Source organism: Scyliorhinus canicula, chromosome 13, assembly GCF_902713615.1.
Source record: "Scyliorhinus canicula chromosome 13, sScyCan1.1, whole genome shotgun sequence".
NCBI lineage: Eukaryota > Metazoa > Chordata > Chondrichthyes > Carcharhiniformes > Scyliorhinidae > Scyliorhinus > Scyliorhinus canicula.
The window spans coordinates 159,101,438-159,245,616 of NC_052158.1; the positions used below are offsets into that span (position 1 = coordinate 159,101,438).

The following is a 144,179-nucleotide window of genomic DNA, read 5'->3' on the forward strand; positions in this document are numbered from 1 at the left end:
GAGGGCCGACGGTCCTGTTTTCCTGCTGTATTGTTCTTTGTTAGTTAGCTGGGCGACACGATAGCACAGTGCTTATCACAGTTGGTTCACAGTACTATGGACTCAGGTAACATTCCCGGCATTTGTGACTGTCTGTGCGGAGTCTGGGTATCCTGCGGGTGCTCCGGTTTCCTCTCACAGTTGAAAGATGTGCAGGGTAGATGGATTGACCATTATTAATTGCCCCTTAGTGCCCATAAAGGGTAGGTGGGGTTATTGGGATAGGATGGTGGAATGAGCTTAAGTAGACTGCTCTTGCATAGGGCTGGTACAGACCTGATGGGCGGAATAGCCTCCATCTCCACTGTAAATTATATGATTCTGTGATAACTTAATCAAGACGCCTAATAATGTTGAGCACCTCTATCAAACCTCCCCTAGCCTTTCCTGTCCTGAAGGAGAGTGACTATGATATTTTAGAAGGATTGTTAGATCTGAAACGTTAACTCAGTTACTCTCCACAGATGCCGCCCGACCTGCTGAATCTATCGAGCATTGCCTGCTTTTATTTCCGAGTTTTCCTTGTCTCACCGAATTGCCCATCATGAAAGGGTTCAATAACTGAATGGATCAAAGGAAGACGGCAGAAGGGAAGAAAAGAGGAAGGAAGCATGACATGACAAGAACTACCCAAAAATAAGAATCTGCCATCCAAACATTAAGTTTTCTTTAGGATAGATTCCACCCCAGAGCAGAGTATTGCCAAATGCAATGATCAAAAATTACTGTTACTCACTCCACACAGCGCATTGGTTGAGGTTTCGATCGGAATAAATAATAATCCGGCGCTGTTCTTAAATGTATCGGGAATAAACCGCCCAGGATGACGTCTCCATCCTGAATCATTCCAGGGTTGAACATTTCCCGAAGTTCACATGTCTCATCAACGAAGGAGTCGACCATCTGGATTGGGATCAGTAACAAAACGCTCCAAATGGAATGAAGTGACATCAGGAAAACATAAAGATTTTCTCAGGAGTCACTGGGAAGAACGTTTCGAATCACCGTGACCGTGCTCTGCTGCAAGCAGCCCGCTGTACGGGGAGTATTTAACCTTCAGAAGACAGTCCCAAGAGATTTCAAACTCAAACCTCGCTGACGCGTATTCGCTGTCAGATCAGAGAGGCTCGCAGGTGATGTTTTCCAACACTCGGGGCTGTTGTGCCCCTGACATTTTCCTTAGTTTAAGTTTGCACACCGAAGAACTCTAACCATGTTTGGAAGGGTGTCTATTCTGTACGATAAAAGCAAATTACTGCGGATGCTGGAATCTGCAACAGAAGCAGAAAATACTGGACAATCTCAGCAGATCTGAGATGGTCCGCGGAGAGAGAGGGGAGAGAACACTCCAGTCTGGATATCTTTGTCAAATTCTATGAGAATTAAACGTTCAGTCCAGGGAAGGGTGGGACTTGTTTTGTCAGTGCATCACGTTGAGAAATTGTTTGGTGCCTTTTTGGGGGGAATTATCTCCATTTTCGATGGTTCAAATTATTTCACAGACACTGAACGCGATATTTAGTCTCAGTTTGGAGGTTGATTTAAAGGTCACTATTGCATCATTTGAGGCGACTGGGAAATTGAGTGACTCACACAGAGTGAAAGTAGATCGGAACGGGCCCTTCCAATTCAAAAAACTCATCCGTATTATTTTACTTCTGTGCAAAATGATCTGCCTCACATTCTGTCTGATGGCAGTTCTTTATTGTCACTGGGCCGCAGTAAGGATGAACTTACTCTGCTGGCTAAATATTTCTTGCAGACTGTAACACTCAGGTGAAAAGTCAACGATATGAAATATTAACTTTTGTTTCTCTAAAGATACTGCCAAAGCTGACGAATATTTCCAGCATTTTCTACTTTTCTTTCAACTTAATCATATATTTTTGCATTTTAGGGCTAATTTAGGCGAACGTAAATTATGTGAACTCGTGACAGAGTCCTTCACTTCTTCGGGCGATGACGAATCACAGTGGAACACCGAAACTGTACATATCTGTGCATCATATACGTACTGTCGCCATAAGCACTCTCTGGGAAGGGAAACATAAGATTGTTAAATGCCAAATGAAACTATTACAAGTCCCTCCCAACCAGTGAACACGATGAACAATTTCAGTGTACAGTACGAATGGAGGTTCCGGTTTCTGCTCTATTCCGAGGCCCGTCCGCAAGTTCGACGACTCTCTACGTGGAGATAGTTCGGTATTTCAAGCTGTTTCACAGGCACTGAGTGAACGTGACCATGTCATCCTCTGATGCTTCTTCGAACTACATTAGAGCTACTTTATCTGAATGAGATGGGAACTAAATGTCCCAGGGTTCTCGGTAATTACGAAGGACAGGCATAAAAGAAAAGGTGGTGGCGTGACGCTGCTGGTTTAAGAGGGAATTAACACAATAGTGAAAAAGGATATTATCTCTGACATTGTGGAATCTGTATGGGGAGAGTTGAGAAATACCAAGGGACAAAAAACATTATGGGTGTCATATACAGACCCCCAAATTGCACTGGTGAGGTTGGCAATGGCATTAAACAAGAAATTAGAGATGCATGTAATCAGGCAATATCAAAGGCTTTCAAAGCCAGCTAAATTGCTTGCTTTGAAAGCAGTCCAAGCAGGCCAGCAGCACGGTTCAATTCCCGTAACAGCCTCCCCAAACAGGCGCCGGAATGTGGCGACTAGGGGCTTTTCACAGTAACTTCATTTGAAGCCTACTCGTGACAATAAGCGATTTTCATTTTTCATTTCATCATGGGTGATGTTAATCTTCACATTGGTTGGGCAAATCAAATTAGCCACAATGTTGTAGAGGAGGAATTCCTGGAGTGTATACGGGATGGTTTTCTTGACCAATATGTGGAGGAACCTTCTGGAGAGCAGCCCATCTTAGGTTGGGTACAGTGTAATGAGAAGGGAATCATTGCCAATCTGGCTGTCCGAGACCCCTTGGGGATGAGCGGCCATAACATGATAGTATTTTTTCTCAAGATGGAGAGTTAAGTAGTTGCTTTGGAGAATCTAAATAAAGGGAACTATGAGGATATGAGGCGTGAGTTGGCCTTTATAGATTTGGGAGAGTTACTTAAAGGGGTGACAGTGGCTAAACAATGGCAAGCATTGAAGGAACGCATGGAGTAACTACATCAATTGTTCATTCCTGTCTGGCACAAAAGCAAAGTGGGTAAGAGGGCCAATCCATGGCTTATAAAGGAAATTCGAAATAGTATCCGATACAAGGAAGAAGCATACAGATTGGCCAAGAAAAATAACAGGTCTGAGGATTGGGAGCAGCTTAGAAGTCAGCAAAGAAGGACGAAGGGATTGATTAAGAAGGGGAAAGTACAGTACGAAAGGAAGCTTTTAGGGAACATAAAGAGTGACAATAAGAGTTTCTATAGATATGTGAAGAGGAAGAGATTGGTAAAGAGAAATGTAGGCCCACTACAAACAGAAATGGGGGAATGCATAATAAGGGACAAAGAAATGGCTGAGCAATTGAATGCATACTTTAGTTCTGTCTTCACAAATGAGGACACAAATCAGATCCCAGAAATGTTAGAGAATGAAAGGTTTAGTGAGAGGGAAGAACTAAGGGAGATCAACATTAGTAGAGAAATGGTGCTGGGAAAACTGATGGGATTGAATGCGGAAAAATCCCCAGGGCCTGCGAATCTGCATCCCAGAGTGCATAAGGACGTGGCTCTGGAAATAGTGGATGCATTGCTGGTCATCTTCCGGGATTCTATAGACTCTGGAACTGTCCCTGTAGATTTGAGGGTAGCTCACGTCACTCTGATATTCAAAAAGGGAGGTAGAGATAAGGCAGGGAATTATAGACCGTTAAGCCTAACATTGGTAGTGGGGAAAATGCTTGAATCCATTATCAAGGGCTTTATAGCGGAACATTTGGAAAGCAGTGGCCGGATCAGTCACATGGATCTATGAAGGGAAAATCATGCTTGACAAATCTTTTGGAATTCTTTGAAGAGGTAACCAGTACAGTCAACAGGGGGGAGCCAGTCGATGTGGTATATTTGGACTTTCAGAAGGCGTTTCACAAAGTCCCGCATAAGAGATTATTGTGCAAAATCTAAGTGCATGGGATTGGGGGAAATGTATTGAAGTGGATAGAAAACTGGTTGGAAGAGAGGAAACAAAGAACAGGGATTAATGGGTCCTTTTGAAATTGGCAGGCAGTAACCAGTGAGGTACCACAGGGCTCGGTGCTGGGACCCCAGCTATTTACAATATATATTAATGATTTGGATGAGGGAACAAAATGTAACATCTCAAAGTTTGCAGATGATGCCAAATTAGGTGGAAGAGTTAATTGTGACGAGGATGCAGGGATCGTACAGCAAGATCTGGACAGGTTGGGCGAGTGGGAAAACCAATGGAAGATGCAGAATAATTTGGATAAGTGCGAGGTTATTCATTTTGGAAGCAAAAACAGGAAGGCAGATTACTACCTGAATAGTTGTGAATTGGGAGAGGGGAGTGTGCAGCGGGACCTTGGTGTCTCTCTGCACCATTCGTTGAAGGTAAGCATGCAGGTGCAGCAGACGGTAAAGAAGGCTAATGGTATGTTGGCCTTCATTGCGAGAGGTTACGAATATAGAAGCAGGGATGTGTTGCTGCAATTGTACAGGGCATTGGTGAGGCCACACATGGTGTATTCTGTGCAGTTTTGGTCTCCTTCTCTGAGGAACGATGTTCTTGCTCTCGATGGAGTGCAGCGAAGGTTTACCAGACTGATTCCAGGGATGGCGGGACTGTCATATGAGGAGAGATTGACTAGGTTGGGATTGTTGTCGCTGGAGTTCAGAAGAATGAGCGTGGATCTCATAGAGACTTATAAAATTCTAACAGGACTGGACAGGGTAGATGCATGGAAGATGTTACCAATGATGGGTGTGTCCAGAACCAGGGGTCACAGTCTGAGGATTCAGGGTAAACCATTTCGGACAGAGATAAGGAGACATTTCTTCACAGAAAGAGTGGTGAGCCTGTGGAATTCATTACCACATGAAGTAGTTGATGCTAAAACTTTGAATATAATCAAAACAAGCTTTATTCAAAGAACTTAGTTAGCATATATATACATATATGTATATCGTATATATATATAAACAAACAGCAAGAATCTTTATCAATTACAAAAATAAAGTCTCCACATAGCTACAATAATCTATGTATAACACTGAATTAATTCCCCCTTAACTGTTCCAATGCAATAACAAGCCCACAAACCAAAAAAACATGTTTTCAAGGGTGTGGCCCAGCCCACTGTATTCTCACTTGACTAATACTGGTCTTGTTACTGAAAGTCTTATCCAATTTTCAACCAGCGGATTCAACTCCTTCCGGAAAGCAGCTGTATATATCCAAAGCCACCACCAAGGTGACGTTTACTGGAACAGATATTAAACATGAAAATAGAGAGAGTCAGGCCAAAACTGGTCACCTTTCTCCTGTCTATAGCCCACAGCAGTCAGAACTCAAAATGAAATCAAACGAGTTCAGAGCCACAGCCCAGCTCCACCCACACAATGACATAATTGAAGCCATGAGATAAGATAAAAACCTTTCTGAAAGAGACTCTCCCATGACATTAGTCTGTCCTGCCCTGTCAGAATGTTTTACGTGTCATTGCAGTAAGACATCTTTGTTCTTGTACACAAATAATCTCGCAATGAAAGCCAACAGACAGTTTGCCTTCCTACCTGCTTACTGTATCTGCATGCTTCCTTTGAATGACCAGGGCACAAGGATACCCACGTCTCTTTCTACACCAATATTTCCTAATCAATCGCCATTCAAATAATAACAGGGAATTCTATCGTCAGGGGAACAGATTGGCACGACTCTGGTCTCCCACGTGACTCCAGGAGGGTGTGTTGTCTCCCTGGTGGCAGGTCCCGGGATATCTCTGAATGGCAGGCGGGCATCCCGAAGAGGGAGGATGATAAGACAGAGGCCATGGTACATCATGGTACAAATTGAATAGATGGAAAGAGGGATGAGGTTTTGTATCAAGAATTCAGGGAATTAGGGAATCGACTAAAAAGCAGAATCTATTTGGATGTAATCTCTGGATTACGCCCAGTGCCGTGTGCGAGCAAGCAGAGAAATAGAAGAATAGCGCAGATGAATGTATGGATTAAGATTTGGTGCAGGAGGGAATGTTTTAGATTTCAGGACAAGCTGGACCTGTACAAGCGGCACATTCTATATCTAAAGCAAAGGAGGATTCACATGCTTGCGGGTGGGCCTGTGGTGCTGTTGGGAGGTGTGTAAACTAATTCTTCAGGGGGAGGGACATTGACACAGACCATCAGCAGAATAGGGACTCAGTATAATACAGGCAAGCTATCAAGTCAGAGAGCGTACAGCTGGATTAATTTGGGAGCAAGGCCAGGTTCGATCGTCTCTACCTTCATGCCAGGAGTATTGCAAATAAAAGCGATGAGTTAAGCGAAGTTTTGACGTGTGGAACTGTGATATAGTAACATCACAGAGACATAGTAGAAGGCGGGCAGGACTGCCAGCTAAACATTACGGGATGTAGACTCTTCAGGCGACCCAGGGGAGGGGATAAAGAGGAGGAGTTATTGTATTATTACTGAAAGAGCCTCAGCTTCTTATGGACAAAGAAATAACCAAGTTGCAAAAAACTATTTTGGATTGGGGCGAGGGAATTTTAGTAAAATACGACAGGGTCTTGCCAAGATAGACTGGTAAGAGCTACTTGTGGGGAAATCAATGGGAGAGCAGTACGGGGCTTACAAAAAGGAAATGGTGAGGGTACCAATGGGAAGATGATAACAAGAGAAATAGTAGGGCCCATTAGGGACCAAGGGGGGAATCTGTTGGTGGATCCTGAGGACATTGATGAGAGCTTGAATGAATATTTCACATCTGTCTTCACCCATGAGAATGGGGATGTAGGTATGGAATTCAGGGAGAGAGAGACTGTGAGGTTCTTGAGGAAATTGACAGAGGGAGTGACGAGATATTGGACGTGTTGACAGACTTAAAAGTGGGCATATCTCCAGATCCAGATGAATTGAGTACCAGGCTGCTGTGGGAAGCGACAGTGGAGTATGTAGTGGCTCTGACTCAAATCTTTAATTCCACTCTGGCCTCGGGGGAGGCGCCAGAGGACAGGCGATCAGCTATGTGGTCCCACTATTCAGGAAGGTTGTAGAGATAAGTCAAGGAACTACATTGCAGTGAGTCTCACGTCAGTGGTAGGAAACCTATTGGAGAAAGTTGTGAAGGAGAGTATCTATCTCCATTTGGAGAGGCAAGGTTTGATCAGGGGCCAACGGTATGACTTTGTCAGAGGGAGGCCATGGCGAAAAGAAAATTGAATTGTTTGAGGAGGTGACCAGGTGCGTAGATGAAGATAGTGCAGTTAATGTAGTTTATTTGGATTTCAGAAAAGCCTTTGACAAGGTCCCACATGGGAGACTGATCAAATATATCAAATAACAGACATTTCGGCCCTCCAAGACTGCGTCGATGATGATGTCTCATAAACTAAAACCTTCTGCCCATCCAGAGTCCATGTCGCTTTATTTCTATCCCATTTATGTATCCGTCAAGATCACTCCTAAATGTCGCTATCGTATCTCCTTCTACCATTTCCCTCAGAAACAAATTCCAGGCACTCATCACCCTCATTATAAACAAATTTGCCTCATACATCTCGTCTAAACTTTTCCGCTCATCTCTAAACCTACATCCCCTAATAATTGACTTTTCCTCTGAGGGAAAATTTGGCTGACTATCCACTCTGTCCATGCTACTCAATTTTGTAAATATATATCAGGTCGCACCTCAACCTCCGGCGTTCCATGAAAACAATCCGAGTTTATCCAACCTCTCCTCATACCCAATACCCTCCAAACCAGGCAACATCCTGGTAAACCTCGTCTGTACCCGCTACAAAACATTCACATCCTTCAAGTACGGTGGCGTCCAGAATTGTATGCAATATTTTAAGTGTGGCCTAACTAGGGTTCTGTACAGCTGCAGTGCAACTGGCCAATTTTTCTACTCAATGCTCTGACTGAGGAAGGCAAGCATGCCATATGCCTTCTTATCGATCTTAGCCACCTGCGTTGCCACTTTCAGTGATCTATGGTTCTGTCCGCCCAGATCTCTATGCATGTCAATATTCCTAAGGGTTCTGCCATTTACTTTATAATGGCTATCTGTATAGGCCTACCAAAATGCATTACCTCACAATTGCCCAGTTTAAACTCCATCTGCCATTTTTCGGCCCCAAGTCTCCAACCGATTTATATCCTGTTGTACCCTCTGACGCTCTGTTTGTGGAGTCTTGCTGTGTGCCAATTGGATGCCATGCATTACAACAGTGACTATTCTTTATAAAAGGTACCTCATTGGCTTTAAAGTGTTTTGCAGATGATCGGATGTTACGGAAGGGGACATTAAAACGGTGCAAGTCTTTTCTTCCACCAGGTGAGCTAATAACTGAATGGAGAGTTCTGAATTGCAAGTAGTTTTTCTCAGATACACCCACATGATCTGTCAGGTCAGATGAAGGAAACGACATCTCTCACTGGACAGCTAATGGAATAGTTACAAACCGCTCCCACCCCCACCCCCGCACCCCCCAACCCGATCTACATCTGCCTCGCCCACATTTCTCACACCATCCCTCCCTCGAACTAATAACAGTGTGCTGGATTTGTAGGAATGATGCTGTACACTGAAATCCACTGGGATCGGCACAGAACCAACCCAATTTCGATTATAGCGGGCGTCTGAAAATTAAAACAAAATACATTTTAACTCTCGTAGGAATCCAGGGTTGTAAAGATTTGAATCAGATTGCAAACCTGCCCGATTTTAACTCCCAGGCTTCATTTCAATATCCGGTTATCTTCCACTCAAAGCCAACGGGAATTAAATCAGAGGAAGAATGAGAATGGGCAAGGGAAATAGGGTGGCTGTAAAAGCATCACAATCCATCTTCACTTCCAGCCTATCTCAACGTTCTCGAGCTGACACCAGCGAGTCCGAAAAGCGGCCATCTACCAGCACATACTGCTTTCTCTCATTTCAGCCTATTTTTCATCCCAATGGACACTGACCCGCCTGTTCCATAAGCCTCAATTTTGATGAACAGCATTTTATATGATGCATTGTCAACGGTTCTCAAAAAATCCATGCAGATAACATCCACTGTGTTGACTTCATCAACCATATCTGTTATGATAAGACAGGAATCATTAATTAGTTAAGCACCATCTCCATTTTACAGATCCGTGCTAGCTCTGCTTCACTAATTCAAACAACTCCAAATGTCGATTGATGTTGATCAGTGATTTTAGATTCCAAAATCGTATCTGCCACAAATGTTAACCTAATAGGCCTGTCATTGATGAAACTATCCTTACGCCCTCACTTGAATAAGGGTGACAAGGAGGTGCCGGCGTTGGACTGGGGTCGGCACAGTAAGAAGTCTTACAACACCAGGTTAAAGTCCAACAGGTTTGTTTCAAACACTAGCTTTCGGAGCACATTCACCTGAGGGAGGAGCAGTGCTCCGAAAGCTAGTGTTTGAAACAAACATGGCGTTGTAAGATGTCTTACTGTTGAATAAGGGTGTCATTTCCACTCCCTACTCCTCCAACACCGCCCAATACCAGGAGGAAATATTCAGTTGTTCTACTACTTTTGCTCATTATCTGGGATGCAATCCATCAGAACAGGTGACTTAACAAATATATCCCCAAAAAACTGTGTCTTGGAACGCTTTGAAGTTGCTGTACTTGATCATATGATTTCAAACATCATTCCATTAAACTGTAAGTTTTGACAGATTGATTGAAAGGTTGGATAAGATCAAACCGATGTAAGGAAGATTCAGATTTAATTCCATTTGGATCATAAATGAGTTATCCACCAAACGTCAGGTAGCGGTGACCGTTGTCCTGTTCAGCATCTGCTGCAGATTTTACAAAGATTAATATCAGGAAGATGTAGCAGAGGCAGTGAGATTGATTTGTGCACCGACATGTCCTTCAAAGTCTGCTGCAATACAATTAAAATTGTGGGCTGGATTCTCCGTTTCTGAGACTAAGTCCTGACGCCGACGTGGAAACAGTGGTGTTTTACCACAGCAAAAATGGCACAACAGCTGCACCGATTCAGCAACTCTAAATGGGCTAGCACCATCGCCACGTGGAATGCAACCGGTTCCATGCAAAGTGGTGCTGGATTCGCCAGGTCTGTGATTGGGCACATGAGGCCCACACGCCACAGCCGCACTTAAACAATCCTTCCCCACACACATCGTCCCAGCCAACAAGATGGCTGGAAGGACAGCAGTGCCACGGTTCAGGAATGATGAGCTGGACACCCTTCTGGATGCTGTGCTGGAGAGAAGTATGATCCTGTACCCCGGCCTGTGCGGAATGCCACCAAGCGCTGCCGTCAGCTATGCTTTGGCTCTGGTGGCAGAGGCAGTCCGTGCCATGGCAACGTTATCTGGACTGGCATACAGTGCTGGAAGAAACTCCACGACGTCCTCAGGGCGGCCAGGGTGAGTAGGCAGCGCTGTGCTCCTGGCACAGACCCCGCCCCCCCCCCTCCCCCCACACACACACTCGTAACCCGGCCCTTCCTCCCCGGGGTATGGCCGAACCCCCCCCCCCCTGCCCCACATGTCAGCACGGATGCCAGCTGCAATGGCTGGGTGCCCTGGACACTGATGCCATCATCTAACGAACCACTGAGCATCAGGACGTCTAACACTGTCGTTGTTTGTGTGTCTCACCAGGAGAAGGCTACGCACAACTGCTGGGGGTGGGAGAAGACTGGAGGGTGACTACGAGACCTGTGGTCCATCACCATGCCCAAGCAGAGGGCACTGGACATGGTCGGGTGCCCGGACGAAAGGGAGGTCATCGATGTGGAGGTCGGCGGCCGACGAGCAAATGAGACCCAGGTGAGTTGCGGATCCCTCATGACACATCTGTGGATACCCCCCCCCTCCCCCCACACACACACACACACACACACACACAGCTCACAACCCCCCCCCCCCCCCCGCCTCAGCTCCCTCACTCCCATCACTGGGGCTCCAGTTCCCAGCCCACTGTCTAATCATACATGTCATGTTGTATCTTACAGGGCCTGCCGGAGATGGGGCTGGTCCATCCAGAGACCCCCGTCCACAGCCAGTACCAGAACCGGTGCCCCTCTGATGGCTGGGCACTGGTAGGGAGAACAGCCCGAACTCAGCCCTCTACCCGAGATTCAGGACACCAACTTTCCATCACTGCTATCTCCAACACGCTCCACCATCTCAGAGACTATCTCGGTTGGGCACATCAGTGAAGAGGCTCCTGGGACACTATCTGGTGTGCACCACACATTGCATCCGATAAAACAGGTGGAGGTAGGAGCAGCCATGGGCCAGAAGGTCGGAGGGCAGGCCGGTCCCGGGAAACAGCTGCCGCCCAAACGTTTCCCGGGCTCCTGGAAAAACCAGTCCCAGCCACAGTGCAGACCTAGGGACTACAGGAGGGGATGACAGCGGACGTTCAGGACCTGCATGCGCAAGTGGTGGAGTTCATCCACGGGAAGAAGCAGGGGCTGGTGCCGGTCATGCGTGGTATCCAGGCTGACACCGCACGGAGGCAATGAGGGCAACAGTGCCAGATATGGGTCAGAGTGTCCAAGGGCTGGGGCATTCTCTGCAGTCCCGGGCCGAGGCCCAGGACAGGTGTGCGCACTCACGGGTAGCCATGTGCAATGGCCACCTGGACATTTCGGCGGCACTGCTCAGAGTGGCCCAGTCACATCAAGCCATGGCTGAGAGCATCAGCGGCATTGGCCAGGTGCTGGCCGGCGTGGTGCAGACACTGGGTGGGTTGTCCCAGTCCCACAAGGAGGTGTCCCAGTCCAAGAGGGAGATGGCCCAAACCCAGAGGGAGTCAGTCCAGTCACTGGTTAATATGTCACAGACCTTCAAGGCGTTGGCACAGTCACAATGAATGTGGCACAGTCCCAGGCGGAGATGGTCCACACCGCATGCTCCATGGCTACAAACGTGTAGGCCCTGGTAGAGACCCGAGCGGGCCTCCAGGACTAGGTGCGCCAGGTGGTGGGGAGGGGGAGGCTCCAGGGAATGGCTCCGCTCACATATGCATCCCATGGAGTAGCGTGGGGGGCATCGGGAATCCCGAGGGAGTAGGAGGTGCTGGGGTCCGTGCTGGTGACTCCCACAGGGGAGGTGCCAGAACAGCGCAGCACCTCGACCTCCCCTCCCCACCCCTCTGTCCCAGGTGCGTCTGGTCAGCAGAGGGTAGAACACGCTGGCACCACGCCACCCAGGAGGCACGAGCAGCGGCCTGGCTCATCCAGGCTGGGTCACTCCAGGAGATGGGAGCCAACAGGGCAGGGCACATAATGCCGCCTCCACTCCTGCTGTACCATCTGGGAAACCTGCGAGGCATAGTGTTAGGGCCCGTAAGGCCAGAAAGTTAGACACCAGATAAGGTGGCACGGGTGCAGTGCACATTTGAGTTATAGGGCTTAGGGCGCAGACTGTATAAATTACTGCACAAGAAACACCTGTTAACACCATTATAACCTGCCACAGTGCTCTGTCTGATGGGTGTGGCGGTGGGCCGTCGGTGCTGTCAGGGGGAGTGCGGGGTGTGCGACGAGTGCAGGCCCCATGGGTGGACCGCACTCCCCTCCCTCCCCCCCTGCCCCGACCAGCCCACTGCCCCCTACCCCAGGGATGTGACGGGACCGTGTAATGGACTGGCCAGCTCGCATGCAGGGATCACCCGGGTGGAAGGTGCTACTGGTGGCAAGAGTCAGACATTGTCATACGATGTGGAGCACTGGAGCTCATCGCAGAGTGGGTTGTCATCTTCCGCCATCCAGTGGACCAGACCCGCTGTCACTGCCAACCCTGGGCCCCCAGCTCGCCATGCCGCAGGTATGTACCATGGAGAGGGAGTGCATGCAGGCAGTTTTGTTGTTTGGGACGTGAGGGGGTGCGGGTCTGTGATGGTGGTGCCCGTGCCCCTGGCCAGCAACATCCCCCCTAGTTGGTGAACAATGTCGCAATGAGGGCATCCTGTGCACACTGGCCTGATGTCCCGCTCGTCTGCCACCTCCTCAGATCCTCCTCGTCGGACAAGGCCTACCCTTTCTCCTCATCAAGCTCCTCCTCCAGCCCATCGCCCCTCTGCTATGCTAAATTGTGGAGGATGCAGCAGGCCACCATAGAACATAGAACATAGAACAGTACAGCACAGACAGGCCCTTCGGCCCTCGATGTTGTGCCGAGCAATGATCACCCTACTCAAACCCACGCATCCACCCTATACCCGTAACCCAACAACCCCCCCTTAACCTTACTTTTTAGGACACTAAAACACCTCCGGATAGGCATCATCAGCAATGAGTGCAGCGGGTAATCACTGTCGCCCAGCAGCCAGCCTCGCAGCCAGTGCCCTCACACATGTCGGGGATAACTGAGTGTGCCAGTACAAAGAGCCATGCATGCTGCCAGGGTATCAGGCGCAAACGTGCACGATGCACATCTGTTCATCACAGACCAGCAGGACGTTCATGGAGTGGAACCCCTTTCTGCTTGTGTAGAGCGGTCCTCGAACGACATGTGGTTCCACACACGGTGCCTCATGTGGCGCCTCCTCCTCATCCTCGGCCTGTTGAGTGGCCAGCCCTCCAGGCTGTGTGTCCGCCACCTGCCCCTCTGCAGACCACTCCTCTGCTGCAGCTTCCCCCTCCTCTCCAAGCAGCCCCTATTCACGTGGCCGTGAGGTATCTCGCACAGCGACCAGCATTGCGGGTTGGTGTCCAAACGCCATTCTCTGCAGGGGGTGACAGGCCAACATGTTATCATGGTACATACTCCCGTGCCCATCCAGGTTCTGTGGACTACATAGTGACCCCGGTTGGGACTGTGGGCCCCGTCCTCTCATGTTCACCCCAACCCCCCACCCACCCCCACACCTCTGTCCAGTCGGAGTCCGGCCCCGTCGGGGCCCCCGGTCCTGGCCCCGTCCTTTCTGTCAGGGGTACCGTTGTCTTGCAGTGCCCTCACTGTGGGCACCCACGGGTTTTAGCCCTGCGTGGTCCGCTGCTGTGTGGCTGCAGGTTGCGTGGGATGGATGCTCGGGCCCGAGGGGGAAGGGGGTGAGGATAGCGGGAGGGTGGGGTGCGGAGGTGGATGAACCCATATAGCTGGTGTCAATCTGTCGAGCCAGGAGCCGGTGTGGGTGGTCAGTGGGTGTTCAACAAGATGGCGGCCAGTGCGTGGGCACTGCTCCAGTCCCGTAGGGGGCACACCGGCTGCTCGGCCTGCCCTCCCCCTCCACTTCCCCTACCCCCTTTCCCCTCTTCCCCTACTCCCTCCCCCTTATCTCCCCTCCCGGGGCCCTGAAATGTCCCCCCCCCCCCCCACCACCACCACAGCCAGCACGACCGGTGTCGGGACCAGCAACTCGCAGTCATTCCAAGCCATCCTACTTCCTCTCGCGCAGCAGCCAGGACGCTAGGTTCACAATTTTTAGAACCACAAGTGAACCACGCTGTCTGGAAATCGGCCCATCAGAGGCAGTGAATCGCACAGGCCCCAAAGCATTGGCTGTCAATCCTACTAATGATATGCCTACTGCACTATTACCCCACTTGGCAAGTGATACATTAATTTTACCTACGGCCAGGACAAGACCAAAATCAAGTCCGTTTTGGAGAAGTTTGTCAGTCACTGTGAAGTCGAAACAAACGAGAGCTTTGAGCGTGATATCTTCCAGCAACGCCTTCAGGGTAAGGATGAACCTTTCCATTCCTTTCTAACTCATCTCCGTATATTAGCGCAGTCCTGCAATTATGGCGCAACCGCTGATTCCATCATCAGGGATCAGATCGTGTTTCTGGTGTACTCCGATTCCTTGCGGGAGCAATTCCTCAAAATTAAGCACATGGCCCTGCCAGTCGCAATCGAGACATGTATAGTGCATGAGCATGCAAGAAATCGGTACTCCCGTTTCAAATCGGCAGAATCTGAAAAACCTGACTCCCATGAGGCAGAGATTGTACAGGCCATCGAATTGATGCAGTGCCTCAGTATCGATGAAAGCGCCCATTTCGCCCGCTTTTCCCAGGGCCCCACGCATGCACAACACGAACAGGAGAACGAAGCGGCCGAACACCAAACTGCGCAGGTGCAAACGTCGGCTGACCGCACTGCACATGTACGACGATGCACAGAGCATAACGACATAAACGTCATGATGTGCCCGAACTGTGGCACCGCCCACTTAAAGCAGCAATGTCCTGCAAAAGGCAGGCAATGTTTAAATTGCAGGAAGCCTGGGCATCATGCAGCCTTGTGCAGGTCTGCACCACCAGTCAAGGGCCAGCGATCCCAATTCCAACGCAAGCGCGTTCAATGTGTACAACAAGGTTTACTGGATTCTGATAGCACTACGGATCCAGAGGACGGCTGCCCGGAGTCCCCCTATCGTGTGGGCATCAAAACTACATGTGAGTATGCCTCTTCAAATTCAGCAAGACGCCTATCTATCCTCAATGTCGATTCCGTGGACGAATGGAGTGTTGTCATACAAGTAAATCAATGTAGCATCCAGTTTACGCTGGACACTGGTGCTTCTGCCAATCTCATCTCTCAAGCTGATTTTGACTGCATTAAAAAGCAACCCATAGTTCTTGCACCAGCCTGCCAGCTCCTCGATTATAATGGCAATGCCATAACTGCACGAGGATCGTGTCATCAATTCATCTCCAACAAGACCATCAACGGCAAACTGTGATTCAAAATCGTCAAACCTGATGAGGCATCCCTGCTCGGTGCCCATGTATGCAAGATACTCAACCTCGTACAGCAAGTAAATGTCATGTCTTCTTCCAATGTGGATCTTCAGGCTGACATTGATGACATCCTAGCCCAATATCCGGCTGTGTTTGATGGAATGGGCACCCAGCCATACTGTGACAAAATCCTACCCAGGCCTGATGCCTCGCCTGCAATCCATGCACCACGCCGGGTGCCAGCTCTTCTGAAGGAACGTTTAAAGGCACAGCTACAAGAGCTCCAAGACCAGGGCACCATCTCCAAAATGATGGAACTGACTGACTGGGTCAACTCGGTGGTTTGTGCGAAAAAGTCCTCAGGTGAGTTGCGGGTATGCATAGATCCCAAAGATCTTAACCAGAACATAATGCGGGAACACTACCGGATCTCGAAGTGGGAGGAACTGACCAGTGAGGTGGCACACGGCAAATTCTTCATGAAGCTAGATGTATCACGTGGTTTCTGGCAGATACAACTGGACAAACTCAGCAGGAAGCTCTGCACTTTCAACACACCATTTGGCAGGTACTGTAATAACCGTATGCCGTTCGGCATTGTCTCAGCCTCTGAAATCTTCCACAGGATCATGGAGCAGATGATGGAAGGCATTGAGGTTGTACATGTCTACGTAGATGATGTAATCATATGGTCCACGACCCCGAGGAACACATATCTCGCCTCAAACAGGTATTCCGACGTATCCATGCAAATGGCCTCAAGCTGAACAAGGCTAAGTGCTCCTTTGGCATGTCAACCATCAAGTTCTTGGGCGACCAGACATCCCAGCAGAGTGTGGGACCAGATTCGGGCAAGGTCAAGGCCATTAACGTCATGAAGTCCCCGTAAGACAAGAAGGCGGTACCATGCTTCCTTGGAATGGTGCACTTCTTGGGAAAATTCATTCCCAAAATGGCCTCACACACCACGGCTCTAAGGCATCTGGTGAAGAAGTCCACTGCATTCCAGTGGCTACCCTCACATCAAGCTGAGTGGCTCGAGCTCAAAGCAAAGCTCACCACTGCTCCGGTACTAGAGTTTTTTGACCCGGAGAGGGAAACAAAAATCTCCATGGACGCAAGCCAGGACGACATTGGTGCGGTGCTCCTCCAGAGGGATGACTCCTCGTCCTGGGCTCCAGTTGCTTATGCGTCAAGGACCATGACACCTACTGACCAGAAGTATGCCCTGTAGCCACCTGGGGTGGCCACTGCCCAACACAAAATGGAAGATAACAAGGAATGCAGGGAAAATGGACATATTGCAAAAACAAGCAGCTTGCAAAAACGCTTGTGTATTCTGACTGCTGCAGAAACCAGTTCTGACTGCTGCAGAAACAGCACTGTGAAAGAAAACAAGTTAGCATACTAATGAGGCGATACCGGCCGATTCCCAGGTACAATGGAAACAAGTTAATTCAAATCGTTACATTGAATGGAAGGCCAGACTTCTCGGCGCCAAAAGAAGTCCAAAATAATAAGTCCCAAGAACCACCCAGTTGTCGAGGAACTGCCCCGTTATTGGGGAATTCAAATCAATCGATTGGGAAGAGACCCAATCGATTGTGAGTGTATAGAGGGTCCGCCCAGGTGGGCGCGAGACCCTGAGAGAGGTATAAGACAGAGACCCCGACCCCAGCTCTCTCTCTCTGCCAGCCTCCCCTTGACCAGCCAGCCCTCCCAGCAGAACACCTTTGCAGCAGAAGAACCTTGAGGAGGAGAGGTATGGACAGTAGCCGCCATCACGTAAGTGTCATACAACGCAGGCTTCGAGAGTAGACACTCCTGACCCCCTTTAGTCCATAACTACTGGAAGCCTGCGGACCCAGGACAAAGCTAGAGACCGTTGTTCCCTGATTCGGCAGTCCCCTTATCCAGATAAGTATTGGCCTATTAGTGGTAGGATTAGCCTAGTCTTATAGTTTTATATGCATGATTAGTAGATTACTGTATTATAATAAACGTGTCTTGTTTGAACTTACTAACTGGTGTATGGATTTATTGGTTTGAACTTGAACTTGAAATTTGTGGTGGTATCTTAACGATACCTGGCGACTCCACAGCTAAGGAATTAAACAGAGGCAAATTGAGTGTAAAGCACACTCACCCAGAACGAGCAACAGCCCAAATAGGAAAGGTGTGCCTGGGCCTCCTAACCAGCATTGTAAAGTTCCATAACTATGTCTACGGTCTACCAACATTCACAGTGGAGACTGACCACAGACCCTTGGTCAATATCATTCATAAGGACTTGAATGACACGACGCCCATAGTATTCTCCTATGATTCCGAAGGTACGATTTTGAGTTACTATACACACCAGGCAAGGAGCTGATAATTGCGGGTGCCCTGTCCCGCTCCATCACCTCACCCTGTGAACAGGTTGACTTCATCCGCCAGATTGAGGCACAGGTACAGCTGTGTGCCAGCAACCTCCCGGCCTCAGATGAAAGAGTGATCTGCATTCGTGAACAGACTGCCAATTACCCTTTCTGCAGCGCGTGACGCACCACCTTGGAAATGGCTGGCAAAAAGGGAAATGCCCTCAGTTCTTCAATGTGAAGGACGACATGATGGTTGTGAGGGAATCCTCCTCAAGCTAGATTGTATCGTTATTCCTTACAGTTTGCAGGGCTTATTGCTTAAACGAATCCACGAGGGACACCCAGGTATCGAAAAGTGTAGGCGCTGGGCTCGGCAGGCTGTCTATTGGCCTGGAATCTGCCAGGACATATCCAACATGGCCCTCAATTGTGCGACCTGCCAGCGTTTCCAGCCTGCTCAAACAAAAGAAACACTCGAGCACAGCCTGACGATGTGCTCATCATAGATAACTTCTCAAATTACCCGGAAGTTGTGAAGCTGTTAGACCTCACATCAAGGTCAGTCATCAAGGCCTGCAAGGAGACATTGCCAGGCATGGTATTCCACTCACTCTCATGAGTGACAATGGTCCCTGCTTCCACAGCCAAGAATGGTCCAATCTCACCAAGTCATACCAATTCAATCACATTACCTCAAGCCCGCACTACCCGCAGTCCAAGGGGTTGAGAAGGCGGTCCATATAGCACAGGGCTAAATCGCTGGCTTTGAAAGCAGACCAAGCAGGCCAGCAGCAGGGTTCGAATCCGTAACAGCCTCCCCCACCAGGCGCCGGAATGTGGCAACTGGGGGCTTTTCACGGTAACTTCATTTGAAGCCTACTCATGACAATAAGCGATTTTACTTTTTTTACTATTATAGTGAAGCAACAGCTCTGCAAGGCTGCGGACTCTCATTCTGACGTCAACCTTGCGCTTTTTGGGTACACGGCAACCCCTCCGTCCACCGGTATGTCTCCGGCTCAACTCCTCATGAATAAGGACCTGTGGACGACTGTTCCAGCCATATAGTTACCAGACCTGGATCACCTCCCAGAGCTGCAAAAGGTGCAGCAACTCAGGAACCGGCAAAAGCTGACATGCGATGCTCATGCTACCGATTTGCCTGTGCTATCTCCGGAAGATGCTGTTCGGATCAAGCTACCTGATGGAGGCTGGTCAGCTCCAGCTGTTGTTGTTCAACAGGCTGCTCCCAGATCGTTTGTAGTTCGTATGGCTGATGGCTCCATTGTCAGGTGCAACAGAAGGGTACTGCGCAAAGTTGCCTGCCCTCCACCAGATCTTACTTTTCCATATGATGTTATGCCTCCTCCGGACACCAATCTGACAGCAATCCCACCTGTCAAGGAGCCATCGTCTCCACTTCCACCTCTCTGGTGGTCAACAAGGATCAGACACAAGCCCCAAAGATTGGACTTATAGACATTTATCTTGTAAATTTTGTTCTGTATCTGCACGTTGGACACCTCTCATGTATATATTCATCCACGCGCTTTCATCCACTCGCCATTTAATGTAAATAGGTCCACAAGCAAATACAGTCGCATTTGCTCCAAGCAATGAACACTGTTTTTAAAAAGGGGAGATGTCATGATATGCACTCATGCATACAATGAGATACAGACAGGCAGTGACAGACACCCAGTACAGCCAATCAACACACAGGACAGAACACAATCACCAGGCAGAACACTAGAACTTGGTCTCCCACTATAAAACGCACGAGGCATCAACAATCTGCCTCTTTCCACTGGTGAAAACTGTAGTGACAGTCAGGGTATATATATCAGTTAGCACCTTCTACACGTGGCCCAGAGGTAGTCTGGTCTAGTTAGTTATAGTAAGCATGCTTAGATTAGTAGAGTGTCAAACCCACAGCGAAGTGTGTGCACTGCTTAACAAGTTCAGTAAAGCGTATTGAACCAACATCAAAGATTGGAGTCTACAAGTACAACTTTTTCAAGTACAAGTCTTTCAAGTACAACTGCATCCAGTTACAGTCCGTGTTATCCCAGTGTGATTAACACAACAAATGCTAACATTGAATTTGCCTTATTAACTGCCGACTGAACCTGCACATTAACCTTAAGAGAAATCGTGAACAAGGACTCCCAAGTCTCTTTGTGCTTCTGCTTTCCGAAGCATTTCCCCATTTAGAAAATAGTCTATACCTAAATTCCTCCTTCCAATGTCCATAACCTCACTTTTCAACATAATATTTCATTTGCTACTTTATTGCCCACTCTCCTCTCTTGTCCAAGTCCTTCTGCAGCACCCTTGCTTCCTCAATACTACCTGTGCACTATAGATCTTTGTATTATCTGCAAAGTTAGCAACAGTGCCTCAAGTACCTTCTTCCATATCATTATTGTGTATTGTAAAACATTGTGGTCCTAGCAGACCCATGAGGCACACTAGTACTTGCACACTTGCACCCATATTTCATCTTCTCCCCTCTTATTGCTTTTTTAGTTGTCCTCTGCTCGCTTTTAAAGGATTCCCAATCCTCTGGTTTCCCACTAGTCCTCCCCACTTTGTATGCCTTTACTTTAGCCTTTAAACTGTCCTTGACATCCCTCGTCAGCCATGGATGCCTTGTCCTCCCCTCAGCATGTTTCTTCCTCCTTGGGATGAATTTCTGTTGTGCCTCCCTAATAACCCCCAAAAACTCCACCATTGCTGTTCTACTGTATTCCCTGCTAGGCTCCTTTTCCAATCAACTCTGGCCAGCTCCCCTCTCTCTCGTGTCTTTGTAATTACCCTTATTTCATTGTAATACCGTTACATCTGATAGCAGCTTCTCTCTCTCAAACTGAAGGGTAAATTCTATCATACTGTGGTCACTGTTCCCTCAGGGTTCCTTCACCTTAAGTTCCCTCATCAAGTCTCCCTCATTACCCATCACCAAAACCAGAATTGCCTGTCCCCTAGTAGGCTGTGGCACAAGCTGCTCAAAATAAACATCTTTTGGACATTCCATAAATTCCATTTCTTGGGATCCATTACCAACCTAATTGCAAAAACATTGTGGGCGTGATTCTCTGTCCAGCGATGCTGGAATCGCAAATGAGGACCGGGCAGAGACTCATGCGTTAGCCGAAAATCGAGGTCGGTGACGGACTCCCAATGGAATGCCGATGGTGCCATGAATTTGGTCGACACCCCATTACGGCATGGGAATGCAAATCATTCAGAAACTGCCATTAGCGTTTTATTAATAGGCCAGACCCAGGAGTCTCCAGTGTCCCACGATGCTCCACCTCCACCAAGCGGACGTGGTGCCAGCGGAGTTAGCATATTTCGATTCTCTGCCGTCGGGATATTCCGTTGCGCCGGTAGACCGGGGATGTCCTGACGGTGTGGGGCTCCCCACAATGGGAAACCCCATTGACCGGCTGGCGAGACAGTGAACCCTGGAGGTGGGCCGCAGCAGAAATATGGTGCATCGGGTCGGATAATCCCGCCCATGATATTCAAAAACGGGAATCGGGCGCTATTGCTGCTGAGGGTAAGGGAGGAGGTAAGAAAAGTTTCCAAACGAGGAACCATGAGCTGACAGTTGTGTCACTGTCTGGGGATGTCTGACAGTTCGAGGGGAGTAGTGGGGGCTGAACAGGTGATGGACATTGGGCCCATGGTATCCGGCTGTTTATCATCATAGAATTTACAGAGCAGAAAAAGGCCATTCGACCTATCCAGTCTACACCGGCCGTTGGAAAGGGCACGCTAATTAAGCCCACGCCTCCATCCTATCCCGGTAACCCAGTAACCCCAGCTAACCTTTTGGGACAATATAGTATCGCCAATCCACCTAATCTGAATATTTTTGGACTGTGGGAGGAAACCGGAGCACCCGGGGGAAACACACGCAGACACGAGGAGAAAGTGAAAACTCCACACAGACAGACACGCGAGGCCAGAATTGAACCCAGGACCCTGGAGCTGTGAGGCAGCAGTGTCAATCACAGGGCACCATTGGCGCACCCTGCACGGCAACCATCTGGCTACACATTCCACTGACTACCCACCATCACCAATAAATGTGTGGAGCACCACCTGCCGTATGGGCAACCTTGCCCTCCTCCAAACCCCAGCAAATGCAGAAGTGGGTCGTGCGTGGCCCAGAGCTGCCAGTGGTCCACCACGTGTTGGCACCCCTCAGGGCATCCCTCTGAGGAGCTTCCCCGCTGCATGGGGAAGTGGGGAGGAGGTGCAAAGTGCAGCCAGAACAGTGGACACATGCACCATGGCCCTCGCACCCTCAGTGGCACGCACTCCCACACCCCCAGGGTAGATGCCCCACTTGTGGCAATTTCAGCTAACCCATCCCACAGGAATGCTGGCCAGCACAAAACACCACCGCTCCCCTGGTCCCATCCATCCTGCCCCAGACAAGAATTCACAAGCCATGCATCACACATAGAACCCATGGCACACGACCGCCACGGTCCCAATGGGTTACCACCCATCTTGTCCAGCCCCATCAGTGATCCCTGCCCGCTTGCAAGCCAGGACCGACAGAGAGAACCAATATGATGACGCCCACGCAATGACCAGGGGTGTCATCAAGCGGTGCAGGGACATGTTGAAGGTGCGTATCAGGTACATGGACAGCTGTGGTGGGGCAACTATTACAGCCCTGGAGGATATTGTCTTGGAATTCTACATCCTCCACAATATCGCGCAGCAGAGGAGTGAAATGCAGCAGAAGCAGGTGGAGGAATGGCATGCCTGGTCTGTTCTGGTACTACCGTGATGGACATTGAAGTCCCCTACCCGGAGCATATTCTGCGCTCTTGCCACCCTCAGTGTTTCCTCCAAGTTCTGTTCAAAATGGAGGGCATGGGCGGCCCGGCAGCAGAGGGGTTAGCATTGTTGCTTTACAGCGCCAGGGTTCTGGGTTCAATTCCCGACTTGGGTCACCGCCTGTGCGGAGTCTGCACATTCTCCCCATGTCTCTGTGGGTTTCCTCCGGATGCTCAGGTTTTCTTGAATTGGACATTCTCAATTCTTCCTCTGTGTACCCCAACAGGCGCCGGAGTGTGACGACCAGGGGTTTTTCACAGTAACTTCATTGCAGTGTAAATGGAAGCCTACTTGTGACAATAATAATGGCTGTTATTATAGGAGTGCTGATTCGTCAGCTGATGGTGGCCAATACGGGGTAACCAGAAGGAGGTTTCCTTGCCCATGTTCAACTTGAAGCGCCAAGACTTCATGGGGTCCATAGTTAATGTTGAGGAAGCTCCCGACTGTATACCACTGTGCTGCCGCCACCTCTGCTGGGTCTGTCCTGCCAGTGAAACAGGACATTCCCAGGAATGGTGATAGTGGTGTCTAGGACACTGTCCATAGGCTATGATATTGTGAGGATGATTATGTCAGGCTGTTGCTTGACTAATCTGTGAGATAGCTGTCCCAACATTGGTGCTAGCCCCCAAATGTTAGTGAGGGAGACTGTGCATGTTTGGCAGGGCTGGGTTTGCCGTTGTCGATTCTGGTGCCTGGTTCGATGTCGGGTGGTCCATCCGGTTTAATTCCTTTTTTGTGTTTTCATAGACAGAATCGTACTCCTATTTTCTATGTTTCTATGATGCATAATTCACAAAATTTGCAGCTCAGTTCGGAAGCAAATGATAGAATGTGGCGTCAAATCGCCCTCCCGAAAACATAATTGAAATTTCACTTTTAAAAAAAAGGAGTAAACAGGCTTCAGGTGAGTGTCAAGTTACAGCAGCTCATCCGCATTCTAAGTGTCATCTTCGACATAACAAATGTGAATATTTATGAGTAAAATGTGTATTGCATCTAATTTCTGGCATGCAAGTCAAGTAAAATTAAATTTGACATGATGTAGCACTATCCACAGGAAAATATTGAAATTGTTTCTAAAGCAAGAGCAGCGCAGATGCTAAAATGGAAGCATGAATAGTACTGTAATGAAATGTTAAAATGGAATGACTACGAACAATATACAGCAAGCAGCGAACACTTGTTCTAGGCCTAGTTCCCAATCACATTGGAAGAACTATCTGTTTCCATTTCTTTTTGATCATTAAGGTAACTCCACAAATGAAGTGAAAAAATAAATGGTCACTTTTATTTGCCAATTTTAATGCATCATAATCACTGCACTAATATCGCTACGCTTCCTCGGACTCCCTGCTCACCATTTCTTATTTTAAAATCCACGCACTTAAAGTGGAGCATCGGGCATCTAGGAGCACATTCGTCGGAAGGGAAGTGTACCCTTTAATCTGAAAGGCCTATGTCAGAGAAACACCGAAAAATAACAACCAAATTGGCGGCGGCATGGAGAGGGGACGTCGCACGTTGGGTGGCTCCTGCTCAAGGCGTGTTTTTAGGATTTTAAATATCCGGTCCATGTGAAGTTCGTGAAAGATTGGGTCTAGGAAGGTATAAAGAAGGGAAAGAATGTCAAAGAGTCAAAAGATAACAGGCATTGATGAAGGGAGGGAGTGAGGGTTCACCATTGAGAGAGAGGACGAGCCTGGGAGCTGGCAAGATGTCCGAGGCTGCGCTGCTGGATGGGGCCGCACTGCTTACGGCAGAGAAGATGACTGAGGTGATGCCTTTGGAGCTGGAGAAGCGGTTTGAGAAGCATATAGAGTGGTTGAGGAAGGGGATGGCGGTGGCTTTGAAGGCGTTGGTAGAGGAGGCAGTGGTTGTCACAAAGACATCAGCCAAGGTGAGGGAGCAGGGTGCGAAGGGGAGGAGGCCATGTCGCAGCACAGTGATCAGCTCACCTCAATGAAGGATGAGCTGCAGAGGGTGCTCAAGGCCAATAAGGGACTTCGAGCAAAGGATGAGGACTTGGAGAACCACTCAAGGTGGCACTATTTGAGGATTGTGGGCATGCATGAGGGGCCGGCGAAGTACTTTGCCAAGATGTTGGTGGACCTGATAGGGGAGGGATAGGAACCCTATAGATGTGAACTGGAGTACCCTTTAATCAGAAATGCCGATGTCAGAGAAACTTCTTTAACTGATTGGCAAATCAGAAGAAATGGCCAACATTATTAACAGCTGCTGAAAAATAAGAGAGAAAGGCTTCTTTGAACAATTGGAAGTCAATAATGTGGGGTGATGACCTTAAGGCATTTCTTCCTTACATTTGGCCTGTACAGAGACCTGGCAGCAGCCAAGATGCACTGCAGGAACTCACCAAGGCTCCTTACGAAAAACTTCCAAACACACAACCACTGCTATCCAGAAGGACAAGAGGAATAGATACCTGGGAACCCCACCACCTAGAGGTTCCCCTACAAGTCACTCACCTTCCTGACTTGGAAATATGTCGCCGTTATATTCACTGTCGCTCCGACAACATCCTGGAACACTCTCCCGAACAGCACAGTGGCTATACCGTCACCACATGGACTGCAGCGATTCAAGCAGGCAGTTCACCACCACCTTCTTAAGGGCAACTAGGGATGAGCAACAAATGCTGGTGTGGCCAACCAATCATAGGTCCCGTAAAAATAATTTTTTTAAATGTTGATAATGTTGAAGCTTTTATAGTTGAATTTATTAACAGTTATCAAGATACACGTCTAAGCCTATGCAACAGACGAACACTCAAAATCTCGTACTAATGTTTCTAATTTTTAGAAAACGAAGAACATTTCGAACATTTATCCATCTACAAAACGTACCTTTAATCCGAGCAACCTTATCAGAACACATTGCCGGGGAACTTAAAAGTCAAACCTGTTTGTGTTTAGTGTAAAACTGCGCAAGTGATCCACTATGTCCAGCTATACATCACCGTGCAGCCTTAGGGTTTTACATTTACAAGGCTCGGTTAATTTGTTAGGGTTGCGCATTTTTACCCATTAGGTGTTTTTTGGTGTTCTCTTCTGATTTGAATAAGATAATGTAACATTTTGGTGAAAATATACATATCAACAACCCAAAGCTCGATGCTAAAATTGCGAATATTTCCACCGCCACCGTGTATTTACCAGGATTGCTCACGTAAGTTGGAATAAAAGTTAACCAAACGGCAAAAAAGATCAGCATGCTAAAGGTAATAAATTTCGCTTCATTGAACTTGTCGGGTAAGGCCCGGCCCAGGAAAGCTAAAATCAAACACATGCAAGCTAAGAGGCCGATGTAAGCTAACACACACCAGAAAGCAACTGTGGACCCCAAGTCGCACTCAAGGATAATCTTTGCCCTTTGATACTTGGTGTTTTTAGATGGGAATGGGGGAGATGTCACCAACCAGATCACACATATTATAATTTGAATCAATGTGCAGAGGAAGACGATTGATCTTTGTTGTTTGGGTCCAAACCATTTCATCACATTACTGGCCGGGAGCGTTGCTTTAAATGCCATCAGGACGACCAGAGTTTTACTAAGAATACAGGAAATGCACAGAACAAAGCTCACCCCAAACACAGTGTGGCGCACCATACATGACCATGGTGTTGGCTGTCCAATGAATGTAATGGAGCACAGAAAGCAGAGTATTAATGAGATCAACAGAAGGAAACTTAGCTCTGTATTGTTGGCCCTTACAATGGGAGTGTTTAGGAAATATAAGAAAACAGCTGCGACAACTCCTGTGATACAAGCTCCAAACAGTGAAATCGCCGCCAGTGTTATTCCCATGGTGTCGTGGAAGGAGAGGAACTCAATTTCTTTTGGAATGCATTGATTTTTTGGAACGTTGGACCAGTCATTTGTTGGACACTTGATACATTCTATAGAATCTGTGAACACACAACGTTACAAATAGTAATTCAAATGCACTTGTTTGAAATGAACGAGACCTGGTATAATGGCAAATCCAAAACCTGCCGTGGTACTTTATATTCCCAGGTACCTGTTGCCTGCTGGAATGTTAACGACGATTCTCATACCTGTCTGGTTACTGATCTCCCCATCAGCACATGGTAAACAATCAAAGCAGCAAACAGGCTGCCCCTTGCGGGCTGCTCGTCTTGTTCCGGCACCACAATTATCACTGCATGCTGACACAGGGACCTGCGGAGACATCGTCAAAACTCATCCATTTGCCAAGAGTCAATGTCGGAGATGGAAAGTCTTATCAAATATTAATCTCCTGTCAAATTATAAGTCTTGGAATTTATTGACAAATGTATCTTTGTTATCTGAGCGCATTCTGTTGCTGCTTGCTACCGCTCAAACTCGGTTGCAATTCAAAATGTAACGAAAACACAAATTGACTTTGGGTATATCATTTAGGGATGGCATTCACGTAATAGTATCTGGACTGCCAATCTAGAAGCCGAGTCTAATGCTCTCGGGACACGAGTTCAATTCCCACCATTGCAGCTGGTGGAATTTAAATAAAATTAATATATCCCAGTAATGAAGATTATGAAACTATTCCTGATTGCTTTAAACGTTCTGCTTAAAGCGAAGGAAACCATGACACCCATATCCGGTTGGCTTGCATGGAGACGCGAAGTGATTTGCCTCTTAACTACCCTCTCAAGTGGCGTAATGAGCCATTCAAAGAACAAAGAACAAATAAAATTACTCCAATTCGGCGCTCACCTGATGATGGAGCTGCGTTCCGAAAGCTAGTGATTCCAAACAAACCTGTTGGTCTTAAGCCTGGTGTTGTAAGACTTCTTACTATGCTCACCCCAGTCCAACTCCGGCTACTCAACATCAAAGAAAATTACAGCACAGGAACAGACCCTTCGGCCCTCCAAGACTGCACCGACCATGCTGCTCGTCTGAACTAAACCCCTTCTGGGCACCATATCCCTCTATTCCCATTCTATTCATATATTTTTCAGGACACCCCTCAATAGTCACTATTGTATCTGCTTCCACTCCCTTCCCCAGCAGCGAGTTCCAGGCTCCCACCTCCCTTGTGTAAAAACCTTGCATCGTACATCTCCTTTAAACCTTGCACTTTTGAACCTTAAACCTGTTCAGTTCAATCCCAATTATGGATGGACAGAAAATAATAAAAAACTTTAGTGTCACAAGTAGGCTTACATTAGCACTGCAATGAAATTACTGTGAAAATCCCCGAGTCGCCACATCCCGCTGCCTGCTCGGGTACACAAAGGGATAAGTCAGAATGTCCAATACACCTAACACCACGTCTTTCATGACTTGTGGGAGGAAACCCACACAGAGGTGGGGCGAACATGCAGACACCGCAGAGAGAGACCCAAGCCGGGATTCGAAGCTGGGACCCTGGCGCTGTGAAGCAACAGGGCTAACCACTGTGCCACTGTGCTGGCGTTGCCAGTGGTACCCACACCCTATCAAAGAAGAACGAAAAAATGATACTACTAATAGCGAATTCAGATTTAGAACCATTTCATAGACGAAAATAGAATACATTGCTCAGCATATTTAATATACTTCAGGGAGATGAACGGCACATGTTTGGAACCCTTCCAATAAGGCACAGAACCGAGAGAGACAGTATATTAGTCTGTTATAACATTCAAAGCTATGGGCCATGTGTTGGCAAATGGCATTAGGTAGGTAGGTCAGGTGTCTTTCACCTGTCGGTGCAGACTCGATTAGCCGAAAGGCCTCTTCTGCACTGTGCATTTCTGTGATTCTGTAATGACAGGAGCCAACAGTAAATTATTGCATCAATTCAACAGGGTTAAAAAGATGGCGCGTGGAGTGTGGCAATTGCTATTGAACTATGACGGTACATTTTTCAAACCAGATGAGTGGCGTCTTTGTCAAATTCTGAATATTAATCAACATGATTTTAGTTATCAGAACATAGGAACGCGAGGCATTTAGGACAGGTCATTGCAACTCAATTGTCCAGCGCATTTACCAATCCATTACTGAATTGGGGTTTTTTTTCCAGGTGCTCCGGTTTCCTCCCACAGTTCAAAGATGTGCAAGTTAGGTGTATGGGCCATGGTAAATTTCAGCTAGTGTCCAAAAGGTTCGGTGGTGTTATGGGGATAGGGTAAGGAATAGGCCTAGATAAGCTGCTCCTTCGGAGGGTCGATGCAGACTCAGTGGGACGAATGGCGTCCTTCTGCACTGTAGGAATGCTATATTATGATTTGAATATAGTTACAATAATGCTTATTTGATTATTCATCAAAGAAAGAAACCTCTATGAAAACCAATGGTAAAATCAATATAGATTAGACATTAATAGGGGGATGTCCAAATTTGAATATTAGCTGGAATGTTGGTATTATTAGGAGCATAAAAGGGATAAGATACACCGACATCTCCTTCTACCATTCTATGGTCACATGATAAAACAGCAATGGATTTGTGGATTACTCATGTCAGTCAAACTCTGTCATTGAAATTCTTCAACAGACATGGTCTGTGGAAACCTCACTGCTGATTAAATGTCATAAGACCATAGATAAAGGAGCAGAACGAGGCCTTTCGGTCCATCTAGTCTACGTGTCTTTCGAGAACTATCTGTTCAAACTCACCTGTTCTGCCCAAGCATGCGTTCTTATAACACAACAGGTCCCAAATTAATTCAAATTCTCAGTTGCAAAAAGATACTTTCTAAAATAATTCACTCTAAAGAGTATGTTAATCAATGCCAACAGTCTAGATTATATCTGTAATTGGAATGATGTTCATCGATACGTTTCACCCGCTTGGTTTTGAATTTGCGATCAACAAACCCTTTCAAGCGAAGGTCATGTATTCAGAAACTCCGAAATCAATATATCACCGGATCTTTCAGTACAGAGGAGGCCATTTGGCTCATTGCGTCCACCCTGCCTCTCTAAAAGAGTTTTCTAGCCATTACCACTCTTCTCCCCCTTATCTCTTTAACCTTGCACATTCATATCAGATAGAAATCCAATTCCCCTTTGAATAACTGCACCACCCTCTCAGGATGTTTGTTTCAGATTCCAACCACGCGCTGGGTGAAGAACAATTTCCTCACATCACGTCTACTCATTACTTTGCACACGTACTCCCTTGTTCTTTATGCTTTGACATAGAACATAGAACATACATTGCAGAAGGAGGCCATTCGGCCCATCGTGTCTGTACCGACCAATTTAAGCCCTCACTTCCACCCTATCCCCGTAACCCAATAACCCCTCCTAACTTTGTTTGGTCAATAAGGGCAGTTTATCATGGACAATCCACCTAGCCTGCACCTCTTTGGACTGTGGGAGGAAACCAGAGCACCCGGAGGAAACCCACGCAGACAGGGGGAGAACGTGCAAACTCCACACAGGCAGTGACCAGCGGGGAATCAAACCTGGGACCCTGGCGCTGTGAAGCCACAGTGCTATCCACTTGTGCTACCGTGCTGCTCTAAATGAGTTGGAGCAAATTTTCACTGTTTAGCCTGTCCGGTGTATCAGAATGATTAATATCTATTTCAAGTCTTCTCTCGGCCTTATTTTCTCAAAGGTAGATGGACCTAACCTCTCATATCTATCCTCACAGTTACAGTTCTTTATCCCTGGAATCATTCTTCTGAATCTCCTCTGTACTTTCTCCAGTGTCTTCACGTCCTTCCTCAAGTATGGTCCTCAAACGGACATAGTGTTCCAGGTGAGGCCTATCTAGTTTCTTAAATAAGTTCAACATAGTTTTTATAAATGACTTGATCAGGAAGTGGAAGGATGGGTTAGTAAGTTTGCCGATGACACAAAGTTTTGTGGAGTTGGAGGTAGTGTCGAGGCCTCTTGCAGGCTACAACAGGACATTGACAGGATGCAGAGCTAGGCTGAGAAGTGGCAGATGGAGTTCAACCTAGATAAAGTGAAGAGTTTCATTTTGGCAGATTGATTTTGAATGCTGAATACAGGGTTAAAGGCAGGATTCTTGGAAGTGTGCAGGAACAGAGGGGTTTTGGGGGTCCTCGTGCATATCTCCCTCAAAGTTGCCACCTAGGTTGAGAGGGTTGTTAGGAAAACGTATGGTGTGTTGGCTTTCATTGACAGGAAAATTGAGTTTAAGAGCCGCGAGGTTTTGCTGCAGCTTTATAAAACCCTGGTTAGGCCACACTTGGAATATTGAGCCAGTTCCTGCGCCTCATGATAGGAGGTATGTGGATGCTTTGGAGAGGGTGCAGAGGAGATTTACCAGGATGCTGCCTGGACTGGAGGGCATGTCTTATGAAGGAAGGTTGAGGGAGCTCGGGTTATTCTCACTGGAGCGAAGAAGGAAGAGAGATGACTTGATAGAGGTGTACAAGGTGATGAGAGGCACGGATAGCGTGGATAGCCGGAGACTTTTCCCCAGGGCAGAAATGGCTGTCACGCCATTTTAAGGTGATTGGAGGAAGGTATGAGGGAGATGTCAGAGGTAGGTTCTTTACACAGAGAGTAGTGGCTGCGTGGAATGTGCTGCCAACAGAGATGGTGGAGTCAGGTCATTAGGGACATTTAAACGAATCTTGGACAGGCACGTGGACAGCAGTGAATTGAAGGGGTGTAGTTTTGATTGATGTTAGATTTGGATAAACGGTCGGCACAACATCATGGGCCGAAGGGCCTGTACTGTGCTGTACTGTTCTATGTTCTATGTTCTGTGTTCTATGTTCTATGACCTCCTTATTATTGTATTCAGTGTCCCTGTTAATAACGCCTAAGATATGATTAATTAACTGCACTCTCACGCTTCCCTGCCACTTTCAATGGCTGTACATATGTATATCGAGCTCTCTCATTTCCTGCAACTCATTTGGAATCCTTCGCTTTATGTCATACTCCATCTCTTCATATTCTTCCTACTAAAACGAAATACCCAACACTTCTTAGTATTGAATTACATCTGTCACTTGTCTGCCCAATTCACCAACGTGTCTTTGTCCTTTTGAAGTTCAGGACATCCCTTATCACGTTTGGCAACGTTTCCAATCTTCGTATCATCTGCGAAAATTGAAATATTCCGCTGAACACTATAGTGAATAAAATTTTAATTTATCCAAAAGAGCAAGGATCCTCACATTGACCCCAAACATTTAAAACTACTCCAGAAGGTGTGACTGAACAGCAGAATCACTCCAGTCGATTGCCTGGAGAATCTTGTTTAGTCTCGTCAATAATAACCAGCTATATAAACGTGCGATTGTGTGGTGGCTGCAACCAATGAGCCCGAGTCATTTCACGTGTTTGTTGGATTGAATATCGGCTTACTTTATTTTCCATCGCTGTTCTGTGCCAAATGATTCTACTTTCATACAACGCGAGTTCCTCTCCTTCTGGCATCGCTGCATCATAATAACCAACTTTCACAAAATCAACTGACAAATCAGGAAGCTTCTGCCAGTTTATCAAGTCATAGGAAGCGATAGGATCTCCGGCTTCATCAAAACTTACTTCCTCCCCAAACTGGTTTGTGAAACGTACCTCCCTCAGGTACTGTAAAAGCTTTAGGAAAGGGAAAACAAATATTATCTACTGCAGCTCATGAGTATGTTTTACAATGTCTGCAAAAAGATTAACGCAGCATTAAATAAAGTTACCAATAATTGGACATTAGAACAGTTGCTTGTTATTCTTGTCGTTTCTGGCGAAATAAGAAATCATTGAGCTTTACAGAATGAGGAAGAGTTTGCGAAAATGCCTCACCTGCCAGGATAGTGGGTTTGACTTTTGGCCACAGGTTTTATTGGGAAATGGGCCTTTCCCATGTTCACAAGCTTGTAAATTATGAAGTGCATGCGCTGCTGCGTACACCGCTTTGTACACATTGTAGGAAACCCTTAACTGGGATACATCAGTAAATGTGCTCTCGATTGTCCCCAAGTTCTCTAAACCTGTGCATGGTCTATAAGAGGAAGCTGCTATGTGTCCTCCCAGAGTCTGATTTGAGATGTGTACACTGCAGCCAAAGATTTCCCGCCAGAGCTCTTCCACAAACGGGTTGCCTGTTGCTGTGGAAGGATGGAGTTTGACGAGAAACTCTCTCAATCCTGTAATTTCCGCTCTCCTTATTCCAAACCCCATTGTTCCCGTTAAAATGTCCCAGGTTTCCGCTGTCCACAGTTGGAATGATGTGACCCATGCTTCACTCGCTATCAGCTGGATGTCGGTAATGTTCTGCATTTTGAGTTCATTTACTAAGGACAAGGTGTCACTCTCTCCACAGAATATTATCAGCACCTTTGCCGATGACTTTCGGATGGTGTTCGCAACCTGCTGCATCCTTTCCCTGGTCCGACCGGGTGAAAGAAATTCGATGTAGGCGATGCAAATTTCAAACTTTGCAGCCTCTTCAATTAAAGCCCTCATCCCGAATCGGCCGTAATCGTTATCTTCAGCCACAGCTCCGATCCAAGACCATTTGAAATAGTGGATAATCCGGATTAAAGCTCTCATCTGAATGGTATCACTGGGAATTGTCCTGAAAAAAGTTGGGAATTCACGCTTATCACTGAGGCAGGCGCATGAAGCAAAGTAGCTGACCTGTGGGGGAAGAGGATTAACAGAGATGTTTGGACTGTGGAGCCACACATGAAGCTACAAGGCCACCGTGCTTGTGTAGCTACTTTCAAACAGATACTTAATTAGACTCACTGCCATTTTCCCGCCATCAATCCCCTTTTCAATTATTTATCCAATAAACTTTTCACCTTTACTGTTGATCTGATCCCACCACCCTTTAAGTTCGTTCTGGATATAAACAACTCAAGAGCAACATTTTTAGTCATGTGAGCGTCGCTGGCCGGGCCAGCATTTGCTGCCCAACCCCGATTACCCTGCTGCACCATTTGGGAGGGCATTTCAAAATCAACCACATTGCCGTGGATCTGCAATCGCACGTAGGGCAAACCAAGTAAGGGCAGCAAATGTCCTTCCGGAACGAACATTCTTTCCTAATCTTTATTGTCACAAGTCGGCTTACATTGACACTGCAATGAAGTTGTTGTGGAAATCCCATAGTCCCCACATTCGGACGCCTGTTCGGGTACACAGAGGGAGAATTCAGGATGTCCAAATTACAAAAACAAAATTTCCGACAATCGGCAATGGTTTAATGGTCATCATTAGATTTTTCTAATTAATTGAATCCTGTTTTCACCATTTTCCCTGGGGGGGGGGGGGGGGGGGTTCGAACCTCGATTCCCAGAGCATTACGGTGAGTTTCTGGATAATTGGTCTCGTGAAAATACCACTGCGCCACGGTCTCCCTGTGCGCCACCTTGCTATCTCTTAATCTCCCATCTCGTCCTTTTGCCAATTAATCTTTAATCTGTGTGCCCAGTTACGGAACTCCACTGTCTCCAAAGCAGTTAAATATTAATTTAATATAAATGCCGGAATTAATCAGCAGGTCTGGTAGCAACCAGGGAGAGAAGAAGAGTGTCACCGTTTGATGTCAATGTCATTTCATGCGTTGTTTCATTTTCTACAATTTGCACTTTTTGGCTTTGTAAAAGTAATTGCAGGCACCCCCGTGTAAATAATGGTCGCAAAAGCATTGACACAACTTACCATACCAATGGCGAAAGGGGCCACCACTCGCGATACTGCAATAGATTGCGATGATCCGCCATCTCCCACAATCATGGACACTGATGGAATGCCAGCACACGTGGAATTGGAAATGATCCTGTCTTTCCCCTTCAGTAATTTGAAAGCTCCTTTGAGCCCTTCAGAAGGAGCGTCACAGCTGTCAAAAATCTTGTAGCCCAGAGTTGTGTCAGGAAGCAATTCTGGGTTCCCGTTTATTTCTTCTATGGCGAACACCATGGTGAGGGCCCAACGCAGTCCACTTTGGCTAAACCTGCCACACACATTAGGAGTTACTTTTGTTTCAAGGCAATATTATTCCTTTTGTATTATTGCTCATTGCAACATTGACAAATACTTGAATGGACTGCGTTTTGTTGTGCAGATTCCAATATAATACAATAGAGATTTTTTTAAATGAATGCAAATGGAACTGGGTAGATAGCAGCGATCTGCTTCCCCCAAAACCAGGGTCCCGAATGACGGCCCGCAGATTCACGATTGAAAGTAAGATATTTGGACAGAAGAGGAGAAACCTCTGTCCCGTAGTGAGTTATTACGCTGGCGTTTTGACGTCCAGGACGAGGTGGATGAACGAAATATGGAAATCTGGCGGCTAAATGTTACTAAAACTATTTTCTGCAGTGGATGCTAAATATCCACAGGGGCTGGTTATCTTTGAGTTATACTCTTGTTGTAATGGCCAGACTAACTGCTCAGTGTGAGCTCTGTATTTAGCAGCCATGATGTGGAGATGCCGGCTTTTGACTGGGGTGGGAACATTAAGAAGTCTTGCAACGGCAGGTTAAATCCCAGGTGAATGACCTGATGAAGGAGCTGCGCTCCGAAAGCAAGTAACTCCAAACAACCCTCTTGGACTTTAACGTGGTGTTGTAAGACCTCTCACGGAGCACTCTATTTGACCTTGGGATCTCTTCTGCGAGAAGAATGTGTCACCTTATCTTTGATTGGCTCCTGCTGCCTGTTTTTGCATCAGCACCAAGTGAGAGTTTATTCTGACGAAATCTTGACGAAGGCTCAATGACTCTGGAAAGATAACCCGGTTTCTTTCTCTGCAGCTGCTGCGAGACCTGCTGAGAACATCCAGCATTTCTGGATTAGCTTTGTTTTATAACTCTATTACAGTTCGCTCAGGAAATTTACAAAGAATACTCACAATCCCGTGCGAAAATTGAATATAATTTCTGCCCAACAGATTTTCTATTGTTGTAAAGAGGCAGGGCAAAGTCATTGTGATATTTCCCATGTCTTTATCTTTAACTAACAATAACACGTCTTCTGTACGAATGGGAGAGTTGGGAAGTATAGATTTTGCAAAGCAAGAAAAAAATTCATTCTTGCAGAATATTTCTTATTCCTGGGCTTATCTCCAGATTGTTCGCGACACTCCACGGCAATAATTGAATCGGCTTACTTTGCATCTGCATATTTGCAGCAACACAAAATCTTTTTCCTAAATTATATTAGATCTATTGATGAAATTGTGGCTCTTTTTAGATCTTCTGCTAAACGAACTATAATAAATTGCAATAAAAGCAAAAGGTGCTTGAAATCCATTGCTACAATTTGTAATTTTGCCATCCGGCAGACTGATGAATGACTCCACTGTCTGGGCCCTAACCACTCATAAACCAACCTCCCCGGACATGCGCCGGAATGTGGCGACTAGGGTCTTTTCACAGTAACTTCATTGAAGCCTACTCGTGACATTAAGCGATTTTCATTTCATTTCATGAAGGAAATCCAGCCTTTGAACAGCCCTGTAGAAAGAATTGCTTTCCGGCCCCTGCTCAAAATTTCTATTTCACAACATGAATCCGTGTCGTGCTGCCATGCTACAGCTAAACGGCATCAAGCCTGATCTGCTGATTTCCAGACCTTTTTTTCCATTATCGCACACACAATCGTGCCGTTGAGAGTCGTTTCAAAGGAAGAACAACACCAGGTTAAAGTCCAATAGGTTTGTTTCCAGTCACTAACTTTCGTTGCACAGCTCTTTCATCTGTGAATTCATTCACCTGATGAAGGAGCTGCGCTCGGTAAGCTCGTGATTCCAAATAAACTTGCTGGACTTTAACCTATTGTTGTAAGCCTTCTTATTGTTCCAACCCCAGACTCTCCACATCATTTCAAGGAAGAATCAAAATAATGCCATTCCATTTGTAAATAGCCCCTGTTCAAGTGAATATCCAATTCACTCCAGAAAAGTACAATTGATGTTGTTTCTGCCGCGTGTTTACCCAATTAATTCTAGATCATGAAATAATTCTAACCTCCTCTCTGGTTGTTGTGTCAATAATGTTGAAGCTATATATTCAGTTTACTGATCTACCCACATTTGTAAACAGATTTAAGTGTTGTTACAATCGCTTCACAGCTCCAGGGTCCCAGGTTCGATTCCGGCTTGGGTCACTGTCTGTGCGGAGTCTGCAAGTTCTCCCTGTGTGTGCGTGGGTTTCCTCCGGGTGCTCCGGTTTCCTCCCACAGTCCAAACATGTGCAGGTTAGGTGGATTGGCCATGATAAATTGCCCTTAGTGTCCAAAATTGCCCTTAGTGATGGGTGGGGTTACTGGGTTATGGGGATAGGGTGGAGGTGTTGACCTTGGGTAGGGGGTAGGGTGCTCTTTCCAAGAGCTGGTGTAGACTCGATGGGCCGAATGGCCTCCTTCTGCACTGTAAATTCTACGTAAGTAAGCGTTTCACATACATCTGATACATCTTACTGTACCAATGCAAAAGATCAGAACACCATAAGAAATAGGAACAGAAGTAGGCCATTCGGCCCCTCAAGCCTGCTCTCCATTCAATAGGATCATGGCTGATCCGACATTGCTCACGTCCCCTTCCCCATTGCCCTTGATCCCTTACTGATCAAACATCTAACTACCACAGCCTTAAATATACACAAAGACTCTGCCCTCACAGCTCTCTGTGGTGAGGAATGCCAAAGACTCACAACCCCCAAAGAGAAGGAATTCATCCTCATCTCATTCCTAAAATGGCTCCCCTTTATTCTAAGACTTTGCCCTCTGGTCCTAGACACTTCAATCATGAAACATCCTCTCAGTATTTACCCTGTCAAGTCCCTTAAGAATCTTTCCATTATAATGAGATCACCTCTCATTCTTCTCATTTCTGAGTAGAGCCCCAACCTGTTTAACCTTTGTTGATAAGACAATCCCTCCATACCTGGAATCATCCTAGTGAACCTTCTCTGAACCACCTCCAATGAAATAATATATTTCCTTGAATAAGGAAAACAAAGCTGTTCACAGCACTCCACATGTCTCACCAGTACCTTGTACAGCTGCAGCAAGACATCCCAACTCTTGTACTCTAACCCTCTTGAATTAAGGGTCAGTGTTCCATTGGCCTTTCTGATTACCGGCTGCACCTGTGTGTTTCCTGCACGAGTACAAGAGATGCAACGAATTTCTATCTCCCCCACATCAGGGATGTTTATTGATTCTGAAGAAGTCGTATTCGACTCAAATCATCAACTCGGTTTCTTTCGCCAAAGACGCTCCCAGACCTGATCCAGCACTTCCTGTTTCTTAATATCTGTTGGAGGAGTTTAGAGGAGATGTGCGAGGCAGGTATTTTACGCAGAGGGTGGTGAGTGCCTAGACCGCGCGCCAGGGGAGGTTGTGGAAGCAGATACATTAACGGCGTTCAAAAGGCATTTCGTCAAATGCGTGGATAGGATGGGTATAGATGGATACGGCAGCAGGTGGTGCTGAGGGTTATAACCAAGGCAGGCATCATGACCCGTTCAGGCTTGGAGAGCCGAATGTCCTGTTCCTGTGCTGTATTGTTCTGTGTTAGTTAACTGGGCGGCACGGCAGCACAGTGGATAGCACTGTTTACTTACAGCGTTAGGGACTCGGGCTCAGTTCCCGCCTTGGGTCACTGTGCTGAGTCTGCACGTTCGCCCAGTGTCTCCGTGGGTTTCCTCCAGGTGCTCCGGTTTCCTACCACAGTCCAAAGATCTGCAGGTCAGGTGTATTGGCCAAGATAAATTGCCCCTTCGAGTCCATAAAGGTTAGGTGGGGTTTCTGGGTTACAGGGATAGAATGGCGGCATGGACTTAAGTAGGGTGCTCTTTCCGAGGGCCGGTACAGACCTGATGGGCCGAATGGCCTTCCCCCTCCACTGTAAATTATATAATCCCATGATAACTTAATCAAAAAACCTCATAATATTGAGCACCTCTATCAAACCTCCCCTCAGCCTTTCCTGCTCTGAAGGAGAGCAACTATGAATTCTTTAGAAGGATTTTTAGATCTGAAACGTTAACTCAGTAACTCTCCACAGATGCTGCCCGACCTGCTGAGCCTATCGAGCATTGCCAGCTTTTATTTCCGAGTTTTCCTTGTCCCGCCGAATTGCCGAATATGGAAGGATTCAATAACTGAATGGATCAAAGGAAGACGGGAGAAGGGAAGAAAAGAGGAAGAAAGCATGACATGACAAGAACTACCCAAAACTAAGAAACTGCCATCCAAACATTAAATTCTCTTTAGGATAGAGTCCACCCCAGACCAGAGTATTGCCAAATGCAATGATCAAAAATGACTGTTACTCACTCCACACAGCGCATTGGTTGAGGTTTGGTTCGGAATAAATAATAATCCGGCGCTGTTCTTAAATGTATCGGGAATAAACCGCCCAGGATGACGTCTCCATCCTGAATCATTCCAGGATTGAACATTTCCCGAAGTTCACATGTCTCATCAACGAAGGAGTCGACTATCTGGATAGGGATCAGTAACAGAACACTCCAAATGGAATAAAGTGACATCAGGAAAACATAAAGATTTTCTCAGGAGTCACTGGGAAGAACGTTTCGAATCACCGTGACCGCGCTCTGCTGCAAGCAGCCCGCTGTACGGGGAGTATTTAACCTTCAGAAGACAGTCCCAAGAGATTTCAAACTCAAACCTCGCTGACGCGTATTCGCTGTCAGATCAGAGAGGCTCACAGGTGATGTTTTCCAACACTCGAGGCTATTGTGCCCCTGACATTTTCCTTGGATTAAGTTTGCACACGGAAGAACTGTAACCATATTTGGAAGGGTGTCTATTCTGTACGATAAAAGCAAATTACTGTGGATGCGGGAATCTGCAACAAAAGCAGAAAATACTGGACAATCTCAGCAGATCTGACAGGGTCTGCGGAGAGAGAGGGAAGAGAATGTCTCCAGTCTGGCTGTCTCTTTGTCAAATTCTATGTGAAGTAAACATTCAGTCCAGGGAAGGGGGGGACTGGTTTGTCAGTAGGAAGTCTTAAATCACCTGACAACAGGTTTGTTTCAACTCGCTAGCTTTTGGAGCACTGCTCCTTCCTCAGGTGAATGGAGAGGTAGATTCCAGAAACATTTATATCGACAAAGTCAAAGATGCAAGATGGTACTTTGAATTCGAGCATTAGCAGGTAATTAAGTCTTTAAAGAGCGAGAGTTAGGGGTAACGCCAGGTTAAAGAGGTGTGAATTGTCTCAAGCCAGGACAGTTGGTAGGATTTCGCAAGCCCAGGCCGGATGGTGGGGGAGAATGTAGTGCGACATGAATCCAAGGTCCCAATTGAAGCCGTACTCAAGTGTGCGGAACTTGGCTATAAGTTTCTGCTCTGAGATTCTGCGTTGTCGTGCATCCTGAAGGTTGCCTTGGACAACGCTTACCCAAAGATCAGAGGCTGAATGCCGTTGACTGCTGAAGTGTTCCCCTATTGGAAGGGAACTTTCCCGCCTGGCGATTGCAGATAAGCGTTCCCCAGGGCAGCCTTCAGGACCCACGACAAGTTTCTCTGAAGCTCAGTCCTAAATCTACTTCCCTTATTTTGAGACTATACCCCCTAGTTCTGCTTTCACCCGCCAGTGGAAACAACCTGCCCGCATCTATCCTATCTATTCCCTTCATAATTCTATATGTTTCTATAAGATCCCCCCGCATCCTTTTAAATTCCAACGAGTACAGTCCCAGTCTACTCAACCTCTCCTCATAATCAAACCCCTTCATGTCTCGGACTAACCAAGTGAATCTCCTCTGCACACCCTCCAGTGCCAGTACGCCCTTTCTCAGGTAAGGAGACCAAAACTGAATGCAGCAGGGTAGCATGGTGGTTAGCATAAATGCTTCACAGCTCCAGGGTCCCAGGTTCGATTCCCGGCTGGGTCACTGTCTGTGTGGAGTCTGCACGTCCTCCCCCTGTGTGCGTGGGTTCCTCCGGGTGCTCCGGTTTCCTCCCACAGTCCAAAGATGTGCGGGTTAGGTGGATTGGCCATGCTAAATTGCCCGTAGTGTCCTAATAAAAGTAAGGTTAAGGGGGGGTTGTTGGGTTACGGGTATAGGGTGGATATGTGGGTTTGAGTAGGGTGATCATGGCTCGGCACAACATTGAGGGCCGAAGGGCCTGTTCTGTGCTGTACTGTTCTATGTTCTAATACTCCAGGTGTGGCCTCACTAACAATCACAGCATAACCTCCCTAGTCTTAAACTCCACCCCTCTAGCAATGGAGGGCAAAACTCCATTTGCCTTCTCAATCACCTATTGCACCTGTAAACAAACTTTTTGCGACTCATGCACCAGTACAACCAGGTCTCTCTGCACAGCAGCATGTTTTAATAGTTTATCATTTAAATAATAGTCCAGTTTGCTGTTATTCCTACCAAAATGGATAACCTCACATTTGTCAACACTGTATTCCATCTACAAGACGCTAGCCCATCACTTAACCTATCCAAATCCCTCTGCAGACTTCTGGTATCCTCTGCACTTTTTGCTTTACCACTCATCTTAGTGTCGCCTGCAAACTTGGACACATTGCCCTTAGTCCACAAATCATCTATGTAAATTATGAACAATTGTGGGCCCAACACTGATTCCTGGGGACACCACTAGCTACTGGTTTCCAACCAGAGAAACACCCATTAATCCCCACTCTTTGCTTTCTATTAATTAACTAATACTCTATCCGTGCTACTACTTTACCCTTAATGCCATGCAACTTTATCTCATGCAGCAACCTTTTGTGTGGCACCTTGTCAAAAGCTTTTTGGAAATCCAGATATACCATATCCATTGACTCCCCGTTATCTACCGCACTGGTAATGTCCTCAGAAAATGCCACTAAATTAGGTAGGCACGACCTGCCCTTTGTGAACCCATGCTGCGTCTGCCCAATGGGACAATTTTCATCCAGATGCCTCGCTATTTCTTCCTTGATGATAGATTCCAGCATCTTCCCTACTACCGAAGGTTAAGATAACTGGCCTATAATACCCGCTCTCTGCCTACCTCCTTTTTTTAAACAGTGGTGTCGCGTTTGCTAATTTTTAATTCGCCGGGACCACCCTCCGGTACTCAAATTCCTACTCAGGGTAGGAAGTTGGTAAATTATCACTAGTGCATTTCAATTTCCTAGCCATCTCTTTTGGCACTCTGGGATGCATTCCATCAGGACCAGGAGACTTGTCTAACTTTATCAGTCACATTCTCATCTACCAGATTATCAATTGCCAAAATTTCTTTGCCATCCAGCAAGCCAGAGATGGCACACCAAATCCTTGGAGATAGCTCCGCTTTGTGAAGAGCAAATCCCCAGCAACATCAACATTTTAACTCACTAAGTAACACATAAATGCTGCCCACCAAAGTAAACTTCTGAAGAATAAACATTTGGAGATCCCAAATGAAACGATTCTAAGTCTCGTCCATGGTGATAAACGGGAGAATAATGGAGATTTGCCAGTTGAACATAACAGAGAGTGCTACAGAGAAACAAATGAGAGCAGGAGTAGGCGAATTCCACCCCTCATGTCTGCTCCACCATTCAATATGATCATAGCTTATCCTCTATCTCAACACCATACGAACTATCTCTCCGTATAACCTTGAAACGTTTAATGGCTTGAAATCTATTTCTTTCTTGAACATATTCTTAAATACAGTCAATGACTTGGCTGCCAAAGCCTTCTGAGGCAGCGAATTTCACAGGCTCATAACCCTCTGAAAGAAGACATTTCTCCTCATTTCAGTCAAAATGGCTCAGCCCCTACCCTGAGCCTGTGACCCCCTTATCTAGACCCCACCCCCGGCCAGAGGAAACAACATCCGTGCAACTAGTGTTATGGGCCAGGGTTTAGAAATTCCAGGGCATATTATGAATTCCATCTGGCCTATAACTTCTATGTTGAATTTGTCTAGAATGAGTACAAACAAGCTTTATTCAAAGACCTTAGTTAGCACATAAACAAACAGCCAGAATCTTTATCAATTGCAAACATAAAGACTCCACAGAGCTACAGTCGTCGATGTATAACACTGAATGAAATCCCCCTTAACTGTTCCAATGGAATAACAAAATCTCATAAACCAAAAACTATTTTTTTCAAGGGTGTGGACGAGCACACTGTATTCTCACTAGACTAATACTGGTCTTGTTACTGAAAATATCCAATTTTCAACCAGCAGATTCAACTCCCCCCGGAAAGCAACTATATATATCCAAAGCCGCCACCGAGGTGACCTTTACTGGAACAGATATTAAAACTGAAAATAGAGAGTCAGGCCAAAACACTTTTTTCTCCTGTCTATAACCCACAGCAGTCAGAACTCAAATTGAAACCAAAAGAGTTCACAGAGCCACAGCCCCGCTCCACCCACAGAATGACATCATTGAAGCCATTTGATAAGACAAAAACATCTCTTAAAGGGACTCTCCCATGACATTAGTCTCTCCTGCCCTGTCAGAAACTTATACATGTCGATGCAGTAAATCATCTTTGCTCTTCTACTCAAATAATCTCGCAATGAAAGCCAACAGATAGTTTGCCTTCGTAACTGCTTGAGTACCTGCATGCTTGCTTTGAGTGACTTGGGCACAAGGATACCCACGTTCCTTTCTAAATCAACATTTCCTAATCAATCACCTGTACGTCCAGATCTCTCTGCCTGTCAATACCCCTAAGGGTTCTGCTAATTACTGTATAATTCCTACCTGAAAAGACCAACCAATATGTATTACCTCTCATTTGCAGAGGTTAAACTCCATCTGCCATTTCCCCGCCCCAAGTCTCCAACCGACCTCTATCCTGTTGTACCCTCTGACACTGGAGTCTTGCTGTGTGCAAATTGGATGTCATGTTCCCTGCATTACAACCGTGACTATTAATTATAAAATAGTTTTAAAATAGCTAGAAAATGTTTTGGGGATGGTCAGAGGTTACAGAAGGGGCCATAGAAACGGTCCATCCTTTTCTTCCCATTAACTAAATGGAGAGTTCTGAATTGCAAGTAGTTTCTCTCAGATACGCCTATATGATATGTCAGATCAGATGCAGAAAATGACATCTCCCTCTGGGCAGCTAATGGAATCGTGACAAACCACTCTCCCCACATCCGCAACCCGATCTACAACTGCCTCTCTCACATTTCTCACACCATCTCTCCCTCTATCTCTAATTAATCAGTGTGCTGGATTTGCAGGAATTATTCCTTGCACTAAAATCCACTGGGATTGGCACAGAACCAGCCCAGTCTCCATCACTGTGGGCGTCTGAAAATTACAAAATAAATACATGCTTTCTCTTGTAGGAATCCAGGGTTGTAAAGATTCGAATCAGATTGCAACCCTGCCCGATTTTCACTCCCAGGCTTCATTTCAATATCGTGTGGACTTTCATTCCAAGCCAACAGGAATTAAATCAGAGGTAGAATGAGAATGGACAAGGGAAATACGGTGGCTGGAAACACATCACAATCCATTGCACCTCCACCCTATCTGAAACTTCTAGAGCTGGCACCAGCGAGTTCACAAAATGATCATCTACCAGCATTCACTGCTTTCTCTCCTTTAAGCCTATTTTCTACCCCTTTGGACACTAACCACCTCTACCATAAGGCGCAAATTTGATAAATAGCCTTTTATCTGAATCATTGTCAATGGTAATTTTAAAAACTCCATGTAGACAACACCCACTGTATTGACTTCATCGGCTACCTCTGTTATTTCATGAAAATAATCCAAATTAGTCAAGCACAATCTCTATTTTACCATAAGACCATGAGACCATAAGAAATAGGAGCAGAATTAGGCCACTCGGCCCATCGAGTCTGCTCAATCATGGCTGATATTTTTCTCATCCCCATTCTCCTGCCTTCTCCCCATAACCTCTGATCCCCTTGTTGATCAGAAACCTATCTATCTCTGTTTTAAAGACACTCAGTGATTTGGCCTCCATAGCGTTCTGTGGCAATGAGTTCAACAAATTCACCACCCTCTGGCTGAAGAAATTCCTCCTCATCTCTGTTTTAAAGGATCGCCCCTTTAGTCTGAGATTGTGTCCTCTACTTCTAGATTTTCCTACAAGTGGAAACATTCTCTCCACGTCCAATCTATCCAGGCCGCACAGTAACCTATCAGTTGCAATAAGATCTCCTCTCATCCTTCTAAACTCCCACGAGTACAGACCCAGAGTCCTCAACCGTTCCTCATGCGACAAGCTCTTCATTCCAGGGATCATTCTTGCGAACCTCCTCTGAACCCTTTCCAAAGCTAGCACATGCTTTCTTAGATATGGGGCCCAAAACTGCTCACAATACTCCAAACAGGTTCTTATAGACCAGAGCCTTATATAGCCTCAGAAGTATATCCTTGGTCTTGTATTCTAGTCCTCTTGACATGAATGCTAACATTGCATTTGCCTTCCGAACTGCCGACTGAACCTGCATGTTAACCTTAAGAGAATCGTGAACAAGGACTCCCAAGCCCCTTTGTGCTTCTGATTTCCTAAATATCTTCCCATTTAGAAAGTAGTATATGATGTGTTAGGCAGGTTGGTTCGACGTCGTCTGTAACTGGATGCGGGGAAGCTAGAAACAAACGTTTGACTCCGGAGATGACCCAACACTGTTTTATTTAACTATGAACTGATATATATGTTCAGCTGTGGGTTGACAATCTACTAATCCTACTGATGACATCTTACTAGCTCGACCAGACTTATCAGCTACCACATGGCAATAGTGCCCACTAACTTGTGCACTCTGACTGTCTCAGTATCTGGGTCCCGAAAGAGCAGGAGTCTTAATACCCTGTGGGCTTTATAGTGGTGGTCCTGTCTGGCGATTGGTTGTTCTGTGTCCTCCTGTGTCTCAATCACTGCCTGTCTGTATCTCATTATATTAATGAGTGGATATTATGGCAGTACATGCCTCCATTTCTCCTTCCAAAGTGCAGAACCTCACACTTTTCCACATTGTATTCCATCTGCCACTTCTTTGTCCACTCTCCTTGCCTGTCCAAGTCTTTCTGCAGCCCGCCTGCTTCCTCAATACTGCCTGCCCCTCAACAGATTTTGCATCATCTGAAAACTTAGCAACAGTGCCTTCAGTTCCTTGTTCCAGATCATTAACGTATATTGTGAAAAGTTATGGTCCCAGCAGCAACCCCTGAGGTACACCACTCGTCATTGGCTGCCATTCTGAAAAAGACCCCTTTTATCCCTTCTCTCTACCTTCTGGCAGTCAGCCAATCCCCTATCCATGACAGGATCTTACCCTGAACACCATGGGCTCTTAACTTATTTAACAGTCTCCTATGCGACACCTTGTCAAAGGCCTTCTGAAAATCTAAATGCATCACGTCCATCAGTTCTCCTTTGTCTAACTTCCTTGTTACTTCCTCAAAGAACTCTAACAGATTTGTCAGACATGACCTCATCTTGATGAAGCCGTGCTGACGCCGTCCTATTATATCGCGCACTTCCAAGTACTCCGCGATCTCATCTTTAATAATAGAACATAGAACATAGAACAGTACAGCACAGAACAGGCCCTTCGGCCCTCGATGTTGTGCCGAGCAATGATCACCCTACTTAATCCCACGTAACCCGTATACCCGTAACCCAACAATCCCCCCATTAACCTTACACTACGGGCAATTTAGCATGGCCAATCCACCTAACCCGCACATCTTTGGACTGTGGGAGGAAACCGGAGCACCCGGAGGAAACCCACCCACACACGGGGAGGACGTGCAGACTCCACACAGACAGTGACCCAAGCCGGGAATCGAACCTGGGACCCTGGAGCTGTGAAGCATTGATGCTAACCACCATGCTACCGTGATAATGGACTATAAAATCTTACCAATGACCGAAGTCAGGCTGACCGGCCTATAATTTCCCATCTTCTGCCTCACTCCCTTCTTAAACAGTGGTCCTACATTAGCCACCTTCCAGTCCTCTGGGAACCTTCCTGCCTCCAGTGATTCCTGAAAGATCATCACCAATGCCTCCATAATCTATCTCTTGTAGAAACCTGGTGTGTAGTCCTTCCGGTCCAGGCGACGTATCCACCTTCAGACCTTTCAGTTTCCCCAGAACCTTCTCCTGAGTAATGGTAACTGCACTCACCCATGCCCTCTGGTACTCTTGGAGCTCTGGCATCCCACTGGTGTCTTCCACCGTGAAGAATGGTGCAAAGTAACTATTCAGTTCATTGCCATTTCTTTGTTTCCTTTTATTACTTCTCCAGTCACATTTTCCAGTGGTCCAATGTTTACTTTTGCCTCTCTCTTACGTTCTATATATTGAAAAATACTCTTTCTATCTTCTTTTATCTTAATAGCTAGCTTGCACTCATACTTCATCTTCTCCCCCCTTATTGATTTTTGAGTTGTCCTCTGCTCGCTTTTAAAGTGTTCCCAATCCTCTGGCTTCCCATTAATCCTCGGCACTTTGTATACTTTTTCTTTAGCTTTTATGCTGCCCTTGACGCCCCTCGTCAGCCATGGATGCCTTGTCCTCCCCTTAGCATGTTTCCTCCTCTTTGAGATGGATTTCTGTTGTGCCTCCCTAATAACCCCCAAAAACTCCTGCCATTGCTATTCCACTATCTTCCTTGCTAGGCTGCTTTCCCAATCACTCTGGCCAGCTCTTCCCTCATGTCTGTGTAGTTACCCTTATTTAATTGTAATACTGTTAGATCTGATTGCTGCTTCTCCCTCTCAAACTGCAGAGTGAATTCTATCATACTGCAGTCACTGCTCCCTAAGGGTTCCTTCACCTTATAGGGGGATCTTATAGAAACATTTAAAATTATGAAGGGAATAGATAGGATAGATGCGGGCAGGTTGTTTCCACTGGCGGGTGGCAGCAGAACTAGGGGGCATAGCCTCAAAATAAGGGGAAGTAGATTTAGGACTGAGTTTAGGAGGAACTTCTTCACCCAAAGGGTTGTGAATCTATGGAATTCCTTGCCCAGTGAAGCAGTTGAGGCTCCTTCATTACATGTTTTTAAGGTAAAGATAGATAGTTTTTTGAAGAATAAAGGGATTAAGGGTTATGGTGTTCGGGCCGGAAAGTGGAGCTGAGTCCACAAAAGATCAGCCATGATCTAATTGAATGGTGGAGCAGGCTCGAGGGGCCAGATGGCCTACTCCTGCTCCTAGTTCTTATGTTCTTATGTTCTTATGTTCTTATGTTCTTAAGTTCCCTAATCAAGTCTGTCTCATTACCCATCCCTAGTAGGCTCTGCTACAAGCAAATCTAAAAAAAACCATCTTAGACATTCCACAAATTCCTTTCCGTGGGATCCATTACCAACCTGATTTTCCCAGACCACCTGCATATTGAAGTCCCCCATGATTATGGTAATATTGCCTTTTTTACATGATTTTCTATCACCTGATTTATCTTCTGCCCCACCTCCTGACTACTGCTCGGGGGCCTGTACATAGCTCCCATCAGAGTCTTTGTACCTTTGAGATTTCTCAACTCCACCCACAGAGATTCAATGCCTTCTGATCCTACATCGCTCCTTGCTATCCATTTAACTTCATTCATTACTAACAATGCAACTCCGCCCTCTTTTCCCACCTGCCTGTCCTTTCAATAGGGCACATATCCTTGGATATTTAGATCGCACCACTGATCCACTTGCCGCCACGTCTCTGTGATGTCCACAACATCGTACTGACCAATTTCAATGTGCGCAACAAGTTCATTTACCTTGTTCCGTGCACTGAGCACATTTCGGTACAACACCCTCAATCCTGCCTTGACCTTTTTACACTTGTCAGCTTTTTTGCTCTGCCTGAGGGTCATGTTCTTTTCTTATAGTTCTCTATTTCCCCTTCAGTTATTGCACCTTCTAAGATCATATTCTGGTTCCCACACTCCTGCTATACTAATTTAAATCCTCCCGAGTGACTCTAGCAAACCTCCCAGCCAGGATATCAGTGCCCCTCCAGTTTAGATGCGACCGTCCTTCTTGTACCAGTCCCACCTGCCCTGGAAGAGATCCCAATGGTCCAAAAATCTGAAACCCTCCCTCCTACACCACCAGTTTAGCCACGTTTTTAGCTTCACTATCCTCCTATTTCTAGCCTCACTGGCACGTGGCACAGGGAGTAATCCTGAGATTACAGCCCTTGATGTCCTGCTTTTTAGCTTATTGCCTAACTCCCTGAACTCCTTCTTCAGGACCTCATCACTCTTCCTGTCGTTGTCGTTAGTATCTATGTGTACTCAGACCGCTGCCTGTTCACCCTCCCCCTTCAGGATGCCATGTGTTCCTTCAGGGACAGCCTTGATCCGAGCACCAGGGATGCAACATACCATCCTGGAATCTCTTTCACGTCCACAGAAGCGCCTACCTGTTCCCTTTACTGTAGAGTCCCCTATAACTATCGCTCTCCTGCACTTTGCCGTCCCCTGCTGAATAACAGAGCCAGTTGTGGTGCCACTGTTATGGCTGCTGTTGTTTTCCCCTGATAGGCTATCCCCCTCAACAGTATCCAAAGTGGTATACCTGTTAGAGAGGGGGACAGCCACAGAGGATTCCTGCCCTGACTGCCTGCTCTTTCTAGCGGTCACCCATCTGTCTGCCTGCACCTTGGGTGTGACCACGTCTCTATAGCTCCTATCTTTGACACTTTTCACCACCTGCATGCTCCTAAGTGCATCCAACCGCTACTCCAAATGAACCATGCGGTCTGTGAGGAGCTGCCATTGGCAGATGTACTCGATCGGAATGCTGGAAGCATCACAGATCTGCCACACATCACAGTTGGAGCACTGCACCCCACTGAGTGACATTTAAGCACTAGTTAATTAATTTAAAATACATACTTGAATTTTTGTTCGATTGAGTTAAAATTAACTATATGGCCCTGACTCTAGATTTTTACTGTAAAATAAAATGGTAAATATTAATCTCTGCCCTCAGGTTTAGTTAATCCTCTACCTAGGTTATTGATGAAATTTAATTAGTTTCTTTTCAATGTGTTTTTGTCAAATTTAACAGATGTCCTACCAACCAATCAGGTCACAGCTTTACTGTGATTTCACTTCAGTTGTTTCCCTCACAATTTGAAAAGGTATTTGTATCACTTCCCTTTCCGGGATGCACTCTGGAACACTCCCTGCAGGTTAACAGTTACAAAGCCAGAAGAAGGTAAATAAAACGATAGGGAAAAAGCACCTCATCCCATTCTGCACCGAATTACCACACTGCTCCAAATTACCAAATTTCACCTCACTCCAGCTGTCTCACTCACTCAGGATGGCTCGACTTCACCGTGCGTAAAGCTTTCAAATCCGTGCTAGCTCTGCTTAACTAATTCAAACAACTCCAAATGTCGGTTGATTTTGATCCGTGATTTTAGATTCCAAAATCGTATCTGCCACAAATGTTAAACTAATTGGCCTGTCGTTGATGGGACTGACCTTACACCCTCTCTTGAATAAGGGTGTCACATTTCCACTCCCCACTCCGCCAACACTGCCCAGTACCTGGAGGAAATATTCAGGTAAGTTGTTCCACTACTTTTGCTCATTACCTGGATGCAATCCATCAGAACAGGTGACTTGACACATATACCTCAACAAAACTGTGTCTTGGAACGATTTGAAGTTGCTGTACTTGAACATATGATTTCAAACACTATTCCATTAAACTGTAAGTTTTGACAGATTCATTGAACGGTTGGATAAGATCAAACCGATAATGGGAAGATTCAGGTTTAAATCCACTTGGAATTTAAATGATTTATCCACCAAACTTATAGTTGCGGTGACCATTGTCCTGTTCATCATCTGCTGCAAATTTTACAAAGATCAATATCAGGAGATGTAGCAGAGTTGTGAGATTTATTTGGGCACTGCCATGTCCTAACAGGGCTAGACAGCGTAGATACAGGAAGGATGCCTTCATTGCGAGAGGTTTCGAGTACGGAAGCAGGGGTCGCTTGCTGTAATTAGACAGGGCCTTGATGATGCCATGCCTAGAATATTGTGTGCAGTTTTGCTCTCCTTTTCTCAGGAAGGATGTTCTTATTCTCGAATGAGTGCAGCGAAAGTTTACCAGGCTGATTCCAGAGATGGCGGGACTGTCAAATGAGGAGAGATTGACTAGTTTGGGATTGTTCTCGCTGGAGTTCAGAAGAATGAAGGGGGATCTCATAGAGACTTATAAAATTCTAACAGGACTAGACAGGGTAGATGCAGGGAAGATGTTACCATAGATGGATGTGTCCAGAACCGGTGTCACAGTCTGAAGATTCATGATAAACCATTTCGGACAGAGAAAAGGAGACTTTTCTTAGCCCAAAGAGTGGTGAGCCTGTGGAATTCATTACCACAGGACGTAGATGATGCTAAAACATTAAATATATTCAAGAGGCGGCTGGATATAGCACTTGGGGAGAATTGGATCAAAGTTTATGGGGAGAAAGCAGGATTGGATTGGGCTATTGAGTTGGATGATCAGCCATGATCGTAATAAATGGCGGGGCAAGCTCAAAGGGCCAAAAGGCCTCCTCCTGCTCCTATCCTCTATGTGACATTCTGTAGGAGCAGAGGGAGGAATGGAATGCCCCTTCTCTTGTGGTACTATCGAGCCGCTCTTGGTGATGGACATTAAAGTCCCCTACGCAAAGCATACCCTGTGCCCTTGCCACCCTCAGTGCTTCCTCCAAGTGCTGTTCAACATGGAGGTGGTGGCGGCATGGTACAACCGTTGTTAACACTGTTGCTTCACAGCGCCAGGGTCCCGTGTTCGATTCCCTGCTTGGATCACTGTCTGAGAAGAATCTACATGGTCTCCCCATTTCTGCATCAGTTTCCTCCGGGTGCTCCGGTTTCCTCCCACAAGTCCTGAAAGACGTACAGTTCACTGAAATGGACATTCTGAAATCTCCGTCAGTGTTCCCGAACAGGCACCGGGTGGGGACTCGGGGCTTTTCACAGTAACTTCATTGCAGTGTTAATGTAAGCCTACTTGTGACAATAATAAAGATTATTATTATAGGGGTACTAATTCGCCAGCTGATGATGGCCGGTATGTGGTAATCAGAAGGAGGTTTAACTTGAAGCCATGCAACTTCATGGGGTCTAGAGTCAATGTTGAGGACTCCGAGCGCAACTACCTCCCCACTGTATATCACTGTGCTGCCACCTCTGCTAGGTCTGTCCTGGCAGTGAGACAGGACAAACCCAGGAATGGTGATAGTGATGTCTGGGACATTGTCCGTAAGGTATGATTCCATGAGTATGACTATGTCAGGCTTGCTTGACTAGTCTGTAAGACAGCTCTCCAAACTTTGGTACAAGCCCCCAAATGTTAGTAAGGAGGACCTTGCAGGGTTGGGTTTGCTGTTGTCGGTTCCAGAGCCTGGTTCGATGCCGGGTGGTCGGTCCGGTTGAATTCCTTTTTTGTGTTTTCACAGACAGAATCGTACTCCTAGTTTCTTTGTTTCTATGAAGTATGATTTGCAAAATTTGCAGCTCAGTTTGGAAGAAAATTATAGAATGCAGCATCAAAACGCCCTCCCGTAAACATAATTGATATTTCACTTTTTTTAAAAAGGAGTAAACAGGTTTCAGGTGAGTGTCAAGTTACAGCATTTCGTCCACATTCGAAGTGTCAGCTTCGACATAACAAATGTGAATATCTATGAGCAAAATGTGTATTGCAGATTATTTCTGGCGTGCAAATCAAGTTAAATTAAGTTTGACAAGAAGTAGCACAATGCACAGGAAAAAGTCGAAATTGTTCCTAAAGCAATAACAGCGCAGATGCCAAACTGGAAGAATGAAGAGTAATGAAATGTTAAAATGGAATGACTATGGGTAAGATGGAGCAAGCAGCTAGCACTTGTTCTAGGCCTAGTTCCCCAATAGCATGAAAGAACTATTTGAATTATTTTGTTTTTGATCATTAAGGCAACTCCACATGAAGTGAAATGAAGTGAAAAAATAATTGGTCCGTTTTATTTGCCCCATTTTAATGCATCATAGTCATTCATCTAATGTTGCTACGTATCCTCTGATTCCCTGTTCACCATTACTTATTTAAAAATCCACGCACTGAAAATGGACCATTGTGCATCTGGAAGCACATTGGTTAGAGGAAAGTTTACCCGTTAATCTGGAATGTCTATATCAGAGAAACACCTTTAACTAAAACAACCAACTGATTGGCAAATCGCAAGGGAAGGCTAACATTCTTAACAGCTGCTCAAAAATGTAACAAGCGATGTGTACGAGAGAGAAGCCTGTTTGAACAATTGGAAGTCAGCAATGTGGGTGATGACCTTCAGGAATTTCTTCCTTATGTGTAGATGGGCTTTAGAGTGGTTTCACAGGTTGGCGCAACATCGAGGGCTGAAGGGCCTGTACTGCACTGTAATGTTCTGTTATATTTGTGGTGTATAGCGACCTAGCAGCAGCAGTGTGTACCATCTACAAGATGCAATGCAGGAACTCACCAAAGCTCCTTACCCAAAACCTCCAGACACACAATCACTGCCATCTAGAAGGACAAGAACAATAGATACCTGGGAACCCCACCACCTGGATGTTCCCCTCCAACTCACTCACCATTCTGACTTGTATGTCTGTCACCGTTATATTCACTGCAATTTGGGTCAAAACACTGGAACTTTCTCCCTAACAGCACAGTGAATGTACTGACACCACATGTTCTGCAGCGGTTCAAGCAGGCAGCTCACCACCACCTTCTCAAGGGCAATTAGGGGTGAGCAACAAATGCTGGTATGGCCAAGCAATCATAGGTCCCGTAAAAATAAATTCAAACAACTTTGTTAATTGTTAATCCACTTACGCTTTTATAGTTGCATTTATTAACAGTTGTCAAGATACATGTCTAAGCCTTAGCAACAGACGAACACTCAGCAACAGACGAACACTCAATCGTACACTAATATTTCTAATTTTTAGAAAATGAAGAACATTTCGTACATTTATCTATCTGCAAAACGCACCGTTAATCCGAACAATTATCAGAACACATTGCCAGGGAACTTAAAAGTCAAAGCTGTTTGTGTTAAGGGCGCAAATCCTTCATTCTCTCCAGCTCTACGTCATCATGCAGTCCGAGAGTTTAATTTGTTAGGGTTGCGCATTTTTACCCATTAGGTGTTTCTTGGTGTTCTCTTCTGATCTGAACAAGATAATGTAACATTTTGGAGAAAATATACATGTCAGCAACCCAAAGCTCGATGCTAAAATTGCGAATATTTCCACGGCCACTGTGTATTTTCCAGGATTGCTCACGTACGTTGGAATAAAAGTAAACCAAACGGCAAAAAAGATCAGCATGCTAAAGGTAATAAATTTCGCTTCATTGAACTTGTCGGGTAAGGCCCGGCCCAGGAAAGCTAAAATCAAACACATGCAAGCTAAGAGGCCGATGTAAGCTAACACGCACCAGAAAGCAACTGCGGACCCCACATCGCACTCAAGGATAATCTTTGCCCTTTGATACTTGGTGTTTTTAGATGGGAATGGGGGAGATGTCACCAACCAGATCGCACATATTATAATTTGAATCAATGTGCAGAGAAAGACGATTGATCTTTGTTGTTTGGGTCCAAACCATTTCATCACATTACTGGCCGGGAGCGTTGCTTTAAATGCCATCAGGACGACCAGAGTTTTACTGAGAATACAGGAAATGCACAGAACAAAGCTCACCCCAAACACAGTGTGGCGCACCATACATGACCATGGCGTTGGTTGTCCAATGAATGCAATGGAGCACAGAAAGCAGAGTATTAATGAGATTAACAGAAGGAAACTTAGCTCTGAATTGTTGGCCCTTACAATGGGAGTGTTTAGGAAATATAAGAAAACAGCTGCGACAACTCCTGTGATACAAGCTCCAAACAGTGAAATCGCCGCCAGTGTTATTCCCATGGTGTCGTGGAAGGAGAGGAACTCAATTTCTTTTGGAATGCATTGATTTTTTTGAACGTTGGACCAGTCATTTGTTGGACACTTGATACATTCTATAGAATCTGTGAACACACAACATTTCAAATAGTAATTCAAATGCACTTTTTCGAAATGAACGATGTTGTGTTATGCGTCTTCGTCTAGCACCAACTGCTTCCTTGATGTATGCTTTGACATAGGAAAGTCCAGTCTTTGTAATTAGTTCAATATGTTTATTGAACTATTAACACAGTTCTTAAATGAGTTCGACTCTCCTGCAATCCAACTGTATTAACTCAGTCTAACAAAACCAGTCTGCTCTCAGTCACGTGCTGGGTGTGATGCTTTTGATCAGCTACTCTCTAGATGTCTGTGGAAAGAGAAAGAGCATGTGTGCCCTATCCTTTTATATCAGTTGTGAAGTGCCCACTTGTGGTAATGCCACCTCTGTTACACATTGGCTGTGTCCTGTTCTAATGACCCATTGGCTGTATGTCTGTCTGCCATGACGTCTCTGTTGCTCCCTCTAGTGGTTACTTAGTCGTAGTGTATTTACATTAACCCCTTGTGTAAATACAGTGATGCATATCACCACATCCCCTTTTTTCGTGTTTCATATTTTCTGTACTTGGTTAAAAAAAATTGAACAAAATAGGTAGATGATTGATGACATGTACAAGTCATGATGACAGTGATGATGATACAATACCAAATAATATTTCTGAGTCCAAAGTTCATGAATTTATATGGTCAAGTGGCTTTCTTGTTTTGTTATTAAAGTGTCGATGTTGATACTGTCATTTCCTTGTGAACGCCATCAGTGTGCCTGTGCTTAAGGAACCAAGAAGTCATCAGGAAGTGTTCAAATGGTCACATCACTTCATTGTCTGATTTGGACTCTTTTTTTCGATGCTTGTGGTAGCGATTCTTGATGTCATCTTTCCTGTCTGACCTGGACTAGTGCCTGTGTTTGCGGTATTTATGCCGTATGTCAGCTGCCTTGAAATCTGGTCTGCTTGTTTGTAGTGTAGCAAATGTGAATTTGTAAGATGCATTATCATGCCATGGTATGTCTGCACACTTGCCGCTGTCTTGAGCTGTGCTGTCACAGTGTCCTGCATTGGCAGAGTTGTACCATGTTGTACCAGTCGTTGTTCCAGTGTTATTGGTTTTGTTGACTTTGGTATGCTTCTTGTTGTTGTCAGTGGTGTTGTTTTCGTAGGTTTTGTTGTTGACTTTGTTGCGCTCAATTACCATTCCGAGTGGAGAATTCGAGTCCTTCACAAAGTTCCTTGTGTCCCTGTCCTTTGTGGCATCTGCTGTTTCATTGAGCGTTTCGTTTTTGATTCCTCGGTGCTCCCCATCTGCAGTCATGTCCGGTTTACTTGAATCATCTTTGGTTTGTTGATGCTCCCCGTCTGGAGTCATTTCTGGTTCAGCTGAATCATCTTTGGCTTCTTGATGATTCCCGTCTGGAGTCAAAATCTTCAAGATGTCACGTTCTTGTGGAGAGTCTCCAGTGGATGAGGTTTGAATTGACGTAGCCTCCCAGGATGCACTTAGAATCTCATTTTGATTGTCAAGTCCCTTTGTACAGAGGAGCTGAGAGCCATCAGTCCCGCCGTGATGTTGCACACCTTGTATGGGAATTGTGATGCCTGCGTCACTTGTCTCATATACAGTGGGTAGACCTTCAGTGTCTTTTTGTTGGTTAGATGAGCTGGGTAGACTGTCAGAGTCTTATTCTGGTGGCTCAAGTAATCTGGGTAGACTGTCACAGTCTTCCTGTTGTTCATGCGAGCGTGGCAGTTTTGTATCGTCTGCAGCTGGTTGCTCAAATAAGGTGGAGAGACCTTCATGGTCTTGTTCATGCATGGACTGCGCTTCGGAGTCTTGAGCTGCTCCCATTGTGGAGTCTGTCAATGAGCTCACTGAGGAGGCTTGTATCACTCTCTCTGTGGAGTCTGGCATCGTTCCCTGTGTGGAGTCATGCAGTGGTCTCGCTGTGGAGTCGATCTGTGCGCTCTCAACGGAGTTGTGTAGTGGTCTCACTGTGGAGTCTTTCATCGCTTTCTGTGTGGAGTCGGGGACTCTTCGTGGTGTGTTGACCACTGGTGTGGCGTCAGGCCGCTCTCTGTGGGCTTGTACCACCCTCAGTCTCTTGGCATCAGGCCGCAGCAGAATCCTGTACTCATGGGTCGGGATGTCGTCTATGCTGGGCTGAGGATCCTCAAATCCGACAAACTCATCCATGATTGTGTAGGATGCTTCAATGTACAAATTATCTTGTTGCGGTTCGGATTTGTTATGGTGCTCGCTACGCCCAATGATGAAATTATCTTCTGAGTTGTAGTCTTCAAGGACCAAATCATCTCTTTGGGCAGTGCTAACTGCTTGTTTCAGTGTTCTGTGGAGGTTATTTTCATCTACTGGTCGAAGTTCAGGCATTGTGCTGTCTTTCATGATGAAAGAATTGTGTTTTCTGGCTTTAAAACCTTTCGTCACTATTTACGGTCATTTCCCCTTGAAGTGGGTGTGTTCCGGGGCCTCTGACGTCATGCCGCTCGTGTCGTTAAGTGTAGGAATGGATTGCGCATGCGCAAAACGCTTTTCCTTTACTGTTCCTTGATGTGTGCTTTGACACAGGAAGGTCCAGACTTTGAATGAGTTCAATATGTTTATTGAACTATTAACACAGTTCTGAAATGAGTTAAACTCTCCTGCTAATCTAACTGTATTAACTCAGTCTAACTAAACCAGTCTGCTCTAAGCTGCGTGCTGGGTGTGATGCTTCTGATCAACCCTGATGTGCTCTCTAGATGTCAGTCTGTGGAACGAGAAAGAGCATGTGTGCCCTGTCCTTGTGGTAATGCCACCTCTGGGTGTCCTGATTCCTCATTGGCTGTGTCCTGTTCTAATGACCCATTGGCTGTATGTCTGTGTGTCATGACATATCTGGTGCTCCCTCTAGTGGTTACTTACTTGCACTGTATTTACATTAACCCCTTGTGTATATACAGTGATGCATATCACCACAAACGAGACCTGCTATGATGGCAAATCCAAAACATGCCACAGTACTTTATATTCCCAGGTTCCTGTTTCCTGCTGGAATATTAAGGAAGGTTCTCATACCTGTCTGGTTACTGATCTCCCCATCAGCACATGGTAAACAATCAAAGCAGCAAACAGGCTGCCCCTTGCGGGCAGCTCTTCTTGTTCCGGCACCACAATTATCACTGCATGCTGACACAGGGACCTGTGGAGACAGGGACCATACTTAACATCCTCAAAACTCATCCATTTGCAAAGAGTTAAAGTCTTACCAAATATTAATCTCCTGTCAAATTATATCTTTTTGAATTGATTACGAAATGTACTTTGCCATCTGAGAGCATTCCATCTGTACTTGCTACTGCTCAAACTTGGTTGCAATTCAAAATGTAAAGAAAACACAAATTGACTTTGCTACTGCATACATAGAATTTGCAGTGCAGAAGGTGGCTATTGGGCCCATTGGATCGGCATTGGCTCTTGAAAGGGCACCCACCCAAGCCCACACCTCCAACCCATCCTGACAATCCAGTAACCCCACCAAACTATTTAGACACTAAGGGCAATTTAGGATGGGCAATTCACCTAACCTGCACATCTTTAGACTGTGGGAGGAAACCGGAGCACCCGGAGGAAACCCACGCAGACATGGGGAGAACATGCAGACTCCGCACAGACAGTGACCCAAGTCGGGAATCGAGCCTGAGACACTGGACCTGTGAAGCAACTGTGCTAACCACTATGCAACCGTGCTGCCCTATTGAGGGAATCGTGTAGGGAAGGCGTTGACGTAATGGTAGCTGGGCTACCAATCCAGAGGCCGAGGCTAATTCTCAAATATCATGAGTTCAAATCCCGCCATGGCATCTGGTGAAATTTAAATAAAATTAATATATCTCAGTAATGATGATTACGGAATTATCCTTGATTTCTTTAAAAGCTCTGGTTAAAGGGAAGGAAACTTGATATCGGTTTCAGGTTGGTTTTTATGGAGGCGCCAAGTAATATGATTTGACTCTTAACTATCATCTGAAATGGCATATTAAGCCATTCAAAGAACACAGAAAATTACAGCACAGGAACAGACCCTTCGGCACTCCAATCCTGCATGGACCATGCTTCCCTTCTGAACTAAAACCCCTGTGGTCTAAGTGGGGTGCTCGTTCCAAGGGCCATTGCAGAGACGATGGGCCGAATGGCCTCCTTTTGCAATAAAAATTATATGATTCTATGATTTTAAGAAACCACATACCAGAGAGAGACAATATGTCATAGCATTCAAGGCTATGGGCTAAGTGCTGGCAAATGGGATTAGAAATGAAATGAAATGAAAATCACTTATTGTCACGAGCAGGCTTCAATAAAGTTACTGTGAAAAGGTAGGTAGGTCAGGTTTTTCTCACGTGTCGGTGCATACTCGATGGGCCGAAGGGCCTCTTCTGCACTATGTATTGCTGTCATACCATGATGCCAGGAACCAACAGTAAATGATTGCATCAAATCAACAGGGTTAAAAAGATGGCGCCTGGAGTGTGACAATTGCTATTGAACTATGACGTTAAATTTTCCAAACCAGATGAATGGCATCTTTGCCAAATTTTCAGTGTTGATTAACATAATCTTAGTTATCCGAACATAGGAAAGCGGGGCATTAAGGACAGGTCATTGCAACTCAATAGTCCAGCACATTAATTTGTCCATTGCGGAATTGAGGGGTAATTTTGAATGACCCCCATCATATGGCTTCTTTTATTTCACGTTTTCAATTAACCGAAATGTTTCTGATGAAATGAAATGAAAATCGCTTATTGTCACGAGTAGGCTTCAATGAAGTTACTGTGAAAAGCCCCTAGTCGCCACATTCCGGCGCCTGTCCGGGGAGGCTGGTACGGGAATCGAACCGCGCTGCTGGCCTGCTTGGTCTGCTTTAAAAGCCAGCGATTTAGCCCAGCGAGCTAAACCAGCCCCTGGATAATCAGATTGTTATCTGAATAAGTATTGATCTTTTTCTTTTGTATTTCAATAATTTTCACTCATCTCATCTGTCTCTACTTACTGGTATGCTTAAATTTAAATATTAGGGTTTACCTTGGATATACTATTCATTATTGTTCCACCGTCACCAAGTGCTCTTCCTTTGGAAGAACATAACAAACCAATCAGGCAACTTTCATCCTGATTCCAGGCCATGGATTGAATTCAACTTTAGAACTTGCCTTGCAGAAGGACTGGAACTTACCGCCACTGGGTTAATACTCTGATGCCACAGAGGCTGCAATATGGTTCCCTCTTTTTGGAGCAAATTAAATGGCATGTTTTGAAACAACACAGTAGCACAGTAGTTAGCACTGTTGCTCACAGCATCAGGGGCCCAGGTTCGATTGCAACCTTGGGTCACTGTCTGTGTGGAGTTTGCACGTTCTCCCCGTGTCTGCTTGGGTTTCCTCCGGGTGCTCTGGTTTCCTCCCACATTCCAAAGTTGTACAGGTAAGGTGGATTGGCCGTGCTAAATTGTCCCTTAGTGTCCAAAAGGTTTAGTGCTGTTATGAGGACAGGGTAGGGGAATGGGCCGAGGTAAGTTCATCCCTCGGAGGGTTGGTGCAGACGCAATGGGAGGAATCACGTCCTTCTGCATTGTTCGAATCTTATGATTTACATAATGTTTATAATAATGTTTATTTGAATATGAAAATCGCTTATTGTCACAAGTAGGCTTCAAATGAAGTTATTGTGAAAAGCCCCTAGTCGCCACATTCCGGCTCCTGTTCGTGGAGGCTGGTACGGGAATTGAACCGTGCTGCTGGCCTGCTTTAAAAGCCAGCTCTTTAGCCTTGTGTTGAACCAGCCCTGCAATATTCATCAAAAGAAAGAAACCTCAATAAAAACCGTAATATTAAATGATAAAATCAGGATAGAATAGACATTAATAAAGGGACATCAAAATTTGAATATTAAGTTCGAATGTTGGAATTATTAGAAGCAGAAAAGGGAAAAGATACACCGAGTTCTCATTCTACCATTCTATTGTCACATGATAAAACAACAAGGGATTTGTGGATTAATCATGTCAATCAAACTCTGTCAATTATACTCTTCAACAGACATGGTATGTGGAAACAACACTGCTGAGTAAATGTCACAAGACCACAGATAAAGAAGCAGAATTAGGCCTTTGGGCCTACCGAGTCTACGTGTCTAATGAGAACTATGTGTTCAAACTCACCACTTCTGCCGAAGCATGCATTCTCAGAACACAGCAGGTCGCAAATTAATTCACATTCTTAATTCAAAAAAATGTTACTATCTGAAATGATTCACTCTAAAGTGTATAGAACATAGAACAGTACAGCACAGAACAGGCCCTTCGGCCCTCAATGTTGTGCCGAGCCATGATCACCCTACTCAAACCCACGTATCCACCCTATACCCGTAACCCAACAACACCCCCCCCCCCCTAACCATACTTTTTAGGACACTACGGGCAATTTAGCATGGCCAATCCACCTAACCCGCACATCTTTGGACTGTGGGAGGAAACCGGAGCACCCGGAGGAAACCCACGCACACACGGGGAGGACGTGCAGACTCCGCACAGACAGTGACCCAGCCGGGAATCGAACCTGGGACCCTGGAGCTGTGAAGCATTTATGCTAACCACCATGCTACCGTGCTGCCCCTCCTATGTTCATCAACGGCAACAGTTTCAATTATATCGGCAATATCATAGATTGGAATGACGCTCATCGATATGTTTTGTCTGCTTGGTTTTGAATTTGACACCAATAAATCATTTCAAACGAAGGTCATGTCCTCTGGTTCTGATGCTGAAATACGTCAGGAACTCATAAATCCATTTCATGCAATTTTTATTTGGCCCATTGCGTCTGAGCTGCCTCTATAAAATAGTTTTCTATCCAATCTCACTCCCTCCCTTATCTCCTTAACCTTGCACATTCTTTTCAGATAGAAATCCAATTCCCCCTTGAATACCTGCACCACCCTCTCAGGACGTTTGTTCCAGACTCAAACCCCATTCTGGTTGAAGAAAAAAATCCTCGCATCACGTCTACTCATTTTGCTTGTTACTTTGCACATGCTCCCTTGTTCTTGATGCTTTTGTGAATGGGAACAGTGTTTCACTATTTAGCCTGTCCATATGTTTCAAGACATTTGATGTCAATTGCAAGTCTTCTCTCAACATTTTTGTCTGAAAGGAAAACGGACCTAACCTCTCATACCTATCGTCATAGCTACAGTTCTTTATCCCAGGAATCATTCTTCTGAATCTCCTCTGTACTTTCTCCAATGCCTTCATGTCCTTCCTCAAGTATGGTCCACAAACTGGAACGACTGTTCCAGATGAGGCCTAACTCGTGCCATAAACAAGTTCAACATGACCTGCTTACTCTTTTACTCGGCGCCGCTGTTAATAAAACCCAAGATAGAATTAATTAACGGGACTCTAAACCTCCCCTGCCACCTTCAGTGACTTGTGCACATGTACATCGACCTCACTTCCTGCACCTCCTTTAGAATCGCTCTCTTTATTTTATGCTCTTCTCCATATTCTTCCTGCTAAAATGAATCACCTCACGCTTCTTTACATCGAATTATACCCGTCACTTGTCGTCCCAATTCACCAACATGTCTAAGTCCATTTGAAGTTCAGAACTATCCTCATCACGGTTGGCAACGTTTCCAATCTACGTATCATCAGAGAAAATTGTAATCATGCCCTGAAGACCACAGTGTGTGAAATTTAAATGTATTAAGAAGAACATGGATCCTCATATTGACCACATACATTTAAAACTGGTCCAGAAGGTGTGACTGAACAAGAGAATCACTCCGGTCGATTCCCGAAAGAATCTTGTTTAGTCTCGTCAATAATAACCAGTCAAACAAACGCGCCATTCTGTGGTGGCTGCAACCAATGAGCAGGCGCATCCTTTCACGTCTTTGGTTGATTTAAAATGGGCTTACTTTATTTTCCATCGCTGTTCTGTGCCAAATGATTCTACTATCATCCAACTTGAGTTCTTCTCCTTCCGGCATCGCTGCATCATAATAACCAACTTTCACAAAATCAACTGACAAATCAGGAAGCTTCTGCCAGTTTACCAAGTCATAGGAAGCGATAGGATCTCCGGCTTCATCAAAACTTACTTCCTCCCCAAACTGGTTTGTGAAACGTACCTCCCTCAGGTACTGTAAAAGCTTTAGGAACGGGAAAACAATTATTATCTACTGCACTCATGAGTATGTTTCACAATGTCTGCAAAAAGATTAACGCAGCATTAAATAAATTTACCAATAATTGGACATTAGAACAGTTGTTTGTTATTCATGTTGTTTCTGGCGAAATAAGAAACCATTGAGCTTTACAGAATGAGGAAGAGTTTGCGAAAATGCCTCACCTGCCAGGATAGAGGGTTTGACTTTCTACCACAGGTTTTATTGGAAAATGGGCTTTTCCCATGTTCACAAGTTTGTAAATTATGAAGTGCATGAGCTGCTGCGTACACCGCTTTGTACACATTGTAGGAAATCCTTAACTGGGATACATCAGTAAATGTGCTCTCGATTGTCCCCAAGTTCTCTAAACCTGTGCATGGTCTATAAGAGGAAGCTGTTATGTGTCCTCCCAGAGTCTGATTTGAGATGTGTACACTGCAGCCAAAGATTTCCCGCCAGAGCTCTTCCACAAACGGGTTGTCTGTTGCTGTGGAAGGATGGAGTTTGACGAGAAACTCTCTCAATCCTGCAATTTTCGCTCTCCTTATTCCAAACCCCATTGTTCCCGTTAAAATATCCCAGGTTTCCGCTGTCCACAGTTGGAATGATGTGACCCATGCTTCACTCGCTATCAGCTGGATGTCGGTAATGTTCTGCATTCTCAGTTCATTTACTAAGGACAAGGTGTCACTCTCTCCACAGAATATTATCAGCACCTTTGCCGAGGACTTTCGGATGGTGTTCGCAACCTGCTGCATCCTTTCCCTGGTCCGACCGGGTGAAAGAAATTCGATGTAGGCGATGCAAATTTCAAACTTTGCAGCCTCTTCAATTAAAGCCCTCATCCCGAATCGGCCGTAATCGTTATCTTCAGCCACAGCTCCGATCCAAGACCATTTGAAATAGTGGATAATCCGGATTAAAGCTCTCATCTGAATGGTATCACTGGGAATTGTTCTGAAAAAAGTTGGGAATTCACGCTTATCACTGAGGCAGGCGCATGAAGCAAAGTAGCTGACCTGTGGGGGAAGAGGATTAACAGAGATGTTTGGACTGTGGAACCACACATGAAGCTACAAGGCCACCGTGCTTGTGTAGCTACTTTCAAACAGATATTTAATTAGACTCAGAGCCTTTTTCCCGCCATGACCCCTTTTCAATTATTTACCCAATAAACATTTCACCTTTGCTGTTAATCTGATCCCACCGCCCTTTCGGTTCGTTTTGGATATAAACAATTCAAGGGCATCATTTTTAGTCATTCATCGGGCCAGCATTTGTTGGCCATTCCCGATTAGCCTGCTACACCATTTCAGAATCAACTACACTGCTGTGGATCTGGAGTCGCATGAAGGCAAAACAAAGGACGGCAGATTTCCTTCCCGAAAGTACATTCGTGAATCAGATGGGTTTTTTCGACAATCGGCAATGGTCATCATTAGTTTTTCAATTCATTGAATCCTATTTTCACCATCTGCAGTGGGGGGATTCTAACCTAGATTCCAAGAGCATTACCCTGAGGCTCTGGATAATTGGCCTCGTGAAAACACCACGGTGCCACGGTCTCCATGTGCGTCACATAATAATAATAATCTTTATTGTAGCAAGAATGCTTACATTAACACTGCAATGACCTTACTTTGAAAAGCCGCTTGTCGCCACATTTTGGCGCCTGTTCAGGTACACTGAGGGAGAATTTAGAATGTCCAATTCACCAAGTCTTTCGGGACTTGCGGGAGGAAACCGGAGCACTTGGAGGAAACCCACGCAGACATGGGGAGAACGTGCAGACTCTGCACAGGCAGTGAACCAAGCCGGGAATGGAACCTGGAACCCTGGAGCTGTGAAGCAACAGTTCTAGCCACTGTGCTACCGTGCCGTCCCTCTCTCTTCGTAAAACGAATTTAGAACAAAGAACAGGTCCTTCTGCCCTCCAAGCCTGTACCAGTCATGATACCACCCTTGGTATCAGGGGTGGTATCATGATGCCATGGTCTGGTTTAGCACAGTGGGCTAAACAGATGGCTTGTAATGCAGAATAAGGCTGAAGCGCGGGTTCAATTCCCATACTGGCCTCCCCAAACAGGCACCGGAATATGGCGACTAGGGGCTTTTCACAGTAACTGAATTGAAGCCGACTTGTGACAATAAGCGATTATGATATTATTATTATTTTTGGCCAAACCCCTCAGCACTTCCTAGTGCTGTATCCCGCTATACCCATCCTATTCCTGTATTTGTCGAGATAGCTTTTGAACGCCATTAATGAATCACAACCTCCCCAGGCAACGCAGTCCAGGCACTCACCACTCTCTGTGTCAAAAATCTGCCTCACACATCTCCTCTTTGCCCCACAGACCTTGCACCTATGTCCCCTGGTGACTGACCCTTCACTCTGGGAAAGAGTGCCTGCACATCCATTCTATCCATGCCGCTCATAATCTTGTAGACCACTATCAGGTTACCACTCAACCTCCATTGTTCTAATGAAAACAATCCGAGTCTATTCAGCCTCTCCACATAGCTAGCTCCCTCCAGACCAAGCAACATCCTGGTAAACCGTATGTGCATCCTTTCCAAAACCTTCACATCCTCCTGGTAGTGTGGCGAGCAGACTTGTGCGCAATATAACAAGTGCAGCTTTACCAAGGCTCTAGACAACTGTAGCATGACTTGCCAGTTTTTGTCCTGGATGCCCAGTGCAATCTCCCGTTCTTTTGCCAATTAATCTTTAATCTGTGTGCCCAGTTATGGTACTCCACTGTCTCCAAAACAGTTAAATATATTTGAATATAAATGCTGAAAATCATCAGCAGGTCTGGTACCAACCGGGGAGAGAGGAAGAGTGTCACCGTTTGAGGTCAATGCCGTCTCATTAACCCTTTCCTCTCTCAGCAGATGCTACCAAACCTTCTGAGTACTTCCAGCATTTCATGTCTTTGTTTCAAATTTCTACCATTTACACTATTTGGCTTTGTAAAAGTAATTGCAGGCACCCCCGCATAAATAATTGTCACAAAAGCATTGGCACATCTTACCATACCAATGGCGAAAGGGGCCACCACTCGCGATACTGCGATAGATTGCGATGATCCACCATCTCCCACAATCATGGACACTGATGGAATGCCAGCACACTTGGAATTGGAAATGATCCGGTCTTTCCCTTTCAGTAATTTGAAAGCTCCTTTAAGCCCTTCAGAAGGTGTGTCACAGCTGTCAAAAATCTTGTAGCCCAGAGTTGTGTCAGGAAGCAATTCTGGGTTCCCGTTTATTTCTTCTATGGCGAACACCATGGTGAGGGCCCAACGCAGTCCACTTTGGCTAAACCTGCCACACACATTATGAGTTACTTTTGTTTCAAGACAATGTTATTCCTTTTGTATTATTGCTCATTGCAACATTGAGAAATACTTGAATGGACATGCGTTTTGTTGTGCAGATTACAATATAATACAATAGAGATTTTTTAAATGAAGGTAAATAGAACAGGGTAGATAGCAACGATCTGCTTCCCCCAAAACCAGGGTCCCGAATGACGGCCCACAAAGGCACGATTGAAAGTAAGATATTTAGGCAGAAGAGAAGGAGAAACCTCTGTCCCATAGTGAGTTGGACGCTGGCGTTTTGACGTCCAGGACAAGGTAGATGAATGAGGCGATATGGAAATCTGGCGGCTGAATCTTACAAAAACTATTTGCTGCAGTGGGTGCTAAATATCCACAGGGGCTGGTTATCTCTGAGTTATACTCTTTTTGTAACGGCCAGTCTCTTTGCTCAGTGTGAGCTCTGTATTTAGCAGCCATGATGTGGAAATGCCAGCGTTGGACTGGGGTGGGAACATTAAGAGGTCTTACAACGCCAGGTTAAATTTCAGGTGAGTGAGCTTATGAAGGAGCTGTGTGCCGAAAGCTAGTGACTCCAAAGAAACCTGTTGGACTTTAATGTGGTTTTGTTATAATAATAATCGCTTATTGTCACAAGTAGGCTTCAATGAAGTTACTGTGAAAAGCCCCTAATCACCACATTCAGGGGGCCTGTTCAGGGAGACCGGTACAGGAATTGAACCTGTCCTGCTGCCATTAGTTCTGCATTACAAGCCAGCTGTTTATCCCATTGTGCTAAACCAGCCCCTAAAGACTTCTTACTGAGCACTGCATTTGACTTGGGGAACTCTTCTGTGAGAAGAATGTGTCACCCTATCTTTGATTGGCTCCTACTGCCTGTTTGGCTTCAGCACCAAGTTAGAGTTTATTCTAACAAAATCTTGACCAATGCTCATCGAGTCTGGAAAGATCACCCGAATTATTTCTCCGCAGTTGCTGCCACACCTGCTGAGAACATCCAGCATTTCTGGATTAGCTTTGTTTTTATAACTCTATTACAGTTCGCTTAGGAGAAGAGCTACAAAGAAAAGTCTCAATTATGTACGTAAATTGAATGTAATTTCACCCAAATTAGTTTTTATTGTTGGAAAGTGGCAGGGCAAAGTCACTGTGATATTTCCCATGCCTTTATCTTTAACTAACAATAAGACATCTTCTGTACGAATGGGACAGTTGGGAAATATAGGTTTTAGAGAACAAGAAACGCATTTCATTCTTACAGAATATTTCTTATTGCTCGGTTTATCTCCAGATTGTTAGTGACACTCCAGGGCAATAATTGAATTGGATTACTTTGCATCTTCATATTTCCAGCAGTAAAACGTATTTTTTTCCTAAATTATTTTAGATTTATTCCCAAAATTGTGACTCTTTTCAGGTCTTCTGCTAAACGAACTATAATAGATTGCAATCAAAGCAAAATATGATTGAAATCCATTCCTAAAAATTGTAATTTTACCATCCGTCAGACTGATGAATGACTCCATTGTGTGGGCCCTAAGCAATAATTAAGGAAACCCAGCTTTTGAACAGCCCTGTAGAAAGAATTGCTTCCCGGCCCCTGCTCCAACTTTCTATTTCACACCTTGAATCCGTGTCGTGCTGTCGTGCTAAAGCTAAACGGCATCAAGCCTGATCTGCTGATTTCCAGACCTGTTTTCCATTATCGCACACACAATCGTGCCGTTGAGAGTCATTTCAAAGAAGAAAAGGGGCTGGTTTAGCACAGTGGGCTAAACAGCTGGCTTGTAATGCAAAACAATACCAGCAGCACGAGTTCAATTCCTGTACTGGCCTCCCTGAACAGGCGCTGGAATGTGGCAACTTGGGGATTTTCACAGTAACTTCATTCATTACTTGTGGCAATTAGCGAATATTATTATTAAAAGTCCAACAGGTTTGTTTTCCCCTGATGAAGGAACTGCGCTCCAAAAGCTAGTGACTCGAAACAACCTTTAGCCTAGTGTTGTAAGACTTCTTACTGTGCTCACACCAATCCAATGCCAGCATCTCCACATCACTTCAATGGAGAATCGGAATAATCTCACTCCACCTGTAAATATTTCCTGTTCATGTGAATATCCAATTCACTCCAGAAAATTACATTTAAATTTGTTTCTACCGCCCGTTCATGCAATTAATTCTAGATCATAAAATAATTCTCACCTCCTCTCTGGTAATTCTGTCAGTAATGTTGAAGCTGTGTATTCAGTTTACTGATCTACCCCCATTTTTAAACAAGTTAAAGTAACTGTCACCTCTTATCTCGTCCCAAGTAAACATTTCAAGCAAACGATTGGTACATCTTACTGTACAAATGGCAAAAGACCAGAAGACCACAGGAAATAGGGATAGGTGTACGCTCCTCGGCCCCTCGAACCTGCTCCCCATTGAATAGGCTGGTGGCTGATCCAACGTTGCTCATGTCCCCTTCCCCCGTTACCCTTGATCGCTTACTGATCAAAATCAGTTTATCAAAGCCTTAAATATTTACAAGGACTCTGTGGCAAGGAATTCCAAAGACTCTCAACCTTCAAGAGAATAAATTCCTCCTCATCTCAGTCTTAAATTGGCACCCCTTTATTCTGAGACTCTGCCCTCTGGTCCAAGACTCTCCCATGAGGGGAAACATCCTCCCAGCATTTACTCTGTAAAGACTCTTAAGAACCTTTATGTTACAATGAGATCACCTCACATTCTTTTCATTTCTATGTGCAGTCCCGACCTGTTTGACCTTTGCTCATAAGACGATCCCTCCATACCTGGAATCATCCGAGTGAAACCTCTCTGAACTGCCTGCAATGGAATAACATGTTGACTTAAATAAGGGGACCAAATTACTCACTGTGCCCAGATGTGACCTCACCAGTACCTTGTACAGCTGCAGCAAGATTCCCGATTCTTACACTCCAACCCCCTGGAAATAAGGGCCAACGTTCTATTACCTTTCCTGATTATCTGCTGCACCTGTTTGTTCGCTTTCTGTGTTTTCTGCACGAGTATAAGAGATGCGAGGGTCTTCTATGTCCCCACATCAGGGATGGCGATTAATTCTGAAGAAGTCATTTTCGACTCAAAACATTAACTCTGTTACTTTCTCCACAGATGCTGCCAGACCTGATCCAGGTATTTCTTCGTTTTTTTAAATATCTGTCAGTTAACGTAATCAAAAAAACTCATAATATTAGGCACCTCTATCAAACCTCCCCTGGCGTTTCCTGTCCTAAAGGAGAGCAAAAATGAATTCTTCAGAAGGATTGTTAGATCTGAACCGTTAACTCAGTCACTCTCCATAGATGCCGCCCGACCTGCTGAGTCTACAGAGCATTGCCTGTTTTTATTTCCGAGTTTCCTTGTCTCACCGAATTTCCCAACATGAAAGGGTTCAATAACTGAATGGATCAAAGGAAGGCGGGAGAAGGGAAGAAAAGAGGGAGAAAGCATGACATGACAATAACTACCCAAAGTTAATAAAATGTGATAGAAACATTAAATTCTCTTTAGGATAGATTCCACCCCCGACCAGAGCATTGCCAAATGAAATGATCAAAAATGACTGTTACTCACTCCACACAGCGCATTGGTTGAGGTTTGGATCGGAATAAATAATAATCCGGCGCTGTTCTTAAATGTATCGCGAATAAACCGCCCAGGATGACGTCTCCATCCTGAATCATTCCAGTGTTGAACATTTCCCGAAGTTCACATGTCTCATCAACGAAGGAGTCGACTATCTGGATTGGGATCAGTAACAGAACACTCCAAATGGAATAAAGTGACATCAGGAAAACAAAGATTTTCTCAGGAGTCACTGGGTAGAACGTTTCGAATCAGCGTACAGCAGCCCGCTGTACGGGGAGTATTTAACCATCAGAAGACAGTCCCAAGAGATTTCAAACTCAAACCTCGCTGACGCGTATTCGCTGTCAGATCAGAGAGGCTCACAGGTGATGTTTTCCAACACTCGGGGCTATTGTGCCCCTGACATTTTCCTTGGATTAAGTTTGCACACGGAAGAACTGTAACCATATTGGAAGGGTGTCTATTCTGTACGATAAAAGCAAATTACTGCGGGTGCTGGAATCTGCAACAAAAGCAGAAAATACTTGACAATCTCAGCAGATCTGACAGGGTCTGCGGAGAAAGAGAGGAGAGAACGTCTCCAGTCCGGATGTCTCTTTGTCAAATTCTATGTGAATTAAACGTTCACTCCAGGGAAGGGTGGGACTGGTTTTGTCCGTGCATCGACTGCGAAATTGTTTGGTGTCTATTTGTGGGGAAGTATCTCCATTTTCGATGCTTCAAATTATTTCACAGACACTGAACGCGATATTTAGTCTCAGTTTGGAGGTTGATTTAAAGGTCACTATTGCATCATTTGAGGCGACTTGGAAATTGAGTGACTCACACAGAGTGAAAGTAGATCGGAACGGGCCCTTCCAATTCAAAAAACTCATCCGTATTATTTTTCTTTTGCACAAAATGATCTGCCTCACATTCTGTCTGATGGCAGTTGTTATTGTCACTGGGCCGCACTAAGGAAGAACTTACTCTGCTGGCTAAGTATTATGGGCCAAGGTTTAGAGAACCCCAAAATGTATCATGGAGTTTACCTGATCCACGAATAGATTATGGTATGGGGAGCACATGGCACACTCTACAGGTGGGGTACAGCAGAAATCTAAAAGTATTTTTTAAAGCAAAGCAATGTTTATCCTATGGACTCAAGCTCACTTTTTAAAAACATACAGTGAATTTCTTAGCAATCCCCAAAGAATACAACACTAAGTAATCCTTACTTTCCTTTTAACATCCATGAGACATTAAAAAAAGACCTTTTAACAGAAGCACATCAGGTTTAAATTCACTCCTGAGAACAGGTATCACTCTAAATTCACCAAATGATCAAGAGATAGTATTTACATGGCAGAGGGAACAACATTACACCTTCTCTGGCTGACTGCAAAAAAAACACACACAAGCAAAAAAACACACACAAGCTTTTTTCAAAGTGAAACTAAAAAGCAGAACCAGAGCACAGCTCCACCCAAATTCTGACATCACTGCAGTAACATGAGCAGACAAACATTTCTTAAAGTGACATTCTCATGACAAACACGCAGATGAATAGTCATCGACGCAGCACCTCCTCCTCCCGCAGAGTGCCTGATGGCCCCGAGGCTTCTCCATGGTTCTGGAAGGTGGCCGTCATTCCTCCTCTAATCCCTGGGTCTCTGACTGCATCGGGTGGGTTTGGAAATTCCAGGAACCCGGGACCCATCTGCATGGCAGCTGGTTGCTGCGGCTGGACTGCCCTCTGACCATCCGGCCCCTCGGCTGCTCCTACCTCCACCTGCTGTACCAGAGCAGCTGTGTCGGGTGCGCACCAGTGAGTGTCCTAGAAGTCTCGCCACTAATTTGCCCAACCAAAGTTATTGTCTCTGAGATGGTGGGTAGTGTCGAGTGAAGGGGGTTGGGGCGTGGGTGAAGGAGTTTGAGGTGGGCACACGTGTCATGAGGAGCCGCAACCAGGAAGGGGGGTCTCACTTGGTGGCGCACTTCCGGCCTCTGCATCAGCAATCTCCCTATCCTCCGGTCCACCAACAGTGCCCAGTGCCCTCTGCTGGGGCAGAGTGAGGGAAAGCAGTTCTGGTGGACCCCCTCCGGCCTTCTCCCTCTCCCGGTGGGTTTTCGTGGACTTCTCCGGGGTTGGGGGAGGGGCAAACACAAACAGAAGCAATGTTAGACGGTCCGACGCATGCAACCCAGGGGGTTAGGTCTCTGATGGCACTGATGCACAGGGCACACGGCCATTGTGGCTGGCATGGGTGGGTGCATCCATGTGGGTCAGGGTGGGGGTCCGACCGCCGCCTGGGGGGGGGGGGGGGGCATGGCACATGTGTGTGTGGGGTAAGGTGGTTGGTTCCAGGGGCAGAGTGCTGTGCTCTCACCCTGGCTGACCTCAGGAGGTCGTGCAGTTTCTTACTGCTCTGGTCTGCAGTCTGGGCCACCGCCCCGATGGTGCTGACGGTGTCTGCCACCTCCACCCAGACACACTAAACAATGGCGCCTGCCGTCCTCCATCTTGGCCCGGTGTACAGCACCAGCCTCCTCTCCTCCATGGCGTCCAGAAGGGTCTCCAATTAAGAATCACGAAATTGCTGTGCTGCTCTCCTGGTGACCATCATGCCTGCGATGTTGTGTATAGGGGAGAATCATTAAGTGCAGCCATGGCATCCCGTCAATGATCGAACCGGCGAATCGGTGGCCGCCTGCTCGGGCGTTTAACAATGCACCCGTGCTAGCCCCTTGTGGCCCATTGAATAACTCCACCTGGGGGCCCAACGATGATGGTAACATAAATGTTAAAATGTTGCAAAGCCAGCACTAAGCTCAAAGTCTTGCTGAATACTTCCTCTGGTGATCTATAATTTTTTGGAAAAATACTCAGTAGGCCACTCTATTCCTTTGTTGTCTTTTTGCAAGAGCACAGCACATACGCTCAAATCAGTTACATCAGCCACCTTGAATGGTTTTGTGTAACCTGGGGTGGCCAACACAGGGGCAATGGTTACCACAGCCTTCAGGCCGTCAAATGCCTGTTGACACTCCGCCATCCACAGAAATATGCTATGCTTCTTCAGCAAGTCCGTCAGTGGAACAACCATTCGGCACAAAGTTACGGTGAGAAACACACAAGACAAGAAATTTCATTATTTCGCGTTGTGTCAAGGGTATTGGAAAATCCCCAATATCTTTTGTTTTCACATTCTGTGGAACCATTTGTCCATGTCCAATTGTATGGCCAAGGAATGTTACTGCGCTTTTTGAAACTCACATTTGGCTAGGTTTACCATCAAATCCGCCTCCTGAAGTCCATCATAGCTCCATCAGATGCTTCAAATGTTCTTTCCATGTCGGAATAAAAATCGCCGTATCGTTCATGTATACAGCACAATTGAGTAGACCTGAAAATATTTTGTTAGTTAACCATTGAAATGTGGCTGGGGCGTTTTTCATGCCAAATGGCATAACTTTGAATTGGTAAATACCAATTCGAGTCAGAAAAGCTGAATTATCCTTCGCCCTTTCGGATAAAGGTATCTGCCAGTAACCTTTGAGTAAATCCAGTTTGGAGATAAAAGCTGATTGTCCCACTTTCTCAATGCAGTCCTCTATCCGTGGGATAGGATAAGAGTCTGTTCTAGTAACTGCATTAACCTTTCTATTGTCCACACAAAATCGTTGGGTACCACCCGGTTTTGGCACCATCACTATTGGTGAGCTCCATTCACTGCAACCCACTTCAATTATGGCATTTTCAAACATACTTTAAATTTCTTATTGAACCTGTGCCAATTTTAGAGGATTAATTTTATATGGATGTTGTTTAATTGAAACAGCATTTCCCACATCTACATCATATATAACCATTTTAGTACTTCCCAACTTATTTACACAAACTTGCCCATGTGATATTAAGAACGCTTTCAGGTCAGTTCGTTTTTCCTCTGGAAGATAACTCAATAATTTATCCAAATTTTAAGAACATCATCGTTATCCAATTTAATTTGAGGAATGTCAAATTCAGAATCATCTGGATTCGGTTATTCACTTTGAGTTAGAATCACTAAAACCTCTTCCTATTGTTCTCCTTCCCTTCCAAAATACCATTTAAGCATATTCAGATAATATAATCTTTCTTGTCACATGTATGCTTACATTTGCACTGCAATTAAGTTATTGTGAAAAGCTCCTAGTCGCCACATTCCAGCGCTTGTCAGGTACACAGAGGGAGAATTCAGAATGTTCAATTCACCTAACAAGCATGTCTTTCGGGACTTGTGGGAGGAAGCCAGAGCACCCGGAGGTAACCCACGCGGTCACAGGGAGAACTTGCAGACTCCACACAGAGTGATCCAAGCCAAGAATCGAACCTGCGATCCGAGATGTGAAGCATCAGTGCTACCCACTGTGCTGCCCACACTCGGTGAGTTTTCTTTCTATCTGGCGTACTTAACAAACAATTTACCTCACTCGATTTCCTTTTGATCTGATAAGGTCTACAATACCTTGCTTTTAAAGGTTCATCCACCATTGGTAACAATACTAAAACTTTATCTCCACCGGCAAAGCTACGGACTTTTGCTTTCTTGTCCACTTCTTGTTTTATCACATGCCGTGCAACTTTTAAATGTTGCCTTGCCAATTCACCTGCTCTATTTCATGGTTCCCTAAAATTTGACATGCAATCCAATAATGTAGTTTCAGACTGCTCACTCACCAATTTCTCCTTAGTCAATTTATTTGGTTCTATCACCTCATAAAATTAGTTCAAAAGGACTGAATTTGGTTGACTCATTAGGTGCATCCCTAATTGCAAACAGTACGAATGGAATTCCTTTATCCCAATCCTCTGGATAATCTTGAAAATAATATCTCAATATTGTCTTTCACATCTGATGCCACCATTCTAACTTTCCCTGCGATTATCGATGGTACACAGTTGATTCAAATTGTTTCACACCTCAGCTATCCATAACCTCCTTGAATATCCCCGGGGCAAAATTTGATCTTTGATCCGATTGTATTTCTGTGGGTAGTTCATATCTTGTAAAAAACATATAAGTAACTCCTCCACAATCTTTTCAGCTCTAATATTACGTACTGGAATGGCCTCTGGAAACCCAGTAGATACATGCATTATCGTCCAAATATATTGATTCCCACTTTTCGTTTTAGGAAGCAGTCCCAAGCAATCAATTAAGACCCTTGTAAAAGGTTCCTCTAATGCTGGAATGGATATTAAGGGCGTTGGCTTTACCACCGCTTGAGGTGTCCCTGTCACTTGACATGTATGACATAATCGACAAAATTTAACTACATCTTTATGTAGCCCAGGCCAATAAAAATGTATTTGTATTTTAGCTCGAGGTTTCCTTACTCCCAAATGACCTCCCACTGGTACCTCATGTGGTACTCGCAATACCTCTTTTCCATACCCTCCTGGCAATACCACTTGATGAACCTCTGCCCACTTGAAGAACCTCTGTCCACTTTTTATCCGCCTGCATACGTAAAGGTCTCCATTTTATAAGACATCATTTTTAAGGTAATCACATTCTGTTATACACGCAGATTCCTCCTCCCTGTATGCTTTCTGAAACATCCATTTTATTTCTATATCTTTCTGTTGCAAATCTGCTAACTTTCCTGAACTAAAAATATCCACCTCATCCTCCACCTGTTTTTGTTTTTTCCAACCATCTGATCACAAATCGTTTCTGATAATTGGACTTCAACTTTATCTTCACTCGTTGATTTCTCCTCTTGTCTTAACCTGTGACTTTGCGACCTTGTTACTACACAATCAGGAAAAATCCCTGGACATTCGTCCTTCAACAATTCTGTTATTTGATTTTCCACTGGCTTATCAACCACAGTAGGCATCATTCACACCTGCAATCCAGCTATACCATTACTCAAGATACACTCTATTCCTGGACAAGATAGTTTCTCTATTACTCCTCCTACCACTTGACCACTTCACTGGACTCTCCAACCACACGTAATATAACGGAGCACTACTCTTCTCACCCAAACTACATATTCCTCATCTCTAACCATCAAAGATTGACTAACTCCCATATCTCTTAAAACTTTGACTTCTTTACCTACTCCTACTGGTACACATGAGTAAATTTTACCCACACAAATCAATTCTTTAAAGAGATATGGCATCTTCTTATCAAACACCTCTTGATCAGGCTGTACATTCTTTTGCACCTCCTTCAATTTGACTTTCCTGTATCACTTTAACAAACCCCACTGTCTTATCCTGTTTTTCCACATCATCCTTCTCAGTGATTTTCTTAAACCCCCAACACTGACTTTACATGGCCTAGTTTATTAAAGTTCCAGGGTCCCAGGTTCGATTCCCGGCTGGGTCACTGTCTGTGCGGAGTCTGCATGTCCTCCCCGTGTGTGCGTGGGTTTCCTCTGGGTGCTCCGGTTTCTTCCCACAGTCCAAAGATGTGCGGGTTAGGTGGATTGGCCAAGCTAAATTGCCCTTAGTGTCCTAAAAAAATAATGTTAATGGGGTTGTTGGGTTACTGGTATAGGGTGGATACGTGGGCTTGAGTAGGGTGATCATTGCTCGTCACAACATTGAGGACCGAAGGGCCTGTTCTGTGCTGTACTGTTCTAATTCTAATTCTAATTCTAATGCCAATTTTCAAATGGGCATAACAGTTTATAGTGATGGAGAAAATGGGTATTGATTAGTTGACAAGTTGTGGAGTGGTTTGTCACTGGACTAGTAATCCAGAGACCCAGGGGAATGCTCTGGGGACATGGGATCGAATCCCGTCAGGACAGATGGTGGAATTTGAATTCAATAAAAATCTAGAACTAAAAGTCTAATGACGACCATGAGATTGTTGTAAAACCCCATGTGGTTCACTCATGTCCTTCAGGGAAGGAAATCTGTCGTCTTTACCTAGTCTCACCTACATATGACTCCAGACCCACAGCAATGTGGATGACTCTTAAATGCCCCCAGGGATGGTCAACAAATGTTGGCCCAGCCAGCGATGCCCACATCCCATCAACGAATATTTTAAAAGTCGACTTGATTAGGTGGTTAGCAAGGAACAAAGAACAATACAGCACAGGAACAGGCCTGTACCGGTCATGATACCACCCTTGGCGAAAACCCTCAACACTTCCTATCCCTCTATACCCATCCTATGCATGTATTTGCCCAGATGCCTTTTGAACAGTTTAATGTATCTGCTTCCACAACCTCCCCTGGCAGCACGTTCCAGGCGCTCACCATGACAAATTAAGTTCTTTATCCGTCAGTCTGGCCTCAATAAAACTCGAGAGGGATCTGTAGGTACAGTGTTATTTATTTTTAAACAACTTGCAAGGCTGACCCGTTCTATAGAGATTCAGAACACATGCAGTCTCCTGAAGCCCCCAGAAACGAGTGAGGTCGGAGACAAAGAGATTTCTGCACATATCATTCAAATGGCATTAAGTTTCACATACAAGATTCCCGTAGGTCATTCCGTACTGTTTAACACAGGGCTAAATCGCTGGCTTTGAAAGCAGACCAAGCAGGCCAGCAGCACGGTTCGATTCCCGTAATAGCCTCCCCGAACAGGCCCCGGAATGTGGTGACTAGGGGCTTTTCACAGTAACTTCATTTGAAGCCTACTCGTGACAATAAGCGATTTTCATTTTCATTTCATTATACACCTCCTGACATGGCCATATATCCTGATTGGCTCACTTTGCATTCCTCAACCCTGGGCCTCTTGTTACCCAGCATCCTTTTCACCACCCTCCGCACGATGCTCCCTTCCCCTCCTCCTAGCCATGCTTTGCTGAATCCCTTTGTTCTTTGTCTGTGAACTCACTACCATCGGCTCTATCATCTACATTATTCTAACTAATAATCCTATTTTATATCACATTCGTTTGTTTAATTCCTCAACCACCCTCTGTGTAAAAAAACCTGCCTCACACATCTCCTCCAAACTTTGCCCCACTAATCTTAAACCTATGCCACCTGGTGACTGACCCCTCCACCCTGGGAAAGAGTGTTTGCCCATCCACTGTATCCTTGCCCCTCATAACCTCCTAGGTCTCTATCAGGTCTGCCCTCAAGAAGGCTTATTGGGATATTTGCCTCTAATTACCTCATTCACCTGAGGAAGGAGCAGTGCTCCGTAAGCTAATGTTTGAAACAAACATATTGGACTTTAACCTGGTGCTGTAAGACTTCTTACTCTAATGACCGAGGCATAAAAGAGAAGAGCAGGGAGGTTATGATCAAATTGTATAAAATGCTGGGTGGGCCACAGATGGAGTACTGGGTACAGTTCTGGTCACCACACTATGGGAAGGAAGTGACTGCACTAGAAAGGGTGCAGTGAAGATTCAGTAGGATGTTGCCCGGGCTAGAGCATTTCAGCTGTGAAGGGAGACTGGTTAGGCTGAGATTGTTTTTCTTGGAACAGAGAAGGCTGAGTGGGGAGCTGATTGATGGATATCGAATTCTCAGGGGCATAGATAGGGTGGTTAGCAAGGCACATTTCCTCTTAGCGGAGCAGTCAATCACCAGGGGGAATAGATTTAAGGTGATGGCAGGAGATTTAGAGGGGATTTGAGGAAAAACATTTTCACCATGAGGGTGGTGGGAGTCTGGACCTCGCTGCCTGAAAGGGTGGTAAAGAAGGGAACCCTCACAACATTTAAGATATATTTGGATGAAGCACAGTATGCCACAGCATACAGACCAGGGCTACAGACCAAGTGCTGAGGAAATGGGATTAGAGTAAATGGGAGTGGATATACTGGACCGAAGGATCTTTCGGTCCTGTAAAACCTCAATGACTCTCTGGCTCTAACTTGCAGCTTAACGTACAATCCTTCAACCCTCACATTTTTTTTAGTCCCAGATTTTTCCCCCGCCCTGGATCGGGAATGTTGAAGAAACATGGACGCCCGCTGACCAGTGTGCCAAGTGTAATGTAAAGTCTGGGCAATGGCCTTTCCATTGGCCTACACTTCCGGCTCTTGCGCGCGCGCACCGATCAAACTATCACGTGGGGGCACAATGACGTCAGGACCCCTGCCCGAGATCCTCGCCCGCGATTTCACGAGAGTTCAGGTCGGGCACGTGGCCATTGGAATTCCATCCAATTGTGGCCACAGAGAAGATCTGTGGGTATTGCAGTCTGGCGGGGTCCGTCAATTTACATTTCAGCTAATTTCCACCAACTATGTTAATCTTTCTATGTATAGAACCATCCTGGCAAAGTGACAGGAGTTGTAGAAGCGGCAAATCTGCTCCATGATTCAATGAAGCCGCCCTTGTTGTCCTCCAGTGTGCAGTAGATGATCAACACGACCTGGTATTGCTGGACACTGGTGAAATCGGGGCAAAGAGTTCACCAAACCCTTTCTGTGACAGTGAAGGGCGTGCTATAGGAAGCTTTGCCACATTGTCGTATGCTACATGTCACAGCCCACCATCACCAGGAGCATTATCAAGGACCTTAACTCATTGTCGCCCTCTTGCAGAGGATCAATCCCCATCAGGCGTGTCACCATCCTCCAGGGCATCTCTTTTTTGGATGGTGATGTTATGGACTGCACAACGAACCCCAACCAACAGGGACACACGTGATGGGGAGTTATGTAATGCACCTTAAGATCTGTCCTGACATAGGAATCGCATCTGCACCACCAAGGCCTTGGTGCTGCCGTGACTCCCATTGTACCTGCTCTCTGTGTCAGATCGGGGCACACTCACATGCGGCATTAGCCATCTTTTTAGTGGATAGCCCTTATCACCCCATAGCCATTCCTCCAAGGAATCCAGCCGTGCAACCTATGAGTTGCAAAGGATGTACAAGTCGTGACTGCTGCCTGGGTACCTGGCTCACAACTGCATGACCTGCTGATTATTGTCGCAATTATCGAGTAGAATTCTGCTCCAATGTCTTATGGTCTTATTGAGGAGCGGTTGGGGACTCTGGGTCTGTACTTGTTGGAGTTTAGAAGGTTGAGGGGGGATCTTATTGAAACGTACAGGATACTGCGAGGCATGGATAGAGTGAATATGGAGAGGATGTTTCCACTAGTCGGAAAATTTTGAACCAGAGGGCACAGCCTCAGACTGAAGGGACAATCCTTTAATACAGAGAATTTCTTCAGCCAGAGGGTGGTGAATCTGTGGAATTCTTTGCCGCAGAAGGCTGTGGAGGCCAAATCACTGACAGAGATAGATTAGTAAGGGGATCAGGGGTTATAGGGACAAGGCAAGTGAATGGGGATAAGTAAAATATCAGTCATGATTGAATGGTGGATCAGACTCGATGGGCCAAATGACTTAATCCTGCTCCTGTATCTTATGGTCTTGTTGACCCTCTGATCTTTGTGTTCACACAAGAGGTCAAACAGTTATGCATCAAACAAACACTACACACTGAACTTATGATTCAACATGATTTATTCACTAAACTTGCAGCGTGAATATCAAGACTGACATATTCACACAAAACTAGATATTACCTTTTTGAACTGAAATGATCAAATTCTTCTTGGATGTCTGTTCTATTCTCTGAACCTTCGCTGAGGACGATGCATTTGCATGCTTGTGCCTCAGTCATCGCTAAAAACAAAATCTTCTGAGTGGATTCTTATACTCTTTCTGACCCATGCCCTAGTTCAAACTTGTACTATTTTGAACTGTTGAATGACGTCAATCATCTAACCACAGGTTCATTCTCCAGACATTGTTCCTCGATATTCAGACATTGTGGTTACAGGTGTCCGCTTGGAGTTCCTCTTTCTTGCATTCTGTGAACTTTCGATCTGTGCATGGCAAACTGTCCTTTAAATAGGTCAACCGTCAAATTTCCAGTTGACCAAAACTTTATACCTGCAATCAGTCATTTTAGCACAAACAGGACCTTATTGCTAGAGTTTTATGGAAGCCCTCTCTGTTTATTAAGGTGTAGGGCTGCCCAGCAGGAGCCTCTGTGACTGCAGACATGCAGTCCATATCTCCCGGCACCATTGGGAAACCTGCAATTGCTGCAAATCCTGGGTCTCTCTCCATTTCTCTTTAGAGGTGTAAGTCGCAGCCTGTTAGAACATGCATCTGTAAATTCCTTGGTGCAATGACGTGCAGCAGGCTGTGCCACCGCACTGAGGTCCCCACAGGCCACCTGTTGTGGATAAGTAAATTACATTTGTCACCATCATGCGACGGGCATCACTTGGCTCCCCTTGTCTCAATGGCGATGTTACAGTCACACTGAAAGCCTGAATCTTCTGCACTGAATCCCACTCAGTTCCAGGACTGAATCTCCGTCATCGGGCAGCAAAAGCTCGTCTGTGTCTCCACTCAGGGTTTCTGGGTTCCTCCTGACCCTCGGGTCTGGCACTACTCGATCCCATCCTGAGGAACAATAGCATCCTGAGCCTCGCTGTCTTCCCATCTTCCTCTCTGCCTTCTCCTCTTCCTCCTAATCTTTCTCTCATCCACACTGGAGCTGGTGTCTCCAACTTAAATCACAATACACATCTGTCTCAGACTTTTCACTCCTCACGCCAGGGCAATGGACAGGAAACTATTCCATCAAAAGAGCATCTGTATCAGAGGAGACTACTCCTTGTGAAACAGATCAGAAAGGTTCATCTGTCCACTCGAAGGAGCAACGCCTGTAGCCAATAAAGTTTGAACTGCAGAGTCCCAGCTGCACTTTTAAACCCTGTGGTAGTCACCACTGTTGTATATATCCCATATGAGATGTAATAGGTAAGGCTCTTGTACTACAGGTAGGGGAGTAGATCCCTGCACGCCGGCTCCGCCCAGTGGGCGGAGTATACATGTGTGTGCTCACCGAGCTGCAGCCATTTCGGCAGCAGCTGCAGGACGCTACACATCTCTGCTTAATAAAGCCTTGATTACACTCTGGTCACATCTTAATTGATAGTGCATCAATTTATTAAACATCAAACCCCCTGCCCCCCCAAAAAACAGAATCCCACCCTATTCTAAATTTTGACATGAAAGTGGATTATTTCCTTTGGGCCGTATCACTGCAGTCAGACGGGCAGCTAATTAGCTGCTTTGCCTCTTAAATTGATAATTAAATTAAGTGGACTGGTTCCAGGCTTGTTGGCCCGCCCACCCGTCTGCTGCATGATGGGAAACCGGACCACTGTTAAATTCGACTCTAAGAGTTTCCCCTACTGCTATCCGCAAGTTGAAAGGATCTGCCTGTTGATAATCAAACTGCTTGGCCGCATTCATGGGCGCAAATTATTTGGCCATCAATTTCTGGAGTGGGATTCGAATCAGATCATTTGGTTTAGCAACAGAGACACTACGAACTGCTCCACAAGATCTCCTTGATTCAACTATTTTCTCAACCTCTATTCAACCTTCCTTCACTTCCTCCGCTCTAAGGCGACCAGTCACAGTATTCTAGACTCTCAATCCCGCATTCTGTTCGCTAAATTTCCTTTGCACATTTCTCAGGTAATTATATTCCTTCCAAAATGTGATGCCTAGAAATGGCCCGTAACCAATGACTCATAGAATCGGCCATCCAGTCTGCACCGACCCTTCGAATGCGCACCCTTCTCGTTCCCACTCCACCCTCCTCCCCCACCCCCATGCCCGTAACCCCATAACCTAGCCTGCACATCCTGGACACTAAGGGTAATTTAGCATAGTCAATCCACCTAAACTGCACATCTTTGGATTGTGGGAGGAAACCAGAGCATCCAGAAGAAACCCACGCAGACACGGGGAGAACGTGCAGACTCCACACAGACAATAACCCAAGACCGGGTCTCTGGTGCTATGAGGCAGCAGTGCTAACCCTAGCCTTGATAAAGAGTCATCGGACTCGAAACATTAGCTCTTTTCTCTCCCTACAGATGCTGCCAGATTGTTGAGATTTTCCAGCATTTTCCCTTTCGTTTCAGATTCCAGCATCCGCAGTCATTTGCTTTTCTCCAGTGCGAACCACTGTGCTACCATGACACTTACAAAGATTTAATACGATATCTTTTTACTCTGTTTGTATTTCAATGACATTTTTCCAGAATATAAGAACAAGCACATTTTAAGAAAAGCCAATTGAATCTAAAAGCCTGTCTCCTATCTGACGTCTGTCACCCCATCTTCTGAAAAGTTTGCCACATCTTTCTAAGTCTCCTCTTTCGAGAAACATAGAACTACCTCCAGGATCCAGTGAATTCCTTACTCTCTACTTCCAGCAAGGAAATCTGCTTTTTTTAAATGTCTTCAGGATACCCCAAAGCTCTCCACAGCTTTTTTTAAATTTAGAGTATCCAATTAGTTTTTTTTCCAAATAAGGGGTACTTTTGCGTGGCCAATTCACCTACCCTGCACATCTTTGGGTTGTGGGGGTGAGACCCATGCAAACTCGGGGAGAAAGTGCAAACTCCACACAGACAGTGACCCGGGGCTGGGATCGAACCCAGGTCCTCATCGCTGTGATGCAGCAGTGCTAACCACTGCGCCACTGTGCTGCCCAAAGCTCTCCACAGATAATGAGATACTTTCGAAGTGTAATTTGGTTGCAATGTAGAGAAATGCAGCATCAGGTTTGGGAAAATCAAACTTAAATCCAATAAAGGACGTGCCAACCTGTTTCCTAATGATTGCTAGATTAACCTTGGCCAGCAAATCAGAAGAACTCCGCTTTGAATAATTCCCAGGGAATGTGTGCATCCATCTGAGGGGGCAAAGAGGGCTTCAGTTTAATATCGTGAGCTGCTGACAGCCGGCATTGAAGTTCCATCCAAGATAATGAGCTTAAACCTCTGCGATTGGACTTGAACACACAACATGTTAACTCAGAGCTTCCACTGAGCCAAGACTAACACTATAATCGAGCAAAGGTGGCTTTATTTTGATGAAATATGCGAATAGCAATCAACATTGTATTAATTTCTTCTAGTTGATATATCCGTGCCTGTGAAGCGTGTTCCACATCAGTAGAGCATTTGTTTTCAGTGAACTGGTTATAAATGAGCACAACACGCTGAATAGTCAACATACATTGCAGTAGAGTTTACAACAGCGGCAATAGTAGCAGGTCTGACAGTGTTGAGAAATGTATAAACCAATATAAGCTGCCGAAAAGGAAGTTTGACTCCACAGAGTGTCATCGTCATCATCGCCACCTGGAGAACAACCTTGCAACCGATTTCCCGCCAGAACCAGGGGTCACAGTCTGAGGATTCAGGGTAAACCAGTTCGGACAGAGATGAGGAGACATTTCTTCACACACAGAGTGGTGAGTCTGTAGAATTCGCTACCACAGGAAGTAGTTGATGCTAAATCTTTGAATATATTCAAGAGGCGGCTGGATATAGCACTTGGGGTGAATGGGATCAAAGGCTATGGGGAGAAAGCAGGATTAGGCTATTGAGTTGGATGATCAGCCATGATCGTGATGAATGGCGGAGCAGGCTCGAAGGACCAAAAGGCCTCCTCCTGCTCCTATCTTCTATGTATCTGTCTGTTCATAAAATCAGCCTGTCCTTCATTCCGTTCAAATCAGCAGGTCGCAGATCGGACCGTTTCTACCATTGCGAACAGTTCATTAATTACTGTTTATTTTACACGTGGAGAAATTGAAAATTACCCCTTTACCATAGGCGTTCACACCTTCACTTCCGCATATAAATGGCGGGTCCAATTAAGTTTCTGGTTAATGATAATCTTTTATTATTCGTTCATGGCACATGGATGTCGCAGGCAGGGCCAGTATTTGCCGCCCATTCCGAATTGCCTTTGAGAAGGTGGCCATGAACCGCCTTCTTGAACCGCTGGAGTCCATCTTCAGGATTTCAACGGGGATGGTAATGCTGGTGATATAAGGGTGTATTTTTAATCTATCCTGCCGGCTGGCAGACTAACTCCTGATCAGATTGGCGGGTTTTGCAATCCGCTTGATTTCAGGAAAAATCAAGTGGGTGTAAAAGGGGCTGTCGATGTGATGGTGTCAGTCCGCACTCTCCCCCCCCCCCCCCCCCCCCCCGCAAGGCTGGGTCGGGTGGGGCTAGGATGATAACTCTTTATCTTGCTAATATTACCCTTTACTCATGAGCATCTTTTTCGTATTGTTCTCTGGCCGCAGCAGTATTATGAAGCATTTAGGGGCGAAAATACACAGAAGCAGCCCAAAGCTTGATGACAAGATGGCAAAGATCTCCACTGCCACCGTGTATTTGCCGGGTGAGCTGACATAGGCGGGAATAAAGGCCACCCACACTGCGAAAAAGATCAACATGCTGAAGGTGATGAATTTAGCCTCGTTGAATTTGTCGGGCAACTTCCTGGCCAGAAAGGCCAATACAAAACAGATGCAAGACAAGAAGCTAATATAACCCAGTACAGTGTAGAAAGCCACCTCTGAGCCCACATTACATTCGAGGATGGTTTTAGCGCTTTGGTAAGTGGTATTTTTAATTGGGAATGGGGGCGACCTGACCAACCACGCGGCGCAGATCCCAACCTGGACACAGGTACATAGAAAGATCACAGCCCGCTGCTGGGCGGGTCCAAACCACTTCATCACGTTGCTACTCGGCAGCGTCGCTCTGAATGCCATCAGCACCACCACAGTCTTAGCGAGTATACAGGAGATACAGAGCACAAAGACGACTCCGAAAACCGTGTGCCTCAGCATACAGGACCAAAGGGTTGGCCGACCAATAAATGTCAGGGAACACAGGAAGCATAAGACTAGGGAGCTCAGGAGAAGAAAGCTCAGTTCGGAATTGTTCGCTTTTACGATAGGAGTGTCCCTGTGTCTAAAGAAAATGGCCAGAACTGCGACCGTCAGACAGGCTCCCAACAATGCAATTATGGCCAATGTCATGCCTGTTCCATCTTTAAAGGAAAGATACTCGATTTCCCTGGGGATGCACACTGTCCTGTCACTGCTTGACCAGTCGTCCGAAGAGCATTTCTTGCACTCCACGGAATCTGTAAATCGAAAGGCATCTGGTCAGAACTAAAAACAGGAAATGTTGCAAACACTCAACACGTCTGACAGCACCTGTACAGAAAGAAACTCAGTTCACTTTCCAGGTCAGGGTATACATCCTCAAAACTGCTGAACGCCTCACTTGCCTTAGTGTTCCTACCCTCCATGAACAGACCTCCCTGTACTCAGTGAAGCAATAGCTACAAAATGAGAGGATGGTGGAGTCTGAATGTTGGGAGTTTGGGTCAAAGAGGTTTCTCACTCCACATCCGTTTTGCGATCCTACAGCGTGAAGTATTTCTAGCGCAGATTTACAGATATATCATTCGCTTCTAACTTGCCTTGACTTCTCTTTCAGTCTTTGCAAATGCGCACCTGCCTTAGGAACGCGTTCCCTGAAGGAGTGGTGGGAATACGTTCAGAAGTAACTTTCCAATCGAACTGGGTCAATACTGGCCAAATCCCGGGTTCATGGGGAAAGAACAGAGGGTTTGGATCCATGGCAGAGCTGATTCAAAGCGTTAGCACGAGGTCAAATGGACCAAATGGCCACCGCCTGTGCCGATTAGGTTCAATAATACCTTTTATGCGTCTCTCAAAAAAGTCTGAAGATTAAATATGTGACAGCCTTTTCTCTAGTGCATGTGTTAGTAAAGGTACTGCCCAGTGTGGCACTCAGCTTCAGAGATAAGGAGAGCTCCGAGCTCCGGTTAGATTGCATTGAGTTAACATTTGCCTTAATGTCCTCCAGTTAAGGAAAATAATATTAACCACCACGCCCCGTGATTGCAAAGCAGTAGGAAAGCGCGGGTGCCTGAACGTGGTTGGTGGACAGGACAGGCGTGTTTATGATGCTCCCGCCACTCTCAGACTTCGGGCCGAGACTTATTATGGTTCACGCTTGAAGGATGAGGAGCTGGACCACGGTAGGGAAGGCTCAAAGAGTTTCTAAGCAGTCAGTATGGGCTGTAGGAACGATGTTGCCCTGGGTAGAAATAAGGGGCAGGTCAATTAGTTTCTGCCAGACACAAACCAGTGTAGCTAACATTCCCGCCCTGGTACTTTCCACCACGAATGTTCCATTCGCCATGAATACAATGACCTTCCAAAATGCCCCTTTAAGCGCGCGTAAGTGAGCATTACCTGTTGCATTGCTGATCTCCCCTTCCGCACACGGCACACAGTCAAAGCAACAAAGAGGTTCACCATTTCGAGAGGCTTTTCTCGTCCCAGGGGGGCAGCTTTCACTGCACGCTGACCACGGAGGCTGTGCAAAATAACAAAAGATAGAATAGTCCACTGACGTGTCAGTCCTCATTCTTTAACATGAAAATGGCGACAAAATGGTCAGACAAGACGAATGGATGGTTAAATTTAGTCTGGATTCTTGTAGCTCATTCCCATTCAAACTCCACCAAGTTATTCTCTCCTGAATTTGGGCGGGAGGATGATCGTAGAATATGGTTATTCAGAAATAAACCATTCCGCTGATTGTTAATTCGTTAATTTTGAATAATTTCCCCTAACTATTGACCACATTGTAAACCGTTAATCACTGAACGCATAGACTAATTGACTGTTTAAACTCAGGGTGACAAATTAACCATTGACCACTTAGTGACTATTGAGTACATTCCAACTATTTTAAAGTTTAGACAACATATTTTCATTGTCCTGACCATACCTCAGCTTTGCCACCAGTCCAAACAATGGAATGTTCCTCCAGAGAAAGTTCCTGCCCTGCAGCGGCGAAAGCATCAAAACGACCGACTTGGACATACTCAATGTTACCACTGGGGCCTCTCTGACAGTTAATCATATCATACGAAGCAATTGCATCTCCATTTTCATCAAATCCTATTTCCCCTCCGAAATGGTCGGTGAATCTGACTTCCTTCAGGTAATGCAGGAGCTGAAGAAGGAAAGAGTAGAAGAAACACATTAGGAGTAGTCCATTCAGCCCTTTGAGCCTTGTCAAACATTCCATACAGTTGTGGCTAACCTTCGACCTCAGCCCCAACTTTCCACATTATCCCAATTAACCGCAATACCCAAAACATCTAGCAATCTATTTCTTGAATTTACTTGTTTCAAATGTTTTTATTAGAGATTTTCGTTTCAGAAATTACAAAATAGACTAATCTATATAAACAAACCAAACACAATTTACAGAATAAAGACAACTGCCTGCGTATCTGTCTGAAGCCCCTCCAGGTCCGACCCCAAATATGGCAACTAACCGATGGGGCTCCAGTTCAATATTCAAGATCACCAGCATGGTGCTAAGGTTCAGAAGCTTGGGACAAAATCAGAACATCAAACATGGTTAACTGGACCCCAGGAACAGCGCTTGCACCTATCGTCCACATCTGAGGGGAAAAAACCTCATCCTAGACTTGGTCAGGTGAGCACTGGTTGGTTGCACTGGTGAGTGGGCTGGTTTAGCTCACCAGGCTAAATCGCTGGCTTTTAAAGCAGACCAAGCAGGCCAGCAGCGCGGTTCGATTCCCGTACCAGCCTCCCCGAACAGGCGCCGGAATGTGGCGACTAGGGGCTTTTCACAGTAACTTCATTGAAGCCTACTCGTGACAATAAGCGATTTTCATTTCATTTCATTTCACTAAACAGCACTTTAAGCTGAATCAAGCTCAGTCTCATGCATGAAGATGTGGAGTTCGTCCTGCACAGGGCCTCACTCTCATCATCTATTCTGGGCCCCAGCTCCTCCTCTCACCCAGATTTTACCCCTTCCACTGAAGAGAAATCTTCTACCAGAATCCGCCCATAAACACCGGATGTGCTCCCCTCCTTTTTAAAAATTTGTTCATGGGATGTGGGTGTCGCTGGCTGGACCAGCTTTTATTGCCCATCCCTGAGAGCATTTAACAATCAACCAAATTGCTGTGGGTCTGGAGTCACATGTAGGCCAGACCAGGTAAGGATGACAGATTTACTTCCTTGAAGGATATTAGTGAACCAGATGTGCTTTTATGACTCATCATTAGGCTTTGAATTCCAGATTTTTAATGCATTTAAATATTATGATTTCACCATCTGCAGAGGTGAGATTTGAACCTGGGTCCCCAGAGTATTACTCGTTCAGTGACAATACCACTGTGCCACCGCCTCCCCACAAGCGAAAGGAGCCAGTTGGGGGCCAGACTCGATACTGGCTCAGGTTTAGAAGATTGCTATACCATTACAAGCTGCATCCACACCCTTCAGCACTCTCCATGGTCCTTCACAGCCTCCCAGGTTTTTCCGACGTTCTCCCGAATCGGGCCAAGCGCCCCAATTGACTTTTTGACGGTTTCTATCATGACCTTTCCTTGCTTATCAAAGTGTTTGTCCAATTGCTTTTCAAACTCTTACGCCAACATCCCGTCAGCATTTCTACCTGGGTCGTCTCCGCTACCTTCCCTGCCAATGATCCATACAAATTCTCTGGCTCTGTCAAAGGATTACCACCTGTAGAGGTCTTGCTACCGACCTTTTTTGTAACTTTCAAAGACAGATTCCGGTCCAATTAGATGATTTGCTCACCAACATTGCCCGGGAACCGGGTTCATGAACCTGTTGCGGTTTTACAACAATCCAACGCTTCGTGGTCAGTTTACTGATAAGATGTTTAAGTCTGTGTTTTCAAACTGGGATCAAAGTAGCAAAGTGCCATGGTGCAATTTAGCCATGAATTCCTTGAATAATATGTGCAAACCTCTGGATTACTAATGCAGTAACCGACCCTATATCCTACCATATTCATCGAATCTATGAAGAAGATTAAATTCTGCTGGATTTTTGGTGTTGCTGGTACTTGAAGAGCAGTCACATACTTTTTCCCTCAGTCTTCCTTTCCTCCAGCAAATTAACACCTTTTAAAACTCATCCGAGGGTCCACTATCCGATCCTAGTTGATATTTAGCTAAATATGGATAAAGGAGACCTTTCAGCCTATCTTAATTCGTTCATAATGTCGGTTACTGCAGCACTGACATAACGGCAATATCCAATATATTTGCCTCACTGTTCATCTATTTGCAAATATATTTCACACACTGCTCTTCAATAAGGAGCAGCAACCAAAAAGTGAAAGGGATGGTAAACTATACAGAGTGAAAACAATAGAATATATGTCAGAATAAGTAATCATCATTGTATTTTAGATTCCATAGAATCCTGTGCATAAACTAAGACACATGAAGCATTTTGTAATATCTATCCTAAAAACACCTTATACTAGTTTGAATCTGTGTTTCCTATTTCGTATCCTGCAATTAATTTACAGTGATGTTCCTGTTTAACTTTGTCCATACTCTTAACAATCCTTCACATCTCTGTAAGTATATTTCTGGAGACATGGATGAGATGAGGATTGTTTATGCAGCGAGTTGTTTCGATCTGGAATGCAATGCCTGAAAGGTCGTGCAGACAGATTGAATAGTAACTTCCAAAAGGAAATTGAATAATTACTGAACAGGAAAATCTAAGCTTGTCTGTGGGGAAAGAGACAAGCTTTCCATTCATTGGGTGGATCATCAAAAAGTCTGACCCAAGAATTCTGGTCTCCTGCTGTACTCTATAATTTGCATATTCCCCAATAAAAAGGACCAGTTGAGCATACATTTTACAAAAGATGCTCACCTGCCACGGTTCAAAGCTGTGTATACTTGCACAAGTGCTGTTTATAAAAGGTCCTTTCCCACTCTCACATAAGCTTAAACGATGCAGTGCGTGGGCAATGGCGTAAACGCCCTTATACACATTGTACGACACTCTCAGTTGTGAAGTGTCAGAGTATATGGTATTGATGTCTTCCAGACTCTCGGATCCTGTGCATACACGTGCTCCGATACTTGCTCCGTCGGTGCTATTTTTGGGCTGCTTAAATTTACAGGCAAACAACTCCTCCCAGAACACATTGACATAGTTGTTGCTCTGGTGCGGGGAAGGTTTAACTTGGAGGAGGAATTCCCGGAGGCCAGGGATCTCTGCTCGGCGGAATGAAAAGCCAATCGTCCCTTCCAGGTAGGGCATGAACTGCTCGGTGTAAAGCACCGACCCTGTGACCCACGCTTCACTCGCAAGCCATTGGATTCCGGTGACATTCTGGCGAGCGATCTCCTCAATCAACTGGAGCATTTCCCTTTCGGGGGTGAAGACGACAATGACCCTCGCCGAAGATCTTTTTATAACGTTCACCATTTGAGATATCTTCGCCGCGTCGTAAATCTTGGGCAGAATGTACGAGAAGGCGACACAAGCGCCAAAGTCAGTGACCTGTTCAATGAATTGCTGAATCCCAAATCGGCCGTAATCGTCGTCATTGCCAAAAGCTCCAATCCACGTCCAGCCAAAATGTTTCACCAGTTGCGCCAAAGCCTTGGTCTGAAAATAATCGCTAGGCGCCGTCCGGAAAAATGCCGGGTATTTGCGCCTGTCACTCAAACAGGTACAAGTAGAGAAGTAACTGATCTGCAAAAAACAAAATAAAGTCATTAATTTATTCACAACGAAGAGTCCGGTCCATAATGAAAAAGACAGCACAAGTCCCAACTCATAATCCAGGATTGGGCACTGGACATAGATGGGGCAGATTCAGCGTCCAATGATCTAGGTCCGCAGTCCAGGAATAGACTCATAATTCAAGACCAGACCGAGTCCGCGAGGGCACATTTTACCCGATTGGAACAAAAGTCCAACTCTACCCTAATCAATGTCACTCTATCGTGCCTGGCGTTTATATTTTTTAACATTTCTATTAAATCTGCTTCGTTCCCATCTTGTACCTTCAGTATTCCGTCGAACGCCGTCCACCAGCCCAGTGAGAGAAATTACACTCCTCCTCCCCCCCCCCCGGGAACATCCCATCACTGCGGACTGTAACCACCATTCAGACAAAAATGACGCTGGGGTTATACATGTGTGTGTGTGTGCGTGTGTCTATCTGTTTTGGCAGCAGGTGAGCCAGGAGCAACTTTGACTGTTATACCTGACATCTTTTTAAATGGTCTCAAACATACTACCAAAGCATACTGTTCAATACCAATTACAAATAATTGGATGACACGTACGAAGGCCTGAGGTGAAAGTTTTCAACTGGGGGAAGGCGGATTTCAATAATATCAGATATGATTTGGACTGGGAGCAGACACTTTTGGGTAAATCTGTGACCGAGCAGTGGGACACATTCAAAAAGGAAATAGGCAGAATACAGAGCCAATATGTTCCAATCAGGAAAAATGATGGAATCAACAAATACAGTGAACCCGGGACATCAAGGGGTATACAGCACTGGATCAGGGGAAAAGTGGAGGTCTAAGGCAGATATTGAGGGCTCAAAACAGCAGAAACCCTAGAGACAAGAGGGAACTTAAAAAGGAAATTAGGAGAACAAAAGGAGGGGCATTAATGGATACTGATAGGTAAAATAATGGAAAATCTCAAATTGTTTCACAATCACATCAAGGGTAAAAAGATAACTAGTGAAAGAGTAGGGTCCATTAAGGACCATAGTAGTAATTCATGTGTGGAGCCGGTGATTGTAGATAGGGTTCTAAATGAATACTTTGTGTCAGTGTTCACTGGTGAGAGGGGCGGTGTGGGTATAGAAATCAGGGCGAAGAACTGTATTAAAACTAAAGAGATTAACAGAGACAGAGAGGAGGTTCTGAGTGGTCTGGCCAGCTTAAAAGTGAACACACCCCAGGGCCAGGAGAAATTTATCCCAGGCTGCTGAGTGGGCCAAGGGGCGAAGTACTCAGGGTGCTGGCAATAATTTTGAATTCCTCTCTGGCCACAGGAGAGGTGCCGGAGGACTGGAGGATAGCCAAAGTGGTGCCATTATTCAAGAAGGGAGGAAGAGATAAACCATGAAACTACAGGCCAGTCAGTCCAACCTCAGTGGTGGGGGAACTATTGGAAGCAATTCTGAGAGACAGAATTAATCTGCATTTGGACAGGTAGGGATTAATCAAGAACAGCATGGCTTTGTTGAAGGGAGGTTCGGTCTGACTAACATGATTGAATTTGTTGAAGAGGTGACCAGGAGTATAGATGAGGGAAATGCATTTTATGTTGTCTACTTGGACTTCAGCAAGGCCTTAGATAAGGTCTCACACGCGAGACTGATAGTGAAGATAAGAGCCCAAGAGATCCAAGGAAATTTGACAAATTAGATCCATAGTTGGCTGAGTGGCAGGAAGCAGAGGGTGATGGTGGTTGGCTGTTTTTATGACTGGAAGCCTGTGTACAGCAGGGTCCTGCGGGGATCAGTGTTGGGGCCCTTGTTGTTTGTGGGTTACATAAATGAGTGGATGATATAACATCGGTGGGGTGGTAAATAGTGAGGCGATAGACTTAAATTACAGGAGGATATGGATGGACTTGTCAGATGGGCTGATCAGTGGCAAATGGAATTCAATCCGGATAAGTGTGAGGTGATGCACTTGGGCAGGACAAACAAGGCAAGGGAATACATGATAAATGACAGGAGCCGAAGAAGCATCAAGGATCAGAGGGATCTTGGTGTGTGTGTTTGCTGGTCCCTTAAGCTAGCAGAACAGGTGGATACAGTGGTTAAGAAGGCAGATGGTATACTTGCCTTTATTAGCCGAGGCACAGAGGTTAAGAGCAGGGAGGTTATGCTGGAACTGTATAAAACATTGGTTAGGCCACAGCTAGAGTATTGCGAGCAGTTCTGGAATGCACATTATAGTCAGGATCTGATAGCACTGGAAAGGGTGCAGAGGCGATTTACCAGGATGTTGCCTGGACTGGAGAGTTTTAGATATGAAGAGAGATTGGATAGACTGGGGTTGTTTTCCTTGGAGCAGAGGAGACTCAGGGAGGACAGGATTGAGATGTATAAAATTATGAAGGGCATAGATAGCGTCGACAGGAAAAAAGTGTTTCCCTTTGGTGGACGGATCAATGATCAGTGGGCAGAGATTTAAGGTAAGGGGCAGGAGGTTTAGAGAGGATGTGAGGAAAAACGTTTTCACCCAGAGGATGGTGGGAGTTTGGAACTGGCTGCCTGAAAGGGGGTGGAGGCAGAGACCCTCATAACATTTAAGAAGTATTTAGATGTGCACTTGCGATGCCAAGGCAGACAAGACTGTGGGACAAGTGCTGGAAAATTAGATTAGAATAGATGGTTGTTTTTGGCCGGCGCAGACGCGATGGGCTGAAGGGCCTTTTCTCTCGGCTGAATGGCTCTGTGACTGTGGCTCCGTGTCTATGACCTTTTCCCATCTGCATTCTCTTCACTGAGGGTATTCAAGCTTCCGAGCCCCCCCCCCCCCCCCTCCCCCCCCCCCCCCCCCCCCTCCGCTCTGGAATTCTGCCCTAAAACTCTCTGCCTCTGCACTTCGCTTTCTTCCACTCAGATGTTGTCTAAAGCTTAACGCTTTGACCAAACATTTGGTCAACTAACCTCGTACTCTTTATGTGACTCGCTGCGGAATCCTGTGTGATCACGTTCATGTGAAGCGCTCTGGGTTTATTTCCCACTGAATTAGGCAAGTTGTAGTTGTCCCAACACTGAGTCAAACAGGTGGAAAAACTGGAGTGAAAATTACCACCAAAGGAATTCGATAACGGAAAAGATTATAAAAGTGGTGAAACCTTACAATGGGAATCTGGAATGGTCCTGTTGTACTTCCAATGGGAATCTGGAATGGTCCTGTTGTATTTACAATGAGAATCTGGAATGGGCCTGTTGTACTTACAATGGGAATCTGGAATGGTCCTGTTGTACTTACAATGGGAATCTGGAACGGTCCTGTTGTACTTACCATGGGAATCTGGAACGGTCCTGTTGTATTTACAATGGGAATTTGGAACGGTCCTGTTCTACTTACACTGGGAATCTGGAATGGTCCTGTTGTATTTACAATGGGAATCTGGAGTGGTCCTGTTGTATTTACAATGGGAATCTGGAATGGGCCTGTTGTACTTACAATGGGAATCTAGAACGGTCCTGTTGTACTTACACTGGGAATCTGGAATGGGCCTGTTGTATTTACAATGGGAATCTGGCACGCTCCTGTTGTACTTACACTGGGAATCTGGAATGGTCCTGTTGTATTTACAATGGGAATCTGGAGTGGCCCTGTTGTATTTACAATGGGAATCTGGAATGGGCCTGTTGTACTTACAATGGGAATCTAGAACGGTCCTGTTGTACTTACACTGGGAATCTGGAATGGGCCTGTTGTATTTACAATGGGAATCTGGAATGGGCCTGTTGTACTTACAATGGGAATCTGGAATGGTCCTATTGTATTTACAGTGGGAATCTGGAACAGTCCTGTTGTATTTACAATGGGAATCTGGAATGGGCCTGTTGTACTTACAATGGGAATCTGGAATGGTCTTGTTGTATATACAGTGGGAATCTGGAACGGTCCTGTTGTATTTACAATAGGAATCTGGAACGGTCCTGTTATATTTTCAATGGGAATCTGGAACGGTCCTGTTGTATTTACAATGGGAATCTGGAACGGTCCTGTTGTACTTACAATGGGAATCTGGAATGGTCCTGTTGTATTTATAATGGGAATCTGGAACGGTCCTCTTGTACTTACAATGGGAATCTGGAACGGTCCTGTTGTACTTACAATGGGAATCTGGAACGGGCCTGTGGTACTCGCAATGATGCTGGACTGAAGCGACCCGGCTTCACCGATTATTGCTGGAACAGACACTGCTCCTCGGCATGTATTGTTTGACATTAACTCTTCAGCACCACTCAGAAATGTCATAGCTGCTCTCAGAGAGTAGATATCACAAGTGTCGTACACCCTGTAGCCCAGAGTGATATTGGGCAAAATCCTCGTTTCCTTGTTAATTTCCTCAATGGTAAAGATCATCGTCTGTAACCAGCGAAAGGCTCTGAAATCAAACCTGTCCAGCACACATTAGCCCCAGGATCACAGGCACAGATATTCCTTCATTGATTTCAATCATCTCTTTTATGACTAATGTTTTGAAAGCATAATTATTATGATTTATTTGTGGAATGTACGCATCATTGGCCATGTCACCATGTAATTCATTGCATCTGCCCCATTGCGCTGGAGAAACTGCCAACACCTTAAAGTGCACAAAAATGTCCACGTGTGCTTCTGAAACATGAGGCCAGTTCTTAATTTCATATGAACTGCACCAGAATAACGCGACTGATCTGACACTCGCTGTGGGCAGTTTCGTTTGGCGGGACAACGCGGCGATTAATCGTGAATCGGACAATCGAGTGCACAGCAAATCAAAACTGGGACCTCAGACATGGGCAGACGAGGTTAGTATCAGAAACAGTCATCAGAATAGATTCTGCAAATTGATTCTGTTTCAGTCACTTGTCGGATGCGTGTAAGCGACATCTCAGTGCAAGTGACATCTCAGTGTAAGTGATATCTCAGTGTAAGCGACATATCAGTGCAAGTGAAATCTCAGTGTACGTGACACCTCAGTGCACGTGACATCTCAGTGTAAGTGACATCTCAGTGTAAGGGACATCTCAGTGTGACACCTCAGTGTAAGTAACATCTCAGTGTAAGCCACATCTCAGTGTAAGCGACATCTCAGTGTGAGCCACATCTCAGTGTAAGCGACATCTCAGTGTAAGTGGCATCTCAATGTGAGCCATATCTCAGTGTTAGCGACATCTCAGTCTAAGCCACATCTCAGTGCAAGTGACATCTCAGTTTAAGTGACATCCCAGTCTAAGGGGTATCTCAGTGCAAGCGACATCTCAGTGTAAGCGACATCTCAGTGTAAGTGAAATCTCAATGTGAGCCACATCTCAGTGTAAGTAACATCTCAATGTAAGTGACAGCTCAGTGTAAGTGACATCTCAATGTGAGCCACATCTCAGTGTAAGCGACATCTCAGTTTAAGTGACATCTCAGTGTAAGTGACATCTCAGTTTAAGTGAAATCTCAGTGTAAGTGACATCTCAGTGCAAGCGACATCTCAGTGTAAGTGACATCTCAATGTGAGCCACATCTCAGTGTAAGCGACATCTCCGTGTAAGTGACATAAGAACATAAGAACATAGGAACTAGGAGCAGGAGTAGGCCATCTGGCCCCTCGAGCCTGCTCCGCCATTCAATGAGATCATGGCTGATCTTTTGTGGACTCAGCTCTACTTTCCGGCCCGAACACCATAACCCTTAATCCCTTTTTTCTTCAAAAAACGATCTATCTTTACCTTAAAAACATTTAATGAAGGAGCCTCAACTGCTTCACTGGGCAAGGAATTCCATAGATTCACAACCCTTTGGGTGCAGTGGTTCCTCTTAAACTCAGTCCTAAATCTACTTCCCCTTATTTTGAGGCTATGTCCCCTAGTTCTGCTTTCACCCGCCAGTGGAAACAACCTGCCAGCATCTATCCTATCTATTCCCTTCATAATTTTAAATGTTTCTATAAGATCCCCCCTCATCCTTTTAAATTCCAACGAGTACAGTCCCAGTCTACTCAACCTCTCCTTATAATCCAACCCCTTCAGCTCTGGGATTAACCTAGTGAATCTCCTCTGCACACCCTCCAGTGCCAGTATGTCCTTTCTCAAGTAAGGAGACCAAAACTTAACACAGTACTCCAGGTGTGGCCTCACTAACACCTTATATAATTGCAACATAACCTCCCTAGTCATAAATTCCATCCCTCTAGCAATGAAGGACAAAATTCCATTTGCCTTCTTAATCACCTGTTGCACCTGTAAACCAACTTTCTGTGACTCATGCACTAGCACACCCAGGTCCCTCTGCACAGCAGCATGCTTTAATATTTTATTGTTTAAATAATAATCCCGTTTGCTGTTATTCCTACCAAAATGGATAACTTCACATTTGTCAACATTGTATTCCATCTGCCAGACCCTAGCCCATTCACTTAACCTATCCAAATCCCTCTGCAGACTTCCAGTATCCTCTGCACTTTTCACTTTACCACTCACCTTAGTGTCATCTGCAAACATGGACACATTGCCCTTGGTCCCCAATTCCAAATCATCTATGTAAATTGTGAACAATTGTGGGCCCACCACGGATCAGTGAGGGACACCACTAGCTACTGATTTCCAACCAGAGAAACACCCATTAACCCCCACTCAGTGTAAGTGACATCTCAGTGTAAGTGACATCTCAGTGTAAGTGACAGCTGTGTAAGTGACATCTCAATGTGAGCCACATCTCAGTGTAAGCGACATCTCAGTGTAAGCAACATCTCAGTGTAAGTGACATCTCAGTGTAAGTGACATCTCAGTGTGTAACAGCTCAGTGTAAGTGACATCTCAGTGTAAGCCACATTTCAGTGTAAGTGACATCTCAGTTTAAGTAACATCCCAGTGTGTAACAGCTCAGTGTAAGTGACATATCAGTGTAAGTGACATCTCAGTGTGTGACAGCTCAGCGTAAGTGACATCTCAGTGTAAGCCACATTTCAGTGTAAGTGACATCTCAGTTTAAGTAACATCTCAGTGTAAGTAATATCTCAGTGTATGTGACATCTCAGTGTATGTGACATCTCAGTGTAAGTGACATCTCAGTTTAAGTAACATCTCAGTGTACGTAACATCTCAGTGTCAGTGACTTCTCAGTGTAAGTAACTTCTCAGTTTAAGTAACATCTCAGTGTGACATCTCAGTGTACCCGGGCATACTTCTTCATGATTCACTAAAAGCCAGCAAGCATTTAGGACGCTAAATAATATATTGGCTTTCATTACAAGGGGATTTGGGTACAGGAGTAAAGTTGCCTTTCTTGCTGCACTTGTACAGAGCCTTAGTGAGACCACACCTGCAGCATTGTGTACTGTTTTTTTGTCTCCTAATCTTCGGAAGGATGTATTTACCATAGAGGGAGTGCAAGAGAGTCATCAGATTAATTGCTCTGATTTCAGGATTGATTTATGAAGAGAGATTGTGGAAACTGGGACAGAAAATTCTGGAAGATCTCAGCACGTTTGTCATCATCTGTAAAGAGAAAACAAAACTAAAGTTTCGAGTTCGGATGCTCTGACGAAAAGTCATCCAGACTCGAAACGTTAGCTCCCTTCTCTCTCCATAGATGCTTTATCTGGTAATGCTGGGCAAATGATCTGAAGACAATGAGCTGAAACCCCAAAAGCGTGGCAGGGGAATGAACTAAGCAAATCTAGAGTTAAGAAACAAGTATCATTAATGATGACCCTGAAACTAGATAGTTATGAAACTCATCTGGTTCATGAATGACCTTGAAGGAAGGAAATCTCTTCACTCTGACTGGCCTATGGGCAACTCCAAACACACGGCAAGGAGGCTGACTCTTAACTGGCCGAGCAAACCATTCGTTCGGCCTGAAGAATGCAGCTCCTGCTAACTGCTCCAGCGCTCCATGGGAAAGGCAAGAAATATCGGCCTTGTCGGTAATGCCCACGAGCCTAGAATCAACCTCTCCCAGATACCCAGATACTTGGGAAGAAAGAGCAGTGATATTAACATATTACAAGTGAACAAATGAAGAATTCGTGAATCGAAGTAAAAATCAAATTTATCGGAGAATTAAATGAAACTTGTTCGATGTATATTGATTGTCACTCCTGTTTTCTCGTTCGATCCACACCACTCCTCAACGTTTTTGTATATATTCCTCAGCAACACCTGCTCCTCCCTCCGTCCTCGCTGATCTTCTCCCGCTGTTTCCAACTCGAACGTATTACTTTTTATTTGGATTCTAAAGCTTGGGAAATTATTGATGTCCCAGTTTTGCTTCCGTCCAAATACCACGGTGGGGGGGGGGGGGGGGCAAAATGCAACTTCGGTTGCGAATTGGTCATATTTCCTTCACCCATCAATTAATGGGAATTGGCGTTAGGCGGGGTGTGTAACTGCAGCCGCTTAGCTGCCACTCGTTTCGTGGCAAGTCATCTAAAATTCAGCGTTACCCCGGCCTCCAGTCCAATGAGGTCTTCAACTCCACTGCGCTTTCTCTGGGTGACTTGGTCTTCTTTCGTCCTCTTTCTAACCGCGCTGGTGCCTTTCATTGTAGATTTTGAGCCTTCCTCAATATTGTTCTTAATTGTAATCTTCCACAGGCAGCGAGGAAACTGGAGTTCCTACACAATATTTACAACATCGAAGGTACATTGACTTACCCGGTGCAGCGTAACTCCTCAGGCTTGGCCCTGTAGTGAAGCTCTGGTACATTAACATACAAACTGACGGGGAACAATCCTCCAATTGTCACGTCGCTGTAATGTGCCATGCCAGGTGAAACAAAGTTTCCTTGCAGTTTGCATAATCCAGTTGCTTTGGATTGGGGTGAGAGTAGAGAGTGCAATAAGACGAAAGATAATTTCCAATACATTGCAAGAGGCAAAGGCAAGCAACACAGTGCGACGACTAGAATCTTTTACGTCTATACCACTTATACAGACCCATTAGATATATGGGGCCGTGGGGATATCCAAGTATATCTTGGTTTAATCCCAAGTGAACCGAGTCCAGTTCCTAAAACGGAACTTAATTAAAACAATATATAATTTCCCCTCCTGCTCCTGTTTCCTGAGCATCCTACTGGGAAGTGTGTTAAATGATTGTCACAAAGTATTGGACATACTTGAATAATTCCAGTTCAATATCTTGATCCAATGAGTATAGGACGCTCTTTGGGGGTTTTATACAAATATTGAAAGAGATTCCACCTGATTTAACACTGATGGTATCACAAACAAATAGCACCTGTAAACTGAAATATGCAGGCTTCAATCAAGATTAAAGTGTTCTCCTTAAATAATTCCAATGTGGGTATATTTCTACCGGAGTCTGCAGTCTGTAAATTTACCTTTGCTCCAAATCTTACAAAAGTGTTGATGTCTTTTGGAGTGAAATTAGATTTGGGTAGTGGAGCAACTTGGGTGGTACCCATTTTTCATGTTGCCAAGTTTGGATTTTTTATTTGTACGAGTATAAAACTGGCCAATTCACTGCTGCCCATTTTGTGAATCTGCCCAAGGTTAGATTCGGCCCGGTCAGGTTATAGTTTTATTAATTGTGGCTCCAGTCGGTAACTACATTGGTTGGGTCAAGTTATACATTCAATGGCTCCAAAGAAATCTTCCCAGCCATGCTACTCAATTTACCATCACTCATAGAAACAGGACCTTAGGAGCCGGAGCAAGCGAGGCCGATGGCAGAAAATGGCTGCAGTTAGAATGTGTGAAATTAGTGAAGCCTTTGTTGTGGAATTCGGCAGCATCGCAAACATGTAGATTAGTATCTATCCTGTTGAATGGGGAATGAAACATGTTTGGGTTTACTCCTAAAGAATGGAGGATGTCATAATGGGAATTGCTTTTTAATTCTTTCAGGGGACATGTGCTTGTTGCCCATCGCTATTGTCCCTGAGTGTCCTTCCGGGGAATTCCAGAGGGCAGTTGGGAGCCAAACACATTGCTGTGGGTCTCGAGTCAGGATAGCAGGCTTCCTTCCCGCTGTAGGGCATTAGTCGACCAGATAAGTTTCTGTACCAGTAGATGATAGTTTCATGGCACCATTGTTGGGAGTAGCTTTCAATTGCAGATTTTCATTAACCAGTTAAACTCCACAAGCTTTCCTGGTGGGCTATGAACTAATATCTTCAGAGCATTAACCTGGGCTCGGGATTATTCACCCAGTGACACTACGACTGCACCACCATCTCCCCACGAGCAATCAAATTATCATAAGGTCCATGTTAGTTATGGAGAAGGACAAGGTGCAATTTAGAATAAAAATATTAAACTGGGGAATTGCGGTGAAATAAGGAGGGATCTGGCTCATGTGAAATGTGAGTCAAAGACAGGCAGGCAAAAACAATTTCTATTGATATAGCATACTTACTGTCCCAGGACACTTCACGGATCATAATTAAACAAAGAATGACACGGAGGCACATAAGATGAAATTGGGTCAGGTGACCAACAGCCATGTCAATGTGGTAGGATTTCAGAAGTGTCTCAAAGGAAGAAATGAAGGGAGAGAGGTGTAGACGTGCAGTGAGGGAATTTCGGAGAAAAGGGCTGAGGGTACATCCACCAACGCTGGATAAATTATGGTGTCAGATATCTTGGAGGGATGTTTGTTGGAGAAGATTACAGGGAATAGGGAGGGGCAAGAGAATGGAGGATTTTATAACAAGAATGAGAATTTTAAAATCAAAATGTAGCTTAATCAGAGCTAATGTTGCTCAGTGAGCACAGGAGTAATTGGGGGGTGGGAATTGCTGCAAATTAAGAAATGGGTAGAAAAGATTTAGATGATCTCCCTGATGAACTCAATACATTCTATGATCGGTTCGAGCAAGAAACCATCAAACTGTTGTTGGCTGCCCCAGCATGCCCCGGACACATCCATACGCACCTTCACAGCTTCCAAAGTCAGATCAGCCTTCCTGAAAGTAAACCTTCGGAAGGCGATGGGTCCAGACGGGATCCCTGGTCGTGCACTCAGGTCCTTCACAGACCACCTGGCGGGTCTGTTCGCAGCTATCTTCGACCTCCCCCTACTCCGTTCGAAGGTCCCCACCTGCTTCAAGAAGACCACCATCATACTGGAGCCAAAGAAGAACCAGGAGACGTGCCTCAATGACTACCTTCCGATGGCATTGACATCGATAGTAACCAAGCACTTCAAAAGGTTGGTCATGAGGCACATCAACTCCATACTCCCAGAATGTCGAGATCCACTTCAATTTGCATACCGTGACAACCGGTCCACAGCAGATGTCATATGCCTGGTCCTACACACAACACTGAACCATTTTGACAACAAGAATTCCTATTCATTGACTAAAGCTCCGCCTTCAACACCATCATCCCAGTCAAGTTCATGTCAAAGTTTCAAAACCTAGGACTTGGCTCCTTACTCAGCAACTGGATCCTCGATTTTCTGACCTACAGACCAGAATCAGTAACAATAAACAACACCTCCTCCACAATAGTCTTCAATACCGGACCCCACAAAGCTGCCTACTAAGCCCCCTCCTATACTCCCTATACACACATGACTGTGTGACAAAATATGGCTCCAATTCCATCTACAAGTTTGCTAATGACACGATCGTTGAGGGTCAGATCTCGAACAACAATGAGTCAGAATACAGGAGGGAGATTGAAAACCTAGTTGTGTGGCGTAATGGCAACAATCTCTCCATCAATGTCAGCAAAACTAAAGAGCTGGTCATTGACTTCAGAAAGCAAAGTATCATACACAACTCTGTCTGCATCCATGGGGCCGAGGTGGAGATGGATGAAAGCTTCAAATTCCTAAGTGTGCACATCACCAACAATCTGTCCTCATCCACCCATGTTAATGCTCTGACCATGAAAGCACAACAGCTCCCACACATTCTCAGGAAACTAAGGAAATTTGGCATGTCCAAATTGACTCTTATCAACTTTTACAAATACACCATAGATAGCACCCTATGTGGCTGCATCACAGGCTGGTATGGCAACTGCTTGGCCCAGTACATCACATGAAACTGCCTCCCATCCATTGACTCTGTCTACACCTCCCGCTGCCTTGGGAAAGCGGGCAGCATAATCATAGACCCCTTCCACCCGGCTTGTTCCAACTTCTTCCATCGGGCTGGAGACACAGAACTCTGAGAACACGCACAAACAGATTCAAAAACAGCTTTTTTCCCACTGTTACCAGACTCCTAAACGACCCTCTTATGCACTGATCTGATCTCTTCACACATCTTCTCTACTGAGTGGTACTGCACTCCTGTATGCTCTACCCAGTGCCGGTGTCTATGTATTTACATTGTGTTTGCCCTATGAATTATTTTCATGTATGGAATGATTGTCTGGACTGTAATCGGAATAATACTTTTCACTGTACCTCAGCACACGTGACAATAAACAAATCCAAATCCAAAAAGACCTCAATTTTATGAGGCTTAGCAGGTAGAAGAAGAAGGTTGTGAACAGATTGGCTTAATCTGAAACTGTGGCCTAGTTGAGGAATGGAGTCAGTACCTAGGGAAAGGTGATGAAAGTAGAAGCATAATGCAGGAATGGATGAACTGTAAGTAGGAGATGATGCAGTTGAGATACATATTAATGAGAGGGAAGGGGTTGGGGAAGTCGAGAGCAAACAAAGTGATGAAAAGATAAGTGAATAATGGAGCAGGAGTATGGAGCAAGTGATAGATACCAGCTTGATAATAAAATTAGAAGTAAGATGAATATGAACGATGTGGAAAAATGCTAAATGGAATAGAAGGAAAAGAGAGATAGTACAAGAATAGAGCAGTGGTTTAACAGTAAAGGCAGTCCAAAGGTCTACTTTTGGCATATTAGCTATAAAGACAAAATTGTAGCAAATATAATTTAATGTAAGCAAGTGTGAGATTATCCATTTTGGACCAAGAAAGGATAGAGCAGAGTGTTTTCGAAATGGAAAGAGGTTAGGTACAGTGGATGGGGAGATGATGGCATTGTGATATAGTCACTGGACTAGTAAACCAGAGACCCAGGGTAATGCTCTGGGGATCCTGGTTCGAATCCCACCATTGCATGTGGTGAAATTTGAATTCAATAAAAATAAGAAATTAATAGTCTATTGATGACCATGAAACCATTGTCGATTGTCGTGAAAATCCATTTGGTTCACTAATGTTCTTTAGGGAAGGAAATCTGCCATCCTTACCTGGTCTGGCCTACATGTGACTCCAGATCCACAGCAACATGGTTGATTCTTAACTGCCCCCATCAGGGGCAATTACGGATGGACAATAAATGCTGGCCCAGCCTGTAACACCCACATCTCATGAACAAATCAACAAAAATGTCCAAAGAGACTTGGGGGTTCAGGTGTATAAGAATCCTATATATCTCAGTCAGGTCACCTTTCATTATTCTGAACTCCAATGAGTACAGGCCCAATCTGCTGAACCTCTGCTCATTAGAAAATACCTCCAAACCTAGGATCAATCTTCTGAAATTTCGGTGGAACACCTCAAATGTATTTCCTCCAAAAAGGGGACAAAAAACTTTTCACAGTATTCTAGGTGTGGTCTAACTCGTGCCTGGTATAGTTTTAGCAGGACTTCCCAGTTTTTATATTCCATTCCCTTTGAAATAAAGGCAAACATTCCACTTGCCTTCCCAATTACCTGTTGCACTTGCATGGTAACTTTCTGTGATTTATGCACGAGGACCCCCAAATCCCTCTGTGCTGCAGCTTTCTGCAGTCTCTCTATTTAAACAATATTCAGCTCTTTTATTCTTCCTACCAAAGTGCATGGGCGCAATTCTCCAATGTCACGCCGGTTGGGAGAATAGCGGGCCGTGCCAGTTTTTCACGTGGCGCCAGTCCGACGCACTCCCTCTATTCTCCGAAACGGCCAAATCTGTTCCGTCGTGTTCCGCGCGCAAAAACCCGGAGAATCGCCCGATGCACCCAAAATAGTGATTCTCCGGAACTCCCGCTATTCTCCGGCCCGAATGGGCCGAAGTCCCAACGGCGTGACTCCAGTTCACGCCATCGCCATCCACACCTGCTTTATAAAGTCGTCAGCCAGTCGTGCTGGCTGATGAGCAGTGAGGAGGTGAGCGGACCGTCCCGGAGTCTTCGCAAACTGGGGAAGGCATCCCCGAGAATGAGAGCGAGTAGTGGGAGGGGGGGAGAGAGTGAGTAGTGGGAGGGTGGAGTGAGCGAGTAGTGGGAGGGGGGGAGAGAGTGAGTAGTGGGAGGGTGGAGAGAGAGCGAGTAGTGGGAGGGGGGGAGAGAGTGAGTAGTGGGAGGGTGGAGTGAGCGAGTAGTGGGAGGGGGGGGAAAGAGCGAGTAGTGGGGGGGGAGAGAGCGAGTAGTGGGAGGGGGGAGAGAGTGAGTAGTGGGAGGGGGAGAGAATGAGTAGTGGGAGGGGGGAGAGAGCGAGTAGTGGGAGGGGGAGAGAGTGAGTAGTGGGAGGGGGGAGAGAGCGAGTAGTGGGAGGGGGAGAGAAGGTGTAGTGGGAGGGGGGAGGGAGTAGTGGGAGGGGGGGAGGGAGTAGTGGGAGGGGGGAGAGGGAGTAGTGGGAGGGGGGGAGGGAGTTGTGGGAGGGGGGCAGAGGGAGTAGTGGGAGGGGGAGAGAGGGAGTAGTGGGAGGGGGGAGGGAGTTGTGGGAGGGGGAGAGGGAGTAGTGGGAGGGGGAGAGGGAGTAGTGGGAGGAGAGGGAATAGTGGGGGGGAAGGGAGTAGTGGGGGGGAGAGGGATTAGTGGGGGAGAGAGGTAGTGGGAGGGGGGAGAGGGAGTAGTGGGAGGGGGGAGAGGGAGTAGTGAGGGGGGAGAGGGACTAGTGGGAGGGGGGAGGGAGTAGTGGGAGGGGGGGAGAGAGGGAGTAGTGGGGGAGGAGAGAGGGAGTAGTGGGAGGGGAGATAGGGAGTAGTGGGAGGGGGGAGAAGGAGTAGTGGGGGGGAGAGGGAGTAGTGGGGGGGAGGGGGAGTAGTGGGAGGGAGAGGGGGTAGTGGGAGGGGGAGAGGGAGTAGTGTGAGGGGGGAGAGGGAGTAGTGGGAGGGGGAGAGGGAGTAGTGGGAGGGGGAGAGAGAGTAGTGGGAGGGGGGAGAGGGAGTAGTGGAAGGGGTAGAGGGAGTAGTGGGAGGGGTAGAGGGAGTAGTGGGAGGGGGAGAGAGGGAGTAGTGGGGGGAGAGAGGGAGTAGTGGGAGGGGGGAGAGACGGAGTAGTGGGGGAGGAGAGAGGGAGTAGTGGGAGGGGAGAGGGAGTAGTGGGAGGGGGGAGGTAGTAGTGGGAGGGGAGATAGGGAGTAGTGGGAGGGGGAGAGGGAGTAGTGGGGGGGAGAGGAGTAGTGGGAGGGGAGGGGAGTAGTGGGGGGGGAGAGGGAGTAGTGGGAGGGGTGAGAGGGAGTAGTGGGAGGGGGAGAGGGAGTAGTGTGACGGGGGAGAGGGAGTAGTGGGAGGGGGGGAGAGGGAGTAGTGGGAGGGGGGAGAGGGAGTAGTGGAGGGGGGCGAGGTAGTAGTGGGAGAGGGGAGAGGTATGGGAGGGGGAGAGGGAGTAGTGGGAGGGGGAGAGGGAGTAGTGGAGGGGGGAGAGGGAGTAGTGGGAGGGGGAGAGGGAGTAGTGGGAGGGGGAGAGGGAGTAGTGGGAGGGGGAGGGAGTAGTGGGAGGGGGGAGAGGGAGGGAGTAGTGGGAGGGAGAGGGGAAAGGGAGTGAGTGGGGTGGGTCTTCCACCCCCGGATGCAGCATCTCAGCCGCCCTGCCATGGCAGGACAGTGACGAGGACACGGCCGCTGGTTGCCCTGTGGCTGATGGGCACAGCCCACTGATGCACCGGTGAGGAGAACGTTCTTAACTGACCGTTGGACACAGAAAGTGACCAGTGGTTAGGCTGGCCGCGTGTCAGCAGCGCGACCAGGCCACCGGGACACACAGGTATCCCGTGACAGGCGGCTGCCGAGGTGTCGAATAACCTCCGTCTAACATGTCGTTTCTCTGCCCCCCACCACCCTTCTGTAGGTGACCATAATGTATTTGAACTGAACGGCGATGTTCAGCGCAGTGGTTGGTGCCGCTGCACTGCAGTTGGACATCCAGCAGCGTCCACAGCGATATCCCACAGTGAATGCAGGGGCAGCTGCAGCAGCAGAGGGAATGGCCGCGGAGTGGCCCGTTGTCGCCATACAGGCCGCAGACGCTCAAGGCCGGTATGTTGAGGGGGATGCCGAGGGGAACATTGACCCCCAAACACTGAGGACGGCACAGGATGCGTGCACTGATGTCGAGCAGCATTGGGGGGGATGGGGGGGAGGAGGCATTGATGGTGGAGCCAGGGCACCAGAGGCAACGATCGAGGCCGAGGGTGTACCGTGCCCGGATCTCTTTCGTGACACTGCCGGACATCACCTGCAGGAGGAGACTCCGGTTCAGCAGAGAGACGGTCGCACAAGTCTGCCACCTCGTGTCGCACCTCGCCCCACGTGGAACGGGAGGAGGACGCCCGATACCGGTTGCCATCAAGGTGACGGTGGCACTTAACTTTTATGCTACCGGCACCTTCCAGTCTCCGAGTGGGGACCTATCCGGGATATCGCAGGCATCGATGCACAGGGGCATCCGGGATGTGACCGACGCCCTGTTTGTCATCGCGGACAGCAACATCACCTTTCCCGAGGACCGAGCAAATCAAGAAGCACAAGCCCGTGCATTTGCCAACGTGGCCGGGATACCGATGGTCCAGGGAGTGATTGATTGTGTTCACGTCCCCATGCGCCTGCCTGCAGGCAACAGGGAAGTGTTCATTAACAGGAGGGGGACATACTCCATAAACATCCAGGTGGTAGGCGACCCCCACATGAGGGTCATGCACGTGTGCGCAAGGTTCCCTGGGAGTGGGCATGATGCGTACATTCTTGCGCAGTCATTCATCCCCGCTATGTTTGAGGGACGGCCCCCCTGGCTGAGGGGCTGGTTGCTGGGCGACAGTGGTTATCCGCTGAGGTCTTGGCTGATGACGCCCATATGAGGCCTCAGACCAATGCGGAGACCCTTTACAATGAGGCCCATGCAGCAACCAGGGGTGTGGTGGAGCGCTGCTTTGGTCTTCTAAAAAAGATTCAGGTGCCTGGACCGTTCCGGAGGGGCCCTGCAGTACCAGCCCGAGAGGGTCGCTCGCATTGTTGTGGTATGCTGTGCGCTGCACAACATTGCAATGCAGAGGGGAGATGCCCTGGTGGAGGAGTCAGAGGGAGAAGCTACTGGCAGTGGTGTCAACACGGAGGAGAAGGAGGAGGAGGGGGTGGAGGAGCTGGAGGAGGTTGGTGGTGCGTCGGGCACAGCACACACACACGGCCCGGGTGCTGGTAATGTTCAGGAGGCTGCACGACGGCACTGGCGAGGACAGCGGGCACACAACGCGTTAGTGGCTGCAAGATTCACGTGTTGCGTGCGACGACATCGCTGAACACTACCACTACCACCTGCATCGCCAGTGATGCAGACGGACAGCACACAAATCCCACCACCCCCCCCCCCCCCCCACCCCCGCCACGCACTCCCACTCTGCGTACACTGCTCCACTTCGAGATCACCCTGACCACTGCGGCACAACGGTATGGCACGACATTGATGGCTGTGTCAGCGGGTGTGATCAGTGCCATGTTGAATGATGACAGCCCACTCTGCGATGAGCTGTGAGCTCAGAATCGTTAGACAAAGTCTGACTCATGGCAATAGCTGAACCATCTATCTCGGTGGTCGCTGAGTTCGTCAGGGACACTCCATCACATGCCCGCATGGGGCAGCTGGCATCGGAGTGCCGAGGACTACGGTGTCCGACTGTGGGAGGGGGGAGGGCAGGGGAAGGGACTGCACACCCGGCACCGAAGTTTCACCGCTCGTCAACCCCAGCGACACTCGTTCACCATCACGATCCCCGTGGCAACGGAAAAATCAGTCTTACAAGTTAGGTGCAACAGTGAGTTTAATGGTGAATATTATGTACAGATGCCCTAGCCCCTACAACTAAACTGTGCCCTTTACCCATGCCAACTTACTACGTGTCCCTCTTCATTGCCTTACAGGCCCGACCACTACGTCTAAGTGAATCCCCAGATGATACAGCAGGAGTGGAGGTGGACTGCTGAGAATCACGCCTCGCGACATGTCTCCCCGTCGGCACTCGTTTCCTGCGGCGACCCGGCCTTGATGGGCCAGGCTGCTCCGTGGGCGTTTCAGATGACGTGGTGCCACCCTGCTCTGCCCGCTGCCCACCCGATGCACCAGGGATGGGACGGGGGGAGGCCGAGCATTCAGGGACGTCCCGTGATAGAGTTAATGGGACGGGCCCCAGAACCTCCTCCTCCCTTGGGAAGCCCGGTGGCCCTCGGGCCTCACTGTTGGACGGAGGTGTGAGTGGGGAGGTGCCCCGTCGACCCACCGACACCTGGCGCTGCCAGTCCTGGAGGCCTGCAACGGTATCGACCAGGGTCCGAACGTTAGCAAAGACGGGGTCCAGAGAGTGAGACATTCCCACCAGGGACTGTGCGACTCAACCTGTGAGTGCGCGACGCCATCCAGCACGTGCATCAGGCGGTCGATGCTCTCCGCGACTGACTGCTGGGACTGGGCCATGGCGTGCTTGGTCTGGGCCATGGCGTGCTGGGACTGGGCCATGGCCTGGTGAGACTCGGCCAGGGCCCATAGCGCGCCGGCAATGTCATGTTGGCTCTGGTGTATTGCTGCCTGTGAGAGGGCAACCCTCTCCAGGGCCATGGATGATGCGTGCACATCAAGCCCAACGCCTTAAGGAGTTAGTGAGGGTGGATAGGAGGTACGCGGAGGCTCCGGAGGAGGGATTGCTGGGGGAGCGGCCTAGTCTTCAGGCCAAGTTCGACTTACTGACCAACAGAAAGGCGGAAGCTCAGTGGAGGAAGGCACAGAGAAGGTGAGTACGATGCTGGCGCATCTGCTCCGTAAGCGGGATGCGGCCAGGGAGATTGATGGAGTTTAGGATAGGGGAGGGAATGTGGTGCGAAGGGGTGTAGACATCAATGGGGTCTTCAGGGACTTTTATGGGGAATTGTATCGGTCTGAACCCCCAGCGGAGGGGAGGGGGGGGGGGAATGGGCCGCTTCTTGGACCGGCTGAGACTCCCGAAGGTGGAGGAGGGGCAGGTGGAGGGACTGGGGGCGCCGATTGAGCTGGAGGAGCTGGTCAAAGGGATAGGGAGCATGCAGTCGGGGAAGGCACCGGGACCGGATGGCCGGATGGTCAAAGGGAAAGGCAGCATGCAGTCGGGGAAGGCGCCGGGGCCGGATGGTCAAAGGGATAGGAAGCATGCAGTCGGGGAAGGCCCCGGGGCCGGATGGCTGGATGGTCAAAGGGATAGGGAGCATGCAGTCGGGGAAGGCCCCGGGGCCGGAAGGTCAAAGGGATAGGGAGCATGCAGTCGGGGAAGGCACCGGGACCGGATGGCCGGATGGTCAAGGGGATAGGCAGCATGCAGTCGGGGAAGGCCCCGGGACCGGATGGCCGGATGGTCACTGGGATAGGCAGCATGCAGTCGGGGAAGGCCCCGGGCCGGATGGCTGGATGGTCAGAGGGATAGGCAGCATGCAGTCGGGGAAGGCCCCGGGGCCGGATGGCCGGATGGTCACTGGGATAGGCAGCATGCAGTCGGGGAAGGCCCCGGGGCCGGATGGCTGGATGGTCAGAGGGATAGGCAGCATGCAGTCGGAGAAGGCCCCGGGGCCGGATGGCTAGATGGTCAAAGGGATAGGCAGCATGCAGTCGGGGAAGGCACCGGGACCGGATGGTCAAAGGGATAGGGAGCATGCAGTCGGGGAAGGCACCGGGACCGGATGGCCGGATGGTCAAGGGGATAGGCAGCATGGAGTCGGGGAAGGCCCCGGGGCCGGATGGCTGGATTGTCAAGGGGATAGGCAGCATGCAGTCGGGGAAGGCGCCGGGGCCGGATGGCGAAATGAAATGAAAATCGCTTATTGTCACGAGTAGGCTTCAATGAAGTTACTGTGAAAAGCCCCTAGTCGCCACATTCCGGCGCCTGTCCGGGCAGGCTGGTACGGGAATCGAACCGTGCTGCTGGCCTGCTTGGTCTGCTTTAAAAGCCAGCGGTTTAGCCTGGTGAGCTGAACCAGCCCCTAGGGAGCATGCAGTCGGGGAAGGTGCCGGGGCCGGATGGCCGGATGGTCAAAGGGATAGGCAGCATGCAGTCGGGGAAGGCACCGGGGCCGGATGGCCGGATGGTCAGAGGGACAGGGAGCATGCAGTCGGGGAAGGCGCCGGGGTCGGATGGCCGGATGGTCAAAGGGATAGGGAGCATGCAGTCGGGGAAGGCCCCAGGGCCAGATGGGTTCCCGGTCGAATTCTATAAAATGTATGCAGACCTGCTGGGCCCCCTGTTGGTTAGGACCTTTAACGAGGCAAGGGAGTGGGGGGCTTTGCCCCCAACTATGTCCCGGGCGCTGATTTCCTTGAACCTTAAGCGGGACAAGGACCCCCTGCAGTGTGGATCTCGCTGTTAAATGTGGACGCCAAGCTGTTGGCGAAGATCTTGGCCACAATGATAGAGGACTGTGTGCCGTGGATCATCCACAAGGATCAGACGGGGTTCGTGAAGGGAAGGCAGCTGAACACCAACATACGGAGGCTCTTGATTGTTAAAATGATGCCGGCGGTAGCGGGGGAAGCGGAGATAGTGGTGGCGCTAGACGCGGAGAAGACCTTTGATAGGGTTGAGTGGGGGTACTTGTGGGAGGTGCTGGAAAGGTTTGGGTTTGGGGAGGGGTTTGTCAGATACGTGAGGTTGTTATATGAGGCCCCGATGGCGAGCGTAGCCATGAATAGGAGGAGATCGGAGTACTTTTGGTTATACCGAGGGACGAGACAGGGGTGTCCCTTGTTCCCCTTGCTCTTTGCGTTGGCAATCGAACCCCTGGCCATGGCGTTGAGGGAGTCGAGGAACTGGAGGGGACTGGTACGGGGTGGGGAGGAGCACCGAGTGTTGCTTTATGCAGATGACTTATTGCTATATGTGGCGGACCCAGTGGGGGGAATGCCGGAGGTGATGAAGATTCTCAGGAAATTTGGGGACTTCTCAGGGTATAAGCTCAACCTGGGTAAGAGCGAGCTGTTCGTCATGCACCCGTGGGATTAGGAGGAGGGGATTGGTAGGCTCCCACTAAAAAATGCGGAGAGGAGCTTTAGGTACCTGGGAGTCCAGGTGGCCAGGAGCTGGGGGGGGGCCCTACACAAGCTTAACCTTACAAGGCTGGTGGAGCAAATGGAGGAGGAGTTTAAAAGATGGGACATGTTGCCACTGTCGCTGGCGGGCAGGGTGCAGTCAGTCAAGATGACGGTGCTCCCGAGGTTTTTGTTCCTGTTCTAGTGCCTCCCCATCCTTATCCCGAAGGCCTTTTTTAGGAGATTCAACGGAAGTATTACGAGATTTGTATGGGCGCACGGGACCCCGAGGGTGAGAAGGGTGTTTTTGGAGCGGGGCAGGGAGAGGGGGGGCTGGCGCTGCCCAACCTCTGTGGGTACTATTGGGATGCCAATGCACGATGGTGCGTAAGTGGGTAATGGATGGGGAAGGGGCAGCGTGGAAGAGGATGGAGATGGCGTCCTGTGTGGACACGAGCCTGGAGGCCCCGTTGCCGTTCCCTCCAACGAGGTATACCACAAGCCCGGTGGTGGCGGCTACCCTCAAAATTTGGGGGGAAATGGAGACGGCACAGGGGGGAAGTGGGGGTCTCGATGGGGTCCCCGATACGGGGGAACCACCGGTTTGTTCCAGGGAGAATCGATGGCGGGTTCCTGAGTTGGCACAGGGCAGGTGTTAGGAGGTTGAGGGACCTGTTTGTAGACGGGAAGTTTGCGAGCCTGGGTGAGTTAGAGGGTAAATTCGGGCTCCCCCCGGGGAACATTTTTAGGTATATGCAGGTAAGGGTGTTTCCCAGGTGGCAGGTGGCGGGGTTCCCTCTGTTGCCCCCACGTGGGGTCCAAGACAGGGTGCTCTCGGGGGTGTGGGTTGGATTTCGGACATGTACCAAGTGATGCAGGAGGTAGACGAGGCTTCGGTGGAGGAGCTGAAGGGTAAATGGTAAGAGGAGCTGGGTGAGAAGATTGAGGAGGGGACGTGGGCGGATGCTCTGGAAAGAGTGAACTCCTCCTCTTCTTGTGTGAGGCTTAGCTACATAGGGCTCATATGACCGGGACGAGGATGAGTAGATTCTTTGGGGGCGAAGACAAGTGTACTAGGTGCTGGGGGAATTTTGGAAGGGGGTAGCAAGCACGGTGTCGAGGGTGGTAAGATCCAGGGTCAAGCCAGGCTGGGGACTCGCAATATTTGGGGTTGCAGTGGAGCTGGGAGTGCAGGAGGCGAAAGAGGCCAGCGTTCTGGCCTTTGCGTCCCTAGTAGCCCGGCGGAAGATTGTTCTTTAGTGGAAGGATGCGAGGCCCCCAAGCGTGGCGGCCTGGATCAATGATATGGCGGGGTTCATCAAATTGGAGAAGGTGAAATTTGCCCTGAGGGGATCAGTACAGGGGTTTTTCAGGCTTTCCTAGATTTCCTGGCGGAACGGTAGGGAAAAAGGCCAGCAGCAGCCCCGGGGTGGGGGGGGGGGGGGGGGGGTTAACCGCGTCTGCAGCTGCTGGAAGACGGCCCTCATCCCGTCATTGTGTCCCTGGGTTTCTTCCAAATGCATCGGCTGACCAGGTGGGTCGAGTAAATCCAGGATCCCGGGAAACGTCTGGCCGCCAGCTGGATGCTGGGCCTGGGCTGCCCTCCGACCCGGCCGGGCCCCTCGGCTGCTCTGACCTCCACCTGCTGTACCGGCTCAGCTGTGTAGTGCACACCAGACCGTGACCCAGGAGCCTCATCACTTAATTGTCCAACCGAGGTGAGTGTCTCTGGGATGGTAGATGGTGTGGGAGACAGCAGTGCCGCAAGCTCTAGGTCCTCGTCCATCATAAATTCAGGATGGTCCTGGTCCCAGTCATGTCCCAGCGCAGGGTGCATGCGGCCCATGTATGGTTCAGCATCAGGTGAGTCCGTTGACTGCGTCGCCGTCCTCTGTGCGTCTGGGTCCACTGACCCCATCCTGTCCTGTCTCACGGCCCGACCTTCGGGCAACGCACAGCCATGAAAGTTGTTACTGTCCATCCTCTGTACGTCCTGCTCGAGAGTCCTGGATTTGGAGGATGGCACTCCTGGCCGACCTCCTGCCACCCTCTGGCGTGCGACCCTGGGTGCGGTGGTTGTCGTGGGTGGTCGCCTGTGTGTGGCACCAGACGGCCCTGGATGTTCGTCAGCATGCCCTAGGGAACAGAATAATACGGGGTTAGTTAGACACGCTCGGCCTGGCGTAGGATGGTCCAGTGGGTAGAGTGTGAGGGGACAGAGGATGGGGGGTGCAATGGGTAGAGTGTGAGGGGACAGAGGATGGGGGGGTCCAGTGGGTAGAGTGTGAGGGGACAGAGGATGGGGGTCCAGTGGGTAGAGTGTGAGGGGACAGAGGATGGGGGGTCCAGTGGGTAGAGTGTGAGGGGACAGAGGATGGGCTGGGGGGGGGGGTGGGGGGGGGGGGGGTTGTCATGTAGGTTTGTCTCACTTGGTTCTGCACCTCCAACCTCGCATTGCGCGACCTCCCAGGTGGCAGATCCCCCAGCAAGGTCCAGTGCCCTCTGCTCGAACACTGTCAGAGGGTGCATAATGGGTGAACACCCCTCCGGATCTGTTGCGCTCCCGGCTGTTGTGGGCAGTCCTGTCCTGTTGGGGGGGCATAGATAGATCATCACAATTCGGCAGGTATCATCAGGGCGTTCAGATATTGGCACAGGTTGGGGGGAAAGTTGCAGCTACACCATGGCATCTCTCCAGGGAGTCGCAGCGCTCATGTGGGTCTGTGACAACTTTGTTAATCACCCTCCACTCACCCTCGCACCCCCCTCCCCCTCCCCCTCGTTCCCAGGGGGGTGGGTGATGAGGGACATTGGGGGGGGGGGGTGGTTGTGACCCGGGGGAACCCTCGTGGCACTTACCCTGGCAGCCCTGGTGAGGTCGTGGAGCTTCTTGCGGCACTGCTTCCCAGACCGAGGGGTCTGCCCTACAGCACTGACTGCCGTGCCCATCTCACGCCAGGCCCGTCGCACAACGCTGGAAGGGTGGCGATACCCTCGTCTTGGGCAGATGATGCCCCTACGCTGCTCCACCTCATCGAGAAGGGTCTCTAGGTCCGTACCACGGAACCTCGGGGCGGCCCTCCGTGGCTCCGACATTCCCCCCCCCCCCCCCACTCCTTTGTTATTGTAGATCGCGCCCTTTTACGACGCGGAGCGAGGTCGTTCGGGCGTCGCGCGCTTCCGACGTCACCCCCCCCCCCGTGTTCCGTGTGGCCCCGATGCTAGCCCATTCCCCGGGGCCAGAATAGGTCGCGATCGGGGCCGTTTTGCGCCGTCGTTGAACTCGATCGAGTTCACGGCGGCTTTCCCGATGCGGTGCGGCATCGGAGAATCGCCCCATAACTTCACATTTTCCTACATTATATTCCAGCGGTGAAGATTTTTGCCCTCTATTGATGCTTTGTGTCATCTTCACCATTTTCCTTCGCACCTATTTTCTGTCATCCACAAACTTGGCAATAGTGCATTCACTTCCCTTGTCCAAGTCTTTAATATTTATTGTGAATAATTGTGGCTCCAGCACAAATCCCTGTGGCACTCCACTAGCTACAGGTTGCCATCCGAAAAATGCTCCTCTTATCCCAGCTCGCTGTCTTCTATCAGTTCGGCAATCCTCTATCTGTGCTAATACAATAGCCCCAAAATCGTGGGCTCTTATCTTATTAAGTAGCCTTTTATGTGGCCATTGTCAGAGGATTACTGGAAGCAACTTTGGGCCTAAACTAAGATCTAGCGATGTTGGCAGAATGCAAGGCTGACCTACTAAATAAATATTTTGTCTCCATTGAGGACTTTACAAAATCTATGGAAAACAAAGGGGTTGCTGCGATGTTACATGAGATAAAAGAAGAGAAAGGTGATGCACTAGAAAAGTTGACAATGCTTAAAGTGATACATCACCAGGACGTGATGGGGTGGATCCACGCATTCTGAAGGAAATAAGAGACGAGATTGCCAAGGTATTGGACACAATTTTCCAATTGGGAGATAAGGGGTGGTGCCAGAGGATTTGAAGGATTTCAAATGTTGCACCCTGGATTTAAAAAGTGGGGAAGGACAAATCTGGAAATTACAGGTCTGTCAGTTGATATCACTGGTGAGCAAACTTTCCGAAACAATAGTTTAGGAGAAAATTTAAACATCACTTGGACAAGAATGGCCTGATAGAGAGATAGTGCAAATTCATTCATGGATAATCGTGTTTGACTAACTTGGTTGGGTTTTGACAAATTAAAAAAGGCTAAGTGGGAGGAGGAGCTGGGGATGTCGCTGGAGGAGGGGTTGTGGTGTGAGATACTGTGGTGAATGCCTCAACCTCGTGTGTGAGGCTGTGGTTTATACAGCTAAACACAGTACACGGAGTGCACCTGACAAAGTTTGGATGAGCCGGTTGTTTGAGGTGGTGGAAGTTATTTGTGAGCGGTGTGGGAGAGGGCCAGCCAATCACATATACATATTCTGGTCCTGCTTGAAATTAGAGAAATTCTGGAGGTCGATGTTCAGCACCATGTTGGCGATCTTGCACGTGGATTTGGAGTCCAGTCTGCTGGGGGCCATATTTGGAGTGGCAGACTTGCTAGAGCTGCAGACGAGAGTGGGGTCAGATGCTTTAGCCTTTACCTCATTGATCCTTTGCAGGTGGGTGCTGTTGGGGTGGAGGTCAGTTCTCCACCCTATGCCTCGGTGTGGCTGGGGGTTTAATGGACTTCTTGCAGTTAGAAAAGGTGAAATTTGCTTTAAGAGGGGCGAGTGAGGGGTTTCATAATAGATGGGGTTTCTTTATACTACATTTCAGGGAGCTGGTTACCATCAACTGCTAGTTGGGATGTTGGTGGGGGGCAGGTTCAGGGGTTGGTGTTGGGTTTATTTTATCTTGTAATGTTATATGTGTTAAATGTAACTGTTAAAATTTGAATAAAAATATATTTTTTTAAAAGGTGGACTTTCAAATGGAGCCTATCCTGAATTATAATCCTAGCCCATTTTTGAGACTACCCCAAATCAGGCAACTCCCAAATAAACACTTTCAATTAAGGTTGAGAAAGGGAGACCTCACAGGCACTTGAATGGGTCTAAACAGTTAATCTAACTCTCCCCAAAGGAAATGAGTCAGCAGAGAATATTATTATACACCACATAGCCTTTTTAAATAAGTTTTAGCCAGATTATAACAACATGGATATTATAAAGGTTTGAGCATCTCTCCTCAATAATGTACCTCTGCACTCAAAAGTGTACAGCGATGGGATCTCGAGTTTATAAGACTATGCGTGACAATATATTTCCTAAATTATATAAAAGTTTATTAAAGAACAAACATGCAATTCATATTTGATAGGAAAATAAATTGCAACATTCATAATTCTAGGAAAAGAAAGAATCATCTTTTTTTCCAGTGGAGTCCAAGTTTGTAGTCTATATATTTGTTGCAGAAAGAAATGTAAGATATCCATCAACATTTAAAGTAGCATTTACCTTAAATCCCTGAGTAGAAACTTGCAGAGTTTAATGAGGTATCTTTTTTATAATTAAGGGGGGGACTATCATCACTACACAACAGTAATACTGTCTTTACTGTATGAAACACTGGAACAAATTCAATAAATCTAAAAATTACAATATTTACCCTGTCTGTAAACCTCATAATTGATCTTTGTTCCCTGTGGACATGTTGGGGTGTGCCCTTCTATTTCCCAAATAATGCTGTCAATTTCTAGTCAAAATCAAATATCATAAGGAACATCTGAGCCAGCAGGAAGCTGTGAGCACATATGCCGGTCAATAACCTTGAAGCAAGCAGGATGATGAGATTTCAAATGGTGGTAACTTCTTAGCCATGAAATCATGTTTTAAGATTAGAACGCAATTTCCCAGATTCGATTGACAAGTGTCCTTTAATTATTTCATGGGACGTGCGCATCGCTAGCAAGGGTGGTATTTGTCCTCTAATTTCCCTTGAAATGAGTGGCTTGCTAGGGAATTTCAGAGGGCATTTAAGAGTCAACCACATTTCTGTGGATCTAGAGTCACATGTAGGCCAGACCATGTAAGGATGGCAGATTTCCTTCCCGAAAGGACATTCGGAACTAGATGATAAACAATCAATGATAAATTCATGGGTCACAATGACTCTATTCATATTTCGGACTTATTAACTGAATTTAAATTCCACCAGCTATCCAGACATTATAGTAGCACAGTGGCTAGCATTGTTGCTTCACAGCTCCAGGGACTGGGTTCATTTCCAGGCTTTTGCCTGTGCGGAGTGTGCACGTTCTCCCCGTGTCTGGGTGGGTTTCCTCCAGGTGTTCTGTTTTCCTCCCACAAGTCCCGAAAGACGTACCGTTAGGTGAATTGAACATTCTGAATTCTCCCTCAGTGTACCCGAACAGGTGCCGGAGTGTGGCGACTAGGGGCTTTTCACAGTAACTTCATTGCAGTGTTAATGTAAGCCTACTTGGGACACTAATAAAGATTATCTGATCAGCCTGGGCATCTGGAGTACTGGCCGGTCAATAACCTTGAAGCAAGCAGGATGATGAGATTTCAAATGGTGGTAACTTCTTAGCCATGAAATCATGTTTAAGATTAGAACGCAGTTTCCCAGATTCGATTCACCAATTTTGGGGTATCTGTAGGAAATAATATTATCTGTTGTTAGATTGTGGTAAGATTACAATGATTATTTACAAAATCTGTATCATCAGTGTCTTACTGAGGGGATGTTCCATGATATCAAGAGCGAGTTCCAGATTTTCAGAAATGGCCTTGTGTCAGGGGCTGAAAACCTTCTGCCATTGGATGTGAACACTACCACAAAACGTTTGCATCCTTGAGCACACACGGCATGTTTATGAATATATTTCTCCCTTGTCAGGCAGTTTAAACTTACTTTTAAGGTTTTCACACACTAATTCATTGGAAAATCAGTAAATCAATCTGAATCGTATCACCCCTTAGTCCAAGGGTAATTGCAGTATGGGTATAAATGAGCTAAGGGGCAGAAAATAGAGTTGTGAACAGCCTTTTTTCAGACTGGATGGCATTCTCCAGAGCTTAGTACTGGAACCACTGTTGTTTATGATGCACAATAGTGACTTGGACTTGGGTGTACAGGGTATTATTTTGAAATTTTCAGATAAAACAAAACTTGTAAATATAGTAAACAGTGAACAAGTAGTAATAAACCATAAGAGATCTATTAGGGGTGGCATGGTAGCACAGTGGTTAGCACTGTTGTCTCACAGTGCCAGGGATTGATAGATAGAATTTACAGTGCAGAAGGAGGCCAGTCAGCCCATCGAGTCTGCACCAGCCCTTGGAAAGAGCACCCTATCTAAGCCCACACCTCCACCCTATTCCTGTAACTCAATAACCCCACCAAAACGTTTTGGACACGAAGGGCAATTTAGCATAGCCAATCCACCTAACCTGCACACCTTTGGACTGTGGGAGGAAACCAGAGCACCCGGAGGAAACACACGCAGACACGGGGAGAAAGTGCAAACTCCACACAGACAGTGACCCAAGCCGGGAATCGAACTTGGGACCCTGGAGCGGTGAAGAAACTGTGCTAATCACTTGTGCTACCATGCTGCCCATCTGGTCCACCCCTATTACCCCCGGAACACAGCCCTCTATCCGTGTGGCCAAGATCTTTGCCAGCAATTTTGCATCTACATTTAGCTCAAAGATTGGCAGACACGACCCACAGATTTCTGGATCTTCATCCCGTTTCAAGGTAAGGGAAATCGATGCCTGTGATAACATTAGGAGGAGTACTCCCAACAACTTTGACTCATTGAAAGCTTTTACCAAAAGCGGCCGAAAACTTCTTATGGAACTCCACCGGGTATCCGTCTGGACCCGGGCTTTGCCCGATTGCATTGCCCCCAACGCTTCTATAACCTCCCTGAGCCCAATTGTGTCACCCAGATCCTCCACCAACTCCTCATCTATCCTCGGGAAATCCAACCCCCCCAAAAAATTGTTTCATCCCCTCCTCCCCGGCTGGGGGGTTCCGATTCATACAATCTACTGTAAAACTGCTGAAACACATCATTCACTCCTGCCGGGTCCAGAATCACCTTCCCCCCTATGTCCCTCACTTTCCCTATCTCTCTCGACGCCTCATGTTTCCTCAGCTGATGCACTAGCATCCTACTAGCTTTTTCCCCATATTCATAAACTGCCCACCTTACCCTCCTCAGCTGTCCCACTGCCTTACCTGTGGACAGGAAACCAAATTCTAGTTGCAGTATCTGACGCTCTTTCAAAGCCCGTCATCCAGAGTCTCTGCATACATCCTGCCCACCTGTAAAATTTCACCTACCAGTCTGTCTAACTCTGCTGATCAGCCTTCTCCTTATGGGGCTGAATTGAGATGAATTCTCCCCTGATAACCGCCTTCAGTGCCTCCCAGACCATCCCCACTGACACCTCTCCCGTATCATTACTCTTAATGTATCCCCGAAATGTCTCCCTCACCCGCTCTAGCACCTCCTCCTCTGATAACAGCCCCACATCCAACCTCCATTGCGGGTGCTGGACCCTTCCTTTGCTGACTTACAAGTCCACCAAGTGTGGGACGTGATCTGACACCACTATTGCTGAATATTCAGTATCTACCACCGCAGCCAGCAGTGCTTTGTCCATCACAGAAAAGCCTATAATGGAAATAGAACAAAAACTCCCTACTCCTTGGCCTCCCGAATCTCCACCCCCCCCCCCCCCCCCCCCCCCCCCCCCCCCCCACCATATAGTCCATGAACCCCCGGAGCTCCTTAGCCATAACTGATACCTCACCAGACCTCGAAATCGACTGGTCCAGCCTTGGATCAAGGACCATGTAGAAATCTCCCCCCATAATCAGTTGATGCAGGTCCGGAATCTTCCCCAGTACCCGTCTCCCAGTTCGGGGCATATATATTTATATTTATTTACCAACACCACGTTCGTTCCCTCCAGTTTCCCACTAATCTACCCCCCCCCCCTCCCCCCCCCGGTCCACCTCTATATTCCCTCAAGTGCATGAACTCAGGGGCCCTTTTGACTGGCCCATTCAGTCCCCGAACATTCCACATGACCAGTCTAGTCAGGGGGCACTCCACCCATGTCCCCTGCCGATCAGCCATATCCTCTCCTAGGCTAGTCTTCGGCCCATGTCCCGCATCTCCCCTAGCCCATCCTCAGGCAACTACTTTCATCCACCCTCCTCCTCCTCCACTTTGAAAGTCCCCTCCCCATCAGCAGTACTGCCCCCCCCCCACCCAATCCCCCCGCTCCCCCCACAGATCTTCAGCTCACCCCCCTGTAGTGATATTCAGATATCAATATACATGATCAATGTATGTAAATGTAGTATAGTCATTTCAACACTAGAGGGCTCACAGTCAGATACTATAAGAGCTGGTTTCCCACCTTTTCTAAGTCAGATGATGCAGATGATGATGTGATGATGATATGATTCAGAACAAGCAAGACATAGAATAGTGAGAGTGAGAGAAGTTTGAACCAGTTTGTTATAATAGTGTAAAGTTATATAGTTACCTGCATTGTACCTTCATTCCTTATTGTTAGTTTAGTATTGAGTAAAAGGTCTCACAGTTTATTATTTTATTACTCATAAAATATTTCTTCTTTCAACAAGAAGAAGATTGGTCATTTTATCATCCTGGTGGATTCAAGAATAATATATATATATTTTAGATAAGTCATTATTTAAAATATAACATGGTACCAGCGAGTTATAAATTTTTAAGAAAGACTAACAAAGATTTAGCATAGAAAAGAAGAAAGAAAAAAGAACAAACAGAATCAACTATTCGATTATAGAAATCATCGCAGCTTTGAAAACTTTGATGCAAACGGCCTATACATGGACTAAGTTCATGCATCAAGGCATCTAAAGACCACTGGTAATTTAAATTTAAATTGGAAGTTGTTCGAGCAGCAATTTCAACTTTATCTAGAAGCTAGTGATTTAAGTGCAGCACCAGAAGCTAGAAGGATCGCGTTAGCAAGCAATCGAAATATTCAACTCATTTCATTTTAGTGCAGAAGAAGATAAAACAAAATTTGAACAAGTGACAGCGAAGTTTGATGAACATTGTAAAATGCAGACAAATGAGATTTTAGAACGATTGAAAGTTCATCGGCGAATTAAAAAAACTAGTAAACCTGTGAATAATTTTATCACCAATCTCAAGCTCTTAGCTAAAACGTGTAACTATGAAAATCTGCATGATTCTCTTGTAAGAGGCCAAATAGTATATGGTATACTTGATGATAATATCAGAGAAGCGTTAATCGTCAAAATGATTTAACTCCACAAATCGTGATTGACAAATGTATAACAGCAGAACAGACCAGAAGCCAATATTTAGCATTTTATCGAAAAGAAAAAAGTGCGAATCTCTACCACGAGGCAGAGAAAATTAAACTGGTGTTGCAAGCAAAGGAGAAACCTGTAAGGAATGGAAGCAATCCTCTGCAAGCATTTTTGAGCTCTGCACATGAGCACTATGCACCAAAATGCGAGACGTTCAAGAAGTCTGTGCATGCGTGTACTTCACAATTACGGCATGATGACAATGTAATTACGTGTCACAAATGTGGCAATGCCCACGTAAAGGGGAATTGTCCAGGTTTTGGCAAACAATGTTTAAAATGTCAGAAACTCAACCATTATGCTTCACAGTGTCAATCAACTGCTACATACATTCCTCCTACACACAAAAAGTATCACAAAGTTCGAGCTGTGGACAAAACAGAAGAAATCAACACTCGAGAAGATTTCTTGGAAGATGACAATATTTTCTCATTGGAAAATACTTTCTTCGTTGGTGTAGATGATTCGTCCATCAAGCATGATCTACAAGCAAGCGAGGATCATCTTAAAACAATGAAGTTATCTCATCAAGAGTATTAAAAAAATCTTCAAGCAACGGAAGAACAAAATGTCAACATAGTAAGCAACGAATGGATGACTACTGTGTATGTTAACACAATTCCAATCACTTTTAAATTGGATACCGGCACCTCGGCGAATCTTTTGAATTCCAAGAACTTGTCCAAGATCAAGAATCATTATGAAATGATTCCTCCAGAATGCTCATTGCGTGATTACAATGGCAACCCCATTTCTTCACATGGATCCTGCTACCTAAGTGTCACAAACAGAGACATTCAACAACAAGTAAGGTTTGAAATTGTCAATAATACTCGTTCATTATTACCCGGAGCACAAGCAAGCAAAGATTTGCAACTCATACAGAGAATCTTCATGAATACCTGTCAATCAAGTGCATTCAATGATGATGTTCAGTAACTCTTACAGCAATACCCAAATGTTTTTCAAGGTATGGGCACATTACCTATTCAGTATAAAATCCAACTGAAAAAGAATGCCAAATTGGTGATCCATCCACTTAGACGTGTTCCTCCTCCACTTAAAGATCGACTGAAAGCTGAATTGTCAAGATTTCAAACTCAAGGAATAATCTCTAAGGTTACTCAACCTATTGACTGGGTAAGCTCCCTAGCCTGTGTCAAGAAACCTACAGGTGAAATAAGAATCTGTATGGACCCAAAATATCTCAATCGAAGTATCAAGAGAGAGCATTATCCAATACCAAAGGAAGAAGATATCACTGCTGAGATGGCAAATGCTAAAATATTTACCAAGCTTGACGTGTCTCAAGGATTTTGGCAGATGCAGTTAGAAGACTCCAGCAAACTTCTTTGTACTTTCAATACACCTCTTGGACTGCACTGTTTCAATAGGATGCCTTTTGGTATCGTATCTGCTTCGACATTTTTCACAGAGCAATGGAACAGATGACCGAGAACATAGAAGGAGTTCGGGTTTATGTTGTCAACATAATTGCTTGGTCAACAACATCTGAAGAGCATATCAAGCGTCTTCAGGAGGTTTTTCAAAGAATTTTTTTTTTTTTTATAAATTTAGAATACCCAATTAATTTTTCCAATTAAGGGGCAATTTAGAGTGGCCAACCTACCTATCCTGCACATCTTTGGGTTGTGGGGGTGAAACCCACGCAGACACGGGGAGAATGTGCAAATTCCACACGGACAGTGACCCAGGGCCGGGATTCGAACCCGGGTCCTCAGCGCCGTAGGCAGCAATGCTAACCACTGGGTTTTTCAAAGAATTGACAATTATGGCTTAAAGTTAAACAAGGCCAAGTGCATGTTTGCGGACTCATCTTTAAAATTCCTAGGTGACAACATAACGGCTGAAGGCATTAAACCAGATCAAGACAAAGTGCAAGCTATCAAGGCAATGCAAATTCCCAACGATAAGAAGGCTGTCTTATGCTTTCTCGGATTTATCAACTTTCCAGGAAAGTTCATTTCAAATATATCAATGAGAACAACTGCTCTACGTCAATTGATCAGAAAGAACACAGAATTCATCTGGACTGACAAATATACTGCAGAATGGACTGATTTGAAACAACAATTGACACAAGCTCCATGCTTATCATGGTTTGATCCTACAAAACCAACCAAAGTTTCAACAGATGCAAGTAAAAATGGCATTGGCGCTGTTTTACTGCAAAAAGACCGTTTGATAATTGGGTTCCTATTGCCTATGCGTCAAGATCAATGACTGACACTGAGTGTAGGTACGCCCAAATCGAAAAAGAGTGTCTAGGGTTAGTCACGGGGATTTCCAAATTCCACGACGACATAAATGGTCTACCCAAATTCACAGTGGAAATTGATCATCCTCCACAAGTACACATAGAACATAGAACAGTACAGCACAGAACAGGCCTCATAGAACAAAACTAAAATGACATGACTCCCAGACTTCAACGTTTAATGATGAAATTGAGAAGATACGATTTCACACAGAAGTATACGCCAGGTAAAGCATTAGTAATTGCAAATACTTTATCTAGGTCAGTCAACACTGACATTCCCCAAGAAGAATCCATCAATGATGTTGAGTCACATTTGCAGCTATTCAAAGAATTGCTACCTGCATCAGCAAATTCGCATTGAAACACAGAAAGATACCACGGTGATGAAAGTTATGAAACATGTTCCAGAAGAATGGCCCAAGGGTAATGGTCTGCAATATCAATCCATTCAGTCAGAACTGACCATTGTAGATGGTATACCGCTGAGACAAGATTGCATTGTATAGCCACAAAGCATGCGTTCTGAAATACTGTCGAGATTACATGAGGGTCATCTAGGCATTGAAAAATATAGAAGACGTGGCAGACAGTCTATCTATTGACCTGGTATCAACAATGATATTGCAAATATGATATCGTCGTGTTCAACATGTCAATCCCATCAAAGTCAGCAATGCAAAGAACCACTGCAACCACATGATCCAGTAACATCACCATGGGTCAAGGCTGGTGCTGATCTTTTTCACAATTTTGGAAAAGACTATCTTGTAGTCATTGACTAATTTTCCAATCTCCTGAGTTAGTGAAACTGAACGACAGCACATCCAACAATGTCATAAAGGTTTTTGCAGGGCAACACGGTGGTGCAGTGGGTTAGCCCTGTTACCTCACGGCGCCAAGGTCCCAGGTTCGACCCTGGCTCTGGGTCACTGCCCATGTGGAGTTTGCACATTCTCCCCGTGTTTGCGTAGGTTTCGCCCCCACAACCCAAAGATGTGCAGGCTAGGTGGATTGGCCATGCTAAATTGCCCCTTAATTGAAAAAAATGAATTGGGTACTCTAAATAAAATTTAAAAATAAAGGTATTTGCCGGACATGGTATTCCCAGTATCATAATATCTGACAATGGCCCTTGTTTCTCAAGTCATGAATGGCATGATTTGGAACAAAGAACAAAGAACAAAGAAAAGTACAGCACAGGAACAGGCCCTTTAGCCCTCCAAGCCTGTGCCGACCATGCTGCCCATCGAACCTAAAACCTTCTACACTTCTGGGATCTGTGTCCCTCTATTCCCATCCTATTCCTGTATTTGTCAAGATGCCCCTTAAACGTCACTTATGTCCCTGCTTCCACTGCTTCCTCTGGCAGTGAGTTCCAGGCACCCACTACCCTCTGTGTAAAAAAACTTGCATCGTACATCTCCTCTAAACCTTGCCCCTCGCACCTTAAACCTATGCCCCCTAGTAATTGACCCCTCTACCCTGGGGAAAATGCCTCTGACTATCCACTCTGTCTATGCCGCTCATAATTTTGTAGACCTCGCTTCCGGTGGCGGCAATGCGGAGCTAAGCCGCACGTTCGGCAGCTCCCGCTGAAAACGGACTTTGGGGTTCTTTTCAAGGCCCCCAACGGAACTTTGTCGGCAAATCCCGACGTGGGAAGAGGAGAGGAGTCGATCTCTACGATCCTATGGTCCGGACCAGGAGTGGGGTAAGAAGAAAAACGGTGGAAGCACCCCTGGAAAAGCGGGGGAAGAAAAACAAAATGGCGGCTGGCGGAGGCACGGAGGAGTGGAGGCAGTGGGCGCAGGAGCAGCAGGCGACTCTGCTGCGCTGCTTCCAGGAGCTTAAGGTGGAGCTGCTGGAGTCATTGAAGGTTACCACCAGAGAGCTGATGGAGGCTCAGTCAGTCCAGGGGGCCGCGATCCGGGAGCTGCAGAAGCAGGCCTCCGAAAGGGAGGATGAGGCCGTGGCCATCGCGGGGAAGGTGGAGATGCACGAGGTGCTCCATAAAAGGTGGCAGGAGCGGTTCGAGGAGCTGGACAACCGGTCGAGGCGGAAGAATTTGCGGATCCTGGGCCGCACGGAGGGACTGGAGGGGTCGGACCTGGCGGCCTATGTGGTTGTTATGTTGAACTCGTTGATGGGGGCTGGGTCCTTCCAGGGGTCCCTGGAGTTAGAGGGGGCCCACAGAATTCTGGCTAGGAGGCCCAAGCTGAACAAGCCGCCGCGGGCGGTGTTGGTGCGTTTCAGTGGTTCGTGGATCATGAGTGTGTGCTCCGGTGGGCCAAGAAGGAGCGGAGCAGAAAGTGGGAGAACACGGAGGTACGGATCTTCCAAGACTGGAGTGCGGAGGTGGTGAAGCGGAGGGCCGGGTTCAACCGGACGAAGCGGTGCTCCACAGACGGAGTGTGAAGTTCGGCATGTTGCAGCCGGTGCGTCTGTGGGTCACCTATAAGGATCGACACCATTATTTTGAGTCCCCGGAGGAGGCGTGGGCCTTTGTGCAGGCCGAGAAACTGGACTCAAACTGAGGGTCTAAGATGGGGGATTTTGTATAATACTGTATTTGTATTTGCTTGGTTTAATGTAAGATGTGGGTTGGCCTTAGCGTGGGTGGGGTGACGTCGTTATGTCTTTTTTGTATGGGTTTTTCTGTATGGGTCTGGTGGACGGGTTTGGGCAGGGGGGTAAACGGGGAGTTCGAGGAGCTGGTGGGGGGGACTGACAATGGGAGTTTCCCTAGAGGAGGCGGGGCTGGGCAGGGCGAAAGCGCGGGCTTTTCTCGGGTTTCCCGTGCTGGGAGATGGTGGGGGCGAAGTCGGGGCTGAGAAGTGCGGGCCGTTGCTGGCTGTTTTTGCTTTTCCCGCTTAAGAGTGGGGGGGGGGGGGGGAGGAGCACCCGCTGGTGGGCACGATGGAGGAGGGGTAGTCCCATGTGGGGAGGAGTCGGAGATAGGGCGGGAATCGCCGGGGTCAGCAGAAGTTAGCTGGCTCACGGGAGTGCTATGGAGGGAGGGGCGCGGCTAGGAGGGGTCCTAGCCTGGGGGGGAGAAGGGGGGGTACCGGCTTGCTGCTGAAACGGTCAGGAAGGAACTGGAGGATGCAGGGGTGCTGGAGGGGGGCGGGGAGGTGGGGGGGGGGGGGGGGGGGGGGTACCGGGTTGCTGCTGAAACGGTCAGGAAGGAGCTGGAGGATGCAGGGGTGCTGGAGGGGGGGGGGGGGGGGGGGAGGGGGGGGTACCGGGTTGCTGCTGAAACAGTCAGGAAGGAGCTGGAGGATGCAGGGGGTGCTGGAGGGGAGGAGTTGCCGCCGTGGGAAACTGGCAGAGCGGGGGACGCTGGCCGGTGGTGGGCAAGGGATGGGTTATGGCTAATCGGCAGGGGAGGGGGGCAGGGAGCCCTCTGACCCGGCTGATAACCTGGAATCTGAGGGAGCTGAATGGGCCAGTCAAACGGGCCCGTGTGTTTGCGCACCTGGAGGGGCTGAAGACGGATGTGGCCATGCTCCAGGAGACACACCTGAAAGTGGTGGACCAGGTTCGGCTGAGGAAGGGATGGGTGGGCCAAGTATTTCACTCAGGGCTGGATGAGAAAAGTCATGGGGTGGCGATCCTGGTGGGGAAGAAAGTGACGTTTGAGGCGTTAAATGTGCTGGCTGACAGTGGCGGGAGACATGTGATGGTGAGTGGTAAGCTGTAGGGGGAGCGGGTGGTGTTGGTGAATGTTTACGCCCCAAATTGGGACGATGCGGGGTTTATGCAACGTATGTTGGGCCGCATTCCGGACCTGGAGGTGGGGGGCCTGATCATGGGGGGGGACTTCAACACGGTACTGGATCCCCCATTGGATCGATCCAAGTCCCGGACGGGTAGGAGGCCGGCGGCGGCTAAGGTGTTGAGGGGATTTATGGACCAGATGGGGGGGTGGATCCCTGGAGGTTTGCGAGGCCAAGGGCCAGGGAGTACTCGTTTTCCTCCCATGTACATAAGGCCAATTCGAGGATTGATTTTTTTTTGTCCTGAGCAGGGGGCTGGTTTCGAGGGTGGAGGATGTGGAATACTCCGCCATTGCCATTTCAGATCATGCCCCGCACTGGGTGGACCTCGGGCTGGGGGAAGAGAGGGACCAACGTCCGCTCTGGCGCTTGGAGGTGGGGCTGCTGGCAGACGAGGAGGTGGCCGAGAGGGTTCGGGGGTGTATCGAGAGGTATCGGGGCTGGTTTAGCTCACTGGGATAAATCACTGGCTTTTAAAGCAGACCAAGCAGGCCAGCAGTACGGTTCGATTCCTGTACCAGCCTCCCCAGACAGGCGCCGGAATGTGGCGACTGGGGGCTTTTCACAGTAACTTCATTGAAGCCTACTCGTGACAATAAGCGATTTTCATTCATTTTTTCAGAGGTACCTTGAGGCCAATGACAACGGGGAGGTCCGAGTGGGGACGGTCTGGGAGGCATTGAAGGCCTTGACAAGAGGGGAATTGATTTCCATCCGAACACATAGGGAGAGGGGGGAGCAGAGGGAGAGGGAGAGACTGATAGGGGAGATGGTGAGGGTGGATAGGAGATATGCGGAGGCTCCGGAGGAGGGATTGCTGGGGGAGAGGCGTAGCCTTCAGGCCAGGTTCGACCTATTGACTACCAGAAAGGCGGAAGCTCAGTGGAGGAAAGCACAGGGGGTGGTGTATGAATACAGGGAGAAGAGAGTAGGATGCTGGCACACCAGCTCCGAAAGCGGGACGCAGCCAGGGAGATTGGGGGAGTGACGGATAGAGCTGGGAAGGTGGTGCGGAGGGGGGTAGATGTTAATGGGGTCTTCAGGGACTTCTATGGGGAACTGTACCGGTCGGAACCCCCGGTGGAGGGGGGTGGAATGGGGCACTTCTTGGACAAGCTGCGATTTCCGAGGGTTGAGGAGGAGCAGGTGGAAGGACTGGGGGCGCCGATCGAGCTGGAGGAGGTGGTTAAAGGGATAAGGAGCATGCAGTCGGGGAAGGCGCCGGGGCCGGATGGGTTTCCGGCGGAATTTTATAAAAGGTATGTGGACCTGTTCGGCCCCCTGTTGGTCCGGACCTTTAACGAGGCAAGGGAGGGGGGGGCTTTGCCCCCAACTATGCCACGGGCGCTGATTTCCTTGATCCTGAAGCGGGACAAGGACCCCCTGTAGTGTGGGTCATATAGGCCGATTTCGCTGCTAAATGGCGACGCCAAGCTGCTGTCAAAGATCCTGGCCACTAGAATAGAGGATTGCGTGCCCAGGGTCATTCATGAGGACTAGACGAGGTTTGTGAAGGGAAGGCAGTTGAATACAAACGTACGAAGGCTCCTCAACATTATTATGATGCCGGCTGTGGAAGGGGAGGCGGAGATAGTGGTGGCATTAAATGCGGAGAAGGCCTTTGATAGGTTTGAGTGGGAGTATCTGTGGGAGGTGTTGGAGAGGTTTGGGTTTGGGAAAGGGTTTATCCGTTGGGTGAGGTTGCTCAATGAGGTCCCGATGGCGAGTGGAGCCACAAATCGGAGGAGGTCGGAGTGCTTTCGGCTGTACCGGGGGACGAGACAGGGGAGCCCCCTGTCCCCCTTGCTCTTCGCGTTGGCAATTGAGCCCCTGGCCATGGCGCTGAGGGAGTCAGAGAACTGGAGGGGCCTGGTGCGGGGTGGGGAGGAGCATCGAGTGTCGCTTTATGCGGACGATCTGTTGCTGTATGTGGCGGACCCAGTTGGGGGGATGCCGGAGGTGATGAGGATTCTTAGTGAATTCGGGGGTTTCTCTGGGTATAAGTTGAACCTGGGGAAGAGCGAGTTGTTCGTGGTGCACCCGAGGGACCAGGAGGAGGGGATTGGTAGGCTCCCACTGAAGCAGGCAGGGAAGAGCTTCAGGAACCTAGGTGTCCAGGTGGCTGGGAGTTGGGGGGCCTTGCACAAGCTCAACCTCACAAGTTTGGTGGAGCAGATGGAGGAGTTCAAGAGGTGGGATATGTTACCGCTGTCACTGGCGGGGAGGGTGCAGTCCGTTAAGATGATGGTGCTCCCGAGGATTTTGTTCCCGTTCCAGTGCCTCCCCATCCTTATCCCAAAGGCCTTTTTTAGGATGGTCAACAGGTGTATTACGGGATTTGTGTGGGCGCATGGGACTCCGAGGGTGAGAAGAGTGTTCCTGGAACGGGGCAGGGATAGGGGGGGGCTGGCATTGCCCAACCTCTGTGGATACTATTGGGCTGCAAACGCAGCGATGGTGCGTAAGTGGGTAATGGACGAGGAAGGGGCAGCATGGAAGAGGATGGAGGTGGCGTCACGTGTGGGCACGAGCCTGGAGGCGCTGGTAACGGCGCCGTTGCCGCTCCCTCCAACGAGGTATACCACGAGCCCGGTGGTGGCGGCTACCCTCATAATTTTGGGGCAATGGAGACGGCATAGGGGAGAAGTTGGGGGCTCGATGGAGGCCCCGATACGGGGGAACCATCGGTTTGTCCCAGGGAGCATTGATGGCGGATTTCTGGGCTGGCAAAGGGTAGGGGTTAGGAGGTTGAGGGACCTGTTTGTGGAGGGGAGGTTCGCGAGCTTGGGGGTATTACAGGGGAAGTTTGGGCTCCCCCCGAGGAACATGTTTAGGTACATGCAGGTGAGGGCCTTTGCCAGGCGGCAGGTGGAGGGGTTCCCCTTGCTGCCCCCACGTGGGGTGCGGGACAGGGTGCTCTCGGGGGTGTGGGTTGGAAGAGGGAGGATTTCGGACACATACTGGGTAATGCAGGAGGTAGACGAGGCCTCGGTGGAGGAACTGAAGGGTAAATGGGAAGAGGAGCACGGTGAGGAGATTGAGGAGGGGGCGTGGGCGGATGCCCTGGAGTGAGTGAATTCCTCCTCTTCGTGTGCGAGGCTTAGCCTCATACAGTTCAAGGTGCTGCATAGGGCCCACATGACTGGGACGAGGATGTGTAGGTTTTTCGGGGGCGAAGACAGGTGTGCTAGGTGCTCGGGGAGCCCAGCGAACCACGCCCATATGTTTTGGGCGTGCCCAGCGCTGGGGGAGTTTTGAAGGGGGTAGCAAGGATGGTGTCGAGGGTGGTGGGATCCAGGGTCAAGCCAGGCTGGGGACTCGCAATTTTTGGGGTTGCAGTGGAGCCAGGAGTGCAGGAGGCGAAAGAGGCCTCTGTTCTGGCCTTTGTGTCCCTAGTAGCTAGGCGGAGGATCTTGCTGCAATGGAAGTATGCGAGGCCCCCAAGCATGGAGGCCTGGATCAATGATATGGCGGGGTTCATTAAATTGGAGAAGGTGAAATTTGCCCTGAGGGGATCAGTACAAGGGTTCTTCAGGCGGTGGCAGCCTTTCCTGGACTTCCTGGCGGGGCGGTAGGGAAATAGGCTGGCAGCAGCAGCAAACGGGGGGGGGGGGTTTGGTTCGGTGGGAGGGAGAACTGTGTACATGGGTTTGTGGGATGTGGTGGGTATTATCTCTTTCCCTTTTGTTGTTTGGGTGTTCTTTTGTTTTTTCTTTTGTTTGCAGTTGATTTTGAAGTTGGGTGGGTGTTGTTCTTGGGTTTTTACCGTGGTTGTTTTGTTAATATTGTTGTGATGTTTATATTTTTTAAACATTTTAATAAAAATTATTTTTTTTTTTAAATAATTTTGTAGACCTCTATCAGGTTGCCCCTCAACACCCGTCATTCCAATGAGAACAAACCGAGTTTATTCAACCTCTCCTCATAGCTAATGCCCTCCATGCCAAGCAACATCCTCGTAAATCTCTTCTGCACCCTCTACAAAGCCTCCACATCTTTCTGGTAGTGTGGCAACCAGAATTGAACACAATACTCCAAGTATTGTGAGTGTAGCCTAACTGAGGTTCTATACAGCTGCAATTATTATACTCAATGCCCCGGCCAATGAAGGCAAGCATTCCGTATGCCTTCTTGACTACCTTCTCTGCCTGTGTTGCCACTTTCAGTGACCTGTGGACCTGTGCGCCAAGATATCTCTGACTGTCAATACTCTTGAGGGTTCTACCATTCACTGTATATTCCCTACCTGCATTAGACCTTCCAAAATGCATTACCTCACATTTGTCCAGATTAAACTCCACCCAAGTCCCCAAATGATCTAAATCCTGCTGTATCCTCTGACAGTCCTGATTGCTAACCACAATTCGACCAACCTTTATGTCGTCCGCAAACTTGCTAATCAGACCAGTTACATTTTCTTCCAAATCATTTATATATACTACGAACAACAAAGGTCCCAGCACTGATCCTTGTGGAACACCACTAGTCACAGCCCTTCAATCAGAAAAGCACCCTTCTATTGCTACTCTCTGCCTTCTATGACCTCGCCAGTTCTGTATCCACCTTGCCAGCTCACCCCTGATCCCATGTGACTTCACCTTTTGTACCAGTCTGCCATGAGGGACCTTGGCAAAGGCCTTACTGAAGTCCATATAGACAACATCCACCTCCCTACCTGCATCAATCATCTTTGTGACCTCCTCGAAAAACTCTATCAAGTTAGTGAGACACGACCTCTCCTTCACAAAACCGTGTTGCTTTCAAGCCCACTGCTGAAAGTGTGGGCTTGAAGTAACATGTTGAAATACAACTTTCAACATGTTACTTCAAGCCCACACTTTCCACAGTAATATGGAAAAGCCGAGAAAGGTGTTCACATCGTGAAAGAGCTACTTAGCAAATCTAAAGAATCTGGTTTTTACTTAGCTTTACTCAACTACAGAACACTTCCTCTGTCAACAGGCTTATCTCCATCCCAATGTTGTACAACAGTGTGTTAAGGACAACATTACCTCAATTACACGTGCCTGATCAAGAACAACAAAATCTTTTTAAAAGAATGCAACAACAGAAAATGAGTCAGAAAAGATATTTTGATCAACATTCAAAAGAACTGTCTACTCTATCTGATGATGATATAGTTAGATTCGAACTTCCTGAAGGAGGTTGGTCTGACAAAGCTCACATAATTAGACAATTCTTACCAAGATCTTATCTGATCAGAACTTCTGATGGAACCATTCTAAGAAGAAATAGAAGAAATCTACTTCAAGTCAAAGATACTGTCAACATTTTTCCAGATCTTGATTTGAACCAAACTGTTTCCAAACAACTTGAAAGAGGAATGTAATCCAATGTACTGATTCACAACAAACTGGAGAATTCTTCATCACCTTTGAAGTCGAGAAGATCGACAAGGAGAAGAAGAAAACCTAATTGTCTGAATTTGTGAACTTTTTCAATGATCTAGTGATTACTGTATACTGTGTACACTGAATTTCTTATGTAAATTTTCTTTTCAAATATTTCAAAGAAAATGTTAAAAAGAAAGGGGGATGTAGTGATATTCAGATATCAATATATATGATCAATGTATGTAAATGTAGTACAGTCATTTCAACACTAGATGGCTCACAGTCAGGTACTATAAGAACTGGTTACCCGCCTTTCCTAAGTCAGATGATGCAGATGATGATATGATTCAGAACAGTGAACCAGCAAGACACAGAATAGCTAGAGTGAGAGAAGTTAGAACTAGTTTGTTATAATAGTGTTTAGTTATATAGTTATCTGTATTGTAGTTTAATTCTTTAATGTTAGTTTGGTAATGAGTAAAAGGACTCAGTTTATTATGTTATCACTCATTAAATAGTTCGGGCGGGATTCTCCAACCCCCCGTCGGGTCGGAGAATCACCTGGGGGTGGCGTGAATCCCGACCCCGCCGGCTGCCGAATTGTCCGGCACTATTGGTCATTTTATCATCCTGGTGGATTCAAGAGTAATATATATATTTTAGGTAAGCCATTATTTAAAATATAACACCCCCCATAGCGCTTCCGTGAACTAGCCCACCCAGCTAGCCTGCCAGCCACCACCCATGGCGCCCAGCATCCTACCCCCCATTAATTCCCCTCACCCCACTCTTAGTGCAAACAATCAAACCAAAAGCAAGTAGTAAAAACAAACAAGCAATCCCTCCCAAGGTCGGAACACAGAGACCCACCCCTCATCCCTTAACAAAGAACTGTAAATCAGCCTAAAGCCAAAAAACAGAAAAACGAACACCAAAAACCAACGTTTTGTGCAATACAGTACATTCACTCCACTTCTCCTCCACCAAAGTTCAAAGTCCTCCTTCTCCTGCCAGTCCATTCTCATTCACAAAGTCTGCTGCCTCCTCTGCCGAGCCAAAGTACAACTTCCCGCCCCCATAGGTCACCCATAGGCGGGCCGAGTGCAGTAGTCCAAACTTTACACCCTTCTTATACAGGACCGACTTGACCTTATTAAAGCTCGCCCCCCCTCTTTGCCAGCTCTGCCCCAAGGTCCTGGTACACAGAGCTCGCCACCTTCCCAGTTGCAACGCCTTGTCTGCCTGGCCCACTTCATGATATGCTCCTTATCTAGGAACCAATGCAACCGGATCACCATCACCCTCGGCGGCTCGCCCTCCCCGGGGATTGCGTATAAGCACCCAGTAGGCTCGATCCACATCTAACGGCTGGTCAAATGCACCTTCCCCAAGCAGCTTCTCCAGCATCTTCCCAACGTACGCACCCGCATCCGTTCCTTCGCTCCCCTCCGAAAGGCCCACGATCCGGATGTTCTGCCTACAAGATCGGTTCTCCACGTCTTCTGCTTTCTCCAGCAGTGGCTTCTGCTGGTCTCGCATCAGCCCTATCTCCGCTGCCATCGAGGTGGACTGTTCCTAATGCTCCCCCACCAGCTTCTCCAACCTCTGGATCATCTGACCCTGAGTTGCCAGTCTCGTCTCAACGCGGTCAACCACCGCCTTGATCGAGTCCACCGCCCGGGCCAAGTGATCCAAACTTTCCTTCTGCTGCTGGGTAAACTTCTCGTTCAAGAAGCTCACCAATTGCTCCATCGACCACTGGGCCAGCAGGGCCGGACCTTGCCCCTGCCCGTCTGCCATCTCTGCAAGCGTCGCCAGCACCCCACCCGCCTCAGCCAACTGGTTTGATTTTTCCGGGCACTTCTGGTCCGCCGCTCCATAAACTAGAGGGTCAATGTCGTCTGCTCACACTTCTGCACCTTTTTCCTTCAAAATTCCTGCTGCTATCTGGGGTAAAGACCACAAAAAGACCACCATGAGCGAGAGCAACCAAATATGCGACCACTCACTCCATGGCCACCACCGGAAGTCTTTATTCTCTTTTCTCAATGTGCCGGTACCTACAAGAAGTATAAACCATGGCTATAGGTCTCCTGGTCAAGCCCACACCTCCCACCCTCCATAAGCTTGTTAATTCAAAGCTCTGCTGCCCATTACCCGCCTGCTCACTCACCTCCATTGCCTCCCAATCCAGCAGCATCTCAGTTTTAAAATTCTCATCCTTGACTTCAAATTCCTCCATGGTTTTGCTCCTCCCAATTTCTGTTCTTCCAGTCTTACATCCCTTCAAGGTGCTTCACTCCTACAGTCCTGGTCTCTTCCACATTCTCAATTTTAATTACTTGACTACATGTGCCTGTGGCCAATGTGGATAATGGTGTATCAATGGCAGGTCCTTGAAGAGGGATAAGTGCAGCCTGGTATGCCAGGGCTAGTCAGACATGACCCAGTATTGGAAGTTCGGGATTGGGGAGGAGGGGAGTGTCAGTGGACAATTGGCCTCATTGCCACATGGGTGACCATTGTCGACGGGGAGCTTCTCCATGGAGTGTCCAAAATGGAGGGTCTCCATTCTCCAGATCCCACTGAGAGGCTGCCAGGTTTCCCTGGCAACAGACACTTCCATGCAGAAAAAAATACCCATGAAGGTCCCAGGTTCGGTTCCCGGCTGGGTCACTGTCTGTGCGGAGTCTGCACGTCCTCCCCGTGTGTGCGTGGGTTTCCCCCGGGTGCTCCGGTTTCCTCCCACAGTCCAAAGATGTGCGGGTTAGGTGGATTGGCCATGCTAAATTGCCCGTAGTGTCCTTAAAAGTAAGGTTGGGGGGGGCGGGGGGTTGTTGGGTTACGGGTATAGGGTGGATACGTGGGTTTGAGTAGGGTGATCATTGCTCGGCACAACATCGAGGGCCGAAGGGCCTGTTCTGTGCTGTACTGTTCTACGTTCTACGGCAGGAAGTGCACCTTAATTATCCACTTAAATATCTAGTTTGTGCTCTGGACAGGCAGTTCATCTGCCATCTTTCCAAAATGGGAAGGTGGCAGGAAAATGATGGACGCACCACACAATGCTGATCTGTGTAAGTTTGCAGCCTTCGTGTCACCCAGCCCATTCCCTTAGAAAAACAAAGAACAAAGAAAATGACAGCACAGGAACAGGCCCTTCGGCCCTCCCAGCCTGCGCCGATCCAGATCCTTTATCTAAACCTGTCACCTATTTTCCAAGGATGTACTTCTCTCTGTTCCCCGCCCATTCATATATCTGTCTTGATGCATCTTAAATGATGCGATCGTGCCCGCCTCTACCACCTCCGCTGGCAAAGCGTTCCAGGCATCCACCACCCTCTGCGTAAAAACCATCCCACACACATCTCCCTTAAACTTTCCCCTCTCACCTTGAAATCGTGACCCCTTGTAATTGACACCCCCACTCTTGGAAAAAGCTTGCTGCTATCCACCCTGTCCATACCTCTCATAATTTTGTTGACCTCAATCAGGTCCCCCCTCAACCTCCGTCTTTCCAACGAAAACAATCATCATCTACTCAACCTTTCTTCATAGCTAGCACTCTCCATACCAGGCAACATCCTGGTGAACCTCCTCTGCACCCTCTCTAAAGCATCCACATCCTTCTGGTAATGTGGCAACCAGAACTGCACGCAGTATTCCAAATGTTGCCTAACCAAAGTCCTATACAACTGGAACATGGCCTGCCGACTCTTGTACTCAATACCCCGTCCAATGAAGGCCAGCATGCTGTAGGGCTGTTAAATCTTCAGTCCAGTGCCTTTCTCAACTTCCAGGTAAAAAACCTTCCAACCAATAAAATAATTTTTGAAGTGTAGTCACTATTTTGATGGAGGAAACATGGAAGCCAATTTGTGCACAGCGAGATTCAGCAAACAGTAATGTGATAATGACCGGATTGTCTGCTTTTGTGATATTGAGGAATAAATGTAGATCAGGCCACAAGAAATAACTCTCCTACTCTACTTCAAATAATACCAGGGGTCCTCTTATGTCCACCCAAGAGGGGAGACAGTCTAATATCACATCCCAAAAACAGCACCTCTGACAGTGCGACCCTTACTCAGTACTGCAGCTGTGTGTCATGTTTGTATTCCAGTACACAAGGGAAACCAGGACCCTTCTGACACAGAGCTAAGGGTTCTGCCCGATGATCCATAGCTGACACTGCAATAGCACCGTAGTCCTTCTTTTTGTAACTCTGTAAATAAACATAATCAGCAAGATGTTCAATAGTGATTCCACAAACATCTAGATAAACATGTTTTCAGGGCTTTGAGGAGGCAATCAGCTCCAGTGAGAGTTGAAAATGGCCAGTGATTAATTTTCCGCATCACACATTGCAATGGAGCAATGAAACATTGAACAATCCATCTCCTGAGGATCCAACATCTTCACGTTCCACAGAGAAACAGCTCCTTTGTTATTTCATCTATCACTAAGAATTACATGTTCCTTTACACACTCCCAACTGGATTCCTCCTCGCTACATCTGAGATTGGTACTGTGCACAGTTCACTCAATTGTCATAATAGGACATGGAGGGAATTCCCTCCCGGCTCTAATCCTACACTGATCTCAGCTGTTAAAATCCAAAGATTATTATTTTAATACCATGAGGAAATTCAGAGTTTCTGCTCAGAATAGCCAGTCCTATTTTGGAGTGGTGTGTCAGAAATTCATGATTGATTTTCAAAAACAATTAGGAATTTATTTTCAAATAGCAGCATATTCTCTTCTCCAGCCCAATGTTGCTGCCACATTTCTGTATCAGTTTTCTTTCAATTTCATCTTGATATTTTGTCTTATTTGGCAGCGACATTTACTGCTGGCTGTCCCATATCCTCGCCTCTTTTTAAGTATGGTAATATATTGCGGTGGCTCGATAGCACAGTGGTTAGCACTGCCGCCTCACGACTCCAGGGACCCGGGTTCAATTCCAGCCCGGGAAACTGTCTGAGTTTACACTTTCTCCCCATGTCTACGTGGGTTTCCTCCAGGTGCTCTAGTTTCCTCCCACAGCCAAAAGATGTGCACATTTGGTGGATTGGCCATGGTAAAAATATTGTCCCTTAGTATCCAGGGATGTGCCGGTTATGGTGATACGGGGATAGGGCAGGGGAGTGGGGTCAGGTTCTCTCGGAGAGTCGGTGCAGACCTGATGGGCCAAATGATCTCCTGCTGCACTGTACAGATTATCTGATTCTATTGCTTATATTACTGACCTAGTAATTCATTGGTGAAAATTCAGGATCTCGGTTTCCTCTATTTTGGTTTGCTCAGAACAGACTCCACCTTGGATGCGACATGTGAATACGCACAGTTTAGAGGGCTTTCCTCCTTATCTGCCCTGCACATTCCCAGACATAACTCAGGGCCATTTGACAATATTTTTTGTTTTATGAACATTCGTCCCATTCACCTTCAGAAATAACTAATGAGTCCCTGATTAATGTAGACGCCAAGCTCCTGGCAAAGGTACTGGCGGGTAGAATGGAGGACTGTGTACCGGAGGTGATTGGGGAGGATCAAACGGGGTTCGTGAAAGGTCGGCAGCTGGCGGCCAATCTGAGGAGATTGCTCAACGTGATAATGATGCCCCCGGCGGGTAGAGAGGTGGAGGTAGTGGTGGCAATGGACGCCGAGAAGGCCTTTGACCGGGTGGAGTGGGACTATCTATGGGAGGTGCTCGGACGGTTTGGGTTCGGGGAGGGATTGGATCAAATTATTATATCAGGCCCCGAGGGCCAGCGTCAGGACTAACAGAGAAGTGTCGGAGTACTTTAGGTTGTACTGAGGGACCAGACAGGGCTGCCCGCTCTCCCCGCTGCTGTTTGCGCTGGCCATAGAGCCGCTGGCGATTGCGCTGAGAGCCGCAGAGGGTTGGAAGGGGATGGTGAGGGGCGGGGTTGAACACAGGGTTTCTCTTTATGCAGACGACCTGCTCCTGTACGTGTCGGACCCAGTGGCCGGGATGGGAACTATACTGGGAATGCTGAGGAAGTTCAGCCAGTTCTCAGGATACAAATTAAATACGGTCAAGAGTGAAATGTTTGTGGTCCAGGCAAGGGGCCAGGAGAACAGATTGAGAGGGCTACCGTTTAGGCTGGTTGAGGAAAATTTCCAGTATTTGGGAATCCAGGTGGCACGAGACTGGGGCAGGCTGCATAAGTTAAATTTGGCCAGGGTGGTGGAGCAAATGAAGGGAGAGTTTCGGAGATGGGATGCACTCCCGCTGTCGCTGGCAGGGAGGGTGCAGACTGTAAAGATGACAATCCTCCCTCGATTTTTGTTTATTTTTCAGTGCCTCCCGATCTTTATCCCACAGTCCTTCTTCAAAAGAGTTAACGGGCTGATCATGAGCTTTGTCTGGGCGGGAAAGTCTCCGCGGGTGAAGAAGGCGATGTTGGAGAGGAACCGCAGCGAGGGAGGGCTGGCTTTGCCGAGTCTGATCAATTATTACTGGGCGGCCAACATCGCTATGATAAGGAAGTGGATGGTGGGTACGGGGTCTATTTGGGAGCGGGTGGAGGCGGCTTCGTGCAGGGGCTCCAGCTTGGAAGCCCTGGTCACGGCTCCTCTACCGCTGCCGCCGGCCAAGTACACCACCAGCCCGGTAGTAGTGGCGACCCTGCGGATATGGGGCCAGTGGAGGAGGCATGTGGGGGAGATGGGGGCGTCTGTCTAGGCGCCAATCTGCGACAACCATCGGTTTGCCCCTGGCAGTATGGATGGGGGGTTCCGAGTATGGCGGCGAGCAGGGGCGGGAAGGGTGGGTGATATGTTCCTGGAAGGGAGCTTCACGAGTTTGAGGAGCTTGGAGGAGAAATTTGGGTTGGTAAGGGGAAATGATTTTAGATACCTACAGTTGCGAGACTTTGTTCGTAGACAGGTCCCATCTTTCCCACGCCTCCCGCCAATGGGGATCCTAGACAGAATAGTCTCTAGGAGGGAAGAAGGGGAGGGCAGAGTCTCGGGTATATATAAGGTGCTCATGAGGGAGGAAGGGTCCCAGACAGAGGAACTGAAACTTAAATGGGAGGAGGAGCTAGGCGGGGAAATGGAGGATGGGCTGTGGGCAGAGGCCCTGAGTAGGGTAAATTCGACCGCGACATGTGCTAGGCTCGGGCTGATCCAATTTAAGGTCGTTCACCGGGCCCATATGACGGTGGCTCGGATGAGCAAATTTTTCGGGATAGAGGACAAATGCGTTAGGTGCGCGGGAGGACCAGCGAACCATGTTCACATGTTTTGGGCATGCCCTGAGCTGAGGGGGTACTGGGAGGGATTTGCGGGGGTCATGTCCCAGGTGCTAAAAACAAGGGTGGTGATGAGTCCAGGGGTGGCAATTTTTGGGGTTTCGGAAGACCCGGGCGTCCAGGGGGAGAAAGAGGCCGATGTGTTGGCCTTTGCTTCCCTGATAGCCCGGCGACGAATATTATTGGCGTGGAGGGACTCAAAGCCCCCGAAGACTGAGTGGTGGCTTGCGGACATGTCGAGTTTCCTGGGGGATGGAAAAAATTAAGTTCGCCTTGAGGGGATCTGTGCAGGGGTTCACCCGGAGGTGGCAACCATTTATTGACTTCTTTGCGGGAGAGTGAGCGTCAGCAAGGGGGTGGGGGGGAGGGGGGGGGTAGAGTAGAGTAGGAGGGAAAATATGGCGGGTAGTACCGGTGGGAGGGGAGCGGGCTTGTGCAATATGTTACGATGGAAGTATTGAAAGTACGTGGATGTTTGCACATTTTTGCCTTTTTTGCTTTCTTTCTGATGATGTCTGTAACTGTTTATAAAGCCAAAAACTACCTCAATAAAATTGTTTATTAAAAAAAAAGAAATAACTCATGAGCTATTTGACAGAAATTGCATTAACTACTGCTTCATTAACAAGTTGCTCTGCATAGGGCAGCATGTGGTGCAATGGTTAGCACTGGGACTACGGCGTTGAGGACCTGGGTTCGAATCCCAGCCCTGGGTCACTGTCCGTGTGGAGTTTGCACATTTTCCCCGTGTCTGCGTGGGTTTCACCCCCACAACCCAAAGATGTGCAGGTTAGGTGGATTGGCCACGCTAAATTGCCCCTTAATTGGGGGGAAAAATAATTGGGTACTCTAAATTTATTTTTTTTAAACAAATTGTTCTGTGGGCCAGTAAATACACCCTACAGATAACAGACATGGGCCTCCATCTGCACTAACAGAACTCACTGTGCCGGGAGGAACAACCTCCCTCCCCCTGAGAGATTGGAGTCAGAAAGGCGTCCTTTAAAACTAAATGCTGGCTGTGATCATTATTAATTTGAGGCCTGAGATCAGGCTAACCTTACACAAAGGATGAAGCAATCACCAACCAGAGGTTCACAGAACCACAGAAGCTCATTATGTCTCATAAGTGACATAGAGGGGCACTTACTCTAACCTTGGGGAAGCCTGCTGTCCTTACCCTATCTCAGTCTAAGGGTGACTCCAATCCTACATCAACATGATTAACTCTGATCTCTTCTCTGAAGAGGGCGCAGCCAACCATTCAGTTGTATCACATGGATTGGGTGGTTTTTCTTGCAACTGTGCATGTGTGAGAGTATGTGCAAGTGTGCATGTGCACACACGTTTACACAAGTGTGTATGTGTCATGTGTTTGTATGTGAGTGTGTTTGTGCATTTATGTGTCTGCATCTATGTGCACAGGTATGCTTGTGTGTTTGTGTGTGTATATTTGTATATGTTCATATGTGTATGTGTATGGGTCCATGCGTATCTGTTTGTGTTTGTGTGTGTGTGTATGCATGTTGGTCATGGGAGGGGACTGCAACACAGTTATTGACCCTGGCTTGGACCGGTCAAGCTCAAAAATGGGCAGGGTGCCAGCAATGGCAAAGGAACTAAAAGGGTTCATGGAGCAGATGGATAGGGGTGGATCCATAGAGATTTGGGCAGCTGAGGGTGAAGGAGTTCTCCTTCTACGCACAGGTGCATAAAGTATTATCCCGGATTGATTTCTTTATTTTGAGCAGGGCCTTACTGGCAGGGGTTGTGGACACGGGGTACTCAGCGATCACAATCTCAGACCATGCTCCGCATTGGGTTGATCTGCAGGTTAGTAAAGACAGTAACCAGCGCCTGTACTGGAGGTTAGACGTGGGACTTTTGGCTGACAAAGTGGTGTGCGAGCGGCTGAGGAAATGTATTCAGAACTACCTGCAGGTCACGGGGGAAATTTCAGCAGCAGTGGTCTGGGAAGCACTGAAGGCGGTGGTCAGAGGGGAGCTGATCGCGATACGGGCCCACAGGGAGAAGGTGGACAGGGCAGAGACGGACCGACTGGTAAAGGAGATACTACAGATCGATAAGAGGTATGCGGAGACCCCAGAGGCAGGGCTTTTAAGGGAACGGTGAAGGCTACAAGCAGAGTTCGGCTTGTTTTTTTTTTTCGATAA

The 144,179-nt window shown here is 47.0% G+C and overlaps 4 protein-coding genes across 4 annotated transcripts in view; all 4 read right to left on the reverse strand.

Annotated features, from left to right (window-relative positions):
* Positions 1 to 942, reverse strand: part of LOC119975675 (extracellular calcium-sensing receptor-like) — a 10,985-nt gene extending 10,043 nt beyond the window's left edge. The window contains exon 1 of the mRNA XM_038815458.1: positions 776 to 942. Within this exon, the coding sequence (XP_038671386.1) occupies positions 776 to 942 (167 nt within the window). The remainder of the gene's footprint in view (positions 1 to 775) is intronic.
* An 18,013-nt stretch (positions 943 to 18,955) lies between these two features.
* Positions 18,956 to 39,509, reverse strand: LOC119975676 (extracellular calcium-sensing receptor-like). Its single transcript, XM_038815459.1, has 7 exons — positions 39,373 to 39,509; positions 34,747 to 35,038; positions 32,881 to 33,717; positions 32,446 to 32,679; positions 27,211 to 27,334; positions 26,167 to 27,060; positions 18,956 to 18,996 (listed from the first exon to the last, which is right to left on the reverse strand). The coding sequence occupies exons 1-7, from the start codon at positions 39,495 to 39,497 to the stop codon at positions 18,956 to 18,958; spliced, it is 2,547 nt and encodes an 848-aa protein (XP_038671387.1). The 5' UTR covers positions 39,498 to 39,509.
* Positions 39,510 to 48,835: 9,326 nt separating this feature from the next.
* On the reverse strand, positions 48,836 to 70,401 carry LOC119975677 (extracellular calcium-sensing receptor-like). Its single transcript, XM_038815460.1, has 7 exons — positions 70,268 to 70,401; positions 66,353 to 66,644; positions 63,497 to 64,333; positions 63,063 to 63,296; positions 58,161 to 58,284; positions 54,221 to 55,108; positions 48,836 to 48,882 (listed from the first exon to the last, which is right to left on the reverse strand). The coding sequence occupies exons 1-7, from the start codon at positions 70,390 to 70,392 to the stop codon at positions 48,836 to 48,838; spliced, it is 2,547 nt and encodes an 848-aa protein (XP_038671388.1). The 5' UTR covers positions 70,393 to 70,401.
* A 14,952-nt stretch (positions 70,402 to 85,353) lies between these two features.
* On the reverse strand, positions 85,354 to 100,526 carry LOC119976593 (extracellular calcium-sensing receptor-like). Its single transcript, XM_038817200.1, has 6 exons — positions 100,390 to 100,526; positions 95,871 to 96,156; positions 90,895 to 91,725; positions 87,938 to 88,165; positions 87,397 to 87,520; positions 85,354 to 86,252 (listed from the first exon to the last, which is right to left on the reverse strand). Exons 1-6 carry the CDS (start codon positions 100,497 to 100,499, stop codon positions 85,354 to 85,356), a joined length of 2,478 nt encoding a protein of 825 aa, XP_038673128.1. The 5' UTR covers positions 100,500 to 100,526.
* Positions 100,527 to 144,179: the final 43,653 nt, after the last annotated feature.

Coding starts and splice junctions, on each gene's coding strand:
- LOC119975677 (XM_038815460.1), bottom strand. CDS start 70,392: ATGTTCAACACTGGAATGATTCAGGATGGAGACGTCATCCTGGGCGGT. Junction 58,285..63,062: donor GAACAGCGATGGAAAATAAA/GTAAGCCCATTT, acceptor CTGTCTCCACAG/GTCCCTGTGTCAGCATGCAG. Junction 48,883..54,220: donor CACCAAGAAACACCTAATGG/GTAAAAATGCGC, acceptor CATGACCCTCAG/GCAGAGCAAAAAAGCTGACA.
- LOC119976593 (XM_038817200.1), bottom strand. CDS start 100,499: ATGGCACATTACAGCGACGTGACAATTGGAGGATTGTTCCCCGTCAGT. Junction 87,521..87,937: donor GGACTGGTGGCAAAGCTGAG/GTATGGTCAGGA, acceptor TATTTTGCACAG/CCTCCGTGGTCAGCGTGCAG. Junction 86,253..87,396: donor GGAGATCAGCAATGCAACAG/GTAATGCTCACT, acceptor TTCGATTTACAG/ATTCCGTGGAGTGCAAGAAA.
- LOC119975676 (XM_038815459.1), bottom strand. CDS start 39,497: ATGTTCAATCCTGGAATGATTCAGGATGGAGACGTCATCCTGGGCGGT. Junction 27,335..32,445: donor GAACAGCGATGGAAAATAAA/GTAAGCCGATAT, acceptor ATGTCTCCGCAG/GTCCCTGTGTCAGCATGCAG. Junction 18,997..26,166: donor AAAACACCTAATGGGTAAAA/ATGCGCAACCCT, acceptor TGCTATATGGAC/CGCCTTCTCAACCCCTTGGA.